Below are 142500 nucleotides of genomic sequence, written 5' to 3'. Positions count from 1 at the left end.
GTGCCGTTTTGCATTGCTGAGGGAGCAGAGGTGCAGAAAACAAATGTCCAAAAGGCACATTGAATGTTCTTTGGTCTTCTGCAGGAAATAAAAGCTAGAAAACAGTCAAAGTCTGGTTTTCTTCACTCCCCTGATCACATCTGTTACACTGCTTATTCCCTCGGCTCACTTCCTCTCCCCCTGCACCACATCCTGCCACACAATAGCAGTTACACCCTGATTGATCTCATAGATATTATGACCTACAACAAACCACCACTGTCATATGATCCGACTACAGCCTCACCATCTTTCAAACACTGCAGAGCAACATCTCCTGTCCATTAGGCTACTCCCTGGACTACAGCCCATCTGTTTGGAGGTGAGTCTGCTTTAAACACGCAGGTGTAAGAGGGTCATTTATTTATAATTCATGAATTTAAAGGGGAATCTACAGGAGTGACTAATAAAGTCAATCAAAGAGCTCTAAATGAAAGAAGTGACAGTTCATTTTTAAATCAATTGTCTCAGGCAACCGATATGATCAGTCATTCGACCTGTTTTTAACTTTGAAATGATGATTAATCCTCATGAGGCTACAAGGTTATATTTCTGCTCAAACTGAGCATTAAGGAAGTCAAACCTCTGCCTGCACTGTTTTTAAAGGTAAAGAAAGCGTCCAATAACAGTGAAAAACACATGGAAGCATATTGCATTAACATGAGAAAATACAAATCTGCTCTGTTTTAAAAGTCAGGTGAATGCAGATACTGTAGCTACTTGGATTTGTTTTTTCAGTTTCATTTATCTAAATGTAAACTTGCTCCACTTCTTAGAGCAGGGATGTCAAACAAACGAACTGCGGGCCGTATCCGTATCCGTATAAATTCAATATTTGTAATACTTATTTTCCCCGAATTTGATTAAAAACCTTTGTATAATGAGCAACGTAAAGGTTGATGTCATGATACGAAAATGAATTAAACGGGGCACTTTGAACTATCTTCTCAGCAGGGAGTATCATCAAAAAGACGAGTGGCCGAGCGCACGAGCTGCTCCTGCATTACGCTGGTAATACATCACATCAGCAAACAGGCTGAACACCTGAGAGAGGTGACACAGAATGCAGGTTTTCAAGAGAGATCGAAGGAGCGATATTTCTTTAGTTTTATTTGCTCACAAGTTGCCAGAATCGTATCAAAGCTACGGGACTTAACCGCTGCACTGCGCGCGCATCATGACGGTCTTCAGTTCTGTGCACACTTCTTACCAGCTTCTCCTGTCTTGACTGATGTAAAACAAAATGTTGACTAATAATAACAAAGCTTCCTATGGAGTGAGCTACAAAGAGCAGCTCGTGTAAATAAAAAGCAATCCTCCATGCGTAACGGCCCAGACCGTCTCCTCACATCCAGACTAAGTGTAGGTTGTGGACACCGGCGTTGAGACTGATGCATCTCCCGACTTATTTTACCTCTGGTTATTAAACAGTAAATTAAAATGAATATTAACTGATTTTAATTACAGATGGTTCATTTTTAGGTCACCCAGATGTGAAAGTGTTGTGTTGATCATCTAAAAGTTTCATCACTTCTAAATGCAGTAGCCTGCTGTTGCGCCTTTATCACCAGCTCTCATCAGACTGTAAAAATATAACTATTACTGAACATTTCATTCTTATCCAAATACGATATCACGCACAGGCTGCCCGATCATACAGAGGTCCGCTGGTTTAACCGAGGAGCAGCGCTAAAATGCTTCCTCGAATTACGCACGGAGATGGCACAGATTCATGACGCATAAAAAGTCAGTGACAGAGTTAGATCACGATAGTACGGACACGGAGAAGAACGGACAGCCAGACTGATATCAAAAGTCTTTTAACTGAGTTTACTTAGTTGAAGAACGTGCACTCCACACGGAGCTGATCAGACTGCAGTGCGCAACGCTGAAGGATCAATTTAAGTCTGTTGGTTTGGAAACATGTTATCATTTTAGAATGCCTCACACTAAAATACCTGAAGATGACTGTTTGCATCAAAGACACTCTGTGTGTTTGTGATAACTTATTCATGTGAGCAGGTTTTATCTGTAATGAACCTTAAGGAGTGCAAACTGTGCTGTGGCCTGACACACACAGATCTAAAGTCTCTCTCTCTCTCTCTCTCTCTCTGTCTCTCTCTCTCTGTCTCTCTCTCTCTGTCTCTCTCTGTCTCTCTCTCTGTCTCTCTGTCTCTCTCTCTCTCTCTCTCTGTCTCTCTCTGTCTCTCTCTCTGTCTCTCTCTCTCTCTCTCTCTCTGTCTTTCTCTAGTAATGCACTGATACCAGGGCAGGTAGAATCACCTGTGTCAAAGTTTCTATAACCTTGAACAGCAATATTAAAACATAATATAATAATCTCAAACAAAACATAATTATTGATGTTTTCTTCTGTAATGTGGTACATTTAAATATTTCCATGTGCCAACATGCAGTTTGCAATGACAGAGTTAAACCCTCTGCTTAATCACTTTTACATTTTATGCGTTAACATGTAGTTTTCTATACAAGTACCTTTTTTTTCTAATCATACATTAGCCTATAAATCCATGTGTCAAGTTATAGTGATGTCAGCAAAATTAGTCTGATACCAATAGGACTTTGACACCCCTGTCTTAGAGCAATGTTGTTGTTTGACTTAGTTACCGGTATGCACCTCCAAATGTAGTTATGTTCATTTTTGGGTTTATTCTGAATTATTTAAAGTTCCTGTGATGATTTTTTTTTTTAAACCTTCCTGGGTGGCGATTTTCAGTTATCAGTTATCAGTTTTCAGTTATCAGTTTTCAGTTAGTTACACTTGCACTTTGTTACAGTTGGCCTATTACGTCACATACCCAATAATTGAAAACATCCATGTACTTCAATGTGTTTCAGTATAAAGTAACAAAAGTTTATTTAAAGTTTAAATGTTTAATTAGTAACAATTAAAACGTTTTCTTAGAAACAATCTTCAGTTAGGCATCAAGTAAGGTCTTTTACCTGTTTTTGTAAAGTGTGTCGAGATAACACTTGTTATGAGTTGAGGTTATACAAATTAAATTGATTGATTGATTGATTGATTGATTGATTAGGCTAAATGTACATGTTGTGTGCCTGCAGGTAAACTAACCCTACCTTAAGTCAACCTTTTGTCCTCAAGTAACGTCAGCACATTTCATAAGACCATGTAACCTTGGCACACCTGATTGTGAGAATTTGACCATCAGTATGAACATTGTAATTATGTTCCTGTCAAACCTCAAGTACCAAAAACTTGTTTTGTTGTAAACTCCCTGTTTGGTAACAGATAATTATCACATTCTCAATTGACTAGATTAGTTTGATGTTGAAATCTAGACATGATAACAAACTATAAATATTCAGAGGTTTTTATGACTGAGTGTCTTCAAGAAGAATTCATATGATAAACTTAACACAGAGTCTGTTTCCCCTTTTTGTTGTTTTAATCCAGTACCAGAGGACTCACCATGTGGCTAAAAGGTTTTATAAGTAACCATGTCAACATGAAACTTCTGAAGACCTGTGTCATCCTTCTCCTTCTGACTGTGTTGTTCTTTGTACTAAGAAACATGGACCTGCTGCAGGTGAGAACTGGGATTATTGGTAACACTTTAAAGGTGGTCATTGAGTGTCTTTCAATGTACTAAAGTGGGGAATGGGCCCCCCTGGGGGCTCCTGAGACACTGAAAGGGGGTTCGCGAGATGCTTTCCATAAACAAATAAAAGTTTTAGGATTTGCAAAATGCATATTTTTTACCCATTATTAAAATTATTTAAAAAGTCCATTAAATGTAAGTTTGCACAGAAGTGCAACAATGAAGGTGTTCATCTGCTCCCTACACAACCCAGTCTCATGTCAAAATGTGTAATACCTACGTTGGTCCACAGCGCAAAACGTAGTAGTTTCACAATAAGGGCTCTAAAATTGTGACTTGTCTACGTTTCCTTTAGTCTATTCTTTTGTATAGGCACACCTCAGGTCATGTGACTGCCCAGTTTTGCCCTGGCGAAAAAAAAAAACCATGGTTTTTTTCGGTGGAAAATGCAATATTTTAAGATAGTTTGAGGCTTAAGTGTCGTTTTGATAACCTTCCTGGTGACAAATGTACTTTGTATCTTCATAATCTTCGTTCGGTTTATGTTTATGATCTTTAGTTTGTTCGTTTCTACGAAGATTCTTTCAGGTCTCGATAGAGAAACGTTGTGCTGTTACGTTTTCTACTGTTGCTATGGTGATAGCTATGGACGCTACCAACAACGAACCAGAAGGAAGTGGACGTTCGGTTCGTGGCTCTTAAAACGGGTTACATCAGACCCTAGACATCAAACTAAGCTCCTATACAATAAATAATGATTTCTGTTACATTTTTATGGATGTCTTTCATTCCAACCAAATTTAATAAAACGATTGGAACAGATCGATGCATATTAGCAACATTATAAACTATAAAATGTAACAATACATAAAGACAATACTGTACAGTCTGTGTGATTTATATGATTAAACAATTTTATTTAACAAAATAATCCTAATGGATTAGATTAATACCAGAAAATGCAATCAATAAAGTAAACGGCCGGCGATAAGAACTACAAACGGCCGCATGACACTGACATCAGATAATGACGTATTGATAATCATCACTTGTGAGCGACCTCTTTATTAGATCTTTCAAGGGGTATTTACTGATGTTTTTTAAGGTTGGTTGCAAAAACACATCTTAAATCTGTGTTAACCAAAGATCCCATTCCAGGAATCTAAGCAAAAACCCATTCAAAAAGCCCATTATGCTATGGTCTGCCAGTGTGCTGCTGACATGCGCAATCGTGCAGTCACGCCCACTGTCAGTTTAAAGGCCGAGGGCGTCCCCCGCCCCCCTCTCCCTCCTCTCCGTAGACTCACATTTTAAATCCCTTTTTCATACACTTATGTTTGATCTAGAACCCACAAGTCACTTAAGGCCCCACACTCAATTTGCCAAACCTTTTAACAATTGAAACACTTTTATCAAAACATCAAAAAAGGGTGTTAAAAAGTGTGAAAATGTTCCAAAAGACAGAGGGTCATTCTCCACTATATGCTGTATGCTTTGTGAACAAGACTGATGTTAAAAACTCATTTTAAAGGTGCTTAAAAGAGCTAATTTGACCATTTGAGGCCTAGCAGAGACATGAAGCCTGTTCAACCCTGTTGCTCTATGAAAGACATTAAACTGAATATTAAAACAATGAATGATGACAAATTAGATTAACTCTTCTATAAGGAAAGAAGGATAAAAAAAAGTACTAGGATGAATTAACATGGACAAGAGCATAAGAGATTTTTACTTTTAGCCATAATTCTAAACCAGGCACTTCAGGCTGTCCTCCAAGCCTATAGTTCCTCAGATTTTATGATATACTTACACCAAAACAAACAAACACACGAAGAAACAAACAAAATAAAAAAGAATTATGAAAGAGCTCTATGAAAGTATGACTGCAAGACCCCTTGCCTATGAAATGAGAAAGTTTTTGGCTTAGAGCTGAATGACATACATTGTTGGAAAGGTCTCATCCTGGAGAGTAACATATGAGAAGATGAGGTTTCTACATGACCCCTGTTTTGAAATAATGACCTTTGAACCTTGAACCAAGGGCATGTTTGAAGGCTTATACCTCAGCAACAAAAGGGGCTACAGACATGGGAATAACTGTTTTAGAGAGGTCTTGGAACAAAGTACCATGTGAGGGTAGTCAGCTCACCAAAACAACAGGGGGAGCTGCTATATATGATTATGATACATTTTAACAAATGTATCAATTATTTTTTAAATATCTGATAACATAAATGTGTTAACCATCCAATTAAACTCCCCTGTGTACCCTCAATTAAATATTTATAACTTCTTATGTAAGGGAAACACTGACATTTGTATAAAAGACTACAATTCCTTAGAGTCAAGTCAAGCTTGATACTGAACGGCGCCATAATTGTAGTCTTTTCCGTTTCCAAAAAAAGGTTGTAACTAGGATTATAAAAGGGTTACAAAAGATATATTCATTGAATATGTCACGGATCACGTGTGACCAAAGTATTTATTGCATAGTACATATATGATCTATGTTAAAATAAAGTACATATATCAGTTCATTTCGGATATTTTGACTGTTATTCCAGAAATGGGAATTTTGGTATTTATGTCTGGCGTTGTGCACAGAGGGAACATAATTAGGGTTGTAAAAAATGTATATCTACCCACTATATCAAATATTTACTAAAGCCGAATGGGTTTTGTAAAATAATCTAGACTATATATATTGTAAAAAAGTACAATATAAATATAATATAAATCACACAGACTGTACAGTATTGTCTTTATGTATTGTTACATTTTATAGTTTATAATGTTGCTAATATGCATCGATCTGTTCCAATCGTTTTATTAAATTTGGTTGTAATGAAAGACATCCATAAAAATGTAACAGAAATCATTATTTATTGTATAGGAGCTTAGTTTGATATCTAGGGTCTGATGTAACCCGTTTTAAGAGCCGCGAACGGAACGTCCACTTCCTTCTGGTTCGTTGTTGATAGCGTCCATAGCTATCACCATAGAAACAGTAGAAAACGTAACATCACAACGTTTCTCTATCGAGACCTGAAAGAATCTTCGTAGAAACGAACAAACTAAAGATCATAAACATAAACCGAACGAAGATTATGAAGATACAAAGTACATTTGTCACCAGGAAGGTTATCAAAACGACACTTAACCCTCAAACTATCTTAAAATATTGCATTTTCACCCGAAAATAGAAGGGATGTCCGCCATGGTTTTTTTTTTGCCAGGGGAAAACTGGACAGTCACGTGACCTGAGGTGTGCCTATACAAAAGAATAGACAAAAGGAAACGTAGACAAGTCACAATTTTAGAGCCCTTATTGTGAAACTACTACGTTTTGCGCTGTGGACCAACGTAGGTATTACACATTTTGACATGAGACTGGGTTGCCCTACAAATAAAAACACACAGATATCAGCTGTCTGCTTGATTATTACATTTTGTATGTCCACTCAGTCCTTAAGTTTATACATGGAGATTACTTGGGTTCTGCTTCTAGCCTTTCTTACAATGAATTACTAAAATATGGACAGTGGGGCGCCCCAGTCTCCAGCACAGTTATTTTGAGGGTCCCAAGCTGAAATGTTTGGGGACCCCTGCTCTACGCTATGAATGCTAAAGTCCCGATTGAAAGAGTTTGTGTTGAGGAGACAGGCTGGCTATTCATCAACAAGTGACATCAGGAGGGTAATAATGTCATAACTGTGAGGACCAGAGGGGTATTCCATGAAGCAGGATAAATTCAATTCTATTAATTTCAAGAAACTTTGTTTTTCCCCTGGGGGCAATTCAAAGGCACCCAGAGCAGGAGCATAACAAAGAAGTCTAAAAACTTTGAACTAAAAATATAAAATATCAAATTAAATACTAAAGTTAAAATACAAAATAGATGCAGTAGAATATAGATATAAGTGGACAGTGATCGGACTAAGTAAACTGAATTATTGACAAATGTAAACAGAGCTATATGCAATAGATTTATACTGAGTGAGGGGAGCAGCTGGCCGGCCGTCCCGTCCATGTAAACACGCTGTAGATACGGCTCTGAAAACATGACAGACAGAGGGACTCGGGTGTCACACTCCTTGTAGACAGTCATGACTCAGAGTTATTTTCAGAGGATATACTTGATTTCTGCTGGATTTATGTGTAAAATGTTGCACATTCAGCCTTTAAAGTATGCACAGACTCTTTATAAATTTGAACTAGCTCCATTCAGACAGCTGCTGTACCTTGCCATATAAATGATGCTGTGCAGCTGTATAACAGAGTTCATTTCAATCTGATATAAATTGTATATTATTGTTTTATCTTATTCCTGCATTGGTTAATTTACATTTCATGGTAGGCCTACGCCTTTAATTTGACATTTCTGTAGGTTTTTTAAAAATATTTTCATGGGGGGGCAGTGGGTGTTATAAGATTGTAGATTGTTAGATTGTTGTTAGATGTGACAAATATATAACAGGCTTAGTCCATAACTATAGAAATAAAGTTATTACAACACAAGCTTAGTCAATTTTTTTTTTATTTAGATATTTTAGTGTAAAGAGCGTAATAAAATGTGACATATTGTACATTTCCTGTACACTCCTGGTTTGATAGAAAGGTGTGGAGAATCACATAATTAACAGAGTGACATCTTGGTGGCACTCTGTTGTCTCAAGTGACTCACACATCTTGCTAGTTGTTGTCTCACTCAGACTGACAGTTATGTAGCAGTGCAATTGCTCATACAATGGAAAACAGAGTTGATGAAGGGGCAGAAGAAAGGATCCTTTGTTTTCTTGTCCCCTGACATCATCATATTAGATCCCGAGCAATTCTGTCCCGAAACACTTTTTTTCCCATGTTGAGATCATTGCAGTGGATATTACTTCAGTATTTTATAGAGTGGCCCTCAGTGTATTGGCCTGGTCTCATAAAATGTCTATAATCCGCCTTTAAATTAATAATGCGCCAGATACAGAAACACCTAACTTTGAGAGGGAAAAGTAGACAATATATAATTGGAAAAAAATAAAACACAACTTTGATCATTGAAAAGAGTAAATAAGAGAACAATTGTAAATGAAATGTTCATAAGGGGAGAACATGCTGTAAGATCAAGAAATGTAAACGACTATTATCCTTAGGTCAAGTTAAGAATAATTCCAAAGTGACTTCCGGCATATTAAAATTTAAAAAATAAACAGTTATTAATAATACAAATTTATTTGGATAAATATTCCATCTTTTTTTTTTTGTTTATTTTATTTTATTAAATTTGTTTGATGCATCTTTGTCACCATCCTTCTTTTTCAACACCTTACCAGCGAAATTATAAAGAAAACTCTGCCATCATCAACAAGAAAGTGAACTCTACTCAGCCCACTGCTCCTCCCACTGCACCTCCCACTGCTCCCCACACTGCTCCTCCCACTGCTCCTCCCACTGCTCCCCACACTGCTCCTCCCACTGCTCCTCCCACTGCTCCCCACACTGCTCCTCCCACTGCTCCCCACACTGCTCCTCCCACTGCTCCTCCCACTGCTCCCCACACTGCTCCTCCCACTGCTCCCCACACTGCTCCTCCCACTGCTCCTCTCACTGCTCCTCTCACTGCTCCTCTCACTGCTCCACACACTGCTCCTCTCACTGCTCCTCCCACTGCTCCTCCCACTGCTCCTCCCACTGCTCCCCACACTCCTCCTCCCACTGCTCCTCCCACTGCTCCCCACACTGCTCCTCCCACTGCTCCCCACACTGCTCCTCCCACTGCTCCTCCCACTGCTCCCCACACTGCTCCTCCCACTGCTCCTCCCACTGCTCCCCACACTGCTCCTCCCACTGCTCCTCCCACTGCTCCCCACACTGCTCCTCCCACTGCTTCTCCAGTGCCTGACAACTTCTGCACCTTCAAGCCACTGTCTTCTGCAGAAGCTGAGGAGGAACGTCTCATATTGGACTCCATTGCTTGGCCTGAAACTCCTCCTCTGCCAGTTCCTTTTTCATTGAATCAGACAAGTGATCCCGCCCACAGCACCTTCATCATTCTCCCAGGGGGGGTTGGAGACGAGCGACATGTAGGAGAGCAGCTGGAATTTATGATAAAAATGTACGACTTCCAAGGTAACCCCAAGAAGTCTGGAGGAGATGCAATTGTTGCCCGTTTGCACAACAGGGCACTTGAAGCAGGTGTGGCTGGACGAGTGGTGGATCACCTTAATGGCTCCTACTCTGCTGTATTCCCTTTACTCTGGGAAGGAAGTGCACAGGTTGAGGTAAAGTTCAAGGCTATATCTTTAAATTGTTAATGTACAATAATTGATGCCAAAATAATTCCCTAATGCAATGTCCTGTAGGTCATTTAATTCATGAAATCTAAACCTTTCCCCCTGACTTACTTTTGCAAACAAACAACAACATAAAAAGTAAGAAAAAAGAAAAGACATTGTGGAAGTCTTAAAAACTGCTGTTCCTCCAATTGTCTCTTCTGACGGTCTCTAATGAGTCATTCACCTTTGATCCCGTTGTCAAAATGCCCAACTTTACAACACAAATAAACATGTTTTTTTAAATGTTTTATTTAACCAGATAAATAACTCATTGAGATCAGGATCTCTTTCACAAGGGTGACTTGGCCAAGAGGGCAGTAGCACACATCATAAAAAGCATTACATGATAAAGAGATAGTTTACAATCAATAAGTTAGGAGAGAACAACAATTTACAAATTGCAAATTGATTTACAGATAAAGTGCAGAATCTTGATCACAGAGTACAATTCAGAAACACAGATACTGTCCAATTGTCTCGTGTTTTTTAACTTTTAAGATCGAGCCAAAGGCTTCAAGAGCTCCGCCATTTTCAAGTCATTTTGGAGAAAGTTCCATGCGGTGGGAGTAGCAAAACTAAACGCTCTTTTCCCGAGCTCAGTGCGGACACGAGGCACAGACAGTTTAAAGATATCACAGGAACACAAGGCATAGTGGCTTCTGGTTCTTTGAAGGTATGAACATAGATAAGAAGGCACCAAACCAAGAAGAGCTTTATAAATAAGCTTCAGCCAGTGTATATGCCTGCGCACCTTCAAAGATGGCCAATCTGAGTTAGTGTACAGGTCACAGTGATGAGTGAAGCGTCTACAAGCAGTCTTACAAAATGTTATTTTCTTCTGCTATTCTGGAAAACTTAACATTGAGGAAATGTATTTACCACAACGGTTAAACGTTATTAAGCCAGTAGCTTTTACCTGAAAAATAAAATATAGACTTTAAACAAAAGTAATGCTACTCAATCATCACTTGAGTGGGCCTCCATACATCTGTAGTGGTGACTGTGTCTCCAGACAGCCTGTCCTTTGCCTGCATTTTAATGTTTTGGTTTTCTGGGTGTGGAGTGGATGTGCTTCCCCCTGCCAATGTCAGTGTGCAGGTGTGTTTAGGAGTGGATACAGTTCAGTTATTGGTTGTGATTCAGCCCCCCGCTAATAAGATTGATGTGGAAGTAGCAGCAATAACTTAAAATATAATCATAGTGAGGTGAGACGAAACGCTACACGGATAAACCTTGTTCAAAAACGAGGGTTGTCTCTCACTCTCTTACAGAATTGGCCTGCATTCTGTTGGACATGCAGATGTCATACATCGGTGGTTAGCTTGTGCTAGCATGCAGTATTGCAATGTACAAACAGGAAACTTACACACTACTCACCTGCAGTGAGTGTGTGCTTCTGGGGACGGTGAGCGCAGGAGGAGGGACCCAATTTGGATGTTGTGTTCACAAGCTGCAACAAACAATGCCACTGACTCTACCTTTACATAAGACATCAGTAGAACACTTTAATAAACCTTTTTGTTGGGTTGAATTACTGAACTAAAGAGGTTGTTGTTGTTGGATCCTTTTGGAGATATTTTCATGCAAATGTTTGTCATTTGTTGTGACTGTATGTAAAAATGTTTCCTGTGGGCCAGAGAATGGTGTGAGGATTGTTGAATGCTTTACTCCACAGACAAGTGGAGTGTCTATAATTGTAAGAAAACAAATTCTATGTAGGTTCCGTAGCCTAGTGGGTATGATGTGCACCCAATTTACATCGGGTAAAGTCCCCTTTGCGGCGGTATGGGGTTCAAATCTGACCTTTGCCCTTTGCTTAATGTCATCCCCAACTCTCTTCTCCCAACATTTCCTGTTGTTGTCAGCTGTCCTATCCAATTAAGATGAGACAGGTCCAAAAATATACATGTTGATGTAAACAAGTTCTACTGGCCAGCTAGTTGAGAGTTGACCATTTGCATCAATGTCTCTTAAGCTTCTAATTTAAAATACATGAACAACTTCAGTCAGCTGACACCAAAAATACAACTTTGTTTTCTAATTATTCAATTAATAATTAGTAGGCATGACTTGTATGCTATAACTTTAAACTCTTGTTCTTTGTTTTATCAGGTGACGCTTGTCCACTCAAGCGAGGCTATCACAGTCCTCCGTAGACTAAACAGAGAACATCCTGATAGGACTATCTTAAAGAGCCTCTTCCGCTCAGGTTCAGTCTCTGAAACTACCATCTGTAATATTTGTCTACGTCAAACCAACCAGCCACAGTGCAACTACACTGACCTCCGTACTGGTGACCCGTGGTTCTGCTACAAGCCAAAGGAACTGAGCTGTGATACCAGGATGAACCACATAAACGGAGGAATGCGTATAAAACTCAAAGCTAATGAGGCGAACCTTTTCAAAAGGTGAGGGAGCACAGCAATAGAAACGATGCATCTAGTTTTACATGTAATGACTATAATCAAAGTGTAAAGTATGTATCTCCTGGGGGGAAATGTCGTGTTTGTAACTACAGGAGGCAAAGATGAAATCTTAAGATGTTTATAGTGTAAGATGATACCTATCAAAACACAATTAAAGTCTCTCTCATCAACAAAACTATAAAGTGTATCCATGGAGTCCAAATATGTAGGCAAAGTCATTTATGGTGACTAAATCACATTTGACATTTACATATTGAAGTGTGTTTAAGAGATTCTTAATCATGGGAGCTTTTTCCCCCCAGCAATGTCAACATGCAAGTCTTCATTCAGGCTTCAGGACCGGCCAATGTTACTGTGCTGCCTCAAAGGAAAGGTAAAGCACAACTTTTCTACTTTCAACTAAAAAAAAAATCTCCATGTGACCTTGAAAATAAAAATGTATACAACCTAACTCTCTGTATTCAAGCAGATATACATATAAGGCAAAAATAAATAAAAATAAACCAGCTTCTATCTATAAAACTGAGGAAGAGCTGCAAGTGCTTATCTCATTTACGCTAAAAAAAATAAAAAATAAAAAAACAGTACCAGTGTACTAACAAAAAACTCAAATCACTTAACATGTGTAAATAGTTAACTTTAAATAATTAACATTGTCAAATAAAAAGCATTTGGTAGCATTTTCCTTAACCACAATAAACATGTGCATTCGAGACATACACTCACTATATTGTAGTAAAGCATAAACTTAATCTTTTGAAAAACATCAAAGAACTCTGTAGAAGCCATTTTAATCATGGTCCATTTAATTTAAGAATTTTGATTTCAGTTCATGTTAGTAAAACACAACATTTAGATCATAAGAAATAAGAATATCATTTACAGTAAATATTTCAGAATCAAGTAACAGATTGGCTCCTACTAAGTGATAAAAACTGTTTATGAAAGTTGCCACTACAAATGTTTTTGTGACATATGTATAATGTCCTCATTAGTGTAAAGTAAAATGAGTAAGGTAAAGCAGAGACCTTGTTTTGGCCTTTTTAGGGGATCTGTTGACAAATGATACAACAATCGTTTAATAACCAAATGCTTATTTTGATCAACAATTCTCAGAGCAACCCATCGATAGTCTGGGCAGTGGGAAGTCTGGACTCTCTGGGTATTACTACCAGGGTGTGTGGCGACCACTAGGTGGCACCAAAGTCCACCAATTCAACAACTCCTCTGCCATCAGTCAGTGTCTGAAAGGAAAGGTGGTCCACATGTACGGAGACTCCACCATCAGGCAGTGGTTTGAGTACCTTAATGCTTCACTTCCAGGTAGTTGATTCACAGTGATTTCAGGCAACAGTTTAATTGTATTTATTTCACAGCTTAATCTGCTCCTTTTTTCATACTTTCAGATGCTAAAGAGATAAACCGGAATAATCCGAAGAAATCAGGACCTTTCATGATATGGGACAATGCAAAAAACATCTTGGTGAAGTTCCACTTACACGGTCCTCCTCTTAGTATTTCCGTCCTTATCCCAACCAGTGAGCTGCGTTACATTGCCAATGAAATAGATGATGTAGTTGGTGGCACCAACACAGTTGTAATTTTTGGCATCTGGGCCCACCTCACTCCTTTCCCAATGCAATTCTACATCAGAAGGCTTTACGGCATCCGCAGGGCGGTGATTCGTCTGTTAAACAGGGCTCCAGACACGCTGGTGGTCATCAGGACTCCAAACCTCAGAGGTACAAACCCCAATATATTTGCCTTTAATGACTGGTATGCTATTCAACAGGACAAGGTGGTCAGAGCTGTGTTCAAAGGACTTAATGTTCAGATGGTGGATGCCTGGGAGATGGTTCTGGCCCACCACCTGCCTCACTACATTCACCCACCTCCTCCCATCATTAGGAATATGGTTAACATTATATTGTCCCACATGTGCCCCCAATAGTGCATTTAATAATAATAATAACTTTATTGATATAGTACTTATCTAAACAAGGTTACAAAGTGAGTTTAGGTGCTCTGATGGCAAATGCCCGGTCGCCCTTGGTAACCAGCCTTGATCTAGGATCATCTACTCTTGATGATCTAAGATTTGGCTTGGAGCATAAGGGGTTAAAAGTTCTTTAATGTAAGTGGGGGGCTAGACCGTGTTGTGTTTTAAAAGTTTTTAAACTCATTTTTAAATCAACCCTGTAAGTAACGGGCAGCAAATGGAGGGAGGAAAGGATTGGGGTAATGTTGGACCTGCAGTTTGCATTTGTTAAAATCTGAGCAGCAGCATTCTGCACTTGCTGGAGTCTGGCCATTGAGGACTGACTAAGGCAAGTGAAACGTGAGTTGCAGTAGCCCAAACGTGAAAAGACAAAGGCATGAATAAGCTTCTCTAGATCAGGGAAAGACAGAGTTGATTTAATTTACTAATGTTTCTTAGCTGGTAGTAACAGGATTTAATGAGATTATTGATGTGCGGAATGAAGTTAAGCTGTGAATCAAATGTAATACCTACATTTCTACCTGTAGATTTTATATTGGGTGTTAGAGGACCAAAGAGCAGCTTCAATTTGCTTGCTATATGATCGGGGCCAAAGAAAATGACCTCTGTCTTCCCTGTATTAAGCTGCAGACAATGACAGCTCATCCATTTCTCAATGGTGGCCATGCACTCCACTAAATTGTTTAAGCGGCTGATATTGTCTGACTTGAAGGACAGATATATTTGTGCATTATCAGCATAAAAGTGATAGGAGACCCCCTCAAAGTAATTCATAATATTTCCAAGTGGGAGCATATGAAGGGAAAACAAGACTGAACCAAGAATTGAGTCCTGTGGCAGACCGTACGTCATGCGGGCCGAGGAAGAAACAAATGACCAATTGAGACAGAGAATCCTCTATTTGACAGGTATGACCCAAACCATTTGAGTGCAGTTCCGGTGATGCCTACACACTGATCAAGTCTATTGGCTAGAATTTTATGATCAATAGTATCAAATGCTGTGCTTAGGTCCAACAGCAATATAACCAAACATTCCCCATTATCAGCGCTCATCAGCAAATCGTTTGTAGCCCTAATAAGAGCAGTTTCGGTACTGTGTCGTTTGAGGAACCCTGATTGAAACTTGTCGCAGATGTCATTATTGTTTAAAACAGATGTCAGCTGGCTAAAAAGACACCTTTTCAACCATTTCAAGAACCTTAGATATGAACGAGAGTTTGGAAATGGGTCTATAATTCTCTGGAAGTGATAGATCAGGGTTAGGCTTTTTGAGTAAGGGCTGGATGCTTCCTTGTTTAAAATGATTGGGAACGGTTAATGATGTAAAGTAAGCTGGGGCCAATTGTACCAATAACCTCTTTCAGGAGTGAGGTGGGTAAGATATCAATAGGGCTTGAGGTGGTACGCATGTGAGACACAGTATCGATAAGCTCAGTAAGAGAAATTAATTGAAAATGGTTGAGCAGTTCAGAACAGACAGGATAATTGTAAATATGTGCAGTTGTCGTTGGTACAATATTAGACCTAATATCCATGATTTTTTTGAGGAAAAAATACTTTTCACAGTCAGCATTTGAGGAAGCTGACAGAGCTGGGGGGCAGGGTTAACAAAACCCTTTTCACACTTATGGAAATCTCCTGAAAAACTCCGGAGATTAGGCTCCCCGGAGGGGCCTTAGGCTATATGTGAACGCAAACAGCCAAATTTTTCGCGCAGACTTTACCCGGAGTTTCTCCAGCCAGACCCCAAGTATTTTTTCCACAAAAAGTCTGAGTGAGCTGATGTGAGAACACCGCAGCAAATTCTCCGGAGAATTCACATCAAGCCAATGGGAAGAGAATGACGTTTATATACGGAGACTGCCGCACGGTGCAGCAGTCAAGTGTCTGCACGTGACCACCCAATGCACGTAATTAAAACGCTGCATTATATTTTCTGTTCATCAGTATGTTGTTCTCCTCTCTTATGTGGATGTTGTCATTCCATTGGACTACACATAACATTGATTTAAAGTCAAGTATTCTCATTATAGCGTCGTGTAGTGGACTCTGTTGCTTTGGCCGCTACTTCTAAAGCTATTAACTAAGTCAACTAAGTAACTGTGTTGAGATAGTAAAGATGGAGTTTGGTTTATTTGGCCAAGGGAAAAATAATTAGAAAATTTAGAAGCACTATGTTCATTAAAGATACGTGAACAAATAGTACTGCTGGGGTATTTTGGGGCAGTATCAAACACAGTGCTGAAGTAGACACACAAATGATCTGAGATAAAAACGTTTTCCAAGGCCAAACCTAGAGTAAAATCTAATGTGTGGCCCCTGTTGTGAGTTGGCCCAGATACATGCTGTACTAGGTTACTCAGTGATTTTTAAAAACTCAGTTGAAAGACCATTAGAGGGATCATCAATATGGATATTTAAAGTCACCAGCAATAATAAGTTTGTCAAAGCCAGCAAATTAATTTAAAAAACTATCATTGGACCCGGAGTCCCTATGGCAATATTCAACGTCCTCGACAAACTGATAACAAAGTTTATATGGCAGAACAAGAAACCAAGAGTAAGACTTAAGACACTATTACTACCAAAGAAAAACCTAACCTCAAATACTACTACTGAGCAGCACAACTGAGGACCTTAATAGCATGGATAACTAACGATATTGATACCGGCCTGGTCAGTATAGAACAAAATTCATGTCCAGACATCCCTTTAGGGGGGCTTCCATTTCTAAGCCAAGTGAACTGGAAGAAGTTAAAAATAAAGAATGAATGGATAAAATTCACGATGAAGACTTGGCTGGATATAAAAAAAACAATTTCATCTTTTTACTTCTATAACGAGGACATTTAAAATTGTAGCTATTCCAGGATTTTTACCTATTAAAACTGTTAACGGCTTCAGAAAATGGTCGGACAAAGGGTTAACTACCGTTAATCAGCTCTTTCAAGGGGAATTATTGAAATCTTACGAACACCTCCAGAGAGAATTTGGTTTATTAGGGATGGATGCTTTAAGATTTCTCCAGTTAAGACATTATCTAGAGACGCATTAAGACTGGGAGCTGATATGTAAGGGCGCGGTCACACTGGCCATCAGTACCGTGCCCAAGCACGCTTCAACACTAAAGTCCAGTTCGTTTGACCAGTGGGACCACTCCATATCTTGCTCAGACACGGTACACTTCCTTGGCTTTGGCACACTTTGGAGAGGTGTGCTTCAGCACGGTACACTTCATGCACGAGCACAAGCACGCGGGTACACAACGCTGACAGCCTTCATTATGGAGAAATCCAGAGTTTCATGTCTGTATCTGACTAACATGAAACAATATAAGACACAAAGAAGCTGTCATGTTCTCTGTGTTGTTCATTATTTAATGGCTGTGTAATTATTTATGGCTGTGTCTGATTAAAATGGCTTAAAGGGCCCATATTATGCTTTTTCTGGTTTTATATACTCTTATAGTGTGTTTTCCAAGTGTCCTGTGCATGTTTAGGCACATCTATGTGCAAAATTTCAAAGTCTGCGTGAACGCGGCTTCTCCTCTGTCCTCCTGTTAGCTGTAGCATTAGCTGCATGTCGTGCTCAGTTCTAGTCCCACTCGGAAAAAATTTGCCAGTGTGACGTCTTGTCAGTGTGAGATCACTGATCTAAGCCCATTGGCTCGTTGTGGCAAGCACGTTAACTTCTGTGGCACGCCCACGATATGCCGTAGTGCTAAGGTGCTAATGTTTATGCTCCCCTCGGACAGAGCCAGTGGCTGCATTCCCAATATGGTAAAAGACGTGGGACATTTCCGAGAACCGTGCTGAGCGACTGACCAATTACGGCAGAGCCGACAGGCCGACCAATCAGATCAGACTTGGCACACGTGGGGACTCTGAACGTGGGCACTTCAGAGCCTTAGAGAGAGAGTCAGAAGTGAGCCGGTGCATGGAGCGACAGAACATGAAAACAGACACTTTTTTCGAACTTTAGCTATTGCGAACATACTTTAGTAGGTACATAGATTAAATATATGAACCCCAAAAAGGGCATAATATGGGCTCTTTAAAATGAGCTGCAAAGTCAGTAAAGTAGCTGTCATGCTCTCTGTGTTTTTCTCTGAGGTACAGACACGGACTCGACTGCGCGTCTCTTTTTCTCTCACTCTCTCTCTCTCGCTCTCTCTCTCTCTCTCTGTCTTTCTCTCTCTCTCTCTCTCTCTCTCTCTCTCTCTCTCGCTCGTCCGCCTGTTTTTAAACTGAGCACGCTTCATAATAACATAAAGCGTGCATGTGTTGAATTACGACGTTATGTACAAGAGGTAATCGTCCTTTTGGGCATGGTTAGTCCTGGCCATGTGGGTATGGCACAGCAGGGGGCCAATCGTCCTTAATGATAATAATAATAATAATACATTTTATTGATAAGCGCCTTTCAGGACACACAAGGACACTGTACAACAATCAACATTTTTAAAAACAGCGATGGATAACAAAAACAGCATACAATAAAGAAATGGAATTGTGGACAGTGTAATTACAGTTAAAAAGTTAGAGTGAGTAGGCGATCTTGAACAGATGGGTTTTGAGTCTGGAGAGAGTCAATATTGCGAATGTCTGGTGGCAGAGAGTTTCAGAGCTGGGGAGCAGAGCAGCTGAAAGTTCTGCCCCCCATGGTGCTGAGGCGGGTAAAGGGAACGGTGAGGTGGATGGAGGAGGAGGATCTGAGGGAGCGGGCTGAAGTGACAATGTGAAGGAGGTCAGACAGATATGGGGGGGCAAGGTTGTGGATGGCCTTGAAGGTGTACAGGAGGAGTTTAAAGATGATTCTTTGATTCACCAGGACCCAGTGGAGTTGCTGTAGGATGGGGGTGATGTGATGGTATGAGGGGGTTTTGGTGACAATACGGGCAGCAGAGTTTTGAACCAGTTGGAGTTTATGGAGGGACTTATGAGGGAGGCCGAAGAGGAGAGAATTACAATAATCAATACAGGAGGTGACGAGGCTGTGGACAAGGATGGAGGCAGAATGGGGGGTGAGGGAGGGGCGGAGACGGTTGATGTTTCGTAAGTGGAAGTATGCAGGCCGGGTAATGTTATTGATATGGGATTTGAACGATAGTGTGCTGTCGAGGATGACACCCAGACTCTTAACCTGAGGGGAAGGGGAAACTGAGGAGCTGTCAATAGTGAGGGAGAAACTGCCAACTTTGGATAATATGGATTTAGTGCCGACGAGAAGGATCTCGGTTTTATCACTGTTTAATTTAAGGAAGTTTGAGGAGAACCAGGATTTTATTTCAGATAAACAAGAAGTGAGGGAGGAGGGTGGAAGTGTGGAGTTTGGTTTACTGGAGAGGTAGAGCTGGGTGTCATCCGCAAAGCAGTGGAAAAGTATACTGAATTTACGGAAAATATTGCCAAGGGGGAGAAGGTAGGTGATGAAGAGAAGGGGCCCCAGGACAGAGCCCTGGGGCACACCTGTAGTGACTGGGGAAGGCGCGGATTTGAAGGATTTGAGCTGTATGAACTGAGTGCGGCCTGAGAGATAAGAGTGGAACCAGGTAAGGGAGGTGTGAGTGATGCCAATGGAGGAGAGTCTACTGAGGAGGATGGGGTGTGAGATAGTGTCAAAGGCTGCACTCAGGTCAAGAAGGATGAGGATGGAAAGTAAGCCGGAGTCAGAAGCAATGAGGAGATCGTTGGTGATTTTTAGTAGAGCAGTTTCTGTACTGTGACGGGGGCGGAAACCAGACTGGAAGGGCTCATAGAGGCTATTTTGATTTAAGTGAGACTGTAGCTGGGTGGCGACTATTTTTTCCAGAATTTTGGAGATGAAAGGTAAGTTAGAAATGGGGCAGAGGTTATTGAAGTTGTTGGGATCTGAACCAGGTTTTTTCAATATAGGAGTGGCAGCTGCAGTTTTGAATAATGAAGGAACAATTCCAGTGGTGAGGGAGGCGTGAATGATGGCAGATATGAGGGGAAGCAGAGAGGGGAGGCAAGATCTGACCAAGGTTGTGGGCAGGGGATCAAGCTGACAAGTGGAGGGCTTGGATTTTTGGATGAGGTCAGAGATTTCAGAGGGATCAGGGAATTGAAAACAGGAAAGCGACTGATAGTGCGGGAGAGATTCAGGAGGGGATTTGGACATAAGTGCTGGTGAATATTGTGAATTTTCTCATTAAAAAAATGCATTAGTGATTTGCAGGTGTCAGTAGAGTACAGGTGGGGAGGTAGGGAGTTTGGTGGCTGGAGAATTGTATTTATCAGTGAGAACAGTGTTTTGTTGTTTCCTTCATTGGAGATGATTAAGCCAGAGTAATAGTTGGATTTGGTTTGAGCAACTGAGTCCTTGTAGTGTAGTATATGGGTTTTGTGCATTTCCTTAGGTATAGAGAGACCTGTTTTTTTGCAGAGTCGCTGAAGTTGTCGACCTTTAGTTTTCATTGTCCGGAGATCAGGGGTATACCAGGGGGCAGTTGAGGAGAAGGAGACAGACCGTGTTTTCACTGGGGCAAGAGAGTTGAGAATGTTGTTTAATCCATTATTATAAAGTGCTACTAGTTCATCAGGGTTGGAAAGATAGTCCGGGATCAGAATATTGTCGATATTGGAGTGGAGGGTATCTGTGTTGATGTCCTTTATATTCCGAAATGAGATGAGACGTGGAGACTTGATTGCAGAGAGGCAAAGTGCAACATTGAATGAAAGGAGGAAATGGTCAGTTACATGGTGGAGTTCATCAGCTGTGCAGTTGGAGGGGGTGAGACCAGAACAACAGATTAAGTCCAGAGTATGACCTTTTGTGTGTCGGAAAATCTATGTATTGATGGAATCCAAAACTCTCCAGGCATGATGAAAAGTCTCTGGTAAGAGGCAGATTGCTATTGTCCATGTGTATATTAAAGTCCCCCAGAAATAATACATTTGGTGAAAGAGTAGATAAATGCGTGAGTAGAGAGGCAAAGTCATTTAAGAAGTCACTGTGATGCTTAGTGGGGCGGTAGAGTGTAGCAACAATGGTGGGAGTGGGTCCAGGCAGCTTAAATGCAACACATTCAAATGAACTGAAGGCAGGCATAGAAATTTGCAGGACTTTCCACTTCTCGTGGTGAATTATCGCGAGACCTTCACCCCGACCGTTGCCATGGGGATGTGAGATGTAAACAAAGCCCGGAGGAGTGGATTCATTTAGTTGAGAAAAGTCATTTGGCTGTTGCCAAGTTTCAGTCAGACAGAGAAAATCAAGCTTACGGTCAGTGAGGAGATCCTGGATGAGATGTCCCTTGTCAAACATGACAGCGGCGTTGTCATGTTTGACAGGAGCCTTAGCCGACCTAGCTTGGCTGGCTAATATGCGGCGATCAACAGCCCGGCCAGATTTTCTGGGAGGGCGACGAGAGGTAGACCAGAGGGATTTTATTGCTTTGGAGTTGTCCTGAAATTCCTGTGAGACCCACGATGGATATATCTCCGGCGGGGGAAGAGAGCGATGTCCGGGTGGAGTTGCAGCACTGGCGGTTGAGGCTCAGGCAGGTGCTGTATACCGAAGTATACCTGCCACAGGGTGATGGCAGAAAGACAGGAGCATCCAGAGAAGTGCAGACCAGATGTAAAACTTTCTGGCCCATATAGCGACTGCAATGGCCAGGTGGATCAGCGAAGCCGGGTGCTGCGTTGCAATGGGTAGGCTAGAGTTGGCCCGCTCGCACACAAAACGAGCAAAACACAGGAGCAACAACTGAATCTGTGTTTATGTGAAGATAGGTTAATGCTCTAACTCCCATAAAAGTGCAATTACGCAGTCCATTCAGGCCGTAAAACCAAACAAAATACTTAAAAATAACCGGTGAGCAGCGGCAGCAAGACGCGCCAGCGTCCACTCAACCGGAGTGACGGTTCACGTTCACATGAAGTGGCCGAAATACTCCCTGGTCCTTGACTACAGCACGCTACAGATGGCCAGTGTGACCGCGCCCTAAGTTACCATCGAGTTTAGAAAGAATCTTTATATTGACTGTGGAGGGAGTGTTGAAAAAGAATCTGATTTCCCATCTCTACAGATTGTTTCAGGGTAAGGACACAGGAGACACTTTACAAACAAAACAGAAATTAATTAAATGGGCATTAGAAATGAATACTATTATTACTGATGAAATGTGGGAAAAAACATGTCTTTCTGTGCATAAACTAACAAGCAGTCCTACCTGGAAGGGGGTCTGAAGGAGAATATTTAAAACCCCTCCTTTGATGGCGAGATACAGCAACACATCAGAGCTTTGCTGGAGAGAGTGCAGGAAGATAGGAGACCATACTCATAAAATCTGGGATTGTCCCAAATTGAATAAATACTGGAGACATATTCAGGCAGAGATCAAGAAAATTCTGGGGCTTGATTTGCCATTAGAACCAGCATTTTTTTATACTGGGGAACACTCAAAAAGAAATAAACACAAAAAAACAGACATATTTACTGAGTGTTGCTGTTGATCGCAAAAAGTGATTACGGTGTTGTGGAGTAATGTAAAGCCACCTACTGTACAACAATGGAGGGAAAGGTTAAAAAGTGTTTATGAGATGGAGAGCATAACAGCCTGACTTCAACTAAAGACAGATGTTTTCAAAAATAAATGGGAACCGGTACTACTTCATTTTCCAAGATAGATTAAGATCACAAATGCATAATGTACTTTCTACATGCAAGAGGTGTTGGACGGAGGAAGTCAAGAATATGAGGATACATATGCTTAAACATTTGGGGTATTAAGTATTGGCTGAATTGAAGTTTTGAGAGATACCTGTGCATGTGGTACATTTATGGACTGACCAGATAAAAGATTATCAGTGTCTTATGTTTTGTTTTTTCACCTGCTGTATGACCCATATTTTGTTTGTTTTTGTACATGTATGTATTTTGATATGATTGAAATAAGCAAAGCAACTTTGAAAGAAAGCTCAAGTTAAAAAAAAAAAAAAAAAAAAAAAACTACCATTGTGTCCAGAAGGGCGGAAGATCATTAAACAGAGGACGGGTGAAGTGCAGCAAGCATAGCTCAAGCATCTGGCTGTGGTCGCCATGCAGGTAACAGCCAGGTCTCAGTTAAAAATAAAAAGTCTAGATTCTTGGAGGAAATAAGATCGTTCAGAATGAAATCTTTTTTGGAGAGAGACCTTACATTCAAGAGAGCCAATTCCACAGGGATACTTTGGTGGCCAGAGGGGGTGGTCTCTATAGGGACTAAGTTACAGATCCTAGGGGCTGTAGGCATATTGATGTTATTTTTCAAGGCCTATTGTTGATTACAACCTGTGTATCAAATGTTGTTGTATTTAGACTTAAGGGAGTATAGGGCTAACAGCTGGTAGTTGACAGAGAATGCCACATGAGGGAGGTGGTGAGTATTTTTCAGGATGGGGTTGTGACTATAAAAAACGTGTGTCAAAGTATGTACACCCAAACTGCTAGGATGTATTCCATCTCTCCCATAAAAGGAGGGGCGATTCCAAAAGAGGTTAAAATGATCAATGAAAGCAGGACTATTATGGACTGCCCAGGTAGACTGCTGCCATGTGTGGAGACTGAGGATGCGGCAAAAACGACCGGCACCTAGGCCTAGTGGAGGAATGGGGCCGGAGACAAAAACACGCCTGCCACATGAATCCAGCGAGCAAAGGAGTCTGCTAAAGTCATATTTTAATATTGAAGATCGAAACATCATTGCAGCCGATCTGTAAGATAATGTTAGTAACACGTGGGTGTTTTGTCAAGAGACTGGGGATCCTATCCAGTATGTCCAACACCATAGCGCCTTGAAAACAGTATGTCACCGCTGATCTTCTCCTGACATGCCCCACTATGGAATCACCAATAACCAAGGTGTTCGGCTCCATCGCTAGCGATGCAGGATCCGCTCGCTGCAAGGAAGCAGGTGAGGGAGGATGATTTGCTGCAGATCGCCGCAAAGCCAGAGTGTAGTTCGGCTTCAAACGGTGCGTAGTGGGACGGGAAAAGGCCCCCCGCAGGGTTCGGTGGAGAAGCCCAGGTAGGTGGAAATCCAGCAGGGTTGCATAGTACCATGTAGACTAAACATTTCATATTGACTTTCCAACTGGATTTCCGTGTTTGAGGGGGTGTGATAAAAGATGCATATTGAATAGAGAAGTCAGGACAAGAAATGACACTGTTGATGGAATGTGTGAGCTTTGTGGGCCTCTATTTTACATAGTATTTCCTGGTGGCTATGACTGACTCTGAATACTGGAAATGGGGGATTGTCAAATGGACTGATCATGAATCCTTCTTTGACCTCTTTTTCCAATAGGGAGTCGACAATTTCAGATTGATGATATCATTGCTGACATCACTGGGGCAGACCAACTGAAGGGGTTTTAATTCTGAGAAATGTTTTCTTTCTAATCGTTTCTTTTATATTTAAGTTACTGGTGCAATATCACTTAATTATTGAAAGTTAATTTGGTTTAGTAAATGATCTGAGGTTAATTTAAGGGTTTATTTTGATTTCTTTGCTTCAAGAGAAAAGTGTAAACCCATTATTTGAGTTGTGCTGCACCCAGCATCAGTGGCTACAAGCCTGCAACCAATCATCATTATGATGTGAGCTCTGAATCAACAAATAAACATCAAGCTCCAAAACAACAAAAGCCTAAACATGCAATTCTAAAAAACAAATGTAACAGGAAATGTATGTGCCTCCTGGAAATGTTGCTAGACTGTTAGTGATGCACACGAAGATTATAATTACAGATTCTCCCTGGATCCGCACCGAGAACTGTCCTTATCAGGTTTCTTTTTTATCTTAGCATAGCCACAGTGAGTGCGTCATAACTTTGTAACTGAATGTCTATATAGTGTGGAGTTGGACTGCCCTTCTCTGGGCTTTGCTGCAGACTTATCTTTCAATCTGTACATTTGCTCTTCCTATTTGCAAAAGGAATAATAAAATGGCAACAAACACAACTGAATGACTCAAAGATCTTTTATTAAACAATCTCTCATTACAGAAATTTCCAGCACACATATCAATTCATAATCTCCAGTTCAGGGGACACTTAAGGGCCCAAAAAATAAATGATGATCCAAACGCAAAATCAGAAACATTCCAGGAGATGTAAAGTCATTTAATTGGGATAAAAGGAAGGCTAGATATATGTCTATAGTTAGCTAATGTTATTGAATCAAGAGCAGGCTTTTTAAGAAGAGGTTTAATTACAGATGTTTCAAATGACTGTGGTGCAGTCATCTGCATAACTTCAACCACTCATACAAGAACACCTGAACAATGAACAAGCACCGCTCTGAACAGTCTCACCTTTCACTACAGTCAAACGAACCAGCGCCCAAGTATATTTATGGCCGTCCAAGTACATTTCCAACCTGTTTTTATTTAAATGTATTTGCTGCACCCACAAGAGAGAGAGAGAGACAAAACGGGAGAGAGAGAGCGCAAAAGAGAGTGCATCAGTGCAACATAACAAAACTCCTGTTTGAAAAAGAAATCCCTCTCGACTCCAGAGGAGAGACAAGACACAGGAATATCAAGAAAGCAGTATCACATCAACTTCAGAGAGAGAGAGAGAGAGAGAGAGATGAGTATGGAGTTAGATCAGTCTCAATATTCATGATTGCATACATAAAGATTCACAAATGTATTTCAATGCACACACAAAATATTTATAGTTCTATATAAATGTAAAACAAATCCACAAATACAAAAAAGTAAGATTCACAAACATATTTCACACACAAATATTATTGTTATATATATATATGTAATAGAAATCCATAATTATATGATATACATATATATATATTTATAATTAAAGGTATTTGCAATTTTAATCAAAAACACATTTGTATCATGATTTGTTCTGTTTAGTTTAGTTTTTCACAGTTCAGATGGTTTTTATCTTTTAGGTCTCATTCTTCCCTGGTGTTTCCCTCTATGTTCTAGTGTTTCTTAATTTTTCATTCTACAGTGTCTTCAGTGTTTCATGTATTTATTTTGTAGTTGTCCTCAGTGTTTCTTGTCTTGTGTTCATTCCTTCCTCTGTGTGTTTCCCTCCAGTGTGATTGCCCTCATTGTCTTCACCTGTGTCATTAGTCTCACCTGTGTTTGATTACCACTGTGTCTATTTAGTCTCTGTGTTTCTTCCCTTCCATGTCAGTTCATTGATTCATGGTAGTTGTCAGTCTACTAGTGTCTCCTTGTTTTTTCGTTTTGGGCTTTTGGTAGTAATTTTTTGTTTGCCTTTTTTGATTATTAAATACTTTTAGTTCATTCTGCACTTGGGTCCACCTCTCCTTGTTTTCCAACCAGTCATGACAATTTGTATCTTGTTGTCAGAGCATCTAGGAGGGATGTTACAGCAACTACAACAACTACCAATCTAGTTGAAGGCTCTTTCCTCTTGGATGGAGTTTGTTCTTTTTTCACATTCAGTGAGTCCAGTTTGGAAAATTCAGTTGAAACTCAGTGTAGCAACCTGGGCGAGAACAATGCTAACCTTTTTTAGAGAACAAATAAACCTGTAAAACTGGTTTGATTCAGGATACCGCCTGCAGGGTTTGAGAATATATATAGCTGGTGTATGTTCCTATCAGTAACTGTATCTTCCTGTTCCTGTATCTTCGGCAACATTCATGGCAGTGAAACCCTCCCTCTGAAAACCCAATGACTTTTTGTGTCGTCTTGATGCTTCTTGTTAGGGCAGGTTGTCTGTTAGTGTCTGTATGTTAGTGAAGGATTCTATCATTGTACTAAAACTCACAGATGAACTTCTTTTTATTATTTGATCACCATCATATTAAGATTTCACCACTGTGTTCTCTCCATATTGATCTCTACTGAGGTAAGACATGATGTTCTTTATTCAGTAACATTAAAGTTATCCTGTGTGTTTCAACGACACAACTTCCCCTATCTAAAGATAACTTTCTGATCCTAGCTGTCTCTCTTACTCTCTCCCGTGAATAAACAGTTCTACAGCGCCCCTACAGGCCTGGAGCACTTCCGTTTAAGGCTGAACTTACAGCGTTTCTGTGTTTGCAGCGTGTTTGATGATTATGCAGTTGTTTTGCCTATTTGCAGCGCATTTGTGTCTTTGCAGCGCGTTTCAGCCTTTGCATTTGTTGTGGTAGTTTGCATTTGCTTTTGAATGTGCAGCGTTTCTGTAGATGCTGCACGTTTTTCTAAATGTATGTCGTTTCATCAGTTGCTGATCGTTTGACCCCTACCGGCCACCGTACACATGAGTCACAGAGTTGATCAGGTTAATTAAATATATAATATCTAAAATTACACATCATGATTTTTAGAATAATTGATTTTTTTTTAATCAACAAAGTAACAAGTGAAACTGAAGAAAAAACATTGAGGAATAAATGGAACAGAATTAGAATCTGAAATGTGATTGTGTTAAAGTATAAAGTAACAAAATAATACCAATTAAAGTTAACTTAAAAATAATCTTTAGTTAGGCTAAATGTATGTTTCCTTCATGCAAGCATTACTGTGTGCCTGAAGGGAAACTAACCCTACCTTCCACAAATTACTTCCCTACTTCATGAGATCAGATTTCCTGATCATGTAACATTAGCACACTTGACTGTGACAATTTGACGCTTAGTGTGAACTAGGACTGTCAGCAGAAGTGAATTGTTTTAGATTAATTGAGATCCCAAATTAATGCAATCTTGTCATTTGAATCGCCATTAATCTCATGATATTTTGTCCCTTTGGTCACACTGTGGATAAGCCTCCGTCGTGTCTCTCTGTAGGCACAGTGATGGAAAGAACAACACAGCTGCGTCTTTGAATGTCTCATTTCAATTGTAGACAGCTCAGTTTAAAAGTCAAATGTAATATCCACCGTTTGACATCAACATTTCACTATTCTTACTGTTCATTTTAGCTGTTATATTTGGTTTTTGACCTGTAACGAGTTGGCTTTTTCTGATCCACAAGGTGATCCTTACTTTATACCAAAATAAAAGCAGATGATAATCCTCTACACTGACTGAGCCAGGAATCCTCTACATCCGTCTTCGATTGGGAATAGCCACGCCTGCCAACCTTTTCCCCAACAGTCTTGCAAAAGGTCTTGGTATTTTGCGCTCTTTGTTTCAAAGGCAAGGTTGTAGACTTCTTCCCAATGTTGGCTTCTTTTGAATATGGCATCTCTTGAGTCTCTCCTGCTCCAAGGTGTTAGCTAGTGTCATGAGCACCTTGTCATGGCGCCATCTGTTTGGGTTGTGGTGGTCACTGGGAGGTCATCCATAAAACCTCTTTTTGGGGGTTGTCATATGTCCAACTCCATTCTTGGCCCTCAAACATCTTTCCCTGCAGCTGTTATAGGGAGGTTGTGCAGCCAGTAAAAATACCCTTTCCCAAGTCTTATCACAGAGTTGTCAACTGGTCTGTTCGGAACCGTAACTGGATGTCTCAAAGTAGCTGGTGATAATTTCATTGATGTGCTCGGGGATGTGGTTGTGGTCTAATGCTGCGTAGATGAAGGCATGATAAAATGATCCGTATGCGTTTGTCAAATCATACCACACCACTGTCAGGTTGTCCTTGATTGCTTTGGCCTCCGGGATCATTTTGACTGATGTGTGTTCCAGGCACCTGCATCTGCAGACACCTGGTATCCCACCTTTCTGTATAGATAGGCTAGGATAGTACTTTATTGATTCCCAGAGGGGAAATTTGGGCGTTGTGTTGATATAGTCGTTCTCAGTCATATATGAGGTCATCCATTTAGCCAATGCTAAAAATAAGATTTTGAGTTACACACTTGAGAGTGAGATTGTTCTGAATTGGCTGATGGTCAAAGAGTTCTCTTCCTTTGGCACAAAACAGCCCTCAGCTTTCTTCAAGCATGATGGAATACTGCCTTTTTTCCAGATCCTCACAACAGCTTCCATAGCCTTGTAAGGAGCATCTCGCACTTCTTACATACTTTGTAGGGTATACCGCTAGGTCCGGGGGCAGATGCTGTTCTGTTCCGGCCTTCTTCTGATGATGATTTGTTAAAGGTTGAAACACCATTTCAGATTCAAAGTGAGTAACATGATTGGGTACAAAAAGAGCATCACAGAGTAGCCCAATCTTTAAAAACATTTTTTTTTTTTTTTTTTTTTTTTTGAAGATTTATTTTTGGGCTTTCTGTGCCTTTATTGTAGGATAGTGGATAGAGTCGGAAATCAGGGAAAGAAGTCATTTAAGGACCTTTCCGATAGAAAAGGAAAGCTGTCATTAAAAGTAACTCATGAACACCAAGATTCCTTCAAGTGTTTGTGTCGGCATGTCGACTTGTCCCCACCCCCCCAACGCTGTAAACCTAGGGGAACCACTGAACAAGGTACTCGGGCCAATTTCTTCACCCCTGTTCCTCTTGAAATTTAAATATTGGAATTTGTGTTTAAGGCCCATTTCTGGTGCATGATTAACCCAACACTTATATAAACCTGGTCTAAAGTCAATAGTGCAGTGTTATATTTTTAAAGCATACCTTGTTTGATAGAAAGATGCCATACAGAATCACATTTGAAGAGTGTCCAACCAGGGCCTGGTTTATTTAAATGTCTTCCATCAAATTAGCAATGTGGCCAGAGGTAGACAATCTAGTTGAAAAAAAAACAAACATGTTATTTGGTTGTGCCACCATTATGCAATGGAACTTAGAAAAAGTGGAATGAAGCAGGCTGTGTCAATCATGCACTTAAGATCAAGAAATGTAAACGACCATTGCCCTTAGGAATAGTTTTCCCTCAAAAATCCCTCATCTTTCTTCAGTTTATTTTATCTTATGAAATTTGTTTGATGCCTCTCTGTCACCATCTCTCTTTTTTTAACCCCTTGCCAGCTAAATTATGAAGAAAACTTTGGCATCGTCCTCAAGAAAGTGACCTCTGCTCCTCGCACTGTTCCTCGCACTGCTCCTCACACTGACAACTTCTGCACCTTCGAGCCGCTGTCCTTGGCAGATGCTAAGGAGGAACGCATGTTATTAGACTCCATTGCTTGGCCTGAAACTCCTCTTCTGCAAGCTCCTTTTTTATTTGACCAGACAAGTGATCCCGCCCACAGCATTTTCACCATTCTCCCAGGGAGGGGTGGAGTAGACCGGCATGTAGGAGACCAGCTGGAAGTTATGGTACAAATATACGACTTCCAAGGTAACCCCAAGAAGTCTGGAGGAGATGTCTTACTTGCTCGGTTGCACAACAGGGCACTTGAAGCAGGTGTGGCTGGACGAGTGGTGGATCACCTTAATGGCTCCTACTCTGCTGTATTCCCTTTACTCTGGGAAGGAAGTGCACATGTTGAGGTATAGTTCAAGGCTTTCTACTAAAATGGTATTGTAAAACAAGTGATGGTAAAGGAATCACCTATTGCAATGTGATTGTCCTGTAGGTCATTTAATTCATGGAATCTAAACCATTTTCCCTGACTTACTTTTGCCAACAAACAACAACATAAAAAGTAAAAAAAAAAAGACATTGTGGAAGTTTAAAAAACTGCAGTTCTTCCAGTTACCTCTAGAGGCAGTCAATTCAATTAAAATAGCTTTATTGGCATTAATGTGTAAAATATATTACCAAAGCATATACTAACAACACATAATACTATAATAAAAGTAATGAAAAGTAATAATAAGCAATTAAATATTCTAGTAATGAAAAAAAGTGTCATTTATTATTTTATAGTGTTGCATGTGTATGAGTGTATTTGTGCCTTTGAGTGTGTGTGTGTGTGTTTAGTCACACACTCTAGTGACTTAATCCCCATTGATTCCTGTGTTAAAATGCCAATCTTTACCAGTTTTGTACAAAATGGTATTCCCCATTTCTGGACTACTTTACATTGAGGGAATGTATTCACCATAAGAGTTACATGTATTAACTCCTCAAAGATAGTTTAGCTTTTTTCTAAAAAATAAATATATATACTTGCCACCTGCATACATGTGTGGTGGTGGCTGTGCCTGCAGAGACCCTGTCCTATGCCTGTATTTTAATGTTTTTTTTTTTTGGGGGGGGGGCGGTTTCCCCAAGTCAATGTCAGGGTGTAGGAATTAGGTGTTTAGGAATGGAAAGGAATTCAGTGATTGGACGCGATTTTAAACAGGCAAACATGACGGACGTGGACATAGTGACAAAGAGAAAATACTACCATAGTAAGGCGAAACACTGACTGGCAATACGTCAGGGTGATTTATTTATGCACACACTCAGGATATTGATTTAAAGTACAAGACGCTTTCAGAACTGCATTAAAAGTACTAATAAGTTGAAATTGATACTAAGGTAGGTTATGAATTGTTTGATAGAAAACAGGCAAATCTATTGTTTGAGAAGATGGCTGCCTACAGTGGTAAGAAAAAAAAGTTATACCGGGCTCCTGATAGCCGAGCAGTTATACACATGCCCCCTTTACAGAGGAGATGGTCCTCTTTGTAGCAGCCTGGGGGGGAATGTGACCTTGGCTCATTGCCGAATGTCATCCCCCTCTACATCCTCCCAACATTTCCTATCTGTTGTCATCTGTCCTATCTACTAAAGGCGAGACAGGTGAAAAAATATGACTTTAAGTTCAACTTTCCAGCTAGTAGAGAGTTTACCATTTCCTTCAATCTTATCGTTTACATTAAATAAATTATTAACTTCAGTCAGCTGACACCAAAAATAGAAATTAATTATCTTGAAAACATTGTTTTAACAATCAAATTATACACATAAAAAATAGCATGCAAAGGGTGTATGCTATACCTTTAAAGCTCTTGTGTTTTGTTTTATCAGGTGACGCTTGTCCACTCAAGCGAGGCTGTCACAGTTCTGCACAGGCTGAATAGAGAACATCCTGAAAGGGTTCTCTTTAAAAGCCTCTTCCACTCAGGTTCAAGCTCTGAAACTACCTCCTGTAATGTTTGCCTACGTCAAACCAACCAGCCACAGTGCAACTACACTGACCTCCGTACAGGCGAGCCTTGGTTCTGCTACAAGCCAAAGAAGCTGAGCTGTGATGACAGGATTAACCACATGAGAGACGGATTCAATGTAAGACTCAAGGACAAAGAGGAGAAGCTTTTCCAAAGGTGAGGGAGCACAGCAGTAGAAAAGTTGCATCTAGTTTTGTAATGACTGTAAGTATATAGTATGTGTCACTTGCTGGAAAATGTTGTGTTTGTAACTACAGGTGGCAAAGATGAAATCTTAAGATGTTTATAGTGTAAGATAATACCTACCAAAATACTTAATCTGAACAATTAAAGTTGACACTCATCAACAAAACTATGTAGTGTATATTTTCAGTCCAAATATGGAGGCAGAGTAATTTAATAAAACTAAAGTGTTACCATTTGTTAAATCACGTTTGACATTTACATAATGTAGTGTGTTTAGAAGATTCTTAATAATGGGAGTTTTTTCCCCCCAGCAAAGTCAACCTGAAAGTCTTCATTCACTCTTCAGGACCAGCCAATGTCATGGTGCTGCCTCCAATGAAAGGTAAAGCACAACTTTTCGACTTTCACCAGAGAGATATTTTAAAGATATCCATGTGAACTTGAAAAGAAAAATGGTTTGGTAAAAATAAATAAAACCTTCCTCTTTGTATTCCAGCCAGAGCATTGGCGGAATGAACTACTACACAATAAAAAAATAAAGTGACAATAGCTATTTATCTCTTTGCCTTGTAGAAAAGATATCCCATATAAAGAAAAAATAAATAAACTAACCAGATTCTATCTACAAAACTGAGATAGAGCTGCAAGCATTTATTTCATTTACACTCAAAACAAGATTTATTTTAAGTACTATTAAAGAGGACATATCATAGCCCTTTTCAAACAGTCCCCTGTGGTCTAAATGAAACATCTGTGCTGTGCTTCGGTCAAAATATAACATGAATCAAGCACCAGAGGAGGTTTGTGACCCTGTATAAACCAGCTCTCTCGGAACGCTCCGGTTTGGTGTGTGTGTCTCTTTAAATGCATTGAGCCGCCTTGAGTTTTCCTGGTAGACATCAATCCTCTGTAGAAAGACTTAAAATGGCAGACCTTCTTTATTCTTTTTTTTTTACCAGAATCCAGCTTTTGACATCACAAGCTGAGAAAATTTGAAACGGAGCATTATTCTCTGTCTTGTAAAACTTATGCAGACTACAAACAAAGGACGGGATGGATTTATTTCATATTTTGTGGGTCAGTAGACTCTCAGGTTACCCAAATATATGTTCAAAAACACTGTACAAATGGATTTGTCATAAAATGTCCCCTTTAAAAATACTAAACTAATTAACATCTGTAAATATTTAGCTTTCAATAATCAACATTTTCTTATAAAATGAATTTGGTAACATTTACCTTAACCACAATAAACATGTGCATTCGAGACATACACTGTCCTGCTGAGCACTTTAATGCATATTTTTCTGCTGCTCAGACAAATCCAATAAATACACTTATCTGCACTGGAAAAAAGCTAAAACTGAGTCTTGGGTAAAAATTTGAATGAATACTTTTTTGTGTTATATTATGATGTTGTCTCAAGTGAAAAAAGCAAGGTAAAGGAGAGACCATGTTTTGGTCTTTTTATGGGATCTGTTGACAATACATGATAAAACAATGACTTTAATAACCAAAAGCTTGATCAATATGTTTTAGGGCAACCTGAGGTCGATCAAGGCAAAGGGAAGTCTGGACTCTCTGGGTATTACTACCAGGGTGTGTGGCGATCACTAGGTGGCACCAAAGTCCACCAATTCAACAACTCCTCTGCCATCAGCCAGTGTCTGAAAGGAAAGGTGGTCCACATGTATGGAGACTCCACCTTAAGGCAGTGGTTTGAGTACCTTGATGCTTCACTTCCAGGTAGTTGATTCACAGTAATTTCAGGTGAAAGTTTATTATTTATATAACAGCTAAACTTGTTCCTTCTGTCATACTTTCAGATGCTAAGAAGATTAACCGGAATAGTCCGAAGCAAACTGGACCTTACATGATATGGGACAATCCAAAAAACATCTTGGTAACATACCGTGTCCATGGTCCTCCTCTTAGTTTTATCTACGTCCCAACCAGTGAGCTGCGTTACATTGCAAATGAAATTGACGGGTTGGTAGGTAGCACCAACACAGTTGTAGTTTTTAGCGTCTGGGCCCACTTCAGCCCTTTCCCAATTGAGCTCTACATCAGACGACTTCAGAGCATCCGCAGGGCGGTGATTCGTCTGTTGAACAGGGCTCCAGACACGCTGGTGGTCATCAGGACTGCAAACCTCAGAGGTTTAACACCTTCTGAATCGTTAAACTACAGTGACTGGTACACACTACAGCGGGACAAGGTGCTCAGAGCTGTGTTCAAAGGATTTAATGTTCGACTAGTGGACGCTTGGGAGATGACTCTGGCCCACCACCTGCCTCACAACATTCACCCAGGCCGTCCTATTGTTAAGAATATGATTGACATTCTCTTGTCCTACATATGCACCAAATAGGGCTAATAGATGTGCATTTGTTCAGAGAGAGAGTTAATATCTCAATCAATTAATCTTTATTTGTATAGAGCTAATTCATACCAAATGTTATCTCAAGACAATTTACCAAATAGTAGGTTAAAGGCCTTGCTCTTTGTTATCTCAAAAGACCCAGTATTAGTCCATCACGAGAAGACACAAGGAAATCGCCTCCTGAAACCAGAAATACAATATTGCATTGACTCCTGCTGCCATTTCCCTCTTCATCTGCCACGGAAAAGCTGCCCAAATCTGTTGAACAGAATAGCCAGGGCAGCTGTGGCTCAGTTGGTAGAGTCGTCGCCTCTCAACCGGAAAGTTGGGGGGTTGAGCAACATGTCTGATGTGTCCTTGGGCAAGACACTTGACCCTGAATTGCTCCTTCTGCTTCAGCGGCGGTGTATGAATGGGATTAGGCGGTGTAAAAGTGTAGTGTAGTCGGAAGACTAGAAAAGTGCTATATAAGCTCATCTTACCATTGAAGATCAACCTTGCAACAATCACCAGGAAAGTGATCCCAGTGTTAAGAGGCTTTTGTTGGGGCAGAAATAGTTTAAGTGTTTGTTATGGTAACAACTGATAATTGTCCTGTTATCTGTTGTTAGCTGCTACATTTCTTTTATTGTTGCTGAACTGCTGTGTTCGCCTAACTGTGTGTTTTATTCACCGCTGTGCTAGCTTCCCATCAGAACGACCAGTGTACCCGCCGCTGAATCAAAGTCCGGCCACTGGCTTTCTGGTGTGTAAGTTATAGTTACTGAACTTATCTCAGAGAGTTCAAGAAGGCCGAGCCACACGGCTCCCTTTGTTCTTTGTCCACCATTTTATCCCCATGTGACATCACCACATGGCTTTTTCTCATTCTCACTCTAACTCTCTCTCTCTCTCAAACACACACACACACACACACACACACACACACACACACACACACACAACTACACTTTTACACTTCTTCCACAAGCCTTGCATGATAATGTTTGTTTGCTTAGATTAGTTTATAATAGTTCTTTTTTTGATTAAGTTCAACGATTTTGGGTTGATGTTGCTTTGTTTAAATAAATTCTGTTATAATTTTAAGAGAGCAGTTGTTTGTGATTACTGGTGTATTTACATTGTGATATAAGCTGGGTGCGAGGGCTTTGTGTACGGATTTCACGCCTTCAATTGATTAAATATAGTTATTAATTATTAATAATATTAGTAATTAAGTAACTAATTTGAGACTGATCTGAGTGATATTTTGGTTATATTTCCCTGATTACAGGGTGGTGCCCCAAACGAGATTAAACATAGTTTAATGATATTGTTATTTAATTATTAATAATTCTATATAATTATTAAAGAATATAACCAAAGTTGACTTGATACAACCCCAACACTTTCTTGAGGAAGATGAAAAATTAATCTGACAAGGGGTTGAAAAAAACGAGGATGGTTACAACGATGTATCAAACAAATGGACTAATTTAAACTAAAAGAGGATGGAAGATTTTTCAAATATACTGCCATGATCTCTACACAATAAAAAAAGTTACAGGATTGCAAGGGATTTAATATGTGGATGTCAGTGGACAAGAAAACATCGACCGCATCTTGACTTCACAAAGACAAGCCACTCTGCAATGCTCTTTTTATACCTAGAAATGTTACTCGCCTGTTTCCTGTTAACCTTATTAACTGTAAGATGTTTCATCAGCTGTTATTTAAAGCATTTTACAACTTGTATACTATTTTGTTGCCACTGTCCCAACTGTTTCAAACATGTCTTCACCATCAAATTTAAGTACAATTTATTTTTAAATGGAAAATGACTTCCCCTCCCAGTCTTTTCTGTGGTTAATTGATGCACCGTGCTCCGGCATCTGGCAAAAATAGAAGCCTTGTGTAACTGCTACGGATTGCTCCGGACTGGCCGAGCTGAGACAGTGGAAGCTGGTGGAATTTGGCCGTCAGACACACTCTGGCTCAGCATTGAAAAAAGTTGTTGTTACTCCCCAACAGGCCTTAGCTTTCATAGACGTCCCATTAGGGGACATTCAAATGGTTAAATGGACCAGAGTCACACCAAATATGTGGACGAAAGTAAAAGCATCTTTTGGTTTGCAATCTCGGAACTAACTTACATTGAATTCATAAAGCGTTTTACTCCCTTCCATACAGATGCAGGATTTAGGAAATGATCAGAATATGAACTCACTAAGCTACAGCAACTCCACAGGGATAGAAGTCTAAAATTTGAACAGTTAAATAGGAATTCACACTTCCTAACACTGATTTCTTTATATATTTACAGTTCAGGACATTTTCCACTAAGCATAAAGAATGGAATAAAGTCTTATACCCACTTGAATTGAGGAGTTTCTGTTTATAGCATCATAAACAGAAACATGAAACTAACTGATGTTGTGATGGTTTTGGTACTCTTCATGAATTGATTTTCTCCCATTAAATGCTGTTCAGGCATCCTTTAGGAAAAAACTGAACTCATCAATCAGTTTTAGCTCATCAAACATGTTTTTCCTTTTTTCAACAGGAACACTCAAAAACTCAAAGACTTTATATTATTATATTCAAAACTTAAATTTAAATGGATCTCTCCACCCCAATTGACATGTGAAAACTGGAAATGTGATTTTGAAAGGGGAAGAATTCTGATCGTTGTTTATGCACTACAAGATAAATCAATAAAAATGTTTTGCATTATAGAGTTGCGTGATGTCAACTCTAGTGGACACTTCTGTACCTTCAGAATTACTATTATTAACAAAATTTAAAAAACATATTCAACATTTCATGTCTTAAGAAGTCACAGTGCAGAATCAATTGTCACATTTTAAGAGTATTTAAAGTCCAACTAAATCACATTTGACCTTTTAACTGCTTAATCATGTAAATACCTGTGATTCTTTTTCTTTTATTGCATGCAGGGATGGCATCAAGTTTGTGTGCATGTCATGTATGCATTTTCCCTGCTGTCTCCAATGAGTATTTATTTAATTACTACTAACAATAAAGTATCATTAAGATGTTATTTTCTGTGAAAATGTCATAACTTTAAAGACTTACACGGAAAACACAAGTTTTCCCAGTTTGAATCTTTAAGGAATATATATTTTTTTTAATTTATTTGTTAGGGACAGTGCATATAAATGAACAGCTGTAACAATTACAGCTGTAAAAATGTAAAAGTTATAGCAGAAGTGCTAGTTTCCATCTGTTGTCCCTAGGCAGGTAACCTTTTTGTTTTCCCTTTCTCAGAAATGGTGACATTATTCAATTTAGTTTTAAACCAAATATACATCACAACCATTTTCTATATTTTCACTCATGAGAGTTTCACTCCAGTCACTCTCTTTGAAAGCTGCGTCCAGACTTGGAATTTGGTTTTGTGGAATGAACTGATGACAACTTCTAGTTGTGTATGAGTTGGGAAATCTTGTTTTTGAGAGTTTTCGTGAGAACAAAATTATATTATGATCTGAGATTCCTGTTAGTAGATTGTAGTTTTTTTTTAATTCTTTCAAGATGATTTGTAAATAATAATTCTATTCTGGTTGAGGAACGAGGAGTTATTCTGGTGGGTTTATCTATTATTTGTTTAAGATTAAATTGGCCAGTAATTTGCTTGAGATTTGTTCTATCCTTCTTATCATCCCAGTTAATATTCAAGTCACCCATGATAATCAACTCTTTGTCTAAGTTACAATAGTCCAGAAGAAGTTCCAGTTGATCATAAAAATCTATCTTTGCAGATGGCTTCCAGTAAATACAAATTACAATAAATGACATTTCAGATTAAAGAGAAATAGTCACACACATACATTCAAGTCCAACTTCACTAGGCCATTCAATTTGCTCACATTTTAAGGTGTTTTTAATGTATAAGAGAACCCCCCACCCCTGCCCTTACCCCTGTCTCTTCTAAAGGTGTTGTATCCAGGTATATTTATTACAGCTTCTGGAGAGGAGCGAGTGAGCCATGTTTCTGTCAGTCCTAAAAAGTCAACATTAGAATTGCCTAATATATGTTGTAGTTGTTCCCGATTTTGAGTCATACTCCTGATGTTTAAGTGTCCCCCAAATAAGCCACCGGGCTTGCACTTTGGATCCCAGACTGTCTTAGCTTGATGGAGTGTTTGAAATAATTTTGTAGCGCGATGCTGTTTCATTACTGGGTTCCTCAGTTTGATATCCTTGCACTGCTGGTGGCGTGAATCTGCTAGCTGTGGTTATAGCCTGGCTGGCTGTGGTTGCAGCCCTGCCAGTTGTGGTTGTAGCCCGGCTGGCTGTGGTTGTAGCCTGGCTGGCTGAGGTTGTAGCCCAGTTAGCTGTGGTTGTAGCCCTGCTAGCTGTGGTTGTAGCCCTGCTAGCTGTAGTTGTAGTCATGCTAACTGTGGATGTAGCCCTGCTAGCTGTGGTTGCAGCCCTGCTAGCTGTAGTTGTAGCCATGCTAGCTGTGGATGTAGCCCTGCTAGCTGTAGTTGTAGCCATGCTAACTGTGGTTGTAGCCCTGCTAGCTGTGGCTGCAGCCCTGCTAGCTGTAGTTGTAGCCATGCTAGCTGTGGATGTAGCCCTGCTAGCTGTAGTTGTAGCCATGCTAACTGTGGCTGTAGCCCAATTAGCTGTGAAGGTTTAGCACCTTCATTGAAGGTCCAGGATTTATTTCAACATCACCAGCCAGGAGCAGTATTATCAGAAGATGTACAATTCCCAAGAAAGGTTTAGGTTTGTTCAACTGTTCATGTTTACCTGAGGGTGGCCTTGCACGTCCATTGTCCAGTCGTCTTGTGAAGAGAAGGTGTTGACTCTTCTTGGCTAGGTAGAGGACTTGGTCACCATTTTTATCCATTTTTGGTGTAAGTGTTAGGCACAAAAGTAGAGAAAATGCACAAACAGTAAAGATACATGCAGATGACAGATTTCAGACCAGGAGGCAGAGCTGCAGTCTTACACGCTTCTCTGCGCCCCCCTTAGATCTGTCTCCCAGTCACTATAGTTGTAATTCTGAATCGAACTGTAGTTATACTATAGGTACTGTGTCTGTCCCCCGGCCCAGACCCGTTTTTATAAGTCATCCAAACGGCGTAAATCGTCAAAATCTCATCAGAATCAAGACTACAAATATGATTTTGCTAAAAAACCAGAAGATTCACTGCAGACTTTTGAACATTAGGTCCTTAGCATCCAAATCTCTTTTAGTGAATGATCTGATATCAGATCAGCATATTGATCAACTCTTTTTTTGACTGAAACCTGGCTGTGTCAAGATGAATATGTTAGTTTGAATGAATCCACTCCTCCCAGTCATTTTTGTACTCATATACCTTGAGACACCGGACGAGGTGGTGGAGTAGCAGCTATTTTTAATTCTGGACTTCCAGTTAACCCTCGACCAAAGCTGAATTTTTCTTCTTTTGAAAGCCTTGTTCTTAGTTTTTCACATCCAGTCTCAAGAACCTTTCAGCCAGTTCTAGTTGTTGTAGTTTACCGTCCTCCTCTGAGCTTCTGTCAGAATTTGCAGAATCTTTATCAGATTTAGTCCTTAGCAGTGATAGAATAATTGTTGTAGGTGACTTCAATATCCATGTGGATGTTGATAATGATAGCCTGAGCACAGCTTTCATGTCACTATTAGACTCTATTGGTTTCACACAGGGTGTAAACGAACTTACTCATCGTTTCAACCACACTCTGGATCTTGTTTTAGCTTATGGCATTGAAATCCATAACCTTACAGTTTTCCTAGAAAATCCTCTTCTATCAGACCATTTTTTTTATTACATTCAACTTTGTCCTACCAGAATTACCTCTGCTCGGAAGAGGTGTGCTCTCTAGAAGTTTGTCGGATAGTGCTGTGGCTAGATTTAAGGAAGCTGTTTTTGATTCAGTACCGTGTTTCAACCCAGTTGGAAACTCTTATGATAGCTTTAGTCCCTCTCAGCTAGATCAGTTTGTTGAAAGTGCAGTGGATTCACTGAGAGTTACTCTTGATTCGATTGCACCCCTGAAACACAAGGTTGTCAAGCGGCGGAGAGTGGCTCCATGGTTCAAATCAGAAACCTGTACTCTAAAACAATCGTCACGGAATTTTGAAAGAATATGGCGCTCGACCAAAACGGTAGAATCTCGTTTTTTTCTGGCAGGATAGTCATAGAAGATATATGAAGGCTCTACGTCACGCTCGAGCTGCCTACTACTCCTCTCTAATCGAGGAAAACAAAGGCAATCCTAGATACCTTTTCAGCACTGTAGCCAGGCTGACAGAGAGTCATGGCTCCATTGAGCCTTGTATTCCTCTAGCCCTCAGCAGTAATGACTTCCTGAGCTTTTTCAACAACAAAATTCTAGACATCAGAGACAAAATTGGTAACCTCCTGCCCTTACCTGGTGCGGATACATCTGATACAGTAGAGACAGTTCCAGGACCAGATATTAGTCTCAACTGTTTTTCTCCAATCGACCTTTCAGAGCTATATTCCATTTTTTCTGCGTCAAAACCGTCAACCTGTCTTTTGGACCCAATCCCAACCAAGCTGTTTAAGGAAGTTTTTCCCTTGGTTAGCAACTCTATATTAGTTATGATCAATTCGTCTTTACTGGCAGGCTATGTACCCCAGGCATTTAAAGTAACGGTAATCAAACCTCTACTTAAAAAGCCTACTCTGGATTCAGGAACTCTGGCTAACTACAGGCCTATATCCAACCTTCCTTTTCTCTCGAAGATCCTGGAGAAGGTGGTAGCTAAACAGCTGTGTGACTTTCTCCATGACAACAGTTTATTTGAGGAGTTTCAGTCAGGATTTAGAGTCCACCATAGCACTGAGACTGCACTAGTTAGAGTTACAAACGATCTACTTCTAGCTTCAGACAGGGGACTTCTGTCTGTGCTCGTCTTGTTAGGTCTAAGTGTTCCTACTTATCAGACCGATCTCAGTTTGTACATGTTAATGATGAGTCCTCTATGCACACTAAAGTTTGCCATGGAGTCCCACAAGGTTCAGTGCTTGGACCAATTCTCTTTACATTATATATGCTTCCTCTGGGAAATATTATGAGGAAACACTCCATACAGTTTCATGGTTATGCAGATGATACTCAGCTGTATGTATCAATGAAGCCCGATGGCACCAGTCAGTTATGTCAGCTAGAAACGTGCCTTAAGGACGTTAGGACCTGGATGACCAGAAATGTTTTGCTACTTAACTCAGACAAGACTGAAGTTATAGTGCTAGGCCCTAAGAACCTCAGAGAGACTTTTTCTAGTGATTTGACTGTCCTTAATGACATCAGACTGACATCTAGCACCACTGTAAGGAATCTAGGAGTTCTTTTTGATCAAGATATGTCTTTGAGCTCTCACATCAGACAAGTTTCAAGAACAGCCTATTTTCACCTTCGTAATATATCCAAGATCAGGAATATCCTGTCGCAAAATGATGCAGAAAAACTAGTTCATGCATTTGTTACCTCAAGACTGGATTATTGTAACTCTCTTTTGTCAGGGTGCTCTGGCAAGTCCCTAAAGACTCTTCAACTGGTCCAGAACGCTGCAGCTCGTGTACTGACCAGAACCAGGAAATGGGACCACATCACTCCTGTCCTGGCTTCAGCCACATGGTGACCTTTTAGCCACATGGTGAGTCCTCTGGTACTGGATTAAAACAACAAAAAGGGGAAACAGACTCTGTGTTAAGTTTATCATATGAATTCTTCTTGAAGATACTTAACTCAGTCATAAAAACCTCTGAATATTTATAGTGTTATCATGTCTAGCTTTCAACATCAAACTAATCTAGTCAATCAAGAATGTGATAATTATATGTTGCCAAACAGGGAGTTTACCTCTAAATGGAGGACTATTTTTAACTAGATTTATCAAACTGAACATGTGCTTTTTAGCTGATGGGATCATAGATTGATAAAGTATGATATATGACATGGGGTTTTATATCAGAGCTTGAACTCAAACAGTGAAGAGTATCTCCTATCCCTAAAGTATCCAGTAACAAAACAAGTAAATGTGATACAGGGGTTCAATTAAAAACAAAAATCAGAAGCAAAGAGCTTAAAGCATACAGCATAAAAGAGGTATAGAAAACGTTAAAAAATACCTTCAAAGTAGACACTAATAGAAACATGTTGTTTTCCCAGCATCTATAAAATTAACCAGAAGTTACACCCAAACAAAATAAAGATGAAGACGACGGCTACCCTTCATAAGATTTTCCTCCCTACATTCAACCATTGTTTAGATATCCAGTGATGTGTCAAAATCTGGACGATAATGAATAAAAACGCCAGCTCAAACAACAGATAACAAAGCAGTTTTACAGGAACTTTGCTCACTAACAGGTGAGCAGCATCCTTTCCCAGTTCACTGCCCTGGGTAAATAAAAAATAATAATTTACTATTAAAGGTCACAAATGCATAATATCTCCATCTTTTGTCTGCTCCACTCCTCCGAAAAATGGAGTTAATGTATTTACTGAGGTTCGGTAGCAGGATCACGCCTAAAACCACACCTGTAATTACCTGACAGCCTATTTACACCGGGTCACCTCACCACATCCCGTTTGTCTCAGATCCTTCTACCCACCCCCCCTTCCCTACTTCTCATCCATTCACTCTCCTTCCTCATCTGTTCCCTTGTTGTGGATTTTTCTGTTGGTAATAAAAGATCTCAAGTCAAAGTCTTTTGTCTTTGTGTATTTTATTGCATATAGTAAGAGTTGTTTTGCAAAAGGAGTAATCAGCTACAAAAGTAACATCAGTCACAAGTGCAAGATTCCCGGGGCAGTCCCGGTTGCAGAGCATATTTATACATTCACAGGGTGTAGGTATATTGCATATACATGAGTAATACATGGTCATTGGTTTCAGCTTGCCCTAGTGGCTACAGCTTCTTCTAGTTTGCCTGGTGATTTATCTATGCAAGCTTCTTTATAAGGTACCTGGTACGGTGGAACACGAACAGCAACTCTTTTGTCAGGAGGGCACTGATTTAGGATCATGCTGTACTCAGATAATGAGGAGGGTACCTGTTGGAGATGCAGACCAAGGCCATACAGAGAAACAGTTTTTAATTGCTAAATGACGCACGAACATTTAAGTCTTTTAAGTTCAAGGATGACAGACAGACAGTATTTTTCCACTACACTCTCCTTCCTCATCCCTTCTCTCCCCCCTCATCCCTTCCCATCCAACTTGACACACACCTCTCCCTCGTCTCTCTCACTTCAGGTACAGTCTGGGGCCGTAATCAGTTTGGGTGGATCCATACCTGAGACGGAACCCCCACTCTGAGTCTCTCGCTCGCCCGATTAACCTCCTAGACCAGCCTGAAAGACGATGGCCATCTCACACCTACACCCCTCTCATACACATACATCTGTCAATATATCTTACATTTACAATTCACATTAAATGTTCAAACTAATACTGTTGTGACATGGTCCTTTCTAGTGAATTGGTGCTTAAACAGGCCGTTTTCCCTTCATGACATATCAAAGGGCAGTAACCCTTCTCCCAGATGGGTGGCAGTCCAACAGCTAGGTGTTTGTTCTGCCCTCTGATTGACCACCAACATCTCCTGTCTCAGGGTTAGAGTGGAGAGGTGAGAGATAGTATTGAAGAAGAAGTATGAAGATGGCACCAGTTCAGAATAAAGTGCTAGTATTCACAAAGAATGACTGCAATAGTACGGGGCAGAATACCTGGGGGCCATTCTCTAGCACAAGAAATATGACTCAATCATCAGTGTGATTAGGCTAGATGTTGACTGGTGAAAAAAAAAAAACAAGCCAAACAAAATAATCACCCTGACACACATGTTCATTTGTGAAATTCTCCTGTATGTGTAAACAAAACGTTGCCTCACATCTCGTCACCATAAGATAAGGGATTATCTGCCATCGTATGGTGATCGGCTAGCTGTTTTTGGATACTGCAAACGCAAGGAAAACGAACCAAGGAGTCGCAAGATGAAGGTTTTTGAGCGGCTTAGAGGAAAACTATCAAGAAGCAAGGGTGAGCATGTGCCTGAAAGAGAACATCACACTATTCCAAAGAACGCCCAAAAGAATCAGAGAAAAATTGAGATAGGATGGATGCATTTCAGAGAAGGAGGATTTGTGCAGGTACGCACCAAAAAGGGCGGAAGGACCAGAAAAGAGAGTGTCTCAACGGAAAGTAAAAAAAAGAACTTGCTAGAAAAGGCTCTGCACTTGTTTTTTCCAGATGGAAAAATGCAGAGGGTACCCTTACTGATTTTGACATTGATTTGACCAATTTTCAGCAGCATTCATTGGACGATACTATCACAGTTGGAGAACTGTATGAAAAGACAAAGTTACCTCTCTTACGTTTCTATTTAACAATCAAGAAGCAAGAAATACAGTGCACTTTAGGAAATGTCTTCAAAGTGCCATACCAACCCGGTATCATGCCAAAACGTGTAATAGACACGTTGGTCCACTAGAGGATGCGTGTCAGTGTCACGCATTGCCTGTCTTCAGCGTCAAATGTTTACGCCTGTGATCTGTGCCATACCAGCAGGGGGCGATAATTTACTCAATGTCAACATCCATCGCAGACAAAAGAGAAGCTTTTCAGTGTATTCCAAACCTCCTTCCTGTCAGGTAAGAGTAATTACCCGGGATTAATATTTATTATTAACTTATTATTAACCTAAGTTTGAAATATTTGAGGTTGCCTATGGCTGTTTTTTTATGCTAAATACATGTCGTTTGGTGGTAGAGAGCCAAGGTTATTAACATGAGAGGAAATTGAAGTAGTAACGTAATGAAAATGCATTTAGCTGCCCAACTAGTTTAAAGACTATCTCTACTTTAACGTTTTCTCAAACCTGATAAAGTTGGGCTAATATTATATCTAGTTAAGGTGGAAGTAGTATATCCCCCAGTACTAGATAGATCAGTATTTGGACCTGTTTCTGTGTAAACAGTGATCGTGTTAACTGGCGGTGTTACGGTGTGACCAGTGACCGTGTCATCTGATGACTTACAGCCTAAAGTGCTCTTCGCGGTAACCGCAGCTGATAAACATGAAAGGTGTCCACGTAAATGCCTAAAAATGCACTCTTTAGATACGTCTGTAAATGAATGATTTAACAAAAGAGGCTCTATCCGTTTCTATTCCGTTGTGAGCAGGACACCAACAGACGCGTTCGGCTGAAAGTCTCCAGTTAACGCGGTCACTATTTGCACCGTAACACCTGCCAGGCCATTTCTATTTTAGCTTTTTATCTTTTATACACAAAGGGCCATTTAATAAATCCTAACTTTTGTCAGGGGAGGTATTTTATCTATGGTCAGTATGGGAGGACTATTGAATAACTGGTTATATCAGTAAATGACATCGATGATTCTGACATGTTTCTCCAGATTAGTAACCTACGGCTTCTATATATCCCAACATTAGACTACTACATAATAGACTTTGCTTTAAATCAGCATAGCTTAGTTGGCATGCTCCTAACATGACAGCCAGTGGGAGCTGTATTTTCACTGGCTTCTATTTGTGATGTGGCTTTGATTTGATCATAAATTAAATAACAATTGAATACTGATATTCTTGCTGTTGTTTTTGTCAGAGTCTGCAGCTACCAGTGGTGACGACCAACATAATCTTCAGCTGTCAATTAAACAAATGTTTCTTGATGTCCATCAAAAAAAGCCAGCCTTTATAATCACACTGGTAAGTTGATAAGTCATTCAAAAATGTTCCATTTATATTACTTGCAGATGCATCATCTGGATTGTTTTGGTATCGAGAAGTCTATAGCTCACATACCTTATGTCTTGATTTAAAAGAAAGTAGGCCTGCCTTTTATGATATTCAAGTTATTTCATTTTCTTACATTTTGATTAATTGATTGTTTTTTCCGTTTTAAGAAGTAGTCTTTTAGTTTTCTGATATCTGCATACATATGCTTGTACATGTGTGTTTTCTGTTTGTATGTCAATAGACAGCAACAAAATTAGGCACCTTAGACGAAGGAAACTCCGGGAAAGAGAAGAAGAAAGTCATGGAAACAATGAAGTTCTACATTGAACAGGTTCCAGATGTGGAGCGGATCATTGAGGAGAAGGTGGAGTTCATGTCAAAAGTGCGGCTTCAAGAGGAAAAGATCATTTTGATGAGAGAGATGAGACAGCACTGCACCTACCTCAGAAGGCTGGCCTGAAATCATCAGGACAATGATAGAAGAAATGTCTTCTGGTAGAAGCAGTGGTAAGAAGCTAGCTTTACATATCTGCTAAAAGAAAATGACACCATGCAACCCCCACTGCAGAAGTTATACTATTGCATTTGCTGTCCAAAATCATGAGCCATACAGGGAAAACCACTATAGAATCAGTTTTTAACGTCAATTTCCTTTATTCCAATTAACTCCAGCTCAATTTAAGTATGTGCGGCCAAAACCTGTCAATAGTCTGTCTGTGTGAAAACCCACTATATTTTGCAGGTTGAGATAATATGGTGCCAAGACAGTTCATTTTAAGAAATCAAGAGTTAGTTATAATCCCTGTTGCTAATTTCTATTTTGTTAGGTACATTTGGGGAAATACTTCCAGGCAGTACCCAGTTGGGCCTGCCTACTTGTAATTATACTAGAGCGAATTATGCAAGAAATGGTATCTCCCTACTTGAAGGTCCTCAAATCCATTTGTGAACAAACACAGTTAGTCTGATTATTTTATGTAGTGAAGTTAACTTCAGTGACAATGGCACTCCTACAGCATATCAGAACTTTAGATACATTTGTCTGTAGAACATGGTATTTCACAAATGTTATGAGGAAGTTGAAGATGCAAGGTAATGAAGTAGGAGGGGAAGAGCACTGGTTTTATGTTGTGGGGATAAAGAGTTGGCTCAGCTACATTCTGGGCCTGATTTTGACAACAAAGACAGAAAAGAGGTGGTAAAGAAGCTGAAGGCTGGACAAAGTGACTTGCCATCATTTTAAAACGTCTCCCTAAAGGACATCTTATTGTTAGGTTGTTAATGTTGGTGCCAGTTTAAGGTCTGTCTGGTGATTAAAATATAGCTTGAAGAATGGGCCTAACTGTTCTTGAAACATGGAAGGAGTTGGTCTGTCAAAAAGTACATCAGTCATATTTAATAGCAAATTGGAGAACATTTGTACAAACAGAAGGTCCATCATCACTTTGAGACTATTGATTGTTGCCTTCTGAATTCCTTGGCACTAAAACTAAAGCTGTCGTTCTTTATGAAAGTAAGTTTATGACTAGCTGGGCAACATTCCATTGATGGGAATGATGTAATTTCTCTTTTGTTTTTCTAGGCAGTGTCACTGAAGAGGGGCATCGTGGGCTACTATGTCTGCTTCAGAGAAGGCTTGTAGAAGTTGTCTGCTCAAGTTACAGCCAGGCATTAGGAGCAAATGCTGTTTCTCTTCTGGAGGATGGGCCTGAGGAGATACTAGTGAACCATAATGAAGTAGATTATGAGAGTTCTGATGAGAGTGATTTGGAAACAGTGTGAATGAGTGGCTCTCATCTGGTGGGTTGAAGCAAATATTTTGAAATGTCGGGAACAATTACACAAAAACAATACAAATCAGGCAGGTTTCAGTAAGCTTCTTCAGAGTGAATAAATGAGGCTGTGTTGTATCATTGGAAGATGTTATTGTTTTTTTAAATTATCATAGACTGTAAATAGAATTATAAAGCCAGAGTTACGTCACCCATTGGTTTCTGAAGAGCTGTTTTTGTAGCCTATTCATGACGGTCTACCTATTGGAAATGCTACCTTTGGCAAACTGGTCAACCTAACAGGCAAACAGCTGAGGCGAGTCTTTAGCCTCATTACAAACCACTAAAATGTGTTCGCTTGCAGTCGGATCGGTCATGTCATTAATAACTAGTATCCTTCATAAAATCAAAATGAGTGGCTTATTAAATAAAATCAATCCCTGTAGAATATTTGCTGATAAAGACATTAACTAATAAGACCTAAATCATTTGTAAATGAATTGTAAAGAAGTTTATTTCCGCTGTTAAAATTGACTTTTTACCGTATTTTCCGCACTATAAGGCGCACTTAAAAGCCTTTAATTTTCTCAAAAAACGACAGTGCGCCTTATAATCCGGAGCGCCTTATATATGGATCAATTGGTTAATTGGTTGATCCATACTGGTTGTACACGGCGCTCAGCGACACTGACTCGGATAATGACGAGAGGGAGCCGTCAGCCTCAAGCGGACACTCAGAAACTGCATTTCTTTTACACTTCCACATAGGTCGCGTTTTTCCAATACAGGAGGGTGCCGCTTGTTTTTTTTACACATGGCTGTAGCTTTATGTCTACATCTCAGAAGAGAGCCAGTACTTTAGGTAAGGACAACACTATGTGGTTTAAGGCATGTAGATATCTTATGCAGAGGTGCTATTTTGTTTTTTCTCTGTCTTGAAAATAAAATATGTATGGGGAATTGTGGACTTGTCTTTTGTATCTCAATAAGATTGTAATAGAAATAAAAAGCTTTTATTGTCAGTATACAACTGTACAATGAAATTAGAAATGCTTCACCTCTTCACAAACATAAAGATATCCACAACAACAAACAACTTGCATTCAAGAAAGACTTTTTAAAAAAGAAGACAAATTAGAGTAGATAATGTATATTGCACATGGCATTGTATATCCTTTGTGGACAGAACATTTAAGTGACTGAAATTGTGCAGAATTACATTTTCAAATTTTTCTATCAACTGAGTAATAAATCAATCTACAGCCATATATCTTCTTTAATATTGCTAAAAAAAAACCCTGCACAACCAATAAATGTAAGCTTACAACCAAATGGTATTTGCTTTATGACTACCAATTTTATACATTTAATCGAATATGTATGAATAATCTTAAGTCTTTTTATGATTGTATAGAATTGCCCTATTCATAGATAAACGCCATAAAAATAGCTATTGATGTACATTTACACTGTAAATCTTGTGTAGCCTCTCCATTGGCTGTGAGTCAATGACGTCATGCGGAAGCTGTAATCCACGGCATATTCGAGTCCTAATTTGTCTAAATTGTATGAAATAAGAAATCAACTTTAGTTTCTCTTACCGATTTTTGCAGAGATTCCATGTTACTGCTAATTCGGCTGTAATTTAAATAAGATATATTCAGCAGATATATGTATATTTATGTATTAAAAGTTGAAACTGGAAGAATTCCCAAAACAAAACGTGATTTCTACTAAAATCGCAAAATTGTGTAAATTAAAGCAGCACCATCACTTTTTAAAACATATATAGTCTAGATTATGTCACAAAACCTATTCGGCTTTTGTAAATATTAGATATAGTGGGTAGATATACATCTTTACACCCCTAATTTTGTTCGCGCTTTGCAAAAGACATACGGACCAAAATAACCGTTTCTAGAATAACAGTAAAAATATCAGAAGTTATGTGATATATGTACTTTATTTTAACATAGATATATATGTACTATACAATAAATACTTCGGTCACACGTGATCCGTGACATATTCAGTGAATATATCTTTTGTAAGCCTTTTATAATCCTAGTTACAACCTTTTTCTGGAAACGGAAAGGACTACAATTATGGCGCCATTCAGTATCAAGCTGTATGACTTGACTCTAAGGAATTGTAGTCTTTTATACAAATGTCAGTGTTTCCCTTACATAAGAAGTTATAAATATTTAATTGAGGGTACACAGGGGAGTTTAATTGGATGGTTAACACATTTATGTTATCAGATATTTAAAAAATAATTGATACATTTGTTAAAATGTATCATAATCATATATAGCAGCTCCCCCTGTTGTTTTGGTGAGCTGACTACCCTCACATGGTACTTTGTTCCAAGACCTCTCTAAAACAGTTATTCCCATGTCTGTAGCCCCTTTTGTTGCTGAGGTATAAGCCTTCAAACATGCCCTTGGTTCAAGGTTCAAAGTTCATTATTTCAAAACAGGGGTCATGTAGAAACCTCATCTTCTCATATGTTACTCTCCAGGATGAGACCTTTCCAACAATGTATGTCGTTCAGCTCTAAGCCAAAAACTTAAATATTCTCATTTCATAGGCAAGGGGTCTTACAGTCATTGTTTCATAGAGCGCTTTCAAAGCCCAGTACATAAAAAAATGTTTTGTTTGTTTTTTTCTATTTGTTTGTTTGTTTGTTTGTTTGTTTTGGTGTAAGTATATCATAAAGTATGGGGAACTATAGGCTTGGAGGGCAGCCTGAAGTGATTAGTTTAGAATTATGGCTAAAAGTAAAAATCTCTTAGTGTCTCGTATTTGAGGGTATGGACAGACAACCTATAACATCATATGGGTTGAAGGGCTCGTTGTTGGAGTCTTGTCATCTTCAGATGATAGTAACAAATCACCTCCCCTGGAAATCATCTACTTAAGTTATCTTTCTCAGTAAGAGGAACAACCTCTGGAACACATTTCCATCTGAAATTAAAGAAATGACAGAGTAAGTAAAACAACGAGTAAAACAGTGGCTGAAACTGAAGCAAGTCTGTGAGCATTGACTGTTTCCTTTTATAATCCTCATTTTACTGTTTGTTCTTATTTAGTCTCTTATTTCTATTGAGTTTATAATGTCTATATTTATCTATAGTAACATAAATGTCTTCATAAAAGCTTTTCATTGGCCAAAGGTTAACAATTTGATTGGTAGACCTTGCTAAAGTTCACATTTTAAAATGAAGTGATTACTCAAACACATTATACACACGTTCCTTTTGTTACCTTGAATATACGTGTATTATTCTTTGTCTTGTTGTAGTAGTAAATATCAGTTACCTTTAATCACTAACCTTGTTCACCTACCCCACCTCATTTTCCTCACTTCATTTCTCCTTTCCTCACCATCGATTTGTTGTTGATGTTGTTTGCACCCTGTCAGTCCTTTTTAGCCTACATTCATTTACCTGACCACTCCTTATTTAAAGACTGCACTTCCTTGCACTCTCTTTTTGGCATTTCAGGATTAGAAGGTGCTTTTCTCCTATCCCTAGTAGTGTAGTGGTGACTGAAAAAGTGGGAATACTCTTAATTTTCCCCTCAAAATGTTTTTTTTCAGGCTACCCGTCCAGCAGAGGGAAAACGGCCTTTGTTGTAAACAGTGACATGTGAGACTATTCATGCACATTCAGTTAATACGTACTAGTCAATCAGACAGAGTAGGGAGGGTCATCCCTTCACCATCCTAGGAAATAATTGTAGCAAACTACTGAATATGGTCACTCAATCAGTGGTGTGAATCAGAGGAGATTTAGAAGTGGGTATACTCTGTGATTACTGAAAAATAAGTGGGTATACTCCATATACCTGCGTATACCCTGCACTACACCATTGGTCTTTATTAATATTAATTTATCCTTAGTACTTTTTTATCCTTTTATCCTATGTCTCGTATTGGGGGAGGATTCATTCATAGTTTGGCCTTGTGTCTGGCAGGCAGATTTCTTTAAAGCCCTGCAAACTAGTAAACTAGTATTTACTGGATTTAACTTAAGTTCTATGCGTACGTGCGTAGCTATTGAAGTACGAAGAGGCAAAGACAGGAGCTACTGTAGGCAGGTACTGGTTTATCACAGCCATCGTCTAAACACCAAATGAGAGATTATATTTTAGATTAATGGTGTTCCATCACCCAGGACACTTCTAGAGACTTGTAGAATCTGTATTGAAGTTGGCCTGACTCTTTTCATCTGGTGAGTTAGACTAAGCACCTCTTAAATGGCAACACAGTTCAAACAAACTTTGACTTGCATACAAAAAAACTCTTACTATAATTTATAATATTATGTGGGTACGCAGCTATGTGTAACTAATGAAAAGTCATACATACCAGAGTGTGCATGGCTGCCACTCCACTTGCTTCATTTTTTGGCCCTTAGTGAAAAAATTTGAATTATGTGAAATCTTAGCTTAACAAAAAATAAATACCATTTTCTCTATTACTTCTACAAGATCATGACTCAAATAACAGAAAAACCACCCTCCCTTTTCATCTGGAGACCCTCAAGAGAGTGATATGTTCAGTGATTCCCTTTTCTTTTTCCAATGGCAGTTCTTTTTATCATTCAATTTTGCTGTGCATTTGACACCCAACCTTCCTAAACTGATGAGAACTGTGCTTTTTCTAATGAATCATTGTTTTTGTACAGTACGGGAATGAGGACAAAAAATGAATAAAATAATTGAGAGAACTACTTGAAGACCACAAGTTGATCTTCAAGACGATCAACCAGGGGGAGAGGTAGATCAAGAGGAGAAATACTCAGAGAGAGAAAGACAGAGAGAGACAGAGAGAGAGGGAGACAGAGAGAGAGAGAGAGAGAGAGACAGAGACAGAGACAGAGACAGAGAGAGAGAGAGAGAGAGACAGAGAGAGAGAGAGACAGAGACAGAGACAGAGACAGAGAGAGACAGAGAGAGACAGAGAGAGCGGGAGACAGAGAGAGAGAGACAGAGAGAGAGAGAGAGACAGAGAGAGAGGGAGACAGAGAGACAGAGAGAGAGAGAGAGAGAGAGAGAGAGACAGAGAGAGAGAGAGAGAGGGAGGCAGAGAGACAGAAAGAGAGAGAGAGAGAGACAGAGAGACAGAAAGAGAGAGAGGGAGTTTTTTTTGAGTTTTTAAAACTTCATTTATTCAGATAAAAATGTATTTACATTCCCATTGTTGGGATACTGTCACAAACTACAATATGTCACAAAAATATGGATTTATATTAAAACATCTGCAAATATGATTTCAGAGTCTTTCAAAGAAAAGAGTACATATTTTTTCAAAAACATCCAGCTCTTCCATTTTAAAATAATACTTGTGTTCCAACAATATTCGAGATTTAACAAGGTTCCGAAACACCACTACACAATCACATCTCTGTCCTCTTTCCATTCTTTCTTTTCTACTGAGATAAACTGCCAACTTTGCTTGACCAAAAAGGAAATTCAGCAGCCGACCTTTTTTCTTCTTTTTTTTACTGTAAGAGAAACCAAAAATGAACATGAGGTCAGTAAAATGTTCTCCATAGGACATTACGAGAGTATTCAGTATCCCAAAAAGAGATCTCAATCTAGAACACTGTAAAAAACAATGAAAAATTGTCTCTCGTTCAGAGCAAAAGGGGCAATTATCTGAGACAGCAGGATTCAACACAGAAACAAAAGCATTAACAGCCACAATTCCATGTAAAATACGCCATTGCAAATCAGCAGTACATTTTGTTAACGGTGGTTTGTAGAGCATGCTCCATGCAGGTTTGACCTCAGATTTTACTTTGAAATACTTTCTCCATGGTGTGTCTGCTCTATCTTTAAGTTTCTCTTTATTTAACCCCTTGACACATCCCTGATAAAGTGTTTTCCCATTCACAGAGTCCAAAGGCATCCAAACCTTACTGCTCTCTTCCAGAGGGCCCAGTCCTTCAGACTTTGACCTCACACACATCCTGGGAAAACGGTCACAATCCTCAGGTTTCAGTTGTCCGTTAAACCATTTCTGTAGGAGAACTCTGTCCTCTTCTGACAGCGCCTTTCTGAATTTCTCCAGCATCAGCCCGACCACTCGAATCGATCTGACCTCCAGTCTCCTCGCCACGGTTACAGCATTATCCAAATTAGCTCCAGCCAGTTCTAAGAGATGTTGGACTGTAGTTATTCCTTTATTTGTCAGAGTTCCAGATGTCATCAGCGCCTCTTCCAATGAAGTGCCCAACCGAGAGCCCTTCAGTATGGGTTCCTTCAACAGCCAATGCAAGGATGTGTTTGAACCCAGACGCCCAGTTTCCAACAGCCCCCACATTTTAATAACACTCACATAAAATGATGGCAAACAACTCAGATTCAACTCTGCACAGTTCATAAGAAACATGTTTCTTCCAAATCCTAAATGACCAACAAGACCAAAGATAAACTCAGCCACGTGTCTCCAGGGTAAATTTAGAGGTCCATAAAGAAAGCTTTGTAGGACCTGCAGTCTAAAAGCTGCCTTCCTACTTGCCAGATGAACCAATCCCTGTCCTCCTTCCTCTTTAGGCAAAAATAAAACACTCTGTGGTACCCAGTGTAATCTATCCCAAAAGTAGTTTACAATGATACTCTGGAGTTTCATTAACAGGTTTGCTGGGGGTTCTAGCACTGACAGGCGATGCCACAGGGTGGAGGCCACTAGATTGTTAATAATAAGTGTGCGCCCCCTATAGGACATTCGTGGTAAAAGCCACTGCCATTTCTTTAATTTGCCCTCCATTTTCTCAATCACACCCTCCCAGTTTTTCTGAACCTCAGACTGACATCCTAAAAAAACACCTAGATACTTGATGCCATGCGTCACCCATTTAAACCCATCAGGTAACCTTGGTTCATTCCCTCGCCATTTTCCTACTAACAAGGCTGTACTTTTACCCCAGTTTACCTTCGAGGAGGAAATTTCCCCAAAGCACTCTGTGATGTAAATAAGCTTTTTGACATCACTATTATCTGTTACAGCAACCATGATGTCATCTGCATATGCTGACAGATGCATGGGTATAAGATTCTCCTTTAATTTAAACCCTGTTAACTGTTTTCTTATCTGACACAACATGGGTTCAATGGCTATAGAATAAAGCATGCCAGACATTGCACAGCCCTGCCGAATCCCTCTATTGATATTAAAAGGAGCGCTTAAACCACCATTAACCTTCAATACACTTTCAATGTCACAATACAGAGTTTTCATCAAGGCAATGAAACTGGGGGAGAAACCAAAAGCCTCAAAGATGTTCCACAAATACTAATGCTCCACCCGATCAAATGCCTTCTCTTGGTCAAGAGAAATCAGACCAAACTTAACATCTAACGAGCTAGAGACTTCCAAATAATCTCTAATGAGGGATATATTGTCCCTAATTGATCTGCCAGGGATGCAGTATGACTGATCAACATGTATTACTTGCTCCATCACTTTTCTTCTATTGGCCAACACTTTGGAAAAGATTTTATAATCTGCACAAAGCAGACTTACTGGCCTCCAGTTCTTTATTTCACAAAGGTCACCTTTTTTAGGCAGGAGAGTGAGGACCGCTCTTCGACAGCTCACAGGTAGTTTCCCTCCAGACACACTGTCATTTATGACCTCTAACAAATCATCTCCCAAAGTAGACCAAAAACATTTGTAAAAGTCTACAGGGAGACCATCTATTCCTGGAGCTTTGCCGTTTTCCATACTCATCAGCGCCTCCTGCAGCTCTTGCAGTGTGAGTGGGCGTGACAGGTCTGCATTATCCCCTTCTGATAACTTTGGTAAGTCAGACAAAAACTGCTCTGACATCAGCACGTTCTCTCTGTACTCACTGTTGTAGAGGTTTGAGAAGAAGTCCACAGCTCTTTTCCTGATTTCAGCTGAGTCAGTGAGATCTCTTCCATCAGCAGATCTGATACAGTGGATGAGTCGATTCTGACCATTTTTTTTTTCTAGATTGAAGAAAAACTTGGATGGAGCATCCATTTCAGAGATATTTTGAAAACGTGATCGGACTAACGCCCCCTGTGCTCTTATCCCCAGCAGATCTGTCAAAGCAGCTTTTTTGGATTTGATTACAAAACTGCTGAATTTGTATTTTACCAATATCCCACCATTGCTGTAAAGATGTAAACTGAGATTTCCTAGACTGCCACTTTTTCCAAAAAAAATTGAAACATTTTCTAAAGTGACCGTCATTTGTTAAAACCGTATTAAAATGCCAATATGCACTTTTTGGTTTGACTCCATTTATAAAAACATTTCCGATTAACAAACAGTGATCTGAAAAACCCACTGGACACAAGAAACGAGATTTGAATATTTGTAATTGGTGTTCAAAGCAATAAAATCTGTCTAACCTGGCTAAAGAGATGTAATTATCTCTAGCATGTGCCCATGAATACTGTCTATTGTTCCCATGTTTAGAGCGCCACACATCCGTCAGTTCATACGTTTCAATAATACGTTTCAAAATCTTCCTTGACTGAGCATTAGGTTCCATAGGATTCCTGTCCAAATCATCAACAGTGTAATTAAAGTCTCCTCCTAATATCAAAAAATCAGTTGAAGCACATCCTGAAAGGGTGCTGGCTAATTTGTCAAGAAAAAGACATCTTTCAGTTGGATTTACTGGAGTGTACACATTTAACAAAGTGAGCGTGGATTTTTCATATCTGGCAGTCACTTTCAGTAACCTGCCCTGAACGACCTCCTCTGAGTCTACAGACACCGGCACAAAGTTCTTTGAGAAAAGAATTGCCACGCCTGCACTCAAACTGCTCTTATGACTCAAAAAGATATTTCCATCCCATTCTCTCTTCCACTCAACTTCATTATCATTATTACTGTGAGTTTCTTGAGCAAAAGCAATATCAATGCACTTAGTTTTTAAAAGTTCATAATACATAGTTCTCTTTTTAACATCTCTTGCTCCGTTAAGATTTAAAGATGAAATTTTGAAACTACTCATAATGAAACACACACTGAACAGAATGGAAAAATATGCAGAACATACTGTTTCCTGCCCTTTACTTTTTTGCTTCATTAGTAATTAGTGTCTTTACCTTCTGCACCAGTTTTCTAAGGCGGTACACCTCTGTGTCTTTAAGACAAGTATCACCCTTCTTTCTCATCAACCACTTTGAAGCGGCAACAAAGATCGATTTGGAAAAAAATCATCCACATTAACGTCCCTCTTTCCTTTAGTTAATTCTAGGAAACTACGGATTTGCTCAAGATCATAACCATTGCTCTTCTGACCATCAGGGATAGATGAATCAGAATACTCTCGCTCACTATCCGAGTCAGGGAAGTCTTCTGAATCACTTTCTTGCAATCTTGTCTTTTCCTTTATTAAAGGCATTTTCTTTGGTGTCGCTCCTTTAGATTGTGTTTTCCTCTTTAATTTTGGCACTTTAAACAAATCTTCATCACCTCCCACTGTTTTTTCCCCAACATCATGTATCACCTCATCACTGTTCATTTGTTCCAGCTCCTCTCCTTCTACACTAGTCTGACTCTGATTCACAAACGCTTCAGCAGAGGTGGTTGCACACTCTCCATCCGGTTGTGTTTCAGACCCCTCAGCTGGTGTCTCCCTCTGCACCCCTTCACTGTCCTCCTGACCCCCCACCCTCTGCACCCCTTCACTGTCCTCCTGACCCCCCCCCCCCTCTGCACCCCCTTCATCCTCCGTGCTCGGAGCAGCCTCTGCCTCTGCCTCTGGCTCACGAGACTTTTCTGGACAGTTCCGCACCAGGTGCCCTTCCTGCCCACAGCCAAAACATTTCATAGATTGTGTTGATGCGAAAATTGTGTAATCAAACCCTTCAACTTTAAATTTCATGACCACATTCAGCGCATCACTATCATTCTTCAGGATCATGTAGAGTTGTCTCCTGAAAGACACAACATGTTTCAGTCTGCTGGATTTACATCCTGACGGGAGCATTTTCATTGCCGACACAATCTGTCCGTGACGTGAAAGCTCCCTTTCCAACACCTCATCACTGATAAACGGTGGTAAGTTAGACAGTATGATTTTTTTCGCTGGATTAGTGAGAGGAAAGACGGTGACATGCGTGTTTTTAACAACAATTCCTCGCTCAACAACAAAGTTTACTTTTTCAATTGAGTCCAAAAAAATCACAACTGCGCTGTTCATCCTGGACGCAGCCCTTAAACTATCATACCCGACGACCTCCCCAACTGCCAGACTACAATCCTCCACTGAGTGCTCCACGCCGACCGGTACTTTAATTCCGTGCCGACAGGAGAGGTTTGTGAAACCCCCAGAAGCATTGGCACTGGGCCTGCTACCTGCCATGACACACAGCCAGGTAGGCTACCGGCTGCTGCCGTGCAGCACACCGATCACCCCCCGTGAACCCCGATAGTGATTAGAAAGAAGTGTGAAAAGTGTGTAAACTATCACCAGTGAAAAGAAACAGTTTCTCAAACCTTAATGGAAAAAAAGACGAAACCTCATCCACTCCAACACACTCTCCTACCGCTCAGCAAACACTCACGCATGCACAAGAGAGACAGAGAGAGCGAGAGAGAGAGAGAGAGAGAGAGAGACAGAGAGAGAGGGAGACAGAGAGACAGAAAGAGAGAGAGAGAGAGAGAGAGAGAGAGAGACAGACAGAGAGAGAGACAGAGAGAGAGAGAGAGAGAGAGAGACAGAGAGAGAGAGAGAGAGAGGGAGACAGAGAGAGAGAGACAGAGAGAGAGAGACAGACAGAGAGAGAGAGAGAGATTTTTTTTGATTTTTGCAAAACACTTTATTTACATAAATTTAGTTTTCACAGTTCAACTGTTCAACAAAGTGCTAATGCATTAAAATCCGAGTATGTTTAAAAAAAAATAATTTATCTGATAAAAACTTGTGCAAAAACCAATTCTTCATTAACAACTGAACAAATTATGTCATTAAAACGCCAGCGCTGTTTAAAAGCGTCCAAGTCTCCAATGTGTTTATAAAATCTAAAATCTAGCCAGAGTCTTGCTCTAATGTTTATCAGCCACACTGCTTTGGCCTCCTGCCCTTCTCTGTTCTCCACTCTGTTTTTCCTGCTGATGTAAATGGCCATTTTTGCCTCACCTGAAAGGTAGTTAAGGAGCTGCCACTTCTCTTTTTGTTCTTTTTTGTAGGCAGCTCCCATAATAAAAACCCTCTCAATAAAAACCACATCAAAAAAAGTAAAAACCAATGTTAAAAGAGAGAAGAAGCTTGTGAGCCTCTTACACTCCATAAAAACATTCAGTCTCTGGAAGGCAACAAAAAGGACAGGTGTTAAGAACAGCAGGATTAAGAACAGAAAGAAAAGAATTGGAGGCAATAGCACCATGTAAAATCCTCCACTGGAGGTCGGCAGTCCGTTTTTTGAGGGGAGGTTTATATAAAATCCTCCACTGTGGGCTGGCTCCATTTGCTCCCAGCCTGTTTGACCACACAGTGGGGGGGCGGTTGCACAGTCCGGCCTTGTGGATCGCCTTCACACAGTTCATGTACCAGGTTTTTTTGTCAGCTTTGTTTATTGTCAGCTTTTCTGGGTGTGCTATAGCCAGCAGGGGGCCGGTGAGCTCCCCCAGGCCTGGGCTCAGGAAGACGTCAGGGAAGGGGTCTGCAGGGTCCGGTCTGGCCTTTCTTTTCCCATAGTCCATGAGGAGGCTCCTCTCTTTCCCCGAAAGCTTCTGGCGCCACCCGGACAGAGTGCAGGCCCAGAAGAGAGCCCAGGGCCCGAGCATCACGCAGCGCCGGCCCCACTGCATCCACCAGCTGCTGCAGGCACAGGGTCTTGGTTTTGAGCAGCGCCACCGTCAGGCCGGGGGTGACGCTGCTGCTGATGTCCAGCTTGGCCCTGTGAATCAATGGCTCTCTCAACAACCAGTACAGAGAGTCAGACTTTGGGCACCTTTTACAGTTAAAAAGGGCCCAAGACTTAAAAACACCCTGATAAAACGGAGGCAGCCCACTTAATTTGAAAAGTTTAGAATCAATTAAAAACAGAGCAGCATCCAGCCCCAGGAAATCTGCACGTCTGAGAATGCAGCTGGCCACATCTCTCCACACTAGATCAGCCGGACCTGTCAGATATTTTTGTAAGAACTGTAGTCTGAAGGTGGCTGTCCGGCTGGCCAGGTGGACGAGGCCCTGTCCCCCCTCCTCCCTGGTTAAAAACAGCACCCCTTGTGGCACCCAGTGTAGACCATCCCAAAAAAAATCTACCATTTTCTTTTGTAACTGGGCTAGTAAGCCTGAAGGGGGGTCTACACAGGTTAAACGGTGCCACAGTTGGGATGCTACAAGGTTGTTTAAAACCAATACTCTACCTTTAAAAGACATTTGAGGGAGCAGCCATTTCCACTTGGAAAGTTTCCCCTCAATTTTTTCTGTGACGCTCTCCCAGTTCTTCTGGACTATGTGTTCTTTCCCGAGGAAAACCCCCAGGTACTTAAAACCATCTGTTCTCCAGGCCAAGCTCTGGGGAAGAACTGGGAGACCGTCACGCCACTCACCGACAGCGAGGGCTTCACTTTTTATCCAATTCACCCTCGCTGCCGATGTTACGCTAAAACGTTTTATAATGTTGGTTAAAATATCTGCATCCCTCTGGTCTTTAATAAAAACAACAATGTCATCGGCATAAGCACTTAAGACAATGTTGCTATTAAAACCAGGTAAAACCAAGCCCTGTAAGTGGTAGCGTATATTGTTAAGGAGGGCTTCCAGGGAGAGTGTGTAAAGCATGCCGGACAGAGCACAGCCCTGCCTGACGCCTCTACACATCCTGAAAGGAGCACACAGACCGCTGTTAAACTTCAGCACACTCTCAACCCCACTGTACAACACTTTGATCTTGGCTATGAAACCAGCGCTGAACCCAAACTTCTCCATAACTTTCCAGAGGAAGTTGTGTTCAACGCGGTCAAATGCCTTTTCCTGGTCTAGAGAAATCAGACCAGTGTTACAGCCCGATGAGCTGGAGACGTCCAAAACATCACGAATGAGGTGGACATTGTCCACCATGGACCTGCCGGGCACACAGTAGGTCTGGTCCCGGTGGATGACCTGCTCCATAGCCTTCCCCAGCCTGGAGGCAAAGAGTTTGGACAGAAGCTTGTAATCCACACACAGCAAAGACACAGGGCGCCAGTTTTTAACGTCCTGCAGGTTACCTTTTTTCGGGAGCAAGGTGATTATGGCTCTCCTGCAGGACATGGGCATTGAGCCAGAGGCCAGACTTTCATTAAAAACATCTAAAAGATCTTCTGCAAAGATGTCCCAGAAGGCTTTGTAAAATTCCACACTCAGGCCGTCTATGCCGGGAGCCCGCCGCCCTTGCATGCCCTGCAGAGCGGCCTTCAGTTCCTGCATCTGTAACGGCCCGTTGAGCTGTGTGTTGGTCTCCTCAGAGACCTGAGGCAGTCCATTACAGAACTCCTCCATCAGAGCTTCCTCCTCCTCATACTCACTTGAGTAGAGTGCTGAGTAAAAACTCACAGCTCGCCTTCTTATCTGGTTGGCTCTGTCAATGTTTGCCCTGTGTCTGCTAAAAGTGAGTGGATTACCCTCCTCTGCCCACTCCTCTTCTCCAGGCCGAAGAAGAAACCAGAGGAAGCATCCATCTCCGTGATGGCTTGAAACCGGGACCTGACCAGTGCACCCTGTACTTTAACATCCAACAGGTCGGCTAAAGCTAGCTTTTTGACTTTGAGGATTTCAATATATCCTCGATTTGCTGTGGACTCGCTCAATCTTTCTAGTTCCACTATATCAGTCTCCAGGTCTTTCATAGATCTGGTGATGTCTCTGGTGACATTGAGGGTGTGCTGTTGACATAAAAGTTTAATCTCAGTCTTACCATGGTCCCACCACTGCCTAAGACTGTTAAACTCACCCTTCCTCTGTCTAAAAACATCCCAGAAATAAATAAGAACCTCTTTAAAATGTTTATCAAATGTTAAGACTGAATTAAAATGCCAATAAGCACTTTTAGGTAAAATATTTTGAATAAAAACATTACACAAGAGTAAAGAATGGTCAGTAAAACCAGCAGGAACAATACTGCACATTTTAAAAATATTAAAATGATGCTTAAAACAATAAATACGGTCTAGTCTAGCTGAGGAGATCCTACTCTCTCTGAGGTGGGACCATGTGTACTGTCGGCAGTCTGCATGCATCCTTCTCCACACGTCCACCAGGCCATGAGAATAGACCAGCTGCCTCAGAACATGTTGGGAAACTGGATGCGGCTCTGCATGGTTGCGATCTAAAGATGCATTTTCTGTACAGTTAAAATCCCCACCCAAGAATAAAAAATCCTCCGAGGCACAGCCATTTAAAACATTGTTACCTTTTTGTAAAAACAGCTTCCTCTCTGCACCGATTGTTGGAGCATACACATTGATAAAAACTGCAGTAAAAAGGTCGAACCGTGCTTTAATTAAAAGCAACCTCCCCTCAATAAAATGCTCGACCTCCAGTGAAACCGGAGTGAAAGACTTGGAGAGGAGAAAGCCAACTCCTCCACTAAGAGAAGTGTTGTGACTTAAAATGACTTCCCCCTCCCACTCTCTCCTCCAGTCTGCCTCATTGGTGCTATCACTATGTGTCTCCTGGAAATAAAAAACATCAATATGTTTCATTTTGGCCGTTTCATATATAGCTGCTCTTTTTTTTGACTCTCTGGCTCCATTTATATTCAAACTTCCCACTCTAAAATTATCCATAAGTGAGAAATGAAGAACAAAAATAAAAATCAATAAATTAATTAAAACACACATTGGAGCTCTTCCCGTCATCATTGTTCAGTTGTTTTCTAACTTTACACACAAGTTTTTTTAATCTAAAAACCTCCTTGTTAGTGATGCCAGACTCCTCCTTTTGGCTCATGTGGAGTCTGGCCGAGGTATAAAACAAACTTAAAACTGGGAAATGCTCTTCAACTTTAACACCTTTAGCATTTTTGGTTTTTGCTAAAAACGACTGAATCATTTCTGCAAAGTAAAGTTTTTTCTGTTGACTGTTACTTATTTTAAATCCAGATATATCACTGCTGTCAGAGACACAGTCATCACTTTCCTCTGTCTGTCCCTGTCCCCTTACTGTCTGTCTGTCCTCCTCCTCCTCCACTTTGCTATTCTTTGCCTCATACTTTGTGCCTCTAGTTTTCCTTCTGCGTTTAGAAGCAGATTTGACCCTCACTGCCTCCTCTTCCTCCTCCTCCATCTCAGCCTCTTCCACCTGTTCCCCCCATGTAAGTTTACTGTTCCCCCCCACCTGCCTCCTCTGCCTGTGTTTCATCTTCCTCCTCTGACATACCCTCCTGCACTTCACTGACCCCACTTGCTTTATTTATCTGCACTTCACTCACACTTTTTCCAGCTGTTTCTTCCCCCTTTTCTTCACCCACCTCACTTTCCACCACATCACCCAAAACCTCTCCTTCACTTCCCTGATTGTTTTCACCCACACCGTGCACATCATTCATACTCACCACCCCGTGCTCCAGGTCAGACACAGCAGCGGCGAGGCGCGGCGCGCTCCGCGGTGCCGCTATCGGCCGCTCAGATGCCGCGGTCCGGGCCGCAGCGGATGAAGTCTCCGCCGCGGCCTCCCGCCGCTCCGCTGCAACCGGCGGAGCAGCGGAAAGCCCCGCCACAGGGCCGAGCGTCACCCCACGGCCAGGCGGAGCCGGATCCCCTTGTCTCGGACAGGCCTTCACGGTGTGTCCCTCCTCACCACAACCAAAACATTTCATAGCCGACGAGGTGGCAAATATCACGTAGTCATAATCATCCACTTTAACATGGAAGCGGAGGTTGAGGTTAAGTATCATAAACAGTTGTCTCCGGTGAGACACCACGTGTTTCAGCAGCTGAGATCTACATCCAGACAGAATCTTTTTTATGGGGGACACCACCTTCCCATGTCTGGAGAGCTCTCTGCTAAGAAACTCGTCGGTTATGAACGGAGGGACATTGGACAGGATGACTCTGGTGGAAGGCTGTGTCAGTGGAGCCACCTGTACAAACATTTCGTTCACCGTGATGCCTGTCTCAACGACTCGGTTCACCTTCTCCACCTGATCCAGGAAGATGACCACGGCGCTGTTCATCCGAGCGGCCGACCTCACGCTGCCGTGCCCGACCTTTTCTCCCACCGCAAGCCCAATCTCCTCCACGCTGCACAGAAAGCTGGCATTAATTTTAATGCCATGCTTTCGCGTGAGGTGGCCGAAGGTGACTCCATTTACCATGACGTCTGAAGACGCCGACCGGCGAGACACCGGCAGGAGAGAAAAAGAAAAAACACAAACACAAACACACACTAACTATGAACTTAAAGTGAACCTACACCCAATAAACTACATTAAATTAAATCAAATTACTAAAGAAAAAAAAACACGAAAACCACTCGCTCAGCGTCTCACTCCACACCACTCACTCCCAGCATGCACCAGAGAGAGAGAGAGAGAGAGAGAGAGAGAGACAGAGAGACAGAGAGAGAGAGAGAGAGGGAGAGATACAGAGACAGAGAGAGAGAGAGAGAGGGAGACAGAGAGAGAGAGAGACAGAGACAGAGACAGACACACAGACAGAGAGAGAGAGAGAGAGAGACAGAGAGAGAGAGACAGAGACAGAGAGAGAGAGAGAGACAGACAGAGACAGAGAGAGAGAGACAGAGAGAGATAGTTTTTGTCAATATGGGTGATTGAGTGATAAGTAAGAGTGAAAATGGATGAGTGTGTGTGGGAGTAAATATGTTTGTTTCTGAGGGTATATGTGTAAATGTGTGTCTATGTGTGGTGCTGTAGCAGTGGGTGTAATGGATCTTAAAAGAGCTGTTGGTTTGAGGTAATAAAGGGGTATGGACAGGTGATAAGGGTACAGGGATGGACTGAGTCTGTAGGACAAGAAGAACAAAAAAAAGGTTATTTCATCCACAGCAAAATTTCCAGGATTTCTCAAATGATAAAATCCTGAGCTGTAACGTCATTGGGAAGATAAGTGTGACATGTAATGAAAACAACTTCCTAAAGGACCTGTATTCAGTCACATTTAGCATGTAAACTGCATGAATGTTACCAAAATAGGGAATAAACTACTAAACTGGTCAACAAGATCAAATCAAAGCCACATCACAAATAGAAGCCAGTGAAAATACAGCTCCCACTGGCTGTCATGTTAGGAGCATGCCAACTAAGCTATGCTGATTTAAAGCAAAGTCTATTATGTAGTAGTCTAATGTTGGGATATATAGAAGCCGTAGGTTACTAATCTGGAGAAACATGTCAGAATCATCGATGTCATTTACTGATATAACCAGTTATTCAATAGTCCTCCCATACTGACCATAGATAAAATACCTCCCCTGACAAAAGTTAGGATTTATTAAATGGCCCTTTGTGTATAAAAGATAAAAAGCTAAAACAGAAATGGCCTGGCAGGTGTTACGGTGCAAATAGTGACCGCGTTAACTGGAGACTTTCAGCCGAACGCGTCTGTTGGTGTCCTGCTCACAACGGAATAGAAACGGATAGAGCCTCTTTTGTTAAATCATTCATTTACAGACGTATCTAAAGAGTGCATTTTTAGGCATTTACGTGGACACCTTTCGTGTTTATCAGCTGCGGTTACCGCGAAGAGCACTTTAGGCTGTAAGCCATCAGATGACACGGTCACTGGTCACACCGTAACACCGCCAGTTAACACGATCACTGTTTACACAGAAACAGGTCCAAATACTGATCTATCTAGTACTGGGGGATATACTACTTCCACCTTAGCTAGATATAATATTAGCCCAACTTTATCAGGTTTGAGAAAACGTTAAAGTAGAGATAGTCTTTAAACTAGCTGGGCAGCTAAATGCATTTTCATTACGTTACTACTTCAATTTCCTCTCATGTTAATAACCTTGGCTCTCTACCACCAAACGACATGTATTTAGCATGAAAAACAGTCATAGGCAACCTCAAATATTTCAAACTTAGGTTAATAATAAGTTAATAATAAATATTAATCCCGGGTAATTACTCTTACCTGACAGGAAGGAGGTTTGGAATACACTGAAAAGCTTCTCTTTTGTCCGCGAAGGATGTTGACATTGAGTAAATTATCGCCCCCTGCTGGTATGGCACAGATCACAGGCGTGAACATTTGACGCTGAAGACAGGCAATGCGTGACACTGACACGCATCCTCTAGTGGACCAACGTGTCTATTACACGTATGTTAACTCTCGCAGCTGCAGAAAAGTTTTCTCTGGTGCTACTGTAACGGAGTTAAAATGCACTTTATTTTTGAGTACAGTTTACAATTTATACTTGAGATTTCATTTATAATTTATTTCTGTTAAGTATTTGTGAATTTTATCTTAACGAGTTATGTATATTTACTGTTATTTTATCAAATTTATGTTTCCTTTGAGAATTACCTTTTTGGCACTTTGCGGCTTCTGTACCTCCTGGGTTTCCGTAGCTCCTTCCGTCTGTCCCTCACAGTGTCGTTTTGTATTGCTGAGGGTAAGTTGTATGTAAAAACGTTGCTGCATCATTATCTTATTTACTGTGGATAATAAGTGATTTAAGTTGTAATGTTCAGTTTATTTTATAAACTGATAGTAATACGATGTTAATCAGTCATTTTGTTTAGGTTTTGAGAGTTTTATATCACTTTGGAGACTGTTTTAATGTAGTGGTTTTGGCGCGAATTGTGTAATATCCTACATATTCTGCAGGTATGTTTTTCCTTGTATTTTCATACTTTCTGTTTTGTTTTACAGCCGCATGTTGTCGTTTATTTTGTCCACTAGGTGTCACTGTTTTACTATTTGGTATACTGTTTCTCTTGTTTTTTTAATGAGATTTATTGTTAATATACACTGTAAAACCGTGTTTTTCAGCCATTTGTAGCAGCTCTTGGTTATAAATATTTACATATAGTTAAAATATTGAAATGATGATTGTAATATATTTCTATGTAATATAAATTTGTTTTGAGCTCAGACAGTGCCGTTTTGCATTGCTGAGGGAGCAGAGGTGCAGAAAACAAATGTCCAAAAGGCACATTGAATGTTCTTTGGTCTTCTGCAGGAAATAAAAGCTAGAAAACAGTCAAAGTCTGGTTTTCTTCACTCCCCTGATCACATCTGTTACACTGCTTATTCCCTCGGCTCACTTCCTCTCCCCCTGCACCACATCCTGCCACACAATAGCAGTTACACCCTGATTGACCTCATAGATATTATGACCTACAACAAACCACCACTGTCATATGATCGGACTACAGCCTCACCATTTTTCAAACACTGCAGAGCAACATCTCCTGTCCATTAGGCTACTCCCTGGACTACAGCCCATCTGTTTGGAGGTGAGTCTGCTTTAAACACGCAGGTGTAAGAGGGTCATTTATTTATAATTCATGAATTTAAAGGGGAATCTACAGGAGTGACTAATAAAGTCAATCAAAGAGCTCTAAATGAAAGAAGTGACAGTTCATTTTTAAATCAATTGTCTCAGGCAACCGATATGATCAGTCATTCGACCTGTTTTTAACTTTGAAATGATGATTAATCCTCATGAGGCTACAAGGTTATATTTCTGCTCAAACTGAGCATTAAGGAAGTCAAACCTCTGCCTGCACTGTTTTTAAAGGTAAAGAAAGCGTCCAATAACAGTGAAAAACACATGGAAGCATATTGCATTAACATGAGAAAATACAAATCTGCTCTGTTTTAAAAGTCAGGTGAATGCAGATACTGTAGCTACTTGGATTTGTTTTTTCAGTTTCATTTATCTAAATGTAAACTTGCTCCACTTCTTAGAGCAGGGATGTCAAACAAACGAACTGCGGGCCGTATCCGTATCCGTATAAATTCAATATTTGTAATACTTATTTTCCCCGAATTTTATTAAAAACCTTTGTATAATGAGCAACGTAAAGGTTGATGTCATGATACGAGTGGCCGAGCGCACGAGCTGCTCCTGCATTACGCTGGTAATACATCACATCAGCAAACAGGCTGAACACCTGAGAGAGGTGACACAGAATGCAGGTTTTCAAGAGAGATCGAAGGAGCGATATTTCTTTAGTTTTATTTGCTCACAAGTTGCCAGAATCGTATCAAAGCTACGGGACTTAACCGCTGCACTGCGCGCGCATCATGACGGTCTTCAGTTCTGTGCACACTTCTTACCAGCTTCTCCTGTCTTGACTGATGTAAAACAAAATGTTGACTAATAATAACAAAGCTTCCTATGGAGTGAGCTACAAAGAGCAGCTCGTGTAAATAAAAAGCAATCCTCCATGCGTAACGGCCCAGACCGTCTCCTCACATCCAGACTAAGTGTAGGTTGTGGACACCGGCGTTGAGACTGATGCATCTCCCGACTTATTTTACCTCTGGTTATTAAACAGTAAATTAAAATGAATATTAACTGATTTTAATTACAGATGGTTCATTTTTAGGTCACCCAGATGTGAAAGTGTTGTGTTGATCATCTAAAAGTTTCATCACTTCTAAATGCAGTAGCCTGCTGTTGCGCCTTTATCACCAGCTCTCATCAGACTGTAAAAATATAACTATTACTGAACATTTCATTCTTATCCAAATACGATATCACGCACAGGCTGCCCGATCATACAGAGGTCCGCTGGTTTAACCGAGGAGCAGCGCTAAAATGCTTCCTCGAATTACGCACGGAGATGGCACAGATTCATGACGCATAAAAAGTCAGTGACAGAGTTAGATCACGATAGTACGGACACGGAGAAGAACGGACAGCCAGACTGATATCAAAAGTCTTTTAACTGAGTTTACTTAGTTGAAGAACGTGCACTCCACACGGAGCTGATCAGACTGCAGTGCGCAACGCTGAAGGATCAATTCAAGTCTGTTGGTTTGGAAACATGTTATCATTTTAGAATGCCTCACACTAAAATACCTGAAGATGACTGTTTGCATCAAAGACACTCTGTGTGTTTGAGATAACTTATTCATGTGAGCAGGTTTTATCTGTAATGAACCTTAAGGAGTGCAAACTGTGCTGTGGCCTGACACACACAGATCTAAAGTCTCTCTGTCTCTCTGTCTCTCTCTCTGTCTCTCTCTCTCTCTCTCTCTCTCTCTGTCTCTCTCTGTCTCTCTCTCTGTCTCTCTGTCTCTCTCTCTCTCTCTCTCTCTCTCTCTCTCTGTCTTTCTCTAGTAATGCACTGATACCAGGGCAGGTAGAATCACCTGTGTCAAAGTTTCTATAACCTTGAACAGCAATATTAAAACATAATATAATAATCTCAAACAAAACATAATTATTGATGTTTTCTTCTGTAATGTGGTACATTTAAATATTTCCATGTGCCAACATGCAGTTTGCAATGACAGAGTTAACCCCTCTGCTTAATCACTCTTACATTTTATGCGTTAACATATAGTTTTCTATACAAGTACCTTTTTTTTCTAATCATTCATTAGCCTATAAATCCATGTGTCAAGTTATAGTGATGTCAGCAAAATTAGTCCGATACCAATAGGACTTTGACACCCCTGTCTTAGAGCAATGTTGTTGTTTGACTTAGTTACCGGTATGCACCTCCAAATGTAGTTATGTTCATTTTTGGGTTTATTCTGAATTATTTAAAGTTCCTGTGATGATTTTTTTTTTTTAAACCTTCCTGGGTGGCGATTTTCAGTTATCAGTTATCAGTTAGTTACACTTGGACTTTGTTACAGTTGGCCTATTACGTCACATACCCAATAATTGACAACATCCATGTACTTCAATGTGTTTCAGTATAAAGTAACAAAATAGTACCAATTAAAACGTTTTCTTAGAAACAATCTTCAGTTAGGCATCAAGTAAGGTCTTCTACCTGTTTTTGTAAAGTGTGTCGAGATAACACTTGTTATGAGTTGAGGTTATACAAATTAAATTGATTGATTGATTGATTGATTGATTGACTGATTGATTGATTGATTGATTGATTGATTGATTAGACTAAATGTACATGTTTCCTTCGTGCCTCCATTACTGCGTGCCTGCAGGTAAACTAACCCTACCTTAAGTCAACCTTTTGTCCTCAAGTGACGTCAGTACATTTCATAAGACCATGTAACCTTGGCACACCTGATTGTGAGAATTTGACCATCAGTATGAACATTGTAATTATGTTCCTGTCAAACCTCAAGTACCAAAAACTTGTTTTGTTGTAAACTCCCTGTTTGGTAACAGATAATTATCACATTCTCAATTGACTAGATTAGTTTGATGTTGAAATCTAGACATGATGACAAACTATAAATATTCAGAGGTTTTTTATGACTGAGTGTCTTCAAGAAGAATTCATATGATAAACTTAACACAGAGTCTGTTTCCCCTTTTTGTTGTTTTATTCCAGTACCAGAGGACTCACCATGTGGCTAAAAGGTTTTATGAGTAACCATGTCAACATGAAACTTCTGAAGACCTGTGTCATCGTTCTCCTTCTGACTGTGTTGTTCTTTACACGAAGAAACATGGACCTGCTGCAGGTGAGAACTGGGATTATTGGTAACACTTTAAAGGTGGTCATTGAGTGTCTTTCAATGTACTAAAGTGGGGAATGGGCCCCCCTGGGGGCTCCTGAGACACTGAAAGGGGGTTCGCGAGATTCTTTCTAATCGTTTCTTTTATATTTAAGTTACTGGTGCAATATCACTTAATTATTGAAAGTTAATTTGGTTTAGTAAATGATCTGAGGTTAATTTAAGGGTTTATTTTGATTTCTTTGCTTCAAGAGAAAAGTGTAAACCCACTATTTGAGTTGTGCTGCACCCAGCATCAGTGGCTACAAGCCTGCAACCAATCATCATTATGATGTGAGCTCTGAATCAACAAATAAACATCAAGTTCCTGGTTGAGAGCACACACATCAAAACAAAAAAAGCCTAAACATGCAATTCTAAAAAACAAATGTAACAGGAAATGTATGTGCCTCCTGGAAATGTTGCTAGACTGTTAGTGATGCACACGAAGATTATAATTACAGATCCTCCCTGGATCCGCACCGAGAACTGTCCTTATCAGGTTTCTTTTTTATCTTAGCATAGCCACAGTGAGTGCGTCATAACTTTGTAACTGAATGTCTATATAGTGTGGAGTTGGACTGCCCTTCTCTGGGCTTTGCTGCAGACTTACCTTTCAATCTGTACATTTGCTCTTCCTATTTGCAAAAGGAATAATAAAATGGCAACAAACATAACTGAATGACTCAAAGATCTTTTATTAAACAATCTCTCATTACAGAAATTTCCAGCACACATATCAATTCATAATCTCCAGTTCAGGGGACACTTAAGGGCCCAAAAAATAAATGATGATCCAAACGCAAAATCAGAAACATTCCAGGAGATGTAAAGTCATTTAATTGGGATAAAAGGAAGGCTAGATATATGTCTATAGTTAGCTAATGTTATTGAATCAAGAGCAGGCTTTTTAAGAAGAGGTTTAATTACAGATGTTTCAAATGACTGTGGTGCAGTCATCTGCATAACTTCAACTACTCATACAAGAACACCTGAACAATGAACAAGCACCGCTCTGAACAGTCTCACCTTTCACTACAGTTAAACGAACCAGCGCCCAAGTATATTTATGGACATCCAAGTACATTTCCAACCTGTTTTTATTTAAATGTATTTGCTGCACGCACAAGAGAGAGAGAGAGAGAGACAAAACGGGAGAGAGAGCGCAAAAGAGAGTGCATCAGTACAACATAACAAAACTCCTGTTTGAAAAAGAAATCCCTCTCGACTCCTGAGGAGAGAAAAGACACAGGAATATCAAGAAAGCAGTATCACATCAACTTCAGAGAGAGAGAGAGAGAGAGAGAGAGAGAGAGAGAGAGCGAGAGAGAGAGATGAGTATGGAGTTAGATCAGTCTCAATATTCATGATTGCATACATAAAGATTCACAAATGTATTTCAATGCACACACAAAATATTTATAGTTCTATATAAATGTAAAACAAATCCACAAATACAAAAAAATAAGATTCACAAACATATTTCACACACAAATATTATTGTTATATATATATATATGTAATAGAAATCCACAATTATATGATATACATACATATATATTTATAATTAAAGGTATTTGCAATTTTAATCAAAAACACATTTGTATCATGATTTGTTCTGTTTAGTTTAGTTTTTCACAGTTCAGATGGTTTTTATCTTTTAGGTCTCATTCTTCCCTGGTGTTTCCCTCTATGTTCTAGTGTTTCTTAATTTTTCATTCTACAGTGTCTTCAGTGTTTCATGTATTTATTTTGTAGTTGTCCTCAGTGTTTCTTGTCTTGTGTTCATTCCTTCCTCTGTGTGTTTCCCTCCAGTGTGATTGCCCTCATTGTCTTCACCTGTGTCATTAGTCTCACCTGTGTTTGATTACCACTGTGTCTATTTAGTCTCTGTGTTTCTTCCCTTCCATGTCAGTTCATTGATTCATGGTAGTTATCAGTCTACTAGTGTCTCCTTATTTTGTAGTTTTGGATTTTGCTAGGAAGTTTTTGTTTGCGTTTTTTGATTATTAAATACTTTTAGTTTATTCTACACTTGGGTCCACCTCTCCTTGTTTTCCAACCATTCATGACAATTTGTATCTTGTTGTCAGAGCATCTAGGAGGGATGTTACAGCAACTACAACAACTACCAATCTAGTTGAAGGCTCTTTCCTCTTGGATGGAGTTTGTTCTTTTTTCACATTCAGTGAGTCCAGTTTGGAAAATTCAGTTGAAACTCAGCGTAGCAACCTGGGCGAGAACAATGCTAACCTTTTTAGAGAACAAAAAAACCTGTAAAACTGGTTTGATTCAGGATACCGCCTGCAGGGTTTGAGAATATATAAAGCTTATGTTCCTATCAGTAACTGTATCTTCCTGTTCCTGTATCTTCGGCAACATTCATGGCAGTGAAACCCTCCCTCTGAAAACCCAATGACTTTTTGTGTCGTCTTGATGCTTCTTGTTAGGACAGGTTGTCTGTTAGTGTCTGTATGTTAGTGAAGGATTCTATCATTGTACTAAAACTCACAGAGATGAACTTCTTTTTATCATTTGATCACCATCACATTAAGATTTCACCACTGTGTTCTCTCCATATTGATCTCTACTGAGGTAAGACATGATGTTCTTCATTCAGTAACATTGAAGTTATCCTGTGTGTTTCAACGATACAACTTCCCCTATCTAAAGATAACTTTCTGATCCTAGCTGTCTCTCTTGCTCTCTCCTGTAAATAAACAGTTCCACAGCGCCCCTACAGGCCTGGAGCACTTCCGTTTAAGGCTGAACTTACAGCGTTTCTGTGTTTGCCGCGCGTTTCAGCCTTTGCATTTGTTGTGGTAGTTTGCATTTGCTTTTGAATGTGCAGCGTTTCTGTAGATGCTGCACGTTTTTCTAAATGTATGTCGTTTCATCAGTTGCTGATTGTTTGACCCCTACCGGCCACCGTACACATGAGTCACAGAGTTGATCAGGTTAATTAAATATATAATATCTAAAATTACACATCATGATTTTTTTTAATCAACAAAGTAACAAGTGAAACTGAAGAAAAAACATTGAGGAATAAATGGAACAGAATTAGAATCTGAAACGTAATTGTGTTAAAGTATAAAGTAACAAAATAGTACCAATTAAAAATAATCTTTAGTTAGGCTAAATGTATGTTTCCTTCATGCAAGCATTACTGTGTGCCTGAAGGGAAACTAACCCTACCTTACATGCAACCTATTTTCCACAAATTACTTCACTACTTCATGAGCTCAGATTTCCTGATCATGTAACATTAGCACACCTGACTGTGACAATTTGATGCTTAGTGTGAACTAGGGCTGTCAGCAGAAGTGAATTGTTTTAGATTAATTGAGGTCCCAAATGAATGCAATCTGATGATATTTTGTCCCTTTGGTCACACTGTGGATAAGCCTCCGTTGTGTCTCTCTGTAGGCACAGTGATGGAAAGAACAACACAGCTGCGTCTTTGAATGTCTCATTTCAATTGTAGGCAGCTCAGTTTAAAAGTCAAATGTAATATCCACCGTTTGACATCAACATTTCACTATTCTTACTGTTCATTTTAGCTGTTATATTTGGTTTTTGACCTGTAACAAGTTGGCTTTTTCTGATCCACAAGGTGATCCTTACTTTATACCAAAATAAAAGCAGGGTCGAATTCAAACAGCAAGTACTCTCAACTTAAGACAGTACAAACATTTAAAATAAATAAAACTTCTGTTAATAATCTGTGACTAACTTCAGTGTCTTCAAGAAGGATTCATGATAAACTTAACAGAGTCTGTTTCCCCTTTTTGTTGTTTTCATCCAGTACCAGAGGAGGACTCACCATGTGCCTAAAAGGATTTGAGTAACCATGTCAACATGAAACTTCTGAAGACCTGTGTCATCCTTCTCCTTCTGACTGTGTTGTTCTTTGTACTAAGAAACATGGACCTGCTGCAGGTGAGAACTGGGATTAGTGGCAACACTTTGAAGATGGGCTGATGATTACAGGGGATTATTTTCAACAGTGTCTTTCAATGTACTCTTCACAACATTCATGGTTTTTATTTGCAAATAAACACAATTTCACTTGAAGGTTATGTTGCTTAAAACATTTTGCTCAGTGATTCTCTGAATCACTGGAGGATGGGATAATGGGGTGAAAAGCTGTGAATGCATTAATGACATACACACATACTTGATGCCATCCCTGCATAATTTGCACCTTGGGCCACCTGTCACAAAAAGTCTGAACACGACCTTGCTTACAAAAGACATCAACTTCAAGAAACGGAAAAAGAATCACAGATTTTTACTTTATTGAGTAGTTAAAAGGTCAAAAGTAAGGTCAGTTATAAAAGGTCTATCATGCTCTGTAGAACAAAAAAAAGCAACATTAGTCACCCCTGTCCACTGTTTGGACCCATTTAAACCCACTATAATAATTATTTTTGAACTTATGGCCATAGTAGCATAGAAACGTAAGTTTTGTTGTTATAGGCAATCAATCTGTAGACCACACTTCAAATTTGTAGATTTTACAATTTTTTTATCACATTTTTCAATTTTAGCCCAACAGCACAAATACATGCATTTTTTCTAGTAACCACAAGGAACAGTGTTGAAGCTCATACAGCCCATTATTTCTTGTTCAAAGTTATCCTATATTATTTGTTTGGGAATTAGATGGGGGGGAAAGACTTTATAGGATCATAATAATGACTAACATATTGGTGATCATATCGAAACAACAATGGTCTTTTTACATACCTTGAAGTCACTTTGATTAGAAATTGATAAAAAGCATGTAATCATTTTTAGCTGTTTAATTTCTGTGTCCAATTTTTGGACATTGGGTGCTATGTGTAACATTTATTTTAGGGGCGCCTGAGTTAAAGAATTATCTGAGCACAGTTCTTGTTGTTGTTTTTTTTAAACAACAACAAAATATGATCATATCAATAGCTTTAATCCTGTTGGATTACTTTACTACCGGGACCTGATGATATCAGGGAGGTATCATGACTTTTTTAATGTTCAACTGATCTTCAGAAAAGATTTAGGGCCCGGTCTTTCTTTCGGGGTGCATAGTCCCGCATAACGAATCATGCAAATAACTTTTCAAGTCGAGTTTTCATATTGTTAATTATTACAACCCTGATTCCTAAAAGTTGGGACCCTGTGTAAAATGGAAATAAAAATAGAAGGTGATTATAGAGGTCAGATCTTAAAAAGTCCTTCACTCACCTGTGGTAAGTGTAGCCTTGGTCAGGAAGAGTTGATGTCAACAGACTGTGGCTAACTTTCATCAGGTGTTTCTACCCTCTTCCTCCTGACTGTCTCCTCTCTCCAACAAACAAGAGGCTCTCTCAGCCACCTCCCCCATCCTGCGGTCTGCAGTCTTCCTCTCCTTTCCTGTCACACCCATGGCTGTGATAATCCTCTACACTGACTGAGCCAGGAATCCTCTACATCTGACTTCGATTGGGAATAGCCACGCCTGCCAACCTTTTCCCCAACAGTCTTGCAAAAGGTCTTGGTATTTTGCACTCTTTGTTTCAAAGGCAAGGTCGTAGACTTCTTCCCAATGTTGGCTTCTTTTGAATATGGCGTCTCTTGAGTCTCTCCTGCTCCAAGGTGTTAGCTAGTGTCATGAGCACCTTGTCATGGCGCCATCTGTTTGGGTTGTGGTGGTCACTGGGAGGTCATCCATAAAACCTCTTTTTGGGGGTTGTCATATGTCCAACTCCATTCTTGGCCCTCAAACATCTTTCCCTGCAGCTGTTATAGGGAGGTTGTGCAGCCAGTAAAAATACCCTTTTCCAAGTCTTATCACAGAGTTGTCAACTGGTCTGTTCGGAACCGTAACTGGATGTCTCAAAGTAGCTGGTGATAATTTCATTGATGTGCTCGGGGATGTGGTTGTGGTCTAATGCTGCGTAGATGAAGGCATGATGAAATGATCCGTATGCGTTTGCCAAATCATACCACACCACTGTCAGGTTGTCCTTGCCTGCTTTGGCCTCCGGGATCATTTTGACTGATGTGTGTTCCAGGCACCTGCATCCGCAGACACCTGGTATCCCACCTTTCTGTATAGATAGGCTAGGATAGTACTTTATTGATTCCCAGAGGGGAAATTTGGGCGTTCCCTCAGCTTTCTTCAAGCATGATGGAATACTGCCTTTTTTCCAGATCCTCACAACAGCTTCCATAGCCTTGTAAGGAGCATCTCGCACTAATTACATACTTTGTAGGGTATACCGCTAGGTCCGGGGGCAGATGCTGTTCTGTTCCGGCCTTCTTCTGATGATGATTTGTTAAAGGTTGAAACACCATTTCAGATTCAAAGTGAGTAACATGATTGGGTACAAAAAGAGCATCGCAGAGTAGCCCAATCTTTAAAAACATTTTTTTTTTTTTTTTTTTTTTAAAGATTTATTTTTGGGCTTTCTGTGCCTTTATTGTAAGGATAGTGGATAGAGTCGGAAATCAGTTAAAGAAGTCATTTCAGGACCTTTCCGATAGAAAAGGAAAGCTGTCATTAAAAGTAACCCATGAACACCAAGATTCCTTCAAGTGTTTGTGTCGGCATGTCGACTTGTCCCCACCCCCCCAACGCTGTAAACCTAGGGGAAACACTGAACAAGGTACTCGGGCCAATTTCTTCACCCCTGTTCCTCTTGAAATTTAAATATTGGAATTTGTGTTTAAGGCCCATTTCTGGTGCATGATTAACCCATCACTTATATAAACCTGGTCTAAAGTCAATAGTGCAGTATTGTATTTTTAAAGCATACCTTGTTTGATAGAAAGATGCCATACAGAATCACATTTGAAGAGTGGAGTGTGAAGAGTGTCCAACCAGGGCCTGGTTTATTTAAATGTCTTCCATCAAATTAGCAATGTGGCCAGAGGTAGACAATCTAGTTGAAGAAAGAAAAAATGTTATTTGGTTGTGCCACCATTATGCAATGGAACTTAGAAAAAGTGGAATGGAGCAGGCCGTGTCAATCATGCACTTAAGATCAAGAAATGTAAACTACCATTGCCCTTAGGAATAGTTTTCCCTCAAAAATCCCTCATCTTTCTTCAGTTTATTTTATCTTACGAAATTTGTTTGATGCCTCTCTGTCACCATCTCTCTTTTTTTAACCCCTTGCCAGCTAAATTATGAAGAAAACTTTGGCATCGTCCTCAAGAAAGTGACCTCTGCTCCTCGCACTGCTCCTCACACTGACAACTTCTGCACCTTCGAGCCGCTGTCCTTGGCAGATGCTAAGGAGGAACGCATGTTATTAGACTCCATTGCTTGGCCTGAAACTCCTCTTCTGCAAGCTCCTTTTTTATTTGACCAGACAAGTGATCCCGCCCACAGCATTTTCACCATTCTCCCAGGGAGGGGTGGAGTAGACCGGCATGTAGGAGACCAGCTGGAAGTTATGGTACAAATATACGACTTCCAAGGTAACCCCAAGAAGTCTGGAGGAGATGTCTTACTTGCTCGGTTGCACAACAGGGCACTTGAAGCAGGTGTGGCTGGACGAGTGGTGGATCACCTTAATGGCTCCTACTCTGCTGTATTCCCTTTACTCTGGGAAGGAAGTGCACATGTTGAGGTATAGTTCAAGGCTTTCTACTAAAATGGTATTGTAAAACAAGTGATGGTAAAGGAATCACCTATTGCAATGTGATTGTCCTGTAGGTCATTTAATTAATGGAATCGAAACCATTTTCCCTGACTTACTTTTGCCAACAAACAACAACATAAAGTAAAAAAAAAGACATTGTGGAAGTTTTAAAAACTGCAGTTCCTCCATTTACCTCTTGAGGCAGTCAATTAAATTAAAATAGCTTTATTGGCATTAATGTGTAAAATATATTACCAAAGCATATACTAACAACACATAATAATATAATAATAGTAATGAAAAGTAATAATAAGCAATTAAATATTCTAATAATGAAAAAAAAGTGTCATTTATTATTTTATAGTGTTGCATGTGTATGAGTGTATTTGTGCCTTTGACTGTGTGTGTGTGTAGTCACACACTCTAATGACTTAATCCCCATTGATTCCTGTGTTAAAATGCCCATCTTTACCAGTTTTGTACAAAATGGTATTCCTCATTTCTGGACTACTTTACATTGAGGAAATGTATTCACCATAAGAGTTACATGTATTAACTCCTCAAAGATAGTCTAGCTTTTTTCTAAAAAATAAATATATATACTTGCCACCTGCATACATGTGTGGTGGTGACTGTGCCTGCAGAGGCCCTGTCCTATGCCTGTATTTTAATGGGTTTTTTTTTTTGGGGGGGGGGGGGTTCCCCAAGTCAATGTCAGGGTGTAGGAATTAGGTGTTTAGGAATGGAAAGGAATTCAGTGATTGGACGCGATTTTAAACAGGCAAACATGACGGACGTGGACATAGTGACAAAGAAGAGAAAATACTACCATAGTAAGGCGAACACTGACTGGCAATACGTCAGGGTGATTTATTTATGCACACACTCAGGATATTGATTTAAAGTACAAGACGCTTTCAGAACTGCATTAAAAGTACTAATAAGTTGAAATTGATACTAAGGTAGATTGTGAATTGTTTGATAGAAAACAGGCAAATCTATTGTTTGAGAAGATGGCTGCCTACAGTGGTAAGAAAAAAAAGTTATACCGGGCTCCTGATAGCCGAGCAGTTATACACATGCCCCCTTTACAGAGATGGTCCTCTTTGTAGCAGCCTGGGGGGGAATGTGACCTTGGGTCATTGCTGAATGTCATCCCCCTCTACATCCTCCCAACATTTCCTATCTGTTGTCATCTGTCCTATCTACTAAAGGCGAGACAGGTGAAAAAATATGACTTTAAGTTCAACTTTCCAGCTAGTAGAGAGTTTACCATTTCCTTCAATCTTATCGTTTACATTAAATAAATTATTAACTTCAGTCAGCTGACACCAAAAATAGAAATTAATTATCTTGAAAACATTGTTTTAACAATCAAATTATACACAAAAAATAGCATGCAAAGGGTGTATGCTATACCTTTAAAGCTCTTGTGTTTTGTTTTATCAGGTGACGCTTGTCCACTCAAGCGAGGCTGTCACAGTTCTGCACAGGCTGAATAGAGAACATCCTGAAAGGGTTCTCTTTAAAAGCCTCTTCCGCTCAGGTTCAAGCTCTGAAACTACCTCCTGTAATGTTTGCCTACGTCAAACCAACCAGCCACAGTGCAACTACTCTGACCTCCGTACAGGCGAGCCTTGGTTCTGCTACAAGCCAAAGAAGCTGAGCTGTGATGACAGGATTAACCACATGAGAGACGGATTCAATGTAAGACTTAAGGACAAAGAGGAGAAGCTTTTCCAAAGGTGAGGGAGCACAGCAGTAGAAAAGTTGCATCTAGTTTTGTAATGACTGTAAGTATATAGTATGTGTCACCTGCTGGAAAATGTTGTTTGTAACTACAGGTGGCAAAGATGAAATCTTAAGATGTTTATAGTGTAAGATAATACCTACCAAAATACTTAATCTGAACAATTAAAGTTGACACTCATCAACAAAACTATGAAGTGTATATTTTCAGTCCAAATATGGAGGCAGAGTAATTTAATAAAACTAAAGTGTTACCATTTGTTAAATCACGTTTGACATTTACATAATGTAGTGTGTTTAGAAGATTCTTAATAATGGGAGTTTTTCCCCCCCAGCAAAGTCAACCTGAAAGTCTTCATTCACTCTTCAGGACCGGCCAATGTCATGGTGCTGCCTCCAATGAAAGGTAAAGCACAACTTTTCGACTTTCACCAGAGAGATATTTTAAAGATATCCATGTGAACTTGAAAAGAAAAATGGTTTGGTAAAAATAAATAAAACCTTCCTCTTTGTATTCCAGCCAGAGCATTGGCGGAATGAAGTACTACACAATAAAAAAATAAAGTGACAATAGCTGTTTATCTCTTTGCCTTGTAGAAAAGATATCCCATATAAAGAAAAAATAAATAAACTAACCAGATTCTATCTACAAAACTGAGATAGAGCTGCAAGCATTTATTTCATTTACGCTCAAAACAAGATTTATTTTAAGTACTATTAAAGAGGACATATTATAGCCCTTTTCAAACAGTCCCCTGTGGTCTAAATGAAACATCTGTGCTGTGCTTCGGTCAAAATATAACATGAATCAAGCACCAGAGGAGGTTTGTGACCCTGTATAAACCAGCTCTCTCAGAACGCTCCGGTTTGGTGTGTGTGTCTCTTTAAATGCAATGAGCCGCCTTGAGTTTTCCTGGTAGACATCAATCCTCTGTAGAAAGACTTAAAATGGCAGACCTGCGCAAAAGTTTTGTTCTAGGCTGGGGATGGAGTCCATGGGTGGAGATATCAGGGGTAGGGAGGGTATTCTTTTTTTTTTTACCAGAATCCAGCTTTTGACATCACAAGCTGAGAAAATTTGAAACGGAGCATTATTCTCTGTCTTGTAAAACTTATGCAGACTACAAACAAAGGACGGGATGGATTTATTTCATATTTTGTGGGTCAGTAGACTCTCAGGTTACCCAAATATATGTTCAAAAACACTGTACAAGTGGATTTGTCATAAAATGTCCCCTTTAAAAATACTAAACTAATTAACATCTGTAAATATTTAGCTTTCAATAATCAACATTTTCTTATAAAATGAATTTGGTATCATTTACCTTAACCACAATAAACATGTGCATTCGAGACATACACTGTCCTGCTGAGCACTTTAATGCATATTTTTCTGCTGCTCAGACAAATCCAATAAATACACTTATCTGCACTGGAAAAAAGCTAAAACTGAGTCTTTTGTAAAAATTTGAATGAATACTTTTTTGTGTTATATTATGATGTTCTCTCAAGTGAAATAAGCAAGGTAAAGGAGAGACCATGTTTTGGTCTTTTTATGGGATCTGTTAACAATACATGATAAAACAATGACTTTAATAACCAAAAGCTTGATCAGTATGTTTTAGGGCAACCTGAGGTCGATCAAGGCAAAGGGAAGTCTGGACTCTCTGGGTATTACTACCAGGGTGTGTGGCGATCACTAGGTGGCACCAAAGTCCACCAATTCAACAACTCCTCTGCCATCAGCCAGTGTCTGAAAGGAAAGGTGGTCCACATGTATGGAGACTCCACCCTAAGGCAGTGGTTTGAGTACTTTGATGCTTCACTTCCAGGTAGTTGATTCACAGTAATTTCAGGTGAAAGTTTATTATTTATATAACAGCTAAACTTGTTCCTTCTGTCATACTTTCAGATGCTAAGGAGATTAACCAGAATAGTCCGAAGCAAACTGGACCTTACATGATATGGGACAATGCAAAAAACATCTTGGTAACATACCGTGTCCATGGTCCTCCTCTTAGTTTTATCTACATCCCAACCAGTGAGCTGCGTTACATTGCAAATGAAATTGACGGGTTGGTAGGTGGCACCAACACAGTTGTAGTTTTTAGCGTCTGGGCCCACTTCAGCCCTTTCCCAATTGAGCTCTACATCAGACGACTTCAGAGCATCCGCAGGGCGGTGATTCGTCTGTTGAACAGGGCTCCAGACACGCTGGTGGTCATCAGGACTGCAAACCTCAGAGGTTTAACACCTTCTGAATCGTTAAACTACAGTGACTGGTACACACTACAGCTGGACAAGGTGCTCAGAGCTGTGTTCAAAGGATTTAATGTTCGACTAGTGGACGCTTGGGAGATGACTCTGGCCCACCACCTGCCTCACAACATTCACCCAGGCCGTCCTATTGTTAAGAATATGATTGACATTCTCTTGTCCTACATATGCACCAAATAGGGCTAATAGATGTGCATTTGTTCAGAGAGAGAGTTAATATCTCAATCAATTAATCTTTATTTGTATAGAGCTAATTCATACCAAATGTTATCTCAAGACAATTTACCAAATAGTAGGTTAAAGGCCTTGCTCTTTGTTATCTCAAAAGACCCAGTATTAATCCATCACAAGAAAACACAAGGAAATCGCCTCCTGAAACCAGAAATACAATATTGCATTGACTCCTGCTGCCATTTCCCTCTTCATCTGCCACGGAAAAGCTGCCCAAATCTGTTGAACAGAATAGCCAGGGCAGCTGTGGCTCAGTTGGTAGAGTCGTCGCCTCTCAACCGGAAGGTCGAGGGTTGAGCAACATGTTTGATGTGTCCTTGGGCAAGACACTTGACCCTGAATTGCTCCTGCTGCTTCAGCGGCGGTGTATGAATGGGATTAGGTGGTGTAAAAGTGTAGTGTAGTCGGAAGACTAGAAAAGTGCTATATAAGCTCATCTTACCATTGAAGATCAACCTTGCAACAATCACCAGGAAAGTGATCCCAGTGTAAGAGGCTTTTGTTGGGGCAGAAATAGTTTTAGGAAGTGTTTGTTATGGTAACAACTGATAATTGTCCTGTTATCTGTTGTTAGCTGCTACATTTCTTTTATTGTTGCTGAACTGCTGTGTTCGCCTAACTGTGTGTTTTATTCACCGCTGTGCTAGCTTCCCATCAGAACGACCAGTGTACCCGCCGCTGAATCAAAGTCCGGCCACTGGCTTTCTGGTGTGTAAGTTATAGTTACTGAACTTATCTCGGAGAGTTCAAGAAGGCCGAGCCACACGGCTCCCTTTGTTCTTTGTCCACCATTTTATCCCCATGTGACATCACCACATGGCTTTTTCTCATTCTCTCACTCTAACTCTCTCTCTCTCTCACACACACACACACACACACACAACTACACTTTTACACTTCTTCCACAAGCCTTGCATGATAATGTTTGTTTGCTTAGATTAGTTTATAATAGTTCTTTTTTTTTATAAAGTTCATCAATTTTGGATTGATGTTGCTTTGTTTAAATAAATTCTGTTATAATTTTAAGAGAGCAGTTGTTTGTGATTACTGGTGTATTTACATTGTGATATAAGCTGGGTGCGAGGGCTTTGTGTACGGATTTCACGCCTTCAATTTATTAAATATAGTTATTAATAATATTAGTAATTAAGTAACTAATTTGAGACTGATCTGAGTGATATTTTGGTTATATTTCCCTGATTACAGGGTGGTGCCCCAAACGAGATTAAACATAGTTTAATGATATTGTTATTTAATTATTAATAATTCTATATAAGTATTAAAGAATATAACCAAAGTTGACTTGATACAACCCCAACACTTTCTTGAGGAAGATGAAAAATTAATCTGACAAGGGGTCGAAAAAAAGGAGGATGGTTACAACGATGTATCAAACAAATGGACTAATTTAAACTAAAAGAGGATGGAAGATTTTTCAAATATACTGCCATGATCTCTACACAAGAAAAAAAGTTACAGGATTGCAAGGGATTTAATATGTGGATGTCAGTGGACAAAAAAACATCAACTGCATCTTGACTTCACAAAAACAAGCCACTCTGCAATGCTCTTCCATCAGCTGTTATTTAAAGCATTTTACAACTTTTATACTATTTTGTTGCCACTGTCCCAACTGTTTCAAACATGTCTTCACCATCAAATTTAACTACAATTGATTATTAAATGGAAAATGACTTCCCCTCCCAGTCTTTTCTGTGGTTAATTGATGCACCGTGCTCCGGCATCTGGCAAAAATAGAAGCCTTGTGTAACTGCTACGGATTGCTCCGGACTGGCCGAGCTGAGACAGTGGAAGCTGGTGGAATTTGGCCGTCAGACACACTCTGGCTTAGCATTGAAAAAAGTTTTTGTTACTCCCCAACAGGCCTTAGCTTTCATAGACGTCCCATTAGGGGACATTCAAATGGTTAAATGGACCAGAGTCACACCAAATATGTGGACGAAAGTAAAAACATCTTTTGGTTTGCAATCTCGGAACTAACTTACATTGAATTCATAAAGCGTTTTACTCCCTTCCATACAGATGCAGGATTTAGGAAATGATCAGAATATGAACTCACTAAGCTACAGCAACTCCACAGGGATAGAAGTCTAAAATTTGAACAGTTAAATAGGAATTCACACTTCCTAACACTGATTTCTTTATATATTTACAGTTCAGGACATTTTCCACTAAGCATAAAGAATGGAATAAAGTCTTATACCCACTTGAATTGAGGAGTTTCTGTTTATAGCATCATAAACAGAAACATGAAACTAACTGATGTTGTGATGGTTTTGGTTACTCTTCATGAATTGATTTCCTCCCATTAAATGCTGTTCAGGCATCCTTTAGGAAAAAACTGAGCTCATCAATCAGTTTTAGCTCATCAAACATGTTTTTCCTTTTTTCAACAGGAACACTCAAAAACTCAAAGACTTTATATTATTATATTCAAAACTTAAATTTAAATGGATCTCTCCACCCCAATTGACATGTGAAAACTGGAAATGTGATTTTGAAAGGGGAAGAATTCTGATCGTTGTTTATGCACTACAAGATAAATAAATAAAAATGTTTTGCATTATAGAGTTGCATGATGTCCACTCTAGTGGACACTTCTGTAACTTCAGAATTACTATTAATAACAAAATTAAAAAAACATATTCAACATTTCATGTCTTAAGAAGTCACAGTGCAGAATCAATTGTCACATTTTAAGAGTATTTAAAGTCTAACTAAATCACATTTGACCTTTTAACTGCTTAATCATGTAAATACCTGTGATTCTTTTTTTTTATTGCATGCAGGGATGGCATCAAGTTTGTGTGCATGTCATGTATGCATTTTCCCTGCTGTCTCCAATGAGTATTTATTTAATTACTACTAGCAATAAAGTATCATTAAGATGTTATTTTCTGTGAAAATGTCATAACTTTAAAGACTTACACGGAAAACACAAGTTTTCCCAGTTTGAATCTTCAAGGAATATATTTTTTTTAAATGTATTTGTTAGGGACAGTGCATATTATTAAACAGCTGTAACAATTACAGCTGTAAAAAATTATAGCAGAAGTGCTAGTTTCCATCTGTTGTCCCTAGGCAGGTAACAGAGAAAGATAAAATACAAATACAAAGGCACGAGTGACACAAGACAATAATAGAGTTTAAAGGTGGTCACAGATTTGGTTTTCTTTTATCCACTGTTTGAGTTGCGTTTTGAAGGTTGCATATGTTTGTGAGTCTCTTATTGTGAGTGGGAGAATATTCCAATATTCAGTTCCTTTGACTGACAGAACAGTTTGTCCGAATGTAGTGCGTCTGTATGGGACCTCACAGTCTCCTCGGGCTGTGGCCCTGTTGCCGATCCCACTGGCAGACTTCAGCTTTATAAAGTCCTTCAAAGGAAGAGGAGCAAGTCCGTGCAAAGTTTTATATATAAAACATGCATTTTTAAAATGGACAAAATCATGAAAATTTAGTAAATTATGTTTATCTAAAACAGTGCAATGGTGAAATGAAAATGGCTTTTTGTCAAAGATTTTTATGGCCTTTTTAAAAAGAGATTGTATTGGTTTAAATGTTGTGCCAGCAGAAAGTGACCATGCGGTTATACAGTATTCAATATGTGAAAAAATCATCGAGTGTAAAAACATTCGAGCAGCATTGATAGTCATGAAGGATCTTATCTGTCTAAAACTGTTTATATTAAAATTTACCGTCTTTGTTAATTGTTTGATGTGTTTTTTAAATGTTAATGTTGGGTCCAATGTTAGGCCTAAATATTTCAACTCATGAGCTAGACTAAGCTCTACACCTTCCAGGTAAACGCCGGACTGCTGAAGGCTGGTTGGCTGTTTAGTGAACATCATGCAGACCGTTTTCTTTGCGTTTAATTGAAGACATGAATCTTTGACCCAGCTTTGCATTTGGGTCATGGCTGTTGTTAAAATTTGTGAAACTTCATGGGTATTTCTGCCCTATGTAAAAACAACGGCATCGTCAGCATATATTTGAATGTTTACATTTTTACACACTTCCAGAAGGTCATTTATATAAATAGTAAATAAAATAGGTCCCAAAATACTGCCTTGTGGGACCCCTGTTGGACAGTCAAGGTAAGAGGATTTGGTGCCAGAGATGGACACGCATTGTTTTCTAATTGATAAGTATGATTCAAACCAGAGTAGAGCTTCCTGGGAAAAATTGTAACAAGTTAATTTTGACATAAGAACACTATGGTTGACGGTATCAAAAGCTTCTTGAGGTCCAGGAATACAGCACCTACACGGACATTCCTATCAAGAAGGCTTTTGATTTTTTTCAACAAAAATGCAGTTTGCAGACTCTATAGAATGTTGGTTACGAAAACCAAACCGCATCGGATGCAGGGGTGTGTGGCCACTTCTCTGCTATTTTGGAGATTACAGGTAGAATACTGATAGGTCGGTAATTTGCCATTTCTGTTTTATCACCAGATTTAAAAATTGGGATGATAACAGCAAGCTTCCACGCTGAGGGCACTACACTTTGTTTAAAGGATAAATTAAGCAAATGTGTAATTGGTAAAATTAATGATTCTTTATACAATTTAAAAAAATGTGTGTCGAGTCCAGACACATCTTTGGATTTTGACCGTTTGAGGGATTTAATAATATTCATCACCTCTACTTCAGATATTTCCGCTATCTTAAAAGCCGCATGATTGGAATTAGGAAGGCTATGTATACAGTTGGGGGGGGTGAACTGTTGTGTTATCTCGTTAACTGAATTTATAAAGTATTTGTTCATTTCAGTGGCTATAGTTAAGGGATTTTGCACAGGTACGTTAAGTTCTATTTCAAAATTATCAGTGCCATTTTTAGGTTACCTACCAATTAGTTTATTAATATTTTGCCATATAACTTTGTTATTTCCTTTTGCATCTTCAATAATGGTCATGAAGAAATTTGCCTTCGCCCTCCGCATTGTGCTTATTACTTTATTTCTAATTGAAGTAAATCTCTGTTTGTCTGTGGTCAGACCTGATTTTAATGCTTTTTTAAGCAACATATCTCTGTCTTTCATTAGTTGTATGCATTCTTCATCTATCCAGGGCAGTGGATTCCTTTTATTTATTTTTTGTTTTCCCTTTCTCAGAAATGGTGACATTATTTAATTTAGTTTTAAACCAAATATACATCACAACCATTTTCTATATTTTCACTCATGAGAGTTTCACTCCAGTCACTCTCTTTGAGAGCTGCGTCCAGACTTTGGAAGAATTTGGTTTTGTGGAATGAACTGATGACAACTTCTAGTTGTGTATGAGTTGGGAAATCTTGTTTTTGAGAGTTTTCGTGAGAACAAAATTATATTATGATCTGAGATTCCTGTTAGTAGATTGTAGTTTTTTTTAAATTCTTTCAAGATGATTTGTAAATAATAAGTCTATTCTGGTTGAGGAACGAGGAGTTATTCTGGTGGGTTTATCTATTATTTGTTTAAGATTAAATTGGCCAGTAATTTGCTTGAGATTTGTTCTATCCTTCTTATCATCCCAGTTAATATTTAAGTCACCCATGATAATCAACTCTTTGTCTAAGTTACAATAGTCCAGAAGAAGTTCCAGTTGATCATAAAAACCTATCTTTGCAGATGGCTTCCAGTAAATACAAATTACAATAAATGACTTTTCATATGAAAGAGAAATAGTCACACACATACATTCAAGTCCAAATTCACTAGGCCATTCAATTTGCTCACATTTTAAGGTGTTTTTAATGTATAAGAGAACCCCCCACCCCTGCCCTTAACCCTGTCTCTTCTAAAGGTGTTGTATCCAGGTATATTTATTACAGCTTCTGGAGAGGAGCGAGTGAGCCATGTTTCTGTCAGTCCTAAAAAGTCAACATTAGAATTGCCTAATATATGTTGTAGTTGTTCCCGTTTTTGAGTCATGCTCCTGATGTTTAAGTGTCCCCCAAATAAGCCACGGGCTTGCACTTTGGATCCCAGACTGTTTTAGCTTGATAGAGTGTTTGAAATAATTTTGTAGCGCGATGCTGTTTCATTACTGGGTTCCTCAGTTTGATATCCTTGCACTGCTGGTGGCGTGAATCTGCTAGCTGTGGTTGCAGCCCTGCCAGTTGTGGTTGTAGCCCGGCTGGCTGTGGTTGTAGCCTGGCTGGCTGAGGTTGTTGCCCAGTTAGCTGTGGTTGTAGCCCTGCTAGCTGTGGATGCAGCCCTGCTAGCTTTGGATGTAGCCCTGCTAGCTGTGGTTGTAGCCATGCTAACTGTGGATGTAGCCCTGCTAACTGTGGTTGTAGCCCTGCTAGCTGTGGTTGTAGCCCAGTTAGCTGTAGTTGTAGCCCAATTAGCTGTGGTGGTAGCCCAATTAGCTGTGGTTGAAGCCCGGCTGGCTGTGGTTGTAGCCCATTTAGCTGTGGTTGTAGCCCAATTAGCTGTGGTTGAAGCCTGGCTGGCTGAGGTTGTAGCCCAATTAGCTGTGGTTGTAGCCCAATTAGCTGTGGTTGAAGCCTGGCTGGCTGAGGTTGTAGCCCAGTTAGCTGTGGTTGTAGCCCGGCTAGCTGTTGTTGTAGCCCGGCTGGCTTTGGTTGTAACCCTGCTAGCTGTGGTTGTAGCCCAGTTAGCTGTGGTTGTAGCCCAGCTGGCTGTCGTTGTAGCCCAATTAGATGTGATTGTAGCCAGGCTGGCTGTGGTTGTAGCCCTGCTAGCTGTGGTTGTAGCCCAGTTAGCTGTGAAGGTTTAGCATCCAGGTGGTTTAAGTTCATTGAAGGTCCAGGATTTATTTCAACATCACCAGCCAGGAGCAGTATTATCAGAAGATGTACAATTCCCAAGAAAGGTTTAGGTTTGTTCAACTGTTCATGTTTACCTGAGGGTGGCCTTGCACGTCCATTGTCCAGTCGTCTTGTGAAGAGAAGGTGTTGACTCTTCTTGGCTAGGTAGAGGACTTGGTCACCATTTTTATTCATTTTTGGTGTAAGTGTTAGGCAAAAGATACATGCAGATGATAGAGTTCAGACCAGGAGGCAGAGCTGCAGTCTTACACGCTTCTCTGCGCCTCCCTTAGATCTGTCTCCCAGTCACTATAGCTGTAATTCTGAATCGAACTGTAGTTATACTATAGGTACTGTGTCTGTCCCCCGGCCCAGACCCGTTTTTGTAAGTCATCCAAACGGCGTAAATCGTCAAAATCTCATCAGAATCAAGACTACGAATATGATTTTGCTAAAAAACCAGAAGATTCACTGCGGACTTTTGAACATTAGGTCCTTAGCATCCAAATCTCTTTTAGTGAATGATTTGATACCTGGCTGTGTCAAGATTAATATGTTAGTTTGAATGAATCCACTCCTCCCAGTCATTTTTGTACTCATATACCTCGAGACACCGGACGAGGTGGTGGAGTAGCAGCTATTTTTAATTCTGGACTTCCAGTTAACCCTCGACCAAAGCTGAATTTTTCTTCTTTTGAAAGCCTTGTTCTTAGTTTTTCACATCCAGTCTCAAGAACCTTTCAGCCAGTTCTAGTTGTTGTAGTTTACCGTCCTCCTCTGAGCTTCTATCAGAATTTGCAGAATCTTTATCAGATTTAGTCCTTAGCAGTGATAGAATAATTGTTGTAGGTGACTTCAATATCCATGTGGATGTTGATAATGATAGCCTGAGCACAGCTTTCATGTCACTATTAGACTCTATTGGTTTCACACAGGGTGGAAACGAACTTACTCATCATTTCAACCACACTTTGGATCTTGTTTTAGCTTATGGCATTGAAATCCATAACCTTACAGTTTTCCTAGAAAATCCTCTTCTATCAGACCATTTTTTTTTATTACATTCGACTTTGTCCTACCAGAATTACCTCTGCTCGGAAGAGGTGTGCTCTCTAGAAGTTTGTCGGATAGTGCTGTGGCTAGATTTAAGGAAGCTATTTTAGCTGTTTTTGATTCAGTACCGTGTTTCAACCCAGTTGGAAACTCTTATGATAGCTTTAGTCCCTCTCAGCTAGATCAGTTTGTTGAAAGTGCAATGGATTCACTGAGAGTTACTCTTGATTCGATTGCACCCCTGAAACACAAGGTTGTCAAGCGGCGGAGAGTGGCTCCATGGTTCAAATCAGAAACCTGTACTCTAAAACAATCGTCGCGGAATTTTGAAAGAATATGGCGCTCGACCAAAATGGTAGAATCTCGTTTTTTTCTGGCAGGATAGTCATAGAAGATATATGAAGGCTCTACGTCACGCTCGAGCTGCCTACTACTCCTCTCTAATCGAGGAAAACAAAGGCAATCCTAGATACCTTTTCAGCACTGTAGCCAGGCTGACAGAGAGTCATGGCTCCATTGAACCTTGTATTCCTCTAGCCCTCAGCAGTAATGACTTCCTGAGCTTTTTCAACAACAAAATTCTAGACATCAGGGACAAAATTGGTAACCTCCTGCCCTTACCTGGTGCGGATACATCTGATACAGTAGAGACAGTTCCAGGACCAGATATTAGTCTCAACTGTTTTTCTCCAATCGACCTTTCAGAGCTATATTCCATTTTTTCTGCGTCAAAACCGTCAACCTGTCTTTTGGACCCAATCCCAACCAAGCTGTTTAAGGAAGTTTTTCCCTTAGTTAACAACTCTATATTAGTTATGATCAATTCGTCTTTACTGGCAGGCTATGTACCCCAGGCATTTAAAGTAACGGTAATCAAACCTCTACTTAAAAAGCCTACTCTGGATTCAGGAACTCTGGCTAACTACAGGCCTATATCCAACCTTCCTTTTCTCTCGAAGATCCTGGAGAAGGTGGTAGCTAAACAGCTGTGTGACTTTCTCCATGACAACAGTTTATTTGAGGAGTTTCAGTCAGGATTTAGAGTCCACCATAGCACTGAGACTGCACTAGTTAGAGTTACAAACGATCTACTTCTAGCTTCAGACAGGGACTTCTGTCTGTGCTCGTCTTGTTAGGTCTAAGTGCTGCCTTTGACACCATTGACCATCGGATCCTGTTGTATAGACTGGAGCATTTGCTTGGAATTACAGGGACTGCTTTAAGTTGGTTTGAATCCTACTTATCAGACCAATCTTAGTTTGTACATGTTAATGATGAGTCCTCTATTCACACTAAAGTTTGCCATGGAGTCCCACAAAGTTCAGTGCTTGGACCAATTCTCTTTACATTATATATGCTTCCTCTGGGAAATATTATGAGGAAACACTCCATACAGTTTCATGGTTATGCAGATGATACTCAGCTGTATGTATCAATGAAGCCCGATGGCACCAGTCAGTTATGTCAGCTAGAAACGTGCCTTAAGGACGTTAGGACCTGGATGACCAGAAATGTTTTGCTACTTAACTCAGACAAGACTGAAGTTATTGTGCTAGGCCCTAAGAACCTCAGAGAGACTTTTTCTAGTGATTTGACTGTCCTTAATGACATCAGACTGACATCTAGCACCACTGTAAGGAATCTAGGAGTTCTTTTTGATCAAGATATGTCTTTGAGCTCTCACATCAGACAAGTTTCAAGAACAGCCTATTTTCACCTTCGTAATATATCCAAGATCAGGAATATCCTGTCGCAAAATGATGCAGAAAAACTAGTTCATGCATTTGTTACCTCAAGACTGGATTATTGTAACTCTCTTTTGTCAGGGTGCTCTGGCAAGTCCCTAAAGACTCTTCAACTGGTCCAGAACGCTGCAGCTCGTGTACTGACCAGAACCAGGAAATGGGACCACATCACTCCTGTCCTGGCTTCAGCCACATGGTGACCTTTTAGCCACATGGTGAGTCCTCTGGTACTGGATTAAAACAACAAAAAGGGGAAACAGACTCTGTGTTAAGTTTATCATATGAATTCTTCTTGAAGATACTTAACTCAGTCATAAAAACCTCTGAATATTTATAGTGTGTTATCATGTCTAGCTTTCAACATCAAACTAATCTAGTCAATCAAGAATGTGATAATTATATGTTGCCAAACAGGGAGTTTACCTCTAAATGGAGGACTATTTTTAACTAGATTTATCAAACTGAACATGTGCTTTTTAGCTGATGGGATCATAGATTGATAAAGTATGATATATGACATGGGGTTTTATATCAGAGCTTGAACTCAAACAGTGAAGAGTATCTCCTATCCCTAAAGTATCCAGTAACAAAACAAGTAAATGTGATACAGGGGTTCAATTAAAAACAAAAATCAGAAGCAAAGAGCTTAAAGCATGCAGCATAAAAGAGGTATAGAAAACGTTAAAAAATATCTTCAAAATAGACACTAATAGAAACATGTTGTTTTCCCAGCATCTATAAAATTAAACAGAAGTTACACCCAAACAAAATAAAGATGAAGACGACGGCTACCCTTCATAAGATTTTCCTCCCTACATTCAACCATTGTTTAGATATCCAGTGATGTGTCAAAATCTGGATGATAATGAATAAAAACGCCAGCTCAAACAACAGATAACAAAGCAGTTTTACAGGAACTTTGCTCACTAACAGGTGAGCAGCATCCTTTCCCAGTTCACTGCCCTGGGTAAATAAAAAATAATAATTTACTATTAAAGGTCACAAATGCATAATATCTCCATCTTTTGTCTGCTCCACTCCTCCGAAAAATGGAGTAAATGTATTTACTTAGGTTCGGTAGCAGGATCACGCCTAAAACCACACCTGTATTTACCTGACAGCCTATTTACACCTGGTCACCTCACCACATCCCGTTTGTCTCAGATCCTTCTACCCACCCCCCCTTCCCTACTTCTCATCCATTCACTCTCCTTCCTCATCTGTTTTTAGATATCCAGTGATGTGTCAAAATCTGGATGATAATGAATAAAAACGCCAGCTCAAACAACAGATAACAAAGCAGTTTTACAGGAACTTTGCTCACTAACAGGTGAGCAGCATCCTTTCCCAGTTCACTGCCCTGGGTAAATAAAAAATAATAATTTACTATTAAAGGTCACAAATGCATAATATCTCCATCTTTTGTCTGCTCCACTCCTCCGAAAAATGGAGTAAATGTATTTACTTAGGTTCGGTAGCAGGATCACGCCTAAAACCACACCTGTATTTACCTGACAGCCTATTTACACCTGGTCACCTCACCACATCCCGTTTGTCTCAGATCCTTCTACCCACCCCCCCTTCCCTACTTCTCATCCATTCACTCTCCTTCCTCATCTGTTCCCTTGTTGTGGATTTTTCTGTTGGTAATAAAAGATCTCAAGTCAAAGTCTTTTGTCTTTGTGTATTTTATTGCATATAGTAAGAGTTGTTTTGCAAAAGGGGTAATCAGCTACAAAAGTAACATCAGTCACAAGTGCAAGATTCCCGGGGCAGTCCCGGTTGCAGAGCATATTTATACATTCACAGGGTGTAGGTATATTGCATATACATGAGTAATACATGGTCATTGGTTTCAGCTTGCCCTAGTGGCTACAGCTTCTTCTAGTTTGCCTGGTGATTTATCTATGCAAGCTTCTTTATAAGGTACCTGGTACGGTGGAACACGAACAGCAACTCCTTTGTCATATGAATGACCTGGTCACCTCACCACATCCCGTTTGTCTCAGATCCTTCTACCCACCCCCCCTTCCCTACTTCTCATCCATTCACTCTCCTTCCTCATCTGTTTTTAGATATCCAGTGATGTGTCAAAATCTGGATGATAATGAATAAAAACGCCAGCTCAAACAACAGATAACAAAGCAGTTTTACAGGAACTTTGCTCACTAACAGGTGAGCAGCATCCTTTCCCAGTTCACTGCCCTGGGTAAATAAAAAATAATAATTTACTATTAAAGGTCACAAATGCATAATATCTCCATCTTTTGTCTGCTCCACTCCTCCGAAAAATGGAGTAAATGTATTTACTTAGGTTCGGTAGCAGGATCACGCCTAAAACCACACCTGTATTTACCTGACAGCCTATTTACACCTGGTCACCTCACCACATCCCGTTTGTCTCAGATCCTTCTACCCACCCCCCCTTCCCTACTTCTCATCCATTCACTCTCCTTCCTCATCTGTTCCCTTGTTGTGGATTTTTCTGTTGGTAATAAAAGATCTCAAGTCAAAGTCTTTTGTCTTTGTGTATTTTATTGCATATAGTAAGAGTTGTTTTGCAAAAGGGGTAATCAGCTACAAAAGTAACATCAGTCACAAGTGCAAGATTCCCGGGGCAGTCCCGGTTGCAGAGCATATTTATACATTCACAGGGTGTAGGTATATTGCATATACATGAGTAATACATGGTCATTGGTTTCAGCTTGCCCTAGTGGCTACAGCTTCTTCTAGTTTGCCTGGTGATTTATCTATGCAAGCTTCTTTATAAGGTACCTGGTACGGTGGAACACGAACAGCAACTCCTTTGTCAGGAGGGCACTGATTTAGGATCATGCTGTACTCAGATAATGAGGAGGGTACCTGTTGGAGATGCAGACCAAGGCCATACAGAGAAACAGTTTTTAATTGCTAAATGACGCACGAACATCTAAGTCTTTTAAGTTCAAGGATGACAGACAGACAGTATTTTTCCACTACACTCTCCTTCCTCATCCCTTCTCTCCCCCCTCATCCCTTCCCATCCAACTTGACACACACCTCTCCCTCGTCTCTCTCACTTCAGGTACAGTCTGGGGCCGTAATCAGTTTGGGTGGATCCATACCTGAGACGGAACCCCCACTCTGAGTCTCTCGCTTGCCCGATCAACCTCCTAGATCAGCCTGAAAGACAATGGCCATCTCACACCTACACCCCTCTCATACACATACATCTGTCAATATATCTTACATTTACAATTCACATTAAATGTTCAAACTAATACTGTTGTGACATGGTCCTTTCTAGTGAATTGGTGCTTAAACAGGCCGTTTTCCCTTCATGACATATCAAAGGGCAGTAACCCTTCTCCCAGATGGGTGGCAGTCCAACAGCTAGGTGTTTGTTCTGCCCTCTGATTGACCACCAACATCTCCTGTCTCAGGGTTAGAGTGGAGAGGTGAGAGATAGTATTGAAGAAGAAGTATGAAGATGGCACCAGTTCAGAATAAAGTGCTAGTATTCACAAAGAATGACTGCAATAGTACGGGGCAGAATACCTGGGGGCCATTCTCTAGCACAAGAAATATGACTCAATCATCAGTGTGATTAGGCTAGATGTTGACTGGTGAAAAAAAAAAAACAAGCCAAACAAAATAATCACCCTGACACACATGTTCATTTGTGAAATTCTCCTGTATGTGTAAACAAAACGTTGCCTCACATCTCGTCACCATAAGATAAGGGATTATCTGCCATCGTATGGTGATCGGCTAGCTGTTTTTGGATACTGCAAACGCAAGGAAAACGAACCAAGGAGTCGCAAGATGAAGGTTTTTGTGCGGCTTAGAGGAAAACTATCAAGAAGCAAGGGTGAGCATGTGCCTGAAAGAGAGCATCACACTATTCCAAAGAACGGCCAAAAGAATCAGAGAAAAATTGAGATAGGATGGATGCATTTCAGAGAAGGAGGATTTGTGCAGGTACACACCAAAAAGGGCGGAGGGACCAGAAAAGAGAGTGTCTCAACGGAAAGTAAAAAAAAGAACTTGCTAGAAAAGGCTCTGCACTTGTTTTTTCCAGATGGAAAAATGCAGAGGGTACCCTTACTGATTTTGACATTGATTTGACCAATTTTCAGCAGCATTCATTGGACGATACTATCACAGTTGGAGAACTGTATGAAAAGACAAAGTTACCTCTCTTACGTTTCTATTTAACAATCAAGAAGCAAGACATACAGTGCACTTTAGGAAATGTCTTCAAAGTGCCATACCAACCCGGTATCTTGCCGAAACGTGTAATAGACACGTTGGTCCACTAGAGGATGCGTGTCAGTGTCATGCATTGCCTGTCTTCAGCGTCAAATGTTCACGCCTGTGATCTGTGCCATACCAGCAGGGGGCGATAATTTACTCAATGTCAACATCCTTCGCGGACAAAAGAGAAGCTTTTCAGTGTATTCCAAACCTCCTTCCTGTCAGGTAAGAGTAATTACCCGGGATTAACATTTATTATTAACTTATTATTAACCTAAGTTTGAAATATTTGAGGTTGCCTATGACTGTTTTTCATGCTAAATACATGTCGTTTGGTGGTAGAGAGCCAAGGTTATTAACATGAGAGGAAATTGAAGTAGTAACGTAATGAAAATGCATTTAGCTGCCCAGCTAGTTTAAAGACTATCTCTACTTTAACGTTTTCTCAAATTAAACCTGATAAAGTTGGGCTAATATTATATCTAGCTAAGGTGGAAGTAGTATATCCCCCAGTACTAGATAGATCAGTATTTGGACCTGTTTCTGTGTAAACAGTGATCGTGTTAACTGGCGGTGTTATGGTGTGACCAGTGACCGTGTCATCTGATGGCTTACAGCCTAAAGTGCTCTTCGCGGTAACCGCAGATGATAAACATGAAAGGTGTCCACGTAAATGCCTAAAAATGCACTCTTTAGATACGTCTGTAAATGAATGATTTAACAAAAGAGGCTCTATCCGTTTCTATTCCGTTGTGAGCAGGACACCAACAGACGCGTTCGGCTGAAAGTCTCCAGTTAACGCGGTCACTATTTGCACCGTAACACCTGCCAGGCCATTTCTGTTTTAGCTTTTTATCTTTTGAACACAAAGGGCCATTTAATAAATCCTAACTTTTGTCAGGGGAGGTATTTTATCTATGGTCAGTATGGGAGGACTATTGAATAACTGGTTATATCAGTAAATGACATCGATGATTCTGACATGTTTCTCCAGATTAGTAACCTACGGCTTCTATATATCCCAACATTAGACTACTACATAATAGACTTTGGTTTAAATCAGCATAGCTTAGTTGGCATGCTCCTAACATGACAGCCAGTGGGAGCTGTATTTTCACTGGCTTCTATTTGTGATGTGGCTTTGATTTGATCATAAATTAAATAACAATTGAATACTGATATTCTTGCTGTTGTTTTTGTCAGAGTCTGCAGCTACCAGTGGTGACGACCAACATAATCTTCAGCTGTCAATTAAACAAATGTTTCTTGATGTCCATCAAAAAAAGCCAGCCTTTATAATCACACTGGTAAGTTGATAAGTCATTCAAAAATGTTCCATTTATATTACTTGCAGATGCATCATCTGGATTGTTTTGGTATCGAGAAGTCTATAGCTCACATACCTTATGTCTTGATTTAAAAGAAAGTAGGCCTGCCTTTTATGATATTCAAGTTATTTCATTTTCTTACATTTTGATTAATTGATTGTTTTTTCCGTTTTAAGAAGTAGTCTTTTAGTTTTCTGATATCTGCATACATATGCTTGTACATGTGTGTTTTCTGTTTGTATGTCAATAGACAGCAACAAAATTAGGCACCTTAGACGAAGGAAACTCCGGGAAAGAGAAGAAGAAAGTCATGGAAACAATAAATTTCCTTTATTCCAATTAACTCCAGCTCAATTTAAGTATGTGCGGCCAAAACCTGTCAATAGTCTGTCTGTGTGAAAACCCACTATATTTTGCAGGTTGAGATAATATGGTGCCAAGACAGTTCATTTTAAGAAATCAAGAGTTAGTTATAATCCCTGTTGCTAATTTCTATTTTGTTAGGTACATTTGGGGAAATACTTCCAGGCAGTACCTAGTTGGGCCTGCCTACTTGTAATTATACTAGAGCGAATTATGCAAGAAATGGTATCTCCCTACTTGAAGGTCCTCAAATCCATTTGTGAACAAACACAGTTAGTCTGATTATTTTATGTAGTGAAGTTAACTTCAGTGACAATGGCACTCCTACAGCATATCAGAACTTTAGATACATTTGTCTGTAGAACATGGTATTTCACAAATGTTATGAGGAAGTTGAAGATTCAAGGTAATGAAGTAGGAGGGGAAGAGCACTGGTTTTATGTTGTGGGGATAAAGAGTTGGCTCAGCTACATTCTGGGCCTGATTTTGACAACAAAGACAGAAAAGAGGTGGTAAAGAAGCTGAAGGCTGGACAAAGTGACTTGCCATCATTTTAAAACGTCTCCCTAAAGGACATCTTATTGTTAGGTTGTTAATGTTGGTGCCAGTTTAAGGTCTGTCTGGTGATTAAAATATAGCTTGAAGAATGGGCCTAACTGTTCTTGAAACATGGAAGGAGTTGGTCTGTCAAAAAGTACATCAGTCATATTTAATAGCAAATTGGAGAACATTTGTACAAACAGAAGGTCCATCATCACTTTGAGACTATTGATTGTTGCCTTCTGAATTCCTTGGCACTAAAACTAAAGCTGTCGTTCTTTATGAAAGTAAGTTTATGACTAGCTGGGCAACATTCCATTGATGGGAATGATGTAATTTCTCTTTTGTTTTTCTAGGCAGTGTCACTGAAGAGGGGCATCGTGGGCTACTATGTCTGCTTCAGAGAAGGCTTGTAGATGTTGAGGAGAAGTTCCAAGTTGTCTGCTCAAGTTACAGCCAGGCATTAGGAGCAAATGCTGTTTCTCTTCTGGAGGATGGGCCTGAGGAGATACTAGTGAACCATAATGAAGTAGATCATGAGAGTTCTGATGAGAGTGATTTGGAAACAGTGTGAATGAGTGGCTCTCATCTGGTGGGTTGAAGCAAATATTTTGAAATGTCGGGAACAATTACACAAAAACAATACAAATCAGGCAGGTTTCAGTAAGCTTCTTCAGAGTGAATAAATGAGGCTGTGTTGTATCATTGGAAGATGTTATTGTTTTTTTTAATTATCATAGACTGTAAATAGAATTATAAAGCCAGAGTTATGTCACCCATTGGTTTCTGAAGAGCTGTTTTTGTAGCCTATTCATGACGGTCTACCTATTGGAAATGCTACCTTTGGCAAACTGGTCAACCTAACAGGCAAACAGCTGAGGCGAGTCTTTAGCCTCATTACAAACCACTAAAATGTGTTCGCTTGCAGTCGGATCGGTCATGTCATTAATAACTAGTATCCTTCATAAAATCAAAATGAGTGGCTTATTAAATAAAATCAATCCCTGTAGAATATTTGCTGATAAAGACATTAACTAATAAGACCTAAATCATTTGTAAATGAATTGTAAAGAAGTTTATTTCCGCTGTTAAAATTGACTTTTTACCGTATTTTCCGCACTATAAGGCGCACTTAAAAGCCTTTAATTTTCTCAAAAAACGACAGTGCGCCTTATAATCCGGAGTGCCTTATATATGGATCAATTGGTTAATTGGTTGATCCATACTGGTTGTACACGGCGCTCAGCGACACTGACTCGGATAATGACGAGAGGGAGCCGGGCATGTTGGATGCCGTACTCGCCCAACTGTTGAATTCGGACACTGAAGAAGAAGAATTCGAGGGATTCGTGGACGGGGAATGAACTGAAAAAGTGAGCTTTACGTGTTATACGTAACTGAACAATGTTGAGTTATGCACTAACGTTTGAATTAGCGGTATCAGACTGTGTTTCTTTTACGTGTTTACAACTGAACAAGGCTGGGAGATATTGTGAATATGCACATTAACGTTTGAACAACGTTACCATGGGAGTGAACGGAGTTGTCAGAACGCTTAATAAAGTTTTATCTGACTGTTTTGTTGACATTCCCTTTAGCACAGCTCCATCTAGTGGATGCATAACGCAACCCCAGTCAAACGTTTGACTGCAGTGTCTTCTGTTCTATGCGCCTTATAATCCGGTGCGCCCTATATATGAAAACAGTTCTAAAATAGGCCATTCATTGAAGTTGCGCCTTATAGTGCGGAAAATACGGTAGTATGGGCTGTGTGACTTCTGTATTCCATGGAGTCAGCCTCAAGCGGACACTCAGAAACTGCATTTCTTTTACACTTCCACATAGGTCGCGTTTTTCCAATACAGGAGGGTGCCGCTTGTTTTTTTTACACATGGCTGTAGCTTTATGTCTACATCTCAGAAGAGAGCCAGTACTTTAGGTAAGGACAACACTATGTGGTTTAAGGCATGTAGATATCTTATGCAGAGGTGCTATTTTGTTTTTTCTCTGTCTTGAAAATAAAATATGTATGGGGAATTGTGGACTTGTCTTTTGTATCTCAATAAGATTGTAATAGAAATAAAAAGCTTTTATTGTCAGTATACAACTGTACAATGAAATTAGAAATGCTTCACCTCTTCACAAACATAAAGATATCCACAACAACAAACAACTTGCATTCAAGAAAGACTTTTTAAAAAAGAAGACAAATTAGAGTAGATAATGTATATTGCACATGGCATTGTATATCCTTTGTGGACAGAACATTTAAGTGACTGAAATTGTGCAGAATTACATTTTCAAATTTTTCTATCAACTGAGTAATAAATCGATCTACAGCCATATATCTTCTTTAATATTGCTAAAAAAAACCTGCACAACCAGTAAATGTAAGCTTACAACCAAATGGTATTTGCTTTATGACTACCAATTTTATACATTTAATCGAATATGTATGAATAATCTTAAGTCTTTTTATGATTGTATAGAATTGCCCTATTCATAGATAAACGCCATAAAAATAGCTATCGATGTACATTTACACTATGTAAATCTTGTGTAGCCTCTTCATTGGCTGTGAGTCAATGACGTCATGCGGAAGCTGTAATCCACGGCATATTCGAGTCCTAATTTGTCTAAATTGTATGAAATAAGAAATCAACTTTAGTTTCTCTTACCGATTTTTGCAGAGATTCCATGTTACTGCTAATTCGGCTGTAATTTAAATAAGATATATTCAGCAGATATATGTATATTTATGTATTAAAAGTTGAAACTGGAAGAATTCCCAAAACAAAACGTGATTTCTACTAAAATCGCAAAATTGTGTAAATTAAAGCAGCACCATCACTTTTTAAAACATATATAGTCTAGATTATGTCACAAAACCTATTCGGCTTTTGTAAATATTAGATATAGTGGGTAGATATACATCTTTACACCCCTAATTTTGTTCGCGCTTTGCAAAAGACATACGGACCAAAATAACCGCTTCTAGAATAACAGTAAAAATATCAGAAGTTATGTGATATATGTACTTTATTTTAACATAGATCATATATGTACTATACAATAAATACTTCGGTCACACGTGATCCGTGACATATTCAGTGAATATATATTTTGTAAGCCTTTTATAATCCTAGTTACAACATTTTTCTGTAAACGGAAAAGACTACAATTATGGCGCCGTTCAGTATCAAGCTGTATGACTTGACTCTAAGGAATTGTAGTCTTTTAGACAAATCTCAGTGTTTCCCTTACATAAGAAGTTATAAATATTTAATTGAGGGTACACAGGGGAGTTTAATTGAATGGTTAACACATTTATGTTATCAGATATTTAAAAAATAATTGATACATTTGTTAAAATGTATCATAATCATATATAGCAGCTCCCCCTGTTGTTTTGGTGAGCTGACTACCCTCACATGATACTTTGTTCCAAGACCTCTCTAAAACAACCTTGGTTCAAGGTTCAAAGGTCATTATTTCAAAACAGGGGTCATGTAGAAACCTCATCTTCTCATATGTTACTCTCCAGGATGAGACCTTTCCAACAATGTATGTCATTCAGCTCTAAGCCAAAAACTTAAATATTCTCATTTCATAGGCAAGGGGTCTTACAGTCAATGTTTCATAGAGCGCTTTCAAAGCCCAGTACATAAAAAAAATGTTTTGTTTGTTTTTTCTATTTGTTTGTTTGTTTGTTTGTTTGTTTTGGTGGAAGTATATCATAAAATATGGGGAACTATAGGCTTGGAGGGCAGCCTGAAGTGATTAGTTTAGAATTATGGCTAAAAGTAAAAATCTCTTAGTGTCTCGTATTTGAGGGTATGGACAGACAACCTATAACATCATATGGGTTGAAGGGCTCGTTGTTGGAGTCTTGTCATCTTCAGATGATAGTAACAAATCACCTCCCCTGGAAATCATCTACTTAAGTTATCTTTCTCAGTAAGAGGAACAACCTCTGGAACACATTTCCATCTGAAATTAAAGAAATGACAGAGTAAGTAAAACAACGAGTAAAACAGTGGCTGAAACTGAAGCAAGTCTGTGAGCATTGACTGTTTCCTTTTATAATCCTCATTTTACTGTTTGTTCTTATTTAGTCTCTTATTTCTATTGAGTTTATAATGTCTATATTTATCTATAGTAACATAAATGTCTTCATAAAAGCTTTTCATTGGCCAAAAGTTAACAATTTGATTGGTAGACCTTGCTAAAGTTCACATTTTAAAATGAAGTGATTACTCAAACACATTATACACACGTTCCTTTTGTTACCTTGAATATACGTGTATTATTCTTTCTCTTGTTGTAGTAGTAAATATCAGTTACCTTTAATCACTAACCTTGTTCACCTACCCCACCTCATTTTCCTCACTTCATTTCTCCTTTCCTCACCATCGATTTGTTGTTGATGTTGTTTGCACCCTGTCAGTCCTTTTTAGCCTACATTCACTTACCTGACCACTCCTTATTTAAAGACTGCACTTCCTTGCACTCTCTTTTTGGCATTTCAGGATTAGAAGGTGCTTTTCTCCTATCCCTAGTAGTGTAGTGGTGACTGAAAAAGTGGGAATACTCTTAATTTTCCCCTCAAAATGTTTTTTTTCAGGCTACCCGTCCAGCAGAGGGAAAACGGCCTTTGTTGTAAACAGTGACATGTGACACTATTCATGCACATTCAGTTAGTACGTACTAGTCAATCAGACAGAGTAGGGAGGGTCATCCCTTCACCATCCTAGGAAATAATTGTAGCAAACTACTGAATATGGTCACTCAATCAGTGGTGTGAATCAGAGGAGATTTAGAAGTGGGTATACTCTGTGATTACTGAAAAATAAGTGGGTATACTCCATATACCTGCGTATACCCTGCACTACACCATTGGTCTTTATTAATATTAATTTATCCTTAGTACTTTTTTATCCTTATAGAAGAGTTCATCTAATTTGTCATAATCTATTGTTTAATATTCAGTTTATTGTATTTCATACATTTCAAACATCCCATGTGTTTGTTAGTCCCCTTTATTAAACTGAATTGCTTTGATAAATAAACAAACTTTTGTTGGTTCCTTGAAGTTTCCTTGTTGGATCTCTTCATTCTGACCAGATGCCCATGGTGATAGTTTACCTGTTCATTTGAACCTCCCACTTAAGCCCATTCTAACTGTTAGGAAAATAGTGTTGTGAAGTTGGTTTGGTATTTTGAAATCAATGCTGTATTCCATTGAATAATATAGATGGAGAGTGTAGCTAAAATATGTGCTTTATAAATGTGTATGAGTAAGTGGTATGATCTGATATTAAACACTGAGTGAATTACAGAATGTGCATTCAGATTTATAGTTTTGCTATACATAGATTAGTCAAATTCCTGAATCATTTTATTATCTTGGATGTTGAGGTAATGAACTTGAGTATAGTGTATGATCTTAAAGAATAAATGACTTCATAACAAAGTAAAAAAAAAAAAAAAAGAACATCAATTTAATCGTCCATGACTGGAGTGTAAACAGAGTACTTAAGTGCTATTTTCATAAACATCTGCCAAAATAAAACTTAGTCACAGTCTGCAATTGAGGGGCACAAGAAGCAGTCTTTTGGTAAACAGTGACAGCTCCAGAATCTTGGGCACTTAATAAAACTGAAGAATCAGCACGTGTCTTCATCCGCTACCCACTCCAATGGCCACTTCCACTGTAACACAAAGGAAGATGAGTTGAGATGTTAGTTAAGAAGAAATACTGTAGACACATTAAAACACACATGGAGACTAAGGTCGCTGTTTTGCAGTGGCTGCATTAAAGTACATTTTTATTACTGGATGTGAAAAAAAAAACAGATCAACAAAAATGTATAAAAACACTAGGTGGATCCCTGCATTTTTACTGTGTACAGTTTGGGTTTTGGTTAATGTAGGTGCCTAATCCATGTACCCAACTATTCAGTACCTGTTATAGTTTGAGATCTTTAATTTACTGCAATAAGTCTGTGCAGATGTCTTCACTGATAGAAAAAAAGTTAAGTGAGGTCCACATGTTATTATAACTGTAAATTTACCTACAACAGTACACTGTACATTTCTCGGTTGTGGGATGAATAAAGGAGTATCTTATTTTATAACACAATATGTGAACATGTACACCAGATGTGACACAATTTTCCACTGTCATGGTTTAGCTGTCCGTTTACACGACAATGGCAACGGGCAAACGGGTTCCAGAGTGCAAACGTTTGAAAACTGCACCTTCTCTGCCGTCATGTACAGTAAAGACTGTAAATACACTGTTCCTCTGAAAATGGAGACTTAGTTAAGCATAGTTAGCATAGTGCTCATTTGAAGCATAGTTTAGTCTAGACCTCAATTCGTAGCCACATTTCAGTTCATACTTGGGTGTTTTTTTTTTTATATTTGGGTGTGTGTGTGGGGGGGGGGGGACAGAAAAAGAGATAATGGGTTCACTAACAACGTGGAAAAACATGGTAGATAGATTAAACTACTTTCTTGTTAATTAACTATGTCAACTAAATCAAATATGAATTCTAACACCAGGTTAAGTAAACAAGAACACACCAGTCAGAATTTAATTGGACCACTCATTTTACCACTCTTTTTATTTTAAATTGCTTCATTAGGTTTGATGTTCTTCAAGAACAGCATAGTGTTCACATTCTTTGGTGAAGTTCTGCTCTCTTTTCAGGGAAGGTGTCAGTTTTTTTTGGTCTTCCTCTGCATCCATTCACTAAGACTGTGGCTTTATTCAGTTAAACCTCCTCAAAGTACATCAAAATAGAGCTAAGAAACTGATCTTTTAGTGGGATATATCAATATCTTCCCTTTAAAAAAGTCCCAGTTGAAGATTGTTTCATTGAATCTTAATTATTGAAGTTATTCTTCAGCTCGTCTCTTTCCTCTCAGGCAGTGGTCTGCACACCGGCGGTGTGGCCGTTTCTCACTGTCTCGTATTGGGGGAGGATTCATTCATAGTTCGGCCTTGTGTCTGGCAGGCAGATTTCTTTAAAGCCCTGCAAACTAGTAAACTAGTATTTACTGGATTTAACTTAAGTTCTATGCGTACGTGCGTAGCTATTGAAGTACGAAGAGGCAAAGACAGGAGCTACTGTAGGCAGGTACTGGTTTATCACAGCCATCGTCTAAACACCAAATGAGAGATTATATTTTAGATTAATGGTGTTCCATCACCCAGGACACTTCTAGAGACTTGTAGAATCTGTATTGAAGTTGGCCTGACTCTTTTCATCTGGTGAGTTAGACTAAGCACCTCTTAAATGGCAACACAGTTCAAACAAACTTTGACTTGCATACAAAAAAACTCTTACTATAATTTATAATATTATGTGGGTACGCAGCTATGTGTAACTAATGAAAAGTCATACATACCAGAGTGTGCATGGCTGCCACTCCACTTGCTTCATTTTTTGGCCCTTAGTGAAAAAATTTGAATTATGTGAAATCTTAGCTTAACAAAAAATAAATACCATTTTCTCTATTACTTCTACAAGATCATGACTCAAATAACAGAAAAACCACCCTCCCTTTTCATCTGGAGACCCTCAAGAGAGTGATATGTTCAGTGATTCCCTTTTCTTTTTCCAATGGCAGTTCTTTTTATCATTCAATTTTGCTGTGCATTTGACACCCAACCTTCCTAAACTGATGAGAACTGTGCTTTTTCTAATGAATCATTGTTTTTGTACAGTGAGGGAATGAGGACAAAAAATGAATAAAATAATTGAGAGAACTACTTGAAGACCACAAGTTGATCTTCAAGACGATCAACCAGGGGGAGAGGTAGATCAAGAGGAGAAATACTCAGAGAGCGAGAGACAGAGAGAGACAGAGAGAGAGAGGGAGACAGAGAGAGAGAGAGAGAGAGAGAGAGACAGAGAGAGAGAGAGAGAGAGAGAGACAGAGAGAGAGAGAGAGAGAGACAGACAGACAGAGAGAGCGGGAGACAGAGAGAGAGAGAGAGAGAGAGAGAGAGAGAGAGAGAGAGACAGAGAGAGAGAGAGACAGAGAGAGACAGAGAGAGAGAGGGAGACAGAGAGAGAGAGAGAGAGAGAGAGAGACAGAGACAGAGACAGAGACAGAGACAGAGAGAGAGAGAGAGAGAGAGAGAGACAGAGAGAGACAGAGAGAGACAGAGAGAGAGAGGGAGACAGAGAGAGAGAGAGAGAGAGAGAGAGAGACAGAGACAGAGACAGAGACAGAGACAGAGAGAGAGAGAGAGAGAGAGAGAGAGAGAGACAGAGAGAGACAGAGAGAGACAGAGAGAGAGAGGGAGACAGAGAGAGAGAGAGAGAGAGAGACAGAGAGAGAGAGACAGAGAGAGATAGTTTTTGTCAATATGGGTGATTGAGTGATAAGTAAGAGTGAAAATGGATGAGTGTGTGTGGGAGTAAATATGTTTGTTTCTGAGGGTATATGTGTAAATGTGTGTCTATGTGTGGTGCTGTAGCAGTGGGTGTAATGGATCTTAAAAGAGCTGTTGGTTTGAGGTAATAAAGGGGTATGGACAGGTGATAAGGGTACAGGGATGGACTGAGTCTGTAGGACAAGAAGAACAAAAAAAAGGTTATTTCATCCACAGCAACATTTCCAGGATTTCTCAAATGATAAAATCCTGAGCTGTAACGTCATTGGGAAGATAAGTGTGACATGTAATGAAAACAACTTCCTAAAGGACCTGTATTCAGTCACATTTAGCATGTAAACTGCATGAATGTTACCAAAATAGGGAATAAACTACTAAACTGGTCAACAAGATCAAATCAAAGCCACATCACAAATAGAAGCCAGTGAAAATACAGCTCCCACTGGCTGTCATGTTAGGAGCATGCCAACTAAGCTATGCCGATTTAAAGCAAAGTCTATTATGTAGTAGTCTAATGTTGGGATATATAGAAGCTGTAGGTTACTAATCTGGAGAAACATGTCAGAATCATCGATGTCATTTACTGATATAACCAGTTATTCAATAGTCCTCCCATACTGACCATAGATAAAATACCTCCCCTGACAAAAGTTAGGATTTATTAAATGGCCCTTTGTGTACAAAAGATAAAAAGCTAAAACAGAAATGGCCTGGCAGGTGTTACGGTGCAAATAGTGACCGCGTTAACTGGAGACTTTCAGCCGAACGCGTCTGTTGGTGTCCTGCTCACAACGGAATAGAAACGGATAGAGCCTCTTTTGTTAAATCATTCATTTACAGACGTATCTAAAGAGTGCATTTTTAGGCATTTACGTGGACACCTTTCGTGTTTATCAGCTGCGGTTACCGCGAAGAGCACTTTAGGCTGTAAGACATCAGATGACACGGTCACTGGTCACACCGTAACACCGCCAGTTAACACGATCACTGTTTACACAGAAACAGGTCCAAATACTGATCTATCTAGTACTGGGGGATATACTACTTCCACCTTAGCTAGATATAATATTAGCCCAACTTTATCAGGTTTGAGAAAACGTTAAAGTAGAGATAGTCTTTAAACTAGCTGGGCAGCTAAATGCTATTGCTAAATGCATTTTCTTTATGTTACTACTTCAATTTCCTCTCATGTTAATAAGCTTGGCTCTCTACCCCCAAACGACATGTATTTAGCATAAAAAACAGTCATAGGCAACCTCAAATATTTCAAACTTAGGTTAATAATAAGTTAATAATAAATATTAATCCCGGGTAATTACTCTTACCTGACAGGAAGGAGGTTTGGAATACACTGAAAAGCTTCTCTTTTGTCCGCGATGGATGTTGACATTGAGTAAATTATCGCCCCCTGCTGGTATGGCACAGATCACAGGCGTGAACATTTGACGCTGAAGACAGGCAATGCGTGACACTGACACGCATCCTCTAGTGGACCAACGTGTCTATTACACGTATGTTAACTCTCGCAGCTGCAGAAAAGTTTTCTCTGGTGCTACTTATTTCCGTTCTTTTCCCCTCGGCTCACTTCCTCTCCCCCTGCGCCACATCCTGCCTTTATAACCTCGGTGATTGATCCTCACCCATACATTTTGTGCATCAATGGAATATTTGATGCCATAAATGATACAAATGTTTCAATACTTTAGACCAACACATTTTTTTCTTTCTTTGAAACACCTTAATTCATCTTTTGTTTTTCAGACACTTAAACATTTTGTGGCACTGTCATGAACTCCCGGATCGTTAGTGTTTTGTGGTGTAACGCTTCCATGTTTTATGTCAGGGAGGGAGTCACACAGTAGCAGTTACACCCTGATTGATCTCATAGATATTATGACCTACAACAAACCACCACTGTCATATGATCCGACTACAGCCTCACCATCTTTCAAACACTGCAGAGCAACATCTCCTGTCCATTAGGCTACTCCCTGGACTACAGCCCATCTGTTTGGAGGTGAGTCTGCTTTAAACACGCAGGTGTAAGAGGGTCATTTTTTATAATTCATGAATTTAAAGGGGAATCTACAGGAGTGACTAATAAAGTCAATCAAAGAGCTCTAAATGAAAGAAGTGACAGTTCATTTTTAAATCAATTGTCTCAGGCAACCGATATGATCAGTCATTCGACCTGTTTTTAACTTTGAAATGATGATTAATCCTCATGAGGCTACAAGGTTATATTTCTGCTCAAACTGAGCATTAAGGAAGTCAAACCTCTGCCTGCACTGTTTTTAAAGGTAAAGAAAGCGTCCAATAAGAGTGAAAAACACATGGAAGCATATTGCATTAACATGAGAAAATACAAATCTGCTCTGTTTTAAAAGTCAGGTGAATGCAGATACTGTAGCTACTTGGATTTGTTTTTTCAGTTTCATATATCTAAATGTAAACTTGCTCCACTTCTTAGAGCAATGTTGTTGTTTGACTTAGTTACCGGTATGCACCTCCAAATATAGTTATGTTCATTTTTGGGTTTATTCTGAATTATTTAAAGTTCCTGTGATGGATTATTTTTTTAAACCTTCCTTTTAAGTGTAATAATCGTTTTAACATCCCCGCTACAGGAGCTGGAAAACGTGTTTTCACAAATATAATAATGCCATCATTTCTAGATAAATGTAGTGTGCGCACATCCCGTGGTTAATTAGTAATTCCTGAAGTGCCAGAGCGGAGAGGAGACAAAAAAACATGTCCCTGAATACACAGATCTTCGGGCACACCTGAGCATTCACAATAATCAGCAATGTACGAGATACAAATAAAATAAAATATAAAAAATATGCAGACAGCAGATTAAAGACAAGATAAAGCAACACACAGTATATACAAAATGTACAAGAATAGTAAGCTAGTTATTGCACAGTGACCATTGCAGCATGTTTAAAGAGCAGTAAGAGCTTCATCCGTCTCCCTCTCCCCCCTCTGTCTCTCTCTCTCTTTCTCTCTCTCGCTCTCTCCCCCCCCCCCCCCCCCCCTCTCTCAGATCCTGTGCTGGCAGGATCTGGTGGTTGATTATCTCACTCTTGTGTTGACTTTAGGTGTTTCCAATGAAACACAGCCATTTATTTATTCAACATGCACTCTGTTAGTAGATCTATCTAAACTGTAAGATTATTTCACTGTCGACTGCCCAACTCCTTCATTGAACCTTCTGTAGGCTACATTTTGGGTTTTAATATTTTAATTGAATTTTCCTAATTGTTTTGCACCAAAACCTCAAGTCAAGTTCCTTCTATGTGTAAATGTACGTGGCAATAAAAAAACGATTCCGATTATTGTCTCACGCATCTCATATCTGCCTCCTCTGCTGTGATGGATTCCTCTGGATTTAGTTCAACCTGGCTGGCTTATGTTCAGGTATAATATATGTTTTTTATCTTCACTTCCTTATTGATGTCACAGTATAATCAATAACTCACAGCCATTTAACTGGCCTCCTGTATTTGTCTCAGTACACTAGTACGGCACTTTGTGTGTGTCCGACTCCGCCACAGGTGGGTGGCGATTTTCAGATATCAGTTATCAGTTAGTTACACTTGCACTTTGTTACAGTTGGCCTATTACGTCACATACCCAATAATTGACAACATCCATGGACTTCAATGTGTTTCAGTATAAAGTAACAAAATAGTACCAATTAAAACGTTTTCTTAGAAACAATCTTCAGTTAGGCATCAAGTAAGGTCTTTTACCTGTTTTTGTAAAGTGTGTCGAGATAACACTTGTTATGAGTTGAGGTTATAGAAATTAAATTGATTGATTGATTGATTGATTGATTGATTGATTGATTAGACTAAATGTACATGTTTCCTTCGTGCCTCCATTACTGTGTGCCTGCAGGTAAACTAACCCTACCTTAAGTCAACCTTTTGTCCTCAAGTGACTTCAGTACATTTCATAAGACCATGTAACCTTGGCACACCTGATTGTGAGAATTTGACCATCAGTATGAACATTGTAATTATGTTCCTGTCAAACCTCAAGTACCAAAAACTTGTTTTGTTGTAAACTCCCTGTTTGGTAACAGATAATTATCACATTCTCAATTGACTAGATTAGTTTGATGTTGAAATCTAGACATGATGACAAACTATAAATATTCAGAGGTTTTTTATGACTGAGTGTCTTCAAGAAGAATTCATATGATAAACTTAACACAGAGTCTGTTTCCCCTTTTTGTTGTTTTATTCCAGTACCAGAGGACTCACCATGTGGCTAAAAGGTTTTATAAGTAACCATGTCAACATGAAACTTCTGAAGACCTGTGTCATCCTTCTCCTTCTGACTGTGTTGTTCTTTACACGAAGAAACATGGACCTGCTGCAGGTGAGAACTGGGATTATTGGTAACACTTTAAAGGTGGTCATTGAGTGTCTTTCAATGTACTAAAGTGGGGATTGGGCCCCCCTGGGGGCTCCTGAGACACTGAAAGGGGGTTCGCGAGATGCTTTCCTTAAACAAATAAAAGTTTTAGGATTTGCAAAATGCATATTTTACCCATTATTGTGAAAATACATACAAAAAGTAGTTGAATTTATAAAACAACGATAGTTTTTAAGTAAGATTTATGCTGAAATGAAAGTGATATGTAAAAAAGTCCATTAAATGTAAGTTTGTACAGAAGTGCAACAATGAAGGTGTTCATCTACTCCCCACAAATAAAAATACACAGATATCAGCTGTCTACTTCATTATTGCATTTTGTATGTCCACTCAGTCCTTAAGTTTATACATGGAGATTACTTGGGTTCTGCTTCTAGCCTTTCTTACAATGAATTACTAAAATATGGACAGTGGGGCACCCCAGTCTCCAGCACAGTTATTTTGAGGGTCCCAAGCTGAAATGTTTGGGGACCCCTGCTCTACGCTATGAATGCTAAAGTCCTGATTGAAAGAGTTTGTGTTGAGGAGACAGGCTGGCTATTCATCAACAAGTGACATCAGGAGGGTAATAATGTCATAACTGTGAGGACCAGAGGGGTATTCCATGAAGCAGGATAAATTCAATTCTATTAATTTCAAGAAACTTTGTTTTTCCCCTGGGGGCAATTCAAAGGCACCCAGAGCAGGAGCATAACAAAGAAGGCTAAAAACTTTGAACTAAAAATATAAAATACCAAATTAAATACTAAAGTTAAAATACAAAATAGATGCAGTAGAATATAGATATAAGTGGACAGTGATCGGACTAAGTAAACTGAATTATTGACAAATGTAAACAGAGCTATATGCAGTAGATTTATACTGAGTGAGGGGAGCAGCTGGCCGGCCGTCCCGTCCATGTGAACACGCTGTAGATACGGCTCTGAAAACATCACAGACAGAGGGACTCGGGTGTCACACTCCTTGTAGACAGTCATGACTCAGAGTTATTTTCAGAGGATATACTTGATTTCTGCTGGATTTATGTGTAAAATGTTGCACATTCAGCCTTTAAAGTATGCACAGACTCTTTATAAATTTGAACTAGCTCCATTCAGACAGCTGCTGTACCTTGCCATATAAATTACGCTGTGCAGCTGTATAACAGAGTTCATTTCAATCTGATATAAATTGTATATTATTGTTTTATCTTATTCCTGCATGGGGGAGGGGGGGGGGGGGGGGGGGGTTAGGGGGGCAGTGGGTATTGTAAGATTGTAGATTGTAGATTGTTGTTAGATGTGACAGATATATAACATAGGCTTAGTCCATAACAATAGAAATAGAGTTATTACAACACAAGCTTAGTCAATTTTTTTAAAATTTAGATATTTTAGTGTAAAGAGCGTAATAAAATGTGACATATTGTACCTTTCCTGTACACTCCTGGTTTGATAGAAAGATGTGGAGAATCACATAATTCACAGAGTGACATCTTGACTCACACATCTTGCTAGTTGTTGTCTCACTCAGACTGACAGTTATGTAGCAGTGCAATTGCTCATACAATGGAAAACAGAGTTGAGGAAGGGGCACAAGTAAGGATCCTTTGTTTTTTTGTCCCCTGACATCATCATATTAGATCCCGAGCAATTCTGTCCCGAAACACTTTTTTTCCCATGTTGAGATCATTGCAGTGGATATTACTTCAGTATTTTATAGAGTGGCCCTCAGTGTATCGGCCTGGTCTTATAAAATGTCTATAATCCGCCTTTAAATTAATAATGTGCCAGATACAGAAACACCTAACTTTGAGAGGGGAAAAGACAATATATAATTGGAAAAAAATAAAACACAACTTTGATCATTGAAAAGAGTAAATAAGAGAACAATTGTAAATGAAATGTTCATAAGGGGAGAACATGCTGTAAGATCAAGAAATGTAAACGACTATTGTCCTTAGGTCAAGTTAAGAATAATTCCAAAGTGACTTCCGGCATATTAAAGTTTAAAAAATAAACAGTTATTAATAATACAAATTTATTTGGATAAATATTCCATCTTTTTTTTGGTTTATTTTATTTTTGTAAATTTGTTCGATGCATCTTTGTCACAACCCAGTCTCATGTCAAAATGTGTAATACCTACGTTGGTCCACAGCGCAAAACGTAGTAGTTTCACAATAAGGGCTCTAAAATTGTGACTTGCCTACGTTTCCTTTTGTTTATTCTTTTGTATAGGCACACCTCAGGTCACGTGACTGCCCAGTTTTCCCCTGGCGAAAAAAAAAAACATGGCGGACATCCCTTCTATTTTTGGCGGAAAATGCAATATTTTAAGATAGTTTGAGGCTTAAGTGTCGTTTTGATAACCTTTCTGGTGACAAATGTACTTTGTATCTTCATAATATTTGTTTATGAGCTTTAGTTTGTTCGTTTCTACGAAGATTCTTTCAGGTTTTCTACTGTTGCTATGGTGATAGCTATGGACGCTATCAACAACGAAACAGAAGGAAGTGGACGTTCGGTTCGCGGCTCTTAAAACGGGTTACATCAGACCCTAGACATCAAACTAAGCTCCTATGCAATAAATAATGATTTCTGTTACATTTTTATGGATGTCTTTCATTCCAACCAAATTTAATAAAACAATTGGAACAGATCGATGCATATTAGCAACATTATAAACTATAACATGTAACAATACATAAAGACAATGCTGTACAGTCTGTGTGATTTATATGATTAAACAATTTTATTTAACAAAATAATCCTAATGGATTAGATTAATACCAGAAAATGCAATCAATAAAGTAAACGACCGGTGATAATAACTACAAACGGCCGCATGACACTGACATCAGATAATGACGTATTGATAATCGTCACTTGTGAGCGACCTCTTTATTAGATCTTTCAGGGGGTATTTACTGATGTTTTTTAAGGTTGGTTGCAAAAACACATCTTAAATCTGTGTTAACCAAAGATCCCATTCCAGGAATCTAAGCAAAAACCCATTCAAAAAGCCCATTATGCTATGGTCTGCCAGTGTGCTGCTGACATGCGCAATCGTGTAGTCACGCCCACTGTCAGTTTAAAGGCCGAGGGCGTCCCCCGCCCCCCCTCTCCCTCCTCTCCGTAGACTCACATTTTAAATCCCTTTTTCATACACTTACGTTTGACCTAGAACCCCCAAATTTTCACCAGCTGTTTGTGAGATTGGGAACTGTCACCAAAACAAAAACAACTTCTTACGTCTCTTCTAAGAGATTTTGTGAGCCCACAAGTCACTTAAGGCCCCACACTCAATTTGCCAAACCTTTCACAATTGGAACACTTTTATCAAAACATCAAAAAAGGGTGTTAAAAAGTGTGAAAATGTTCCAAAAGACAGAGGGTCATTCTCCACTATATGCTGCATGCTTTGTGAACAAGACTGATGTTAAAAACTCATCTTAAAGGTGCTTAAAAGAGCTAATTTGACCATTTGAGGCCTAGCAGAGACATGAAGCCTTTTGACCTGTTCAACCCTGTTGCTCTATGAAAGACATTAAACTGAATATTAAAACAATGAATGATGACAAATTAGATTAACTCTTCTATAAGGAAAGAAGGATAAAAAAAAGTACTAGGATGAATTAACATTGACAAGAGCGTAAGAGATTTTTACTTTTAGCCATAATTCTAAACCAGGCACTTCAGGCTGTCCTCCAAGCCTATAGTTCCCCAGATTTTATGATATACTTACACCAAAACAAACAAACAAACATACAAAATAAAAAAAATAAAACAACATTTTATGTACTGGGCTTTGAAAGAGTTCTATGAAAGTATGACTGCAAGACCCCTTGCTTATGAAATGAGAATATTCAAGTTTTTGGCTTAGAGCTGAACGACATACATTGTTGGAAAGGTCTCATCCTGGAGAGTAACATATGAGAAGATGAGGTTTCTACATGACCCCTGTTTTGAAATAATGACCTTTGAACCTTGAACCAAGGGCATGTTTGAAGGCTTATACCTCAGCAACAAAAGGGGCTACAGACATGGGAATAACTGTTTTAGAGAGGTCTTGGAACAAAGTACCATGTGAGGGTAGTCAGCTCACCAAAACAACAGGGGGAGCTGCTATATATGATTATGATACATTTTAACAAATGTATCAATTATTTTTTAAATATCTGATAACATAAATGTGTTAACCATTCAATTAAACTCCCCTGTGTACCCTCAATTAAATATTTATAACTTCTTATGTAAGGGAAACACTGAGATTTGTCTAAAAGACTACAATTCCTCAGAGTCAAGTCATACAGCTTGATACTGAATGGCGCCATAATTGTAGTCCTTTCTGTTTCCAAAAAAAGGTTGTAACTAGGATTATAAAAGGGTTACAAAAGATATATTCACTGACTATGTCACGGATCACGTGTGACCGAAGTATTTATTGCATAGTACATATAGGATAGGATAGGATAGTACTTTATTGATCCCCAGAGGGGAAATTCGGGCGTTACAGCAGCACAGACAAGAAAGCTCAAATACACATAAAACAGAATAGATAAGATAAATTAAAATTAAAATTAAAAATAAAAACAGGGGATATATACAGTACAAAAATGAATTAATGAAGTTAACTGGGAGAATTGAAAATTGAGACAGTATTTGAGGAGAATGACAAGTTAAAGTGACAAGTGATGATTAAAGTGACTTGGTATGATAAATAAATAGCAGCAAGTAATGTAAACAGCAGAGAAGAGAGGCAGTGTTGTACCACAGTAATGCAGAGTGCAGTTATATAATATAATGTAATAATATAATACAGTGCAATATGAACAATATAGTGTAATATAATGAAATGTTATATAATATAGACTAGTATAATAATAAATATATAGAATGTACAGTATATATGTATATATATATTGACCTAAGTAATAATAATAATACAATAATACAATGATAATAATGAAGCAGGTCATGTGGGTAGTGTTTTATGGGAGTGAAGTTTAGTGTCAAGGATGGACTGTTATTGTTGTCAAAGGCTGCTGTTGTACAGTCTTATGGCAGTGGGCACAAAGGAGCGCCTGAAGCGCTCTGTTTTGCACCTGGGGGGATGAGGCGTTGGCTGAAGGAGCTGCCCATCTGCCACAGCTCACTATGTAGAGGGTGAGAGGAGTTATCCAGGATGGATAAGATTTTGTCCTTCATCCTCCTCTCACCCACTGTCTCCAAACTGTCCAGATCCAGACCCACTACAGAGCGGGCCTTCCTCACCAGCTTGTTCAGCCCGTTTGCCTCACCAGTCTTGATACCACCCCATCAGCACGCCACAGCAAAGAAGAGGGCCCTGGCCACCACAGACTGGTAGAAGGTCTTCAGGAGTGTGTTGCAGACACTGAACGATCTGAGTCTCCTCAGGAAGAACATCCTGCTCTGTCCCTTCCTGAAGAGGGCGTCAGAGTTGTGAGACCAGTCCAGTTTATTGTTGATGTGGACCCCAAGGTACTTGTATGAGTCCACCCTCTCCACTCCTCCCCCTGGATGATGACTGGGGCAAGGGGCCTCTTCTTCTCCCGGTCTTCTTCTACCACCTCCTTTGTTTTGCTGATGTTGAGCTTCAGGTGGTTGCTTTCGCACCATGTGACGAAGCTCTCTAACAGTCCTCTGTACTCCTTCTCGTCATCAGTGATGCACCCAACAATGGAGGAGTCGTTGGAAAACTTTTGGAGGTGGCAGGAACCAGAGTTAAACCTGAAGTCTGATGTGAAGAGAGTGAAGAGAAAAGGCGCCAGAACAGTTCCTTGAGGTACTCCTGTGTTGCCCATTACTACATCAGAGACACAGCCATCGACTCTGACATACTGTGGCCGGCCCGTGAGGTAGTTGAAGATCCAGGCTGAGATGTCAGGGTGCAGCTGCATATCCAGCAGTTTGTCCCTCAGGAGGCAGGGCTGGATGGTATTGAAAGCACTGGAGAAGTCAAAGAACATGACTCTCACAGTGCTTCCCTTCGTCTCCAGGTGTGACAGGGCTTTGTGGGTCAGGAAGATGATAGCATCCTCCACACCAATGTGCCTCTGATATGCAAACTGCAACGGATCCTGGAAAGTAGTGAGCAGGGTCCTCAGGTGCTGGAGAACCAGCCTCTCAAATGTCTTCATTCCCAGTCATTGAGAGCGCTGGGACGACCTTTCTTTGGTATCGGGATGATGCAGGAGGTCTTCCACAGGTCAGGCACCTTCATCAGCCTCAGGGAGAAGTTGAAGAGGTGCTGAAAGACTCCTGCAAGCTGCCCAGCACACACCTTGAGGATCCTGAGACTGATGTTGTCTGGTCCACTGGCTTTTCTAATGTGGAGTCTGGAGAGTTCTCTTTGTACCTGGCTGGTAGTAAGAGTGAGACAGTGAGCGGGGGAGGGGTGTGGAGAACTGTCTATTGTCATGCAGGTACCTGAAGGGAGGGAGCTGGGGGATGAGGGGGGGGCTGTCTTTTGAAGCTGCTGATGAGGAGCTGAGAGAGGGGGGGGGAGGTGGTCAGGACCTTGATGGGAGGAAGAGCAGAGTCTCCAGCAGAGGTGTGAATGAAGGCTGAGGTGGTGGGGGGAGACCTAGACCCAGTATTTGAGCTCACTGGGTCGGGGGATGTGTCAAACCTATTGAAAAATAGGTTCAACTCAGTAGCAAATACTGGGTCTCCTTTAATTCTGGGTTCCGGCCTGCTGCAGCCCGTCATCTGCTTCATGCCATTCCACACCTCATTTGAGTTGTTCTGTCCCATCTTGGCCTCAATCCTGTCCTTGTAGTTGTTCTTGGCCTCTCTCAGCTTCTTCTTTAACTCCCTTTGGACAGCCTTGAGCTCCTCACGATCCCTAGTCATGAAGGCCCTCTTCTTTCTGTTGAGGAGAGCTTTAATGTCTTTATTGATCCATGGTTTGTCATTTGAGAAGCAGCAGACCGTTTTGGTAGGGACTATGGTGTCCTCACAGAAATGGATGTAGTCTGTAATACAGTGAGAGAGGCCTTCAATGTCATCACCATATTCCTCCTTAAACAGTTCCCAGTCTGTGACATTGAAGCACTCCTGCAGGGCCTCCTCTGTATCCTTAGACCAAACCTTCAAAGTCCTTGTGTTGGCCCTCTGCTGCTTCACCAGGGGCCTGTAGGTGGTCTCAAGGTGGATGAGGTTGTGGTCTGATTCCCCAAGAGGGGGGAGAGAAGAAGAGCTGTATGCTCCCTTCACGTTGGCATACAGGAGGTCCAGGGTTTTATTCCCTCTTGTAGCACAGTGCACATACTGTTTAAAGTTCGTCAGGACAGGGGAGAGAGAGACATGATTAAAGTCCCCGCTGATCAGTATGAGGGTGCTGGGATGCTGGGTTTGTGGTCCCGCGGTCATAGTGTGGATGACGTCACTCGCGCTAGCGGCTACAGCTGATGGTGGGACGTAAACAACAACAGTAATGGCATGTGATATATAATCTATGTTAAAATAAAGTACATATATCAGTTCATTTTGGATATTTTGAATGTTATTCTAGAAACGGGAATTTTGGTAGTTATGTCTGGCGTTGTGCACAGAGGGAACATAATTAGGGTTGTAAAAAATGTATATCTCCTTTTATAATATTAAAATAATCTAGACTATATATATTGTAAAAAAGTGGTCAAATCAAACCTGTTTTAAAAGATAGTATTAATCTGTCAGGATTATTTTGTTAAATAAAATCATATAAATCACACAATTTGTACAGTATTGTCTCTCTGTATCAAGGATTGTTACATTTTATAGTTTATAATGTTGCTAATATGCATCGATCTGTTCCAATCGTTTTATTAAATTTGGTTGGAATGAAAGACATCCATACAAATGTAACAGAAATCATTATTTATTGTATAGGAGCTTAGTTTGATATCTAGGGTCTGATGTAACCCGTTTTAAGAGCCGCGAACCGAACGTCCACTTCCTTCCGGTTCGTTGTTGATAGCGTCCATAGCTATCACCATAGCAACAGTAGAAAACGTAACAACCCAACGTCTTTTCTGGCGAGACCTGAAAGACTGAATAAACGATATTATTCGCAATGGATTGTGGGATGGGTAGTTCCTTGACTCCGGACGAAAATGATGTACACAGTCTCGAACCTATACCTTTGTTTTCGTTTTTAACGCCGTTTTGGTGCCGAATTGAATGTACTATAGTCACAAGTGTTGGGGTAGCTTGTTGTCCTGGTCCCAGGCGCCAATCTCTTGATATAAGGATTTTGTGAAAAATCAATGGAGGATTTGAATGGGAAAATTTAATTCCGGAACCAGAGCAGCCGAAAAAAGAACCGCGAACCGAACGTCCACTCCCTTCTGGTTCGTTGTTGATAGCGTCCGTAGCTATCACCATAGCAACAGTGGAAAACGTAACAGTCCAACGTTTTTCTATCGAGACCTGAAAGAATCTTCGTAGAAACGAACAAACTAAAGATCATAAACATAAACCGAACAAAGATTATGAAGATACAAAGTACATTTGTCACCAGGAAGGTTATCAAAACGACACTTAAGCCTCAAACTATCTTAAAATATTGCATTTTCAACCGAAAATAGAAGGGATGTCCGCCATGTTTTTTTTTTCACCAGGGGAAAACCGGGCAGTCACGTGACCTGAGGTGTGCCTATACAAAAGAATAGACAAAAGGAAACGTAGACAAGTCACAATTTTAGAGCCCTTATTGTGAAACTACTACGTTTTGCACTGTGGACCAACGTAGGTATTACACATTTTGACATGAGACTGGGTTGCTTTGTCACCATCCTTCTTTTTCAACTCCTTGCCAGCTAAATTATAAAGAAAACATCAACAAGAAAGTGAACTCTACTCAGCCCACTGCTTCCCACACTGCTCCTCCCACTGCTTCTCCAGTGCCTGACAACTTCTGCACCTTCAAGCCATTGTCTTCTGTAGAAGCTGAGGAGGAACGTCTCATATTGGAGTCCATTGCTTGGCCTGAAACTCCTCCTCTGCCAGCTCCTTTTTCATTGAATCAGACAAGTGATCCCGCCCACAGCACCTTCATCATTCTCCCAGGGGGGGTTGGAGACAAGCGGCATGTAGGAGACCAGCTGGAAGTTATGATAAAAATGTACGACTTCCAAGGTAACCCCAAGAAGTCTGGAGGAGATGCAATTGTTGCCCGTTTGCACAACAGGGCACTTGAAGCAGGTGTGGCTGGACGAGTGGTGGATCACCTTAATGGCTCCTACTCTGCTGTATTCCCTTTACTCTGGGAAGGAAGTGCACAGGTTGAGGTACAGTTCAAGGCTATATCTTTAAATTGTTAATGTACAATAATTGATGCCAAAATAATTCCCTAATGCAATGTCCTGTAGGTCATTTAATTCATGAAATCTAAACCATTCCCCCTGACTTACTTTTGCAAACAAACAACAACGTAAAAAGTAAGAAAAAAGAAAAGACATTGTGGAAGTCTTAAAAACTGCTGTTCCTCCAATTGCCTCTTCTGGCGGTCTCTAATGAGTCATTCACCTTTGATCCCGTTGTCAAAATGCCCAACTTTACAACACAAATAAACATGTTTTTTTTTTGTTTTTTTTTATTGAACTTTTTATTTAACCAGATAAATAACTCATTGAGATCAGGATCTCTTTCACAAGGGTGACTTGGCCAAGAGGGCAGCAGCACACGTCATAAAAAGCATTACATGATAAAGAGACAGTTTACAATCAATAAGTTAGGAGAGAACAACAATTTACAAATTGCAAATTGATTTACAGATAAAGTGCAGAATCTTGATCACAGAGTACAATTCAGAAACACAGATACTGTCCAATTGTCTCGTGTTTTTTATCTTTTAAGATTGAGCCAAAGGCTTCAAGAGCTCCGCCATTTTCAAGTCATTTTGGAGAAAGTTCCATGCGGTGGGAGTAGCAAAACTAAACGCTCTTTTCCCGAGCTCAGTGCGGACACGAGGCACAGACAGTTTAAAGATATCACAGGAACACAAGGCATAGTGGCTTCTGGTTCTTTGAAGGTATGAACATAGATAAGAAGGCACCAAACCAAGAAGAGCTTTATAAATAAGCTTCAGCCAGTGTATATGCCTGCGCACCTTCAAAGATGGCCAATCTGAGTTAGTGTACAGGTCAGGTGATGAGTGAAGCGTCTACAAGCAGTCTTACAAAATGTTATTTTCTTCTGCTATTCTGGAAAACTTAACATTGAGGAAATGTATTTACCACAACGGTTAAACGTTATTAAGCCAGTAGCTTTTACCTGAAAAATAAAATATAGACTTTAAACAAAAGTAATGCTACTCAATCATCACTTGAGTGGGCCTCCATACATCTGTAGTGGTGACTGTGTCTCCAGACAGCCTGTCCTTTGCCTGCATTTTAATGTTTTGGTTTTCTGGGTGTGGAGTGGATGTGCTTCCCCCTGCCAATGTCAGTGTGCAGGTGTGTTTAGGAGTGGATACAGTTCAGTTATTGGTTGTGATTCAGCCCCCCGCTAATAAGATTGATGTGGAAGTAGCAGCAATAACTTAAAATATAATCATAGTGAGGTGAGACGAAACGCTACACGGATAAACCTTGTTCAAAAACGAGGGTTGTCTCTCACTCTCTTACAGAATTGGCCTGCATTCTGTTGGACATGCAGATGTCATACATCGGTGGTTAGCTTGTGCTAGCATGCGGTATTGCATTGTACAAACAGGAAACTTACACACTACTCACCTGCAGTGAGTGTGTGCTTCTGGGGACGGTGAGCGCAGGAGGAGGGACCCAATTTGGATGTTGTGTTCACAAGCTGCAACAAACAATGCCACTGACTCTACCTTTACATAAGACATCAGTAGAACACTTTAATTAACCTTTTTGTTGAGTTGAATTACTGAACTAAAGAGGTTGGTGTTGTTGGATCCTTTTGGAGATATTTTCATGCAAATGTTTGTCATTTGATGTGACTGTATGTAAAACTGTTTCCTGTGGGCCAGAGAATGGTGTGAGGATTGTTGAATGCTTTACTCCACAGACAAGTGGAGTGTCTATAATTGTAAGAAAACAAATTCTATGTAGATTCCGTAGCCTATTGGGTATGATGTGCACCCAATTTACATCGGGTAAAGTCCCCTTTGCTGCGGTATGGGGTTCAAATCTGACCTTCGCCCTTTGCTTAATGTCATCCCCAACTCTCTTCTCCCAACATTTCCTGTTGTTGTCAGCTGTCTAATCCAATTAAGATGAAACAGGTCCAAAAATATACATGTTGATGTAAACAAGTTCTACTGGCCAGCTAGTGGGGAGTTGACCATTTGCATCAATGTCTCTTAAGCTTCTAATTTAAAATAAATGAACAACTTCAGTCAGCTGACACCAAAAATACAACTTTGTTTTCTAATTATTCAATTAATAATTAGTAGGCATGACTTGTATGCTATAACTTTAAACTCTTGTTCTTTGTTTTATCAGGTGACGCTTGTCCACTCAAGCGAGGCTATCACAGTCCTCCGTAGACTAAACAGAGAACATCCTGATAGGACTATCTTAAAGAGCCTCTTCCGCTCAGGTTCAGTCTCTGAAACTACCATCTGTAATATTTGTCTACGTCAAACCAACCAGCCACAGTGCAACTACACTGACCTCCGTACTGGTGACCCGTGGTTCTGCTACAAGCCAAAGGAATTGAGCTGTGATACCAGGATGAACCACATGAACGGAGGAATGGATATAAAACTCAAAACTAATGAGGCGAACCTTTTCAAAAGGTGAGGGAGCACAGCAATAGAAACGATGCATCTAGTTTTACATGTAATGACTATAATCAAAGTGTAAAGTATGTATCCCCTGGGGGGAAATGTCGTGTTTGTAACTACAGGAGGCAAAGATGAAATCTTAAGATGTTTATAGTGTAAGATGATACCTATCAAAACACAATTAAAGTCTCTCTCATCAACAAAACTATAAAGCGTATCCATGGAGTCCAAATATGTAGGCAAAGTCATTTATGGTGACTAAATCACATTTGACATTTACATATTGAAGTGTGTTTAAGAGATTCTTAATCATGGGAGCTTTTTCCCCCCAGCAATGTCAACATGCAAGTCTTCATTCAGGCTTCAGGACCGGCCAGTGTTACTGTGCTGCCTCAAAGGAAAGGTAAAGCACAACTTTTCTACTTTCAACTAAAAAAAAATCTCCATGTGACCTTGAAAATAAAAATGTATACAACCTAACTCTCTGTATTCAAGCAGATATACATATAAGGCAAAAAATAAATAAAAATAAACCAGCTTCTATCTATAAAACTGAGGAAGAGCTGCAAGTGCTTATCTCATTTACGCTAAAAAAATAAAAAATAAAAAAACAGTACCAGTGTACTGACAAAAAACTCAAATCACTTAACATGTGTAAATAATTTACTTTAAATAATTAACATTGTCAAATAAAAAGCATTTGGTAGCATTTTCCTTAACCACAATAAACATGTGCATTCGAGACATACACTCACTATATTGTAGTAAAGCATAAACTTAATCTTTTGAAAAACATCAAAGAACTCTGTAGAAGCCATTTTAATCATGGTCCATTTAATTTAAGAATTTTGATTTCAGTTCATGTTAGTAAAACACAACATTTAGATCATAAGAAATAAGAATATCATTTACAGTAAATATTTCAGAATCAAGTAACAGATTGGCTCCTACTTAGTGATAAAAACTGTTTATGAAAGTTGCCACTACAAATGTTTTTGTGACATATGTATAATGTCCTCATTAGTGTAAAGTAAAATGAGTAAGGTAAAGCAGAGACCTTGTTTTGGCCTTTTTAGGGGATCTGTTGACAAATGATACAACAATCATTTAATAACCAAATGCTTATTTTGATCAACAATTCTCAGAGCAACCCATGGATAGTCTGGGCAGTGGGAAGTCTGGACTCTCTGGGTATTACTACCAGGGTGTGTGGCGACCACTAGGTGGCACCAAAGTCCACCAATTCAACAACTCCTCTGCCATCAGTCAGTGTCTGAAAGGAAAGGTGGTCCACATGTATGGAGACTCCACCGTCAGGCAGTGGTTTGAGTACCTTGATGCTTCACTTCCAGGTAGTTGATTCACAGTGATTTCAGGCAACAGTTTAATTGTATTTATTTCACAGCTTAATCTGCTCCTTTTTTCATACTTTCAGATGCTAAAGAGATAAACCGGAATAATCCGAAGAAATCAGGACCTTTCATGATATGGGACAATGCAAAAAACATCTTGGTGAAGTTCCACTTACACGGTCCTCCTCTGAGTATTTCCGTCCTTATCCCAACCAGTGAGCTGCGTTACATTGCCAATGAAATAGATGATGTAGTTGGTGGCACCAACACAGTTGTAATTTTTGGCATCTGGGCCCACCTCACTCCTTTCCCAATGCAATTCTACATCAGAAGGCTTTACGGCATCCGCAGGGCGGTGATTCGTCTGTTAAACAGGGCTCCAGACACGCTGGTGGTCATCAGGACTCCAAACCTCAGAGGTACAAACCCCTATATATTTACCTTTAATGACTGGTATGCTATTCAACAGGACAAGGTGGTCAGAGCTGTGTTTAAAGGACTTAATGTTCAGCTGGTGGATGCCTGGGAGATGGTTCTGGCCCACCACCTGCCTCACTACATTCACCCACCTCCTCCCATCATTAGGAATATGGTTAACATTATATTGTCCCACATGTGCCCCCAATAGTGCATTTAATAATAATAATAACTTTATTGATATAGCACGTATCTAAACAAGGTTACAAAGTGAGTTTAGGTGCTCTGATGGCAAATGCCCGGTCGCCCTTGGTAACCAGCCTAGATCTAGAAACGACTCTTGATGATCTAAGATTTGGCTCGGAGAATAAGGGGTTAAAAGTTCTTTAATGTAAGGGGGGGGGGGGGGGGGGGGGGGGGGGGGCTAGATTGGTTGTGTTTTTGAAGTTTTTAAACTCATTTTTAAATCAACCCTGTAAGTAACGGGCAGCAAATGGAGGGAGGAAAGGATTGGGGTAATGTTGGACCTGCAGTTTGCATTTGTTAAAATCCGAGCAGCAGCATTCTGCACTTGTTGGAGTCTGGCCATTGAGGACTGACTCAGGCAAGTGAAAAGCGAGTTGCAGTAGCCCAAACGTGAAAAGACAAAGGCATGAATAAGCTTCTCTAGATCAGGGAAAGACAGAGTTGATTTAATTTACTAATGTTTCTTAGCTGGTAGTAACAGGATTTAATGAGATTATTGATGTGCAGAGTGAAGTTAAGCTGTGAATCAAATGTAATACCTGCAGTTCTACCTGTAGATTTTATATTGGGTGTTAGAGGACCAAAGAGCAGCTTCAATTTGCTTGCTATATGATCAGGGGCCAAAGAAAATGACCTCTGTCTTCCCTGTATTAAGCTGCAGACAATGACAGCTCATCCATTTCTCAATGGGGGCCATGCACTCTACTAAATTGTTTAAGCAGCTGATATTGTCTGATTGTCAGATATATTTGTGCATTATCAGCATAACAGTGATAGGAGACCCCCTCAAAGTAATTCATAATATTTCCAAGTGGGAGCATATGAAGGGAAAACAAGACTGGACCAAGAATTGAGTCCTGTGGCAGACCGTACGTCATGCGGGCCGAGGAAGAAACAAATGACCAATTGAGACAGAGAATCCTCTATTTGACAGGTATGACCCAAACCATCTGAGTGCAGTTCCGGTGAGTTACCGAAGTTAAAAATAGAGAATGAATGGATAAAATTCACGATGAAGACTTAGCTGGGTATTAACATTTTTTTTTCATCTTTTTACTTCTATATCCAGGACATTTAAAATTGTAGCTATTACAGTTTTTTTGACCAGTGTGACCGCTCCATATCTTACTCAGGCACGGTACACTTCCTTGGCTTTGGCACACTTTGGAGAGGTGTGCTTCAGCACGGTACACTTCATGCACGAGCACAAGCACGCGGGTACACAACGCTGACAGCCTTCATTATGGAGAAATCCAGAGTTTCATGTCTGTATCTGACTAACATGAAACAATATAAGACACAAAGAAGCTGTCATGTTCTCTGTGTTGTTCATTATTTAATGGCTGTGTAATTATTTATGGCTGTGTCTGATTAAAATGGCTTAAAAATAGCCGCAAAGTCAGTAAAGTAGCTGTCATGTTCTCTTTGTTCTTCTCCGATGTGCGTACGTGGACTCGCCTGTGGACTCGGCCGCGCGTATATTTTATTTTTTTATTCATTTATGGCTGTGTCTGATTAAAATGGCTTAAAGGGCCCATATTATGCTTTTTCTGGTTTTATATGCTCTTTAGTGTGTTTTCCAAGTGTCCTGTGCATGTTTAGGCACATCTATTTGCAAAAATTCAAAGTCCGCAGAAACGTGGCTTCTCCCTTGTCCTCCTGTTAGCTGTAGCATTAGCTGCATGTAATGCTCGGTTCTAGCCCCCCTCGGAAAACATTTGCCAGTGTGACGTCTTGTCAGTGTGAGATCACTGATCTAAGCCCATTGGCTCGTTGTGGCAAGCCCAGCAGCTCATGTTGCACGCCCGTTAACTTCTGTAGCACGCCCACGATATGCCGTAGCGCTAAGGTGCTAATGTTTATGCTCCCCTCGGACAGAGCCAGTGGCTGCATTCCCAATATGGTAAAAGAGGCGGGACATTTCCGAGAACCGTGCTGAGCGACTGACCAATTACGGCAGAGCCGACAGGCCGACCAATCAGATCAGACTTGGCACACATGGGGACTCTGAACGTGGGCACTTCAAAGCCTTAGAGAGAGAGTCAGAAGTGAGCCGGTGCATGGAGCGACAGAACATGAAAACTGACATTTTTTAGAACTTTAGCTATTGTGAACATACTTTAGTAGGTACATAGATTAAATATATGAACCCCAAAAAGGGCATAATATGGGCTCTTTAAAATGAGCTGCAAAGTCAGTAAAGTAGCTGTCATGCTCTCTGTGTTTTTCTCTGAGGTGCAGACACGGACTCGACTGCGCGTCTCTTTTTCTCTCTCTCTCTCTCTCTCTCTCTCTCTCTCTCTCTCTCTCTCTCGTCCGCCTGTTTTTAAACTGAGCACGCTTCATAATAACATAAAGCGTGCATGTGTTGTATTACGATGTTATGTACAAGAGGTAATCGTGCTTTTAGGCACGGTTAGTCCTGGCCAGTGTGACCGCGGGCTGTGCCGGCCAGTGTGGGTATGGCACAGCGGGGGGCCAATCGTCCTTGAGTACAGCACGCTACAGATGGCCAGTGTGACCGCGCCCTAAGTTACCATCGAGTTTAGAAAGAATCTTTATGTTGACTGTGGAGGGAGTGTTGAAAAAGAATCTGATTTCCCATCTCTACAGATGGTTTCAGGGTAAGGACACAGGAGACACTTTACAAACGAAACAGAAATGGGCATTAGAAATGAATACTATTATTACTGATGAAATGTGGAAAAAAAAACATGTCTTTCTGTGCATAAACTAACAAGTAGTCCTACCTGGAGGGAGTCTGAAGGAGAATATTTAAAACCCCTCCTTTGATGGTGAGATACAGCAACACATCTGAGCTTTGCTGGAGAGAGTGCAGGAAGATAGGAGACCATACTCATAAAATCTGGGATTGTCCCAAATTGAATAAATACTGGAGACATATTCAGGCAGAGATCAAGAAAATTCTGGGGCTTGATTTGTCATTAGAACCAGCATTTTTTTATACTTAGGAACACTCAAGAAGAAATAAACACAAAAAAAACAGACATATTTACTGAGTGTTGCTGTTGATCGCAAAAAGTGATTACGGTGTTGTGGAGAAATGTAAAGCCACCTACTGTACAACAATGGAGGGAAAGGTTCAAAAGTGTTTATGAGATGGAGAGCATAACAGCCTGACTTCAACTAAAGACAGATGTTTTCAAAAATAAATGGGAACTGGTACTACTTCATTTTCCAAGATAGATTAAGATCACAAATGCATAATGTACTTTCTACATGCAATAGGTGTTGGACGGAGGAAGTCAAGAATATGAGGATACATATGCTTAAACATTTGGGGTATTAAGTATTGGCTGAATTGAAGTTTTGAGAGATACCTGTGCATGTGGTACATTTATGGACTGACCAGATAAAAGATTATCAGTGTCTTATGTTTTGTTTTTTCACCTGCTGTATGACCCATATTTTGTTTGTTTTTGTACATGTATGTATTTTGATATGATTGAAATGAGCAAAGCAACTTTGAAAGAAAGCTCAAGTAAAAAAAAACAAAAAAAAAAACTACCATTGTGTCCAGGCGGGCAGAAGATCATTAAACAGAGGACGGGTGAAGTGCAGCAAGTATAGCTCAAGCATCTGGCTGTGGTTGCCATGCAGGTAACAGCCAGGTCTCAGTTAAAAATAAAAAGTCTAGATTCTTGGAGGAAATAAAATCGTTCAGAATGAAACCTTTTTTGGAGAGAGACCTTACATTCAAGAGAGCCAATTCCACAGGGATACTTTGGTGGCCAGAGGGGGTGGTCTCTATAGGGACTAAGTTACAGATCCTAGGGGCTGTAGGCATATTGATGTTATTTCTTAAGGCCTATTGTTGATTACAACATGTGTATCAAATGTCGTTGTATTTAGACTTAAGGGAGTATAGGGCTAACAGCTGGTAGTTGACAGAGAATGCCACATGAGGGAGGTGGTGAGTATTTTTCAGGATGGGGTTGTGACTATAAAAAACATGTGTGTCAAAGTATGTACACCCAAACTGCTAGGATGTATTCCATCTCTCCCATAAAAGGAGGGGTGATTCCAAAAGAGGTTAAAATGATCAATGAAAGCAGGACTATTATGGACTGCCCAGGTAGACTGCAGCCATGTGTGGAGACTGAGGATGCGGCAAAAACGACCGGCACCTCGGCCTAGTGGAGGAATAGGGCCGGAGACAAAAACACGCCTGCCACATGAATCCAGCGAGCAAAGGAGTCTGCTAAAGTCATATTTTAATACTGAAGATCGAAACATCATTGCAGCCGATCTGTAAGATGATGTTCGTAACGTGTGGGTGTTTTGTCAAGAGACTGGGGATCCTATCCAGTATGTCCAAGATAGCGCCTTGAAAACAGTATGTCACAGCTGATCTTCTCCTGACATGCCCCACTATGGAATCACCAATAACCAAGGTGTTCGGCTCCATCGCTAGCGATGCAGGATCCGCTCGCTGCAAGGAAGCAGGTGAGGGAGGATGATTTGCTGCAGATCGCCGCAAAGCCAGAGTGTAGTTCGGCTTCAAACGGTGCGTAGTGGGACGGGAAAAGACCCCCCGCAGGGTTCGGTGGAGAAGCCCAGGTAGGTGGAAATCCAGCAGGGTTGCATAGTACCATGTAGACTGAACATTTCATATTGACTTTCCATTATTTTACATAGTATTTCCTGGTGGCTATGACTGACTCTGAATACTGGAAATGGGGGATTGTCAAATGGACTGATCATGAATCCTTCTTTGACCTCTTTTTCCAATAGGGAGTCGACAATTTCTGATTGATGATATCATCGCTGACATCACTGGGGCAGACCAACTGAAGGGGTTTTAATTCTGAGAAATGTTTTCTTTCTAATCGTTTCTTTTATATTTAAGTTACTGGTGCAATATCACTTAATTATTGAAAGTTAATTTGGTTTAGTAAATGATCTGAGGTTAATTTAAGGGTTTATTTTGATTTCCTTGCTTCAAGAGAAAAGTGTAAACCCACTATTTGAGTTGTGCTGCACCCAGCATCAGTGGCTACAAGCCTGCAACCAATCATCATTATGATGTGAGCTCTGAATCAACAAATAAACATCAAGTTCCAAAACAACAAAAGCCTAAACATGCAATTCTAAAAAACAAATGTAACAGGAAATGTATGTGCCTCCTGGAAATGTTGCTAGACTGTTAGTGATGCACACAAAGATTATAATTACAGATCCTCCCTGGATCCGCACCGAGAACTGTCCTTATCAGGTTTCTTTTTTATCTTAGCATAGCCACAGTGAGTGCGTCATAACTTTGTAACTGAATGTCTATATAGTGTGGAGTTGGACTGCCCTTCTCTGGGCTTTGCTGCAGACTTATCTTTCAATCTGTACATTTGCTCTTCCTATTTGCAAAAGGAATAATAAAATGGCAACAAACACAACAGAATGACTCAAAGATCTTTTATTAAACAATCTCTCATTTCAGAAATTTCCAGCACACATATCAATTCATAATCTCCAGTTCAGGGGACACTTAAGGGCCCAAAAAATAAATGATGATCCAAACGCAAAATCAGAAACATTCCAGTAGATGTAAAGTCATTTAATTGAGATAAAAGGAAGGCTAGATATATGTCTATAGTTAGCTAATGTTATTGAATCAAGAGCAGGCTTTTTAAGAAGAGGTTTAATTACAGATGTTTCAAATGACTGTGGTGCAGTCATCTGCATAACTTCAACCACTCATACAAGAACACCTGAACAATGAACAAGCACCGCTCTGAACAGTCTCACCTTTCACTACAGTCAAACGAACCAGCGCCCAAGTATATTTATGGCCATCCAAGTACATTTCCAACCTGTTTTTATTTAAATGTATTTGCTGCACGCACAAGAGAGAGAGAGAGAGACAAAACGGGAGAGAGAGCGCAAAAGAGAGTGCATCAGTGCAACATAACAAAACTCCTGTTTGAAAAAGAAATCCCTCTCGACTCCTGAGGAGAGAAAAGACACAGCAATATCAAGAGAGCAGTATCACATCAACTTCAGAGAGAGAGAGAGAGAGAGAGAGAGAGAGAGAGAGAGAGAGAGAGAGAGAGAGAGAGAGGGAGAGAGAGAGAGAGAGAGAGAGAGATGAGTATGGAGTTAGATCAGTCTCAATATTCATGATTGCACACATAAAGATTCACAAATGTATTTCAATGCACACACAACATATTTATAGTTCTATATAAATGTAAAACAAATCCACAAATACAAAAAAATAAGATTCACAAACATATTTCACACACAAATATTATTGTTATATATATATATATATGTAATAGAAATCCACAATTATATGATATACATATATATATTTATAATTAAAGGTATTTGCAATTTTAATCAAAAACACATTTGTATCATGATTTGTTCTGTTTAGTTTAGTTTTTCACAGTTCAGATGGTTTTTATCTTTTAGGTCTCATTCTTCCCTGGTGTTTCCCTCTATGTTCTAGTGTTTCTTAATTTTTCATTCTACAGTGTCTTCAGTGTTTCATGTATTTATTTTGTAGTTGTCCTCAGTGTTTCTTGTCTTGTGTTCATTCCTTCCTCTGTGTGTTTCCCTCCAGTGTGATTGCCCTCATTGTCTTCACCTGTGTCATTAGTCTCACCTGTGTTTGATTACCACTGTGTCTATTTAGTCTCTGTGTTTCTTCCCTTCCATGTCAGTTCATTGATTCATGGTAGTTGTCAGTCTACTAGTGTCTCCTTGTTTTTTTGTTTTGGATTTTGCTAGCAAGTTTTTGTTTGCCTTTTTTGATTATTAAATACTTTTAGTTTCTTCTGCACTTGGGTCCACCTCTCCTTGTTTTCCAACCATTCATGACAATTTGTATCTTGTTGTCAGAGCATCTAGGAGGGATGTTACAGCAACTACAACAACTACCAATCTAGTTGAAGGCTCTTTCCTCTTGGATGGAGTTTGTTCTTTTTTCACATTTAGTGAGTCCAGTTTGTAAAATTCAGTTGAAACTCAGCGTAGCAACCTGGGCGAGAACAATGCTAACCTTTTTAGAGAACAAAAAAACCTGTAAAACTGGTTTGATTCAGGATACCGCCTGCAGGGTTTGAGAATATGTAAAGCTTATGTTCCTATCAGTAACTGTATCTTCCTGTTCCTGTATCTTCGGCAACATTCATGGCAGTGAAACCCTCCCTCTGAAAACCCAATGACTTTTTGTGTCGTCTTGATGCTTCTTGTTAGGACAGGTTGTCTGTTAGTGTCTGTATGTTAGTGAAGGATTCTATCATTGTACTAAAACTCACAGAGATGAACTTCTTTTTATCATTTGATCACCATCACATTAAGATTTCACCACTGTGTTCTCTCCATATTAATCTCTACTGAGGTAAGACATGATGTTCTTCATTCAGTAACATTGAAGTTATCGTGTGTTTTAACGATACAACTTCCCCTATCTAAAGATAACTTTCTGATCCTAGCTGTCTCTCTTACTCTCTCTCCTGTAAATAAACAGTTCCACAGCGCCCCTACAGGCCTGGAGCGCTTCGTTTAAGGCTGAACTTACAGCGTTTCTGTGTTTGCAGCGTGTTTGATGATTATGCAGTTGTTTTGCCTATTTGCAGCGCATTTGTGTCTTTGCAGCGCGTTTCAGCCTTTGCATTTGTTGTGGTAGTTTGCATTTGCTTTTGAATGTGCAGCGTTTCTGTAGATGCTGCCTGTTTTTCTAAATGTATGTCGTTTCATCAGTTGCTGATTGTTTGACCCCTACCGGCCACCGTACACATGTGAGTCACAGAGTTGATCAGGTTAATTAAATATATATCTAAAATTACACATCATGATTTTTAGAATAATTGATTTTTTTTAATCAATAAAGTAACAAGTGAAACTGAAGAAAAAACATTGAGGAATAAATGGAACAGAATTAGAATCTGAAATGTAATTGTGTTAAAGTATAAAGTAACAAAATAGTACCAATTTAAAAAGTTAATTTAAAAATAATCTTTAGTTAGGCTAAATGTATGTTTCCTTCATGCAAGCATTACTGTGTGCCTGAAGGGAAACTAACCCTACCTTACATGCAACCTATTTTCCACAAATTACTTCCCTACTTCATGAGATCAGATTTCATGATCATGTAACATTAGCACACCCAAAATAAAAGCAGGGTCGAATTCAAACAGCAAGTACTCTCAACTTAAGACAGTACAAACATTTAAAATAAATAAAACTTCTGTTAATAATCTGTGACTAACTTCAGTGTCTTCAAGAAGGATTCATGATAAACTTAACAGAGTCTGTTTCCCCTTTTTGTTGTTTTAATCTAGTACCAGAGGAGGACTCACCATGTGCCTAAAAGGATTTGAGTAACCATGTCAACATGACACTTCTGAAGACCTGTGTCATCCTTCTCCTTCTGACTGTGTTGTTCTTTGTACTAAGAAACATGGACCTGCTGCAGGTGAGAACTGGGATTAGTGGCAACACTTTGAAGATGGACTGATGATTACAGGGGACTATTTTCAACAGTGTCTTTCAATGTACTCTTCACAACATTCATGGTTTTTATTTGCAAATAAACACAATTTCAAGGTTATGTTGCTGAAAACATTTTGCTTAGTGATTCTCTGAATCACTGGAGGATGAGATAATGGGGTGAAAAGCTGTGAATGCATTAATGACATACACACATACTTGATGCCATGCATAATTTGCACCTTGGGACTACTTGAAGACCACAAGTTGATCTTCAAGACGATCAACCATGGGGAGAGGTAGATCAAGAGGAGAAATACTCAGAGAGCGAGAGACAGAGATTTTTTTTGATTTTTGCAAAACACTTTATTTACATAAATTTAGTTTTTACAGTTCAACAAAGTGCTAATGCATTAAAATCTGAGTATGTTTAAAAAATAATAATTTATCTGATAAAAACTTGTGCAAAAACCAACTCTTCATTAACAACTGAACAAATTATGTCATTAAAACGCCAGCGCTGTTTAAAAGCGTCCAAGTCTCCAATGTGTTTATAAAATCTAAAATCTAGCCAGAGTCTTGCTCTAATGTTTATCAGCCACACTGCTTTGGCCTCCTGCCCTTCTCTGTTCTCCACTCTGTTTTTTCTGCTGATGTAAATGGCCATTTTTGCCTCACCTGAAAGGTAGTTAAGGAGCTGCCACTTCTCTTTTTGTTCTTTTTTGTAGGCAGCTCCCATAATAAAAACCCTCTCAGTAAAAACCACATCAAAAAAACTAAAAACCAATGTTAAAAGAGAGAAGAAGCTTGTGAGCCTCTTACACTCCATAAAAACATTCAGTCTCTGGAAGGCAACAAAAAGGACAGGTGTTAAGAACAGCAGGATTAAGAACAGAAAGAATTGGAGGCAATAGCACCATGTAAAATCCTCCACTGGAGGTCGGCAGTCCGTTTTTTGAGGGGAGGTTTATATAAAATCCTCCACTGTGGGCCGGCTCCATTTGCTCCCAGCCTGTTTGACCACACAGTGGGGGGGCGGTTGCACAGTCCGGCCTTGTGGATCGCCTTCACACAGTTCATGTACCAGGTGTTTTTGTCAGCTTTGTTTATTGTCAGCTTTTCTGGGTGTGCTATAGCCAGCAGGGGGCCGGTGAGCTCCCCCAGGCCTGGGCTCAGGAAGACGTCAGGGAAGGGGTCTGCAGGGTCCGGTCTGGCCTTTCTTTTCCCATAGTCCATGAGGAGGCTCCTCTCTTTCCCCGAAAGCTTCTGGCGCCACAGCTCCAGGAGCCTCCCCGCCACCCGGACAGAGTGCAGGCCCAGAAGAGAGCCCAGGGCCCGGGCATCCACCAGCTGCTGCAGGCACAGGGTCTTGGTTTTGAGCAGCGCCACCGTCAGGCCGGGGGTGACGCTGCTGCTGATGTCCAGCTTGGCCCTGTGAATCAATGGCTCTCTCAACAACCAGTACAGAGAGTCAGACTTTGGGCACCTTTTACAGTTAAAAAGGGCCCAAGACTTAAAAACACCCTGATAAAACGGAGGCAGCCCACTTCATTTTAAAAGTTTAGAATCAATTAAAAACAGAGCAGCATCCAGCCGCAGGAAATCAGCACGTCTGAGAATGCAGCTGGCCACATCTCTCCACACTAGATCAGCCGGACCTGTCAGATATTTTTGTAAGAACTGTAGTCTGAAGGTGGCTGTCCGGCTGGCCAGGTGGACGAGGCCCTGTCCCCCCTCCTCCCTGGTTAAAAACAGCACCCCTTGTGGCACCCAGTGTAGACCGTCCCAAAAAAAATCTACCATTTTCTTTTGTAACTGGGCTAGTAAGCCTGAAGGGGGGTCTACACAGGTTAAACGGTGCCACAGTTGGGATGCTACAAGGTTGTTTTCTCCAGGCCAAGCTCTGGGGAAGAACTGGGAGACCGTCACGCCACTCACGGACAGCGAGGGCTTCACTTTTTATCCAATTCACCCTCGCTGCCGATGTTACGCTAAAATGTTTTATAATGTTGGTTAAAATATCTGCATCCCTCTGGTCTTTAATAAAAACAACAATGTCATCTGCATATGCACTTAAGACAATGTTGCTATTAAAACCAGGTAAAACCAAGCCCTGTAAGTGGTAGCGTATATTGTTAAGGAGGGCTTCCAGGGAGAGTGTGTAAAGCATGCTGGACAGAGCACAGCCCTGCCTGACGCCTCTACACACCCTGAAAGGAGCACACAGACCGCTGTTAAACTTCAGCACACTCTCAACCCCACTGTACAACACTTTGATCTTGGCTATGAACCCAGCGCTGAACCCAAACTTCTCCATAACTTTCCAGAGGAAGTTGTGTTCAACGCGGTCAAATGCCTTTTCCTGGTCTAGAGAAATCAGACCAGTGTTACAGCCCGATGAGCTGGAGACGTCCAAAACATCACGAATGAGGTGGACATTGTCCACCATGGACCTGCCGGGCACACAGTAGGTCTGGTCCCGGTGGATGACCTGCTCCATAGCCTTCCCCAGCCTGGAGGCAAAGAGTTTGGACAGAAGCTTGTAATCCACACACAGCAAAGACACAGGGCGCCAGTTTTTGATGTCCTGCAGGTTACCTTTTTTTGGGAGCAAGGTGATTACGGCTCTCCTGCAGGACATGGGCATTGAGCCAGAGGCCAGACTTTCATTAAAAACATCTAAAAGATCTTCTGCAAAGATGTCCCAGAAGGCTTTGTAAAATTCCACACTCAGGCCGTCTATGCCGGGAGCCCGCCGCCCTTGCATGCCCTGCAGAGCGGCCTTCAGTTCCTGCATCTGTAACGGCCCGTTGAGCTGTGTGTTGGTCTCCTCAGAGACCTGAGGCAGTCCATTACAGAACTCCTCCATCAGAGCTTCCTCCTCCTCATACTCACTTGAGTAGAGTGCTGAGTAAAAACTCACAGCTCGCCTTCTTATCTGGCATGGCTCTGTCAATGTTTGCCCTGTGTCTGCTAAAAGTGAGTGGATTACCCTCCTCTGCCCACTCCTCTTCTCCAGGCCGAAGAAGAAACTAGAGGAAGCATCCATCTCCGTGATGGCTTGAAACCGGGACCTGACCAGTGCACCCTGTACTTTAACATCCAACAGGTCGGCTAAAGCTAGCTTTTTGACTTTGAGGATTTCAATATATCCTCGATTTGCTGTGGACTCGCTCAATCTTTCTAGTTCCACTATATCAGTCTCCAGGTCTTTCATAGATCTGGTGATGTCTCTGGTGACATTGAGGGTGTGCTGTTGACATAAAAGTTTAATCTCAGTCTTACCATGGTCCCACCACTGCCTAAGACTGTTAAACTCACCCTTCCTCTGTCTAAAAACATCCCAGAAATAAATAAGAACCTCTTTAAAATGTTTATCAAATGTTAAGACTGAATTAAAATGCCAATAAGCACTTTTAGGTAAAATATTTTGAATAAAAACATTACACAAGAGTAAAGAATGGTCAGTAAAACCAGCAGGAACAATACTGCACATTTTAAAAATATTAAAATGATGCTTAAAACAATAAATACGGTCTAGTCTAGCTGAGGAGATCCTACTCTCTCTGAGGTGGGACCATGTGTACTGTCGGCAGTCTGCATGCATCCTTCTCCACACGTCCACCAGGCCATGAGAATAGACCAGCTGCCTCAGAACATGTTGGGAAACTGGATGTGGCTCTGCATGGTTGCGATCTAAAGATGCATTTTCTGTACAGTTAAAATCCCCACCCAAGAATAAAAAATCCTCCGAGGCACAGCCATTTAAAACATCGTTACCTTTTTGTAAAAACAGCTTCCTCTCTGCACCGATTGTTGGAGCATACACATTGATAAAAACTGCAGTAAAAAGGTCGAACCGTGCTTTAATTAAAAGCAACCTCCCCTCAATAAAATGCTCGACCTCCAGTGAAACCGGAGTGAAAGACTTGGAGAGGAGAAAGCCAACTCCTCCACTAAGAGAAGTGTTGTGACTTAAAATGACTTCCCCCTCCCACTCTCTCCTCCAGTCTGCCTCATTGGTGCTATCACTATGTGTCTCCTGGAAATAAAAAACATCAATATGTTTCATTTTGGCCGTTTCATATATAGCTGCTCTTTTTTTTGACTCTCTGGCTCCATTTATATTCAAACTTCCCACTCTAAAATTATCCATAAGTGAGAAATGAAGAACAAAAATAAAAATCAATAAATTAATTAAAACACACATTGGAGCTCTTCCCGTCATCATTGTTCAGTTGTTTTCTAACTTAAAGCACAAGTTTTTTTAATCTAAAAACCTCCTTGTTAGTGATGCCAGACTCCTCCTTTTGGCTCATGTGGAGTCTGGCCGAGGTATAAAACAAACTTAAAACTGGGAAATGCTCTTCAACTTTAACAACTTTAGCATTTTTGTTTTTTGCTAAAAACGACTGAATCATTTCTGCAGAGTAAAGTTTTTTCTGTTGACTGTTACTTATTTTAAATCCAGATATATCACTGCTGTCAGAGACACAGTCATCACTTTCCTCTGTCTGTCCCTGTCCCCTTACTGTCTGTCTGTCCTCCTCCTCCTCCACTTTGCTATTCTTTGCCTCATACTTTGTGCCTCTAGTTTTCCTTCTGCGTTTAGAAGCAGATTTGACCCTCACTGCCTCCTCTTCCTCCTCCTCCATCTCAGCCTCTTCCACCTGTTCCCCCCATGTAAGTTTACTGTTCCCCCCACCTGTCTCCTCTGCCTGTGTTTCATCTTCCTCCTCTGACATACCCTCCTGCGTTTCACTGACCCCACTTGCTTTATTTATCTGCACTTCACTCACACTTTTTCCAGCTGTTTCTTCCCCCTTTTCTTCACCCACCTCACTTTCCACCACATCACCCAAAACCTCTCCTTCACTTCCCTGATTGTTTTCACCCACACCGTGCACATCATTCATACTCACCACCCCGTGCTCCAGGTCAGACACAGCAGCGGCGAGGCGCGGCGCGCTCCGCGGTGCCGCTATCGGCCGCTCAGATGGCGCGGTGCGGGCCGCAGCGGATGAAGTCTCCGCCACGGCCTTAGGCCGCGGGGCAGGGGCCTCCCGCCGCTCCGCTGCAACCGGCGGAGCAGCGGAAAGCCCCGCCACAGGGCCGGGCGTCACCCCACGGCCAGGCGGAGCCGGATCCCCTTGTCTCGGACAGGCCTTCACGGTGTGTCCCTCCTCACCACAACCAAAACATTTCATAGCCGACGAGGTGGCAAATATCACGTAGTCATAATCATCTACTTTAACATGGAAGCGGAGGTTGAGGTTAAGTATCATAAACAGTTGTCTACGGTGAGACACCACGTGTTTCAGCAGCTGAGATCTACATCCAGACAGAATCTTTTTTATGGGGGACACCACCTTCCCATGTCTGGAGAGCTCTCTGCTAAGAAACTCGTCGGTTATGAACGGAGGGACATTGGACAGGATGACTCTGGTGGAAGGCTGTGTCAGCGGAGCCACCTGTACAAACATTTCGTTCACCGTGATGCCCGTCTCAACGACTCGGTTCACCTTCTCCACCTGATCCAGGAAGATGACCACGGCGCTGTTCATCCGAGCGGCCGACCTCACGCTGCTGTGCCCGACCTTTTCTCCCACCGCAAGCCCAATCTCCTCCACGCTGCACGGAAAGCTGGCATTAATTTTAATGCCATGCTTTCTCGTGAGGTGGCCGAAGGTGACTCCATTTACCATGACGTCTGAAGACGCCGACCGGCGAGACACCGGCAGGAGAGAAAAAGAAAAAACACAAACACAAACACACACTAACTATTAACTTAAAGTGAACCTACAACCAATAAACTACATTAAATTAAATCAAATTACCAAAGAAAAAAACCATCAAACACACTCGCTCAGCGTCTCACTCCGCACCACTCACTCCCAGCATGCACCAGAGAGAGAGAGAGAGACAGAGAGAGAGAGACAGAGAGAGATAGTTTTTGTCAATATGGGTGATTGAGTGATAAGTAAGAGTGAAAATGGATGAGTGTGTGTGGGAGTAAATATGTTTGTTTCTGAGGGTATATGTGTAAATGTGTGTCTATGTGTGGTGCTGTAGCAGTGGGTGTAATGGATCTTAAAAGAGCTGTTGGTTTGAGGTAATAAAGGGGTATGGACAGGTGATAAGGGTACAGGGATGGACTGAGTCTGTAGGACAAGAAGAACAAAAAAAAGGTTATTTCATCCACAGCAACATTTCCAGGATTTCTCAAATGATAAAATCCTGAGCTGTAACGTCATTGGGAAGATAAGTGTGACATGTAATGAAAACAACTTCCTAAAGGACCTGTATTCAGTCACATTTAGCATGTAAACTGCATGAATGTTACCAAAATAGGGAATAAACTACTAAACTGGTCAACAAGATCAAATCAAAGCCACATCACAAATAGAAGCCAATGAAAATACAGCTCCCACTGGCTGTCATGTTAGGAGCATGCCAACTAAGCTATGCTGATTTAAAGCAAAGTCTATTATGTAGTAGTCTAATGTTGGGATATATAGAAGCCGTAGGTTACTAATCTGGAGAAACATGTCAGAATCATCGATGTCATTTACTGATATAACCAGTTATTCAATAGTCCTCCCATACTGACCATAGATAAAATACCTCCCCTGACAAAAGTTAGGATTTATTAAATGGCCCTTTGTGTTCAAAAGATAAAAAGCTAAAACAGAAATGGCCTGGCAGGTGTTACGGTGCAAATAGTGACCGCGTTAACTGGAGACTTTCAGCCAAACGCGTCTGTTGGTGTCCTGCTCACAACGGAATAGAAACGGATAGAGCCTCTTTTGTTAAATCATTCATTTACAGACGTATCTAAAGAGTGCATTTTTAGGCATTTACGTGGACACCTTTCGTGTTTATCAGCTGCGGTTACCGCGAAGAGCACTTTAGGCTGTAAGCCATCAGATGACACGGTCACTGGTCACACCGTAACACCGCCAGTTAACACGATCACTGTTTACACAGAAACAGGTCCAAATACTGATCTATCTAGTACTGGGGGATATACTGCTTCAGCCTTAGCTAGATATAATATTAGCCCAACTTTATCAGGTTTGAGAAAACGTTAAAGTAGAGATAGTCTTTAAACTAGCTGTGCAGCTAAATGCATTTTCATTACGTTACTACTTCAATTTCCTCTCATGTTAATAACCTTGGCTCTCTACCACCAAACGACATGTATTTAGCATGAAAAACAGTCATAGGCAACCTCAAATATTTCAAACTTAGGTTAATAATAAGTTAATAATAAATATTAATCCCGGGTAATTACTCTTACCTGACAGGAAGGAGGTTTGGAATACACTGAAAAGCTTCTCTTTTGTCCGCGATGGATGTTGACATTGAGTAAATTATCGCCCCCTGCTGGTATGGCACAGATCACAGGCGTGAACATTTGACGCTGAAGACAGGCAATGCATGACACTGACACGCATCCTCTAGTGGACCAACGTGTCTATTACACGTATGTTAACTCTCGCAGCTGCAGAAAAGTTTTCTCTGGTGCTACTTATTTCCGTTCTTTTCCCCTCGGCTCACTTCCTGCCTTTATAACCTCACCCATACATTTTGTGCATCAATGGAATATTTGATGCCATAAATGATACAAATGTTTCAATACTTTAGACCAACACATTTTTTTCTTTCTTTGAAACACCTTAATTCATCTTTTGTTTTTCAGACACTTAAACATTTTGTGGCACTGTCATGAACTCCCGGATCGTTGGTGTTTTGTGGTGTAACGCTTCCATGTTTTATGTCAGGGAGGGAGTCACACAGGAGCAGTTACACCCTGATTGACCTCATAGATATTATGACCTACAACAAACAACCACTGACACATGATCCGACTACAGCCTCACCATCTTTCAAACACTGCAGAGCAACATCTCCTGTCCATTAGGCTACTCCCTGGACTACAGCCCATCTGTTTGGAGGTGAGTCTGCTTTAAACACGCAGGTGTAAGAGGGTCATTTATTTATAATTCATGAATTTAAAGGGGAATCTACAGGAGTGACTAATAAAGTCAATCAAAGAGCTCTAAATGAAAGAAGTGACAGTTCATTTTTAAATCAATTGTCTCAGGCAACCGATATGATCAGTCATTCGACCTGTTTTTAACTTTGAAATGATGATTAATCCTCATGAGGCTACAAGGTTATATTTCTGCTCAAACTGAGCATTAAGGAAGTCAAACCTCTGCCTGCACTGTTTTTAAAGGTAAAGAAAGCGTCCAATAACAGTGAAAAACACATGGAAGCATATTGCATTAACATGAGAAAATACAAATCTGCTCTGTTTTAAAAGTCAGGTGAATGCAGATACTGTAGCTACTTGGATTTGTTTTTTTCAGTTTCATTTATCTAAATGTAAACTTGCTCCACTTCTTAGAGCAGGGATGTCAAACAAACGAACTGCGGGCCGTATCCGTATCCGTATAAATTCAATATTTGTAATACTTATTTTCCCCGAAT

General features: G+C 40.0%; 4 protein-coding genes and 3 long non-coding RNA genes across 10 annotated transcripts in view; 6 read left to right on the top strand and 1 right to left on the bottom strand.

Moving 5' to 3' along the window:
• Nucleotides 1-9047, top strand: part of LOC110004479 (uncharacterized) — a 73908-nt gene extending 64861 nt beyond the window's left edge. The window contains exon 3 of the long non-coding RNA XR_010665145.1: nucleotides 8942-9047. This is a non-coding gene — a long non-coding RNA (uncharacterized lncRNA). The remainder of the gene's footprint in view (nucleotides 1-8941) is intronic.
• Nucleotides 9048-9721: 674 nt separating this feature from the next.
• Nucleotides 9722-25338, top strand: LOC110001771 (NXPE family member 3-like). Its single transcript, XM_065951637.1, has 7 exons — nucleotides 9722-9737; nucleotides 9790-9889; nucleotides 10442-10616; nucleotides 12056-12351; nucleotides 12672-12742; nucleotides 13486-13692; nucleotides 13776-25338. Exons 1-7 carry the CDS (start codon nucleotides 9722-9724, stop codon nucleotides 14318-14320), a joined length of 1410 nt encoding a protein of 469 aa, XP_065807709.1. The 3' UTR covers nucleotides 14321-25338.
• Nucleotides 25339-30203: 4865 nt separating this feature from the next.
• LOC136177687 (NXPE family member 3-like) lies at nucleotides 30204-35806 on the top strand (the record flags this gene model as incomplete). The annotated part of the gene is made up of 5 exons (XM_065951636.1): nucleotides 30204-30710; nucleotides 32182-32477; nucleotides 32819-32889; nucleotides 34047-34253; nucleotides 34334-35806. Coding segments are annotated over 5 exons (1626 nt in total), but the record flags the coding sequence as incomplete, so codon positions are not given.
• A 39012-nt stretch (nucleotides 35807-74818) lies between these two features.
• On the top strand, nucleotides 74819-128940 carry LOC110005142 (NXPE family member 3-like). Of its 4 annotated transcripts, XM_065951336.1 has the most exons (8): nucleotides 74819-74962; nucleotides 78169-78621; nucleotides 80083-80378; nucleotides 80718-80788; nucleotides 82008-82214; nucleotides 124971-125306; nucleotides 126363-126484; nucleotides 126620-128940. In XM_065951336.1, exons 1-7 carry the CDS (start codon nucleotides 74882-74884, stop codon nucleotides 126458-126460), a joined length of 1542 nt encoding a protein of 513 aa, XP_065807408.1. In that variant the 5' UTR covers nucleotides 74819-74881; the 3' UTR covers nucleotides 126461-126484; nucleotides 126620-128940. The 4 variants fall into 4 exon arrangements, with proteins under 4 accessions (XP_065807408.1, XP_065807409.1, XP_065807407.1 ...); XM_065951337.1 differs by lacking the exons at nucleotides 126363-126484; nucleotides 126620-128940 and having other exon boundaries at nucleotides 76364-78621; nucleotides 124971-125720; XM_065951335.1 differs by lacking the exons at nucleotides 124971-125306; nucleotides 126363-126484; nucleotides 126620-128940 and adding an exon at nucleotides 82295-83916 and having other exon boundaries at nucleotides 74828-74962.
• On the bottom strand, nucleotides 103961-106843 carry LOC136177623 (uncharacterized). Its single transcript, XR_010665114.1, has 2 exons — nucleotides 106354-106843; nucleotides 103961-104648 (listed from the first exon to the last, which is right to left on the bottom strand). It is a non-coding gene; the product is annotated as an uncharacterized lncRNA (long non-coding RNA).
• LOC136177637 (uncharacterized) lies at nucleotides 110350-121668 on the top strand. The gene is made up of 3 exons (XR_010665146.1): nucleotides 110350-110767; nucleotides 111604-111736; nucleotides 120600-121668. It is a non-coding gene; the product is annotated as an uncharacterized lncRNA (long non-coding RNA).
• A 12826-nt stretch (nucleotides 128941-141766) lies between the features above and the next one.
• Nucleotides 141767-142500, top strand: part of cmah (cytidine monophospho-N-acetylneuraminic acid hydroxylase) — a 25686-nt gene continuing 24952 nt past the window's right edge. Inside the window, exon 1 of the mRNA XM_065951568.1 lies at nucleotides 141767-141962. The gene's annotated coding sequence lies outside the window, so the exon portion shown is untranslated. The remainder of the gene's footprint in view (nucleotides 141963-142500) is intronic.

The sequence above is a fragment of the Labrus bergylta genome, chromosome 23 (assembly GCF_963930695.1).
Source record: "Labrus bergylta chromosome 23, fLabBer1.1, whole genome shotgun sequence".
In the NCBI taxonomy this organism is placed as follows: domain Eukaryota; kingdom Metazoa; phylum Chordata; class Actinopteri; order Labriformes; family Labridae; genus Labrus; species Labrus bergylta.
The sequence above is the reverse complement of the archived record's forward strand: the minus strand, read 5'-3'. Positions and strand labels throughout refer to the sequence as shown.

Bases quoted from the DNA above. Each gene is read 5' to 3' on its own strand.
- LOC110001771 (XM_065951637.1), top strand. The intron at 9,890-10,441 runs GTAAAGTTCAAG...TTAACTTTTAAG, and splicing joins AAGGAAGTGCACAGGTTGAG to ATCGAGCCAAAGGCTTCAAG. The intron at 13,693-13,775 runs GTAGTTGATTCA...TCATACTTTCAG, and splicing joins CCTTAATGCTTCACTTCCAG to ATGCTAAAGAGATAAACCGG.
- LOC110005142 (XM_065951335.1), top strand. From the start codon at position 74,882: ATGAAACTTCTGAAGACCTGTGTCATCCTTCTCCTTCTGACTGTGTTG. The intron at 78,622-80,082 runs GTATAGTTCAAG...TTGTTTTATCAG, and splicing joins AAGGAAGTGCACATGTTGAG to GTGACGCTTGTCCACTCAAG. The intron at 80,379-80,717 runs GTGAGGGAGCAC...TTTCCCCCCCAG, and splicing joins GAGGAGAAGCTTTTCCAAAG to CAAAGTCAACCTGAAAGTCT.